Source organism: Sebastes umbrosus, chromosome 5 (assembly GCF_015220745.1).
Source record: "Sebastes umbrosus isolate fSebUmb1 chromosome 5, fSebUmb1.pri, whole genome shotgun sequence".
Lineage (NCBI taxonomy): Eukaryota > Metazoa > Chordata > Actinopteri > Perciformes > Sebastidae > Sebastes > Sebastes umbrosus.
The window spans coordinates 31,365,414-31,488,449 of record NC_051273.1 but is presented as its reverse complement, the minus strand read 5'-3'; the positions used below and the strand labels follow the sequence as shown (position 1 = coordinate 31,488,449).

The window sequence follows — 123,036 nt, the reverse complement described above, 5'->3', positions numbered from 1 at the left end:
ACAAGGAATTTCTCAAAGAGTCTTCAAAGTTGGAGCCATTAAAGAGCACTAAATCAAGTTGCCAGTTGTCTCAGCAAAGGACTGTGTGATTTGGCATTATCTTTGCAATTACAAGGAAGGGAGGAAGGATCTGCGTAAGATCTCTCTGTCTATGCCCTTTACACACATGCACACACACACACACACACACACAACACACAAAGAGAGAGTGAGAGAGACAAGCCCTCCAGAGAGAGAAAATACACCTGAGGGATATCCTCTGTCTTTGATTTCATAGCTCTGCACTGCCTTAGTCCTAAATTAACTTAAATACCATAGTAATATAAAGAGGAGTGGTTTGGTGGGTGGTGGTTTGTGTTTGAGGGTTGAGGCATTTTGTGTTCATCAAAGTTAGGTTATGTCCGTTAATAACTGCTATTTGTGCCCAAAGTGTCATTTATTTTTGCTGCAGTTGTCATGTTATATTAAAGGACGTTCATCACGAATGTAAAGAACAACAGATTTCACAAATACCCGAAAGACAAAAATGCAAAGCACAAGACCTGAAAGGGAATGTCTATTCATCCCCCGGCCAATGACCTATACATGTAATTATGGGACCAGTTCAAGCAGCTTCAAATATACCCTGAAGAATGTCCTGAACCATCACTCCGTCGCCTCAGAACTGAAGTTTTTGTTTTTTTTAAGGCATTACAGCTCCCTCTTTCTTCATATGTCACATAGATTCAGAATCTGTGACCTGAAACAGCCCGAGGAGAGCGACTTCACAGGCAGTTTCCTCGGGGACTAATGTGTTTTCAGAGCGGCGACCATCTTTTTCGCTGTTTAATGAGCTCAGTCATAAATAAATGCATGGCCTTAATTAGCCTGCGTGTGGCGGGGGCACTGGAATTAGTGTGGAGCTGTGGAGATGGAGGCTCCATGCCCGAGTTCTTCTGGAGATGGTGATCCGGGCGTGGGGAGGTGGCCTTTGAGCAGATGCTCTCGCTCTCTGCTGGTTGAGGCCTCCATGACTCCCTCCTTTCATCTAAATCTATTAAGCTGCTTCTCACCGAGCTCTCCTTGGCCGATGGAGAGGCTTATATCGGACAGTGAGGGCCAAGCCTGGGACAAACTAATCTGTTTTTTTTAAGATGATTAGATCAGAATGATGAAATTAAGCTGGAGTTTAAAGGAAACTTCCATTGAATTATCGAGATGTGATACTGTAGTACAGTACGTGATGACGCAAGATGACGACGATGCATGCTATATAAGTTATGAGCTACAGTATATGGTAGGGACTTGCCACGCCATGTGGGAAAACCCCATGGGTAACACTTTATAATAACCATCATTTATAAATGGTAAATTGATAGCTAATTAAACTTAGTTAATAATTATTTTACTGATCGGAAACAACTAAATGATAATTAATAAAATATTTATGTTATTTTAATTGTTTATTGTTGCACACATTACAACATTTTGGTTATTTTGGTTGTACCAACCAAATATAAACACAATAAAAATGGCTAATTTAGGTTATTTATATGTTCAAGCTAAGGCCAGCAAAGTGGGCAGGGTCCATTTTTGTGTGCTGCACACTATTAGCTGTATATTTAGAGACTAAAATTAAGTTATTTATGTAAAAGCAAAGTTAGTGTGCTTCACAATGAAAGCAAAACAACAATGTAAGGGGGGAAATATTCTTCATTGGTTCCTTTACTGACAAAAAGACACTGTTAACCACAAGCTAGCCTGTTGGCTTCCCAGCTAGCAGTGGCAATGCTAACAATGCAAAAATGCCGGTCATTTTAGACTACCAAAGGGACAACTTTTGCCTTTTAAAGTGATGTGTGTTTACTCGACTAACGTCGGGTCCTAAAATCCAGATATGAGTTAGCATTTTTGCACTTCTGATTCCCTCGTCTCAAAGTCAACACGCTTTTTGATTGAGTTTTTAGTTAGATGCCTAAACTAGATCTGTGGTTAACACAAGCTGAAGAGAATTTGTTCTACAACATAAAATGTGTCAGTAAATATTCCACTTGTGAACTTTGAAGCTTTTACATGTCTTAAAAACGGCGATTGCTAACAAGCGGTTAAATTGAGACTAGAGAGGTTGTCGAGGACGGTAAGGGGACTCGAGGACTTCATCACGCTCAAGCGACTGTGGTGTAGTCTGTTTATAGCCTAATGTTAGCTTTTTTTCTCCTGGCGATTGCATTTATGCTTCAAAAATCCTAAAACGGTGTTTGTTTGTGAAGATTATCTTGATTATATGTGTAAATATCATAAATGTTTGCCACAGAGCTTATTTTCTGCAATAATCAAAAACCCAATGGAAAAATCCCATTGGCTTTTTGTTGAGGGAACCATGGTAATGCAAACTTCCTAGTTGGCCTACAAAAATACATCATTCCTGCAGCACTCTATGCTAGTATGCCTAACTGAGGGACAAACATAATGATATAATTTTCCTTCTTAAAGTGACAGGTATTTAAGTACGAAATTAAACATTAGGTCTCTCAATGTCACGTACACAGATGTCTTTAGATTTAATGCACACAGATGAGGTTCCTGGGGTGTTCTTCAAGTACAATTCATTTACTTCAGTGTCAAAACACTGGGAATTATCAGGTATGTCAATTTCTATTCAAAACTCCTGAACCAAATGAGTCAAACGCTCCTTTATAGAAAGTCCATAATGTAGGGGAGACTCTTAAAGGTCCCATATTGTAAAAAGGGACATTTTCATGTCTTTTATATTATAAAGGAGGTTTAAGTTCTATATAAATACTGTGAAAGTATCGAAACACTGAATCCACAGAGAAATACACACAGCCCGTATTCAGAAACTGACCTTTTGAAACAAGCAGTTAGGATTTCTGTACATTTGTGATGTCACAAATCTACAAATATTTAGACCATTTCACAGTTTTAAACGTAAACATTCTAAATGTGTCCCAGTTTATTTCCTGTTGCAGTGTATGTGAATGACATAAGCTGACAGGAAGTAAACATGGACCCAAGCTGTTGCCTAGCAACGCAATTCTGTTGCAATTCCATTGCAATTCCATTGAAATGCACTAAAACGGAGCGTTTCAGACAGAGGGTAAATACAGGTATATTCAGGCAGACAGAATGAGGAAAATAAAGTTTTTTTTTTAAATTAAAGTATGTACCCATGCTCTAGTAGAAACACAAAATACAAGTATGAACCTGAAAATGAGCATGATATGTCCCCTTTAAATATATATTATTAATTGATTGATTGTCTTCAACCAAAGGTCGAGAAGTGAGATGAGTATGTTACTACCAGCAGATCAGGTGGGCAGCCGCAGTGAGAGACGGGACCATTCACAATACGCAGGTGGTGACAGAAACATTACTAAAGCGGGCGAATGCCTGTTGGCGACGTGGTGACTAATTCCCCCTCTCATATTGCATTCTAAGTTACAGTGCAACTATGAGAACGCTGGGGGCTCCTCTGCTCCGGCACCGGCCAAAACCCGAGCACAAACACACACCACTGATGACTAACCCAGCCTCGCTCTGATGAAAGCAGAGAGGGGCCTATCATCTCTCTTGACCAGCGCATCCGTTGTCCACATTGACATCACCGCTCCTGACCATGTAACCAGCTCCAGCTCCAGCACAGCACACGTTGCCATCTCACCACACATCACACATTTGTCCAAAACAATTTGTGCAGAGTGGTCCTGGATCCAGATTGTAAAAAAAAAAAAATACATCGGGAACAGACATTAGTAATATTGCCGGGCCATATGTGTGGCCGACCACTGAGGTCACCTGACACTGAAGGTCACCTTTTTCAGTTCAAATTATTAAGTGCTTCCCCCTCTAATCAGATGAGACGTCCCACATACTGCCCATGCTCATGGCAACCAGTTTATTTATAGGCTCCAAACTGAAATGACCAGTTGGTTTAATTTAATAGTGAGCAATAGGATTATACATGGAAACAAATTACCTAAGTGGGGGTACACGCTACCAAAATCTTTTAACAATGATGGAAACCACGGACATGATGTCTCCCAGTATTATTTCATTATTGGGTTTAGCCTCTGCATCTGTCAGCTAGGCCTGGCTTCTGGATGGGCCCAGCTTGTGTCCAGACTGACGCACAGCTGCTAGCAGCTCACATAGACCCCACGCCCCAGCCATCCCACACTACAGGGTCACGGAGGGGAAGGGCAGCATCCTATCCCACCAGCAACCACAGACGTCTATTACCCAATTACAACTCAATATCATAGCCTGCTGTGGTCAAAAGACACAAGTCAGACATGATTTCATGTTTTTCTGCCCTGTATATCTGGAGAAGATGTTTGTCCAACCCAACAATGACTTCATCTGCAGATCACGGTGTCTGTTATTGTGCCTTCCTCGGAGCGAGCGGAACATCTATTCTGACATTGAACCTCTTTAAACGTGAGTAAGCGCAGACATTACTTAATCTGATGGAGTGCAAGGGGCCAACATCAGCATACGAGCGGAAAGCTTAAAGACGTAGTAAACCATTCGTCCTCTAAAAGGAGTTGCGCTGGTGACAAGATTATTATTATTTTTTATCAAGGAATGAAATTAGACTTCAGCCTTAATATCTCAGAGGCTGTCTCATTCCCAAACTACTCCGCTATGCTTGCCAACTGCAATCAGAAATAACTCTGTCCCTTCAACTTAATGAAAAACAAGCACTTGGCTATAAACTTGTAGTCATCCTCTATCCAATCACATTGTCTTGAGTAATTAAAATGATTAGCTTAATTAGCTTAATTAACTAAATTTGACTACAGGACATGGCCATATGGTGAAGAAAAACAAAGATGGGAGCTAATTAAAGTTAAAATAATGCAGGTTTTAATTAACTCAACCCTTAGGCATCAACATTTTCAAATTTATCCAAGCTGATAATTAAAAAGTCCTCTTGCCCAAGCAACATTTCTTCTCTGAGCTAATTAAATCTGGAAATAAATTAGCAACATGACGCTCCAAATATTAATTCCTGCTAGAAGATGACTTCACTTTCTAATGAAATTAATTAGCTGCACTGGACCCTCAATCAGATGCCAGGCGCTGTCCGTGAGCATAGACCTCATGTAATCTAGCGCCGGGCTAAGGGCCCGGGGGCAGAAATTTACAATTGTAATGAACACTCTTTAACTGTGTGTCTCTCTTAATATACCAAATGAACATGTAGATCTATTTATGCCAAAGGCTTCCTCATTTATAAAGGAGCGGCAGGACCAGCTAGTTAAAACTTTCTGTTTTTTCCAGAAAGAATGTGTAGTGCGAGAGAGCACATAACCACATGGCTGCCAAAAGCAATGCCAAGACCAGCTTCAGCAGCCTGTAAGGTTCCACAGGCTGTGCCTGTGTGTGTGCCAGCCTATTACAGAAGACCCTCATGAATTCACCCCCCTACACTCTCTTGGCAGCTTAAGGGGATGACACTGTGGACGGGGAAGATGCAGTAAAATGTATCCGTCTGCATTTTCGAGTCCTTACTGTCTCCATTGCCGATGCATGTAATTTACTGTATATACTGGGGCAGTGTTGTTAAACAAACTTCATTATGGACCATTATGGCTCCGTTCAAACACACGTCTGGTGTGTGAGACACGTTAAAAAAGTCAGCAATGGCAGGATTTCACCTTATATTCTTATATATTTTAGGAGACTGTTAGCAAAAAATAGACACAGTTTACTGCATCAGTGGAAAAGCAGGTTAAAACGTATTCAAACAGATTTCGAGATTATGATTAAGAAGATAAGATCAAGATGAAATTTTAATGATCCCCAAAGGGAAAGTGCATAAAAATTAAATAATTACGGCTAAATCCAAAAAGTTCTAGTGTGCAGAGCCACGACAAACGAGTCAGGTACGATAGTTTATCACAAGTTCATAATGTATCACAACTATACTGCAGAAAAAATAGCAATTTAGGTCGGCTTGATAATAAAGGTATAATAATTTAAAGGTCCCATATTATGCTCATTTTCAGGTTCATATTTTTATTTTCGGTTTCTACTAGAACATGTTTACATGCTGTAATGCTCAAAAACCCATTTATTTTCCTCATACATCATCAATAATATACCTGTATTTACCCTATGTGTGAAACGCTCTGTTTTAGCGCATTTCAGCGGAATTGCGTTGCTGGGCAACAGCTTGGGTCTATATTTATTTCCTGTATACACTGCGGCTTTGTCTAAAATTGCATGCTGTAATATTTTACCGTAAATAGTATGCAATTCACGTACTATTGGTTTCATACTAAGGTTTCGAGCATACAAAAAAATCTCACATACTGTTTTTTACCGTACTAATTGGCATGTTAGTATGGGATTTTAGACGCAACCTGGTCCACATTTAGAATGCTTATGTTTAAAACTGTGTCTATATATTGTGCGGTTGTGACATCACAACTATACAGAAATCCTGACGGCTGGTTTAAAGGCAGAGTTTCTGAATATGTGTGCATTTTTACCACTTATTGAGCGTTTTGATACTTTCACAGAATTTATACAGCACTTGAACCTGCTTTATAAATAAAAAACCAACAACAGGAAAAACTCACTTTTTACAATATGGGACCTTTAAGTTCACACAAATAACTCTCAACTCAAATATGACTCACACTGCAAACTCGAGTGGATGTCTTGTGTTTATCACACAGGCGAAATAATGTCAGTCAGTGTCTTGAATGTATTTATGTTAATAGGATAATATGCAGTAAAACTACCTGGAATTATTGTGTACAACAATCTGCAGCGCTGTGTTCACTTCTTTGTTAGCACACTGCTTTCCTTTCATTAATTAAGTCAGTACAAGTCTCGCGCTCAATGTCCCTGATCAATACGATGCGTTTTCTATTATTCAGAGCCCGCTAACCACGTCAGCAGCCTGACGCACAAACAAAGATGCGGGCCATACAGTAGGTGCCTCTCCAGAGGCTGCACCGCGTCCTCTCTCAGACGCTTGTTACAGCCTGTTGGCAAAGTGCGGCATGAAGGGCAAAACCTTCATTTTGCTCTGGTGACAGAAGTCGCTGTGGCCTTTGTGTCGAGCATGTTCTCTCAAAACAAAAAAGCCTGCAATGTCTTTAAAATTGAGATAATTGTGTTTACTGGGCACAGAGCGGCTTTCAGTCTGCGCAGACAACAAACTATGAAGAGGAAAAAGCTCTCTTTTGATTCTGTCAGTTTTTCAATAATTAATGCTCTCCTCTGGCAATTTTGATCCGATATGTAAATAGTATCTCATCCCATTATGCAGAGCATTGATGAATATGACAAAATTTCCAAGAGATGACAGTACCGGCTCACGCGGTTGCGGGCAAACATTACAATACGCTAATGACCCGGGCCTTTAATGCCATCCCATCTGAGACATTAGAGAATTTGAAATTAAAGGTACAGTTGGCACACACGACAAAGTGGCCCTCATCTAAGTGGAATCCCCACATCAGTCAGGATGCAGCCATGATGCGCCCGAGCCGAGCTTAAAGCTAGTTATAGCTCACATCAAAGGAACGTCATCATGCCCAACAGCTACCCTTGCCATTTGGATCCCACTGAATCCGATCCTTTAGTTACATTTTTCAAGCTCTCTCTCCTCCAGCTTGCACGCTTTAAACACCATTAAAATGGAAAAATATAGTGTTTTCTGCATCAGCCCCGGCCTTCGTTATTTCACAGACTTGTCCTTGTTATCTTGATGGCAGTAAACAAGCGGCATACACTCCTCTGAATTCTCGGCTCTAGTGCGGAGTTGTCTGACAAAGTGGTCAAGAATGTAGACACAATTAGTGCTTCAAAGAAGCGTCTAGATATCAACGAGGTGGTGCAATGACCTTTGAAACAAAGGATTCTAAACACTGGGATGATAGATATGCACTAGCTGCCTGCCCATGAAGGTCCGACTCATTTATTTCAGGTGTTTTTCATATGTTCCGCTTTGAAGAATAATAAAGCTCAATGCTCTAATCATGCTGCTCGGGGGCTGTGATATTTCTCTTAGATATTAATAACACAGAAAGTATACAGAGGCGTCGGAGATCGGGTCAAATACATACACAGCTTTTAGACAAAGCGGAGCGTCTGATGGTGACTGTTGATTTGATGTTCAGAGCTACTTTCCTAATTATCATGCCGTGGATTATATCATGAAAGAGTTTTATCTTTTTCCACCCTTTTTTTGACGAAGCTTTCAGGGAACCAACGCGATGAAACCTGGTTTCTAAATGATGTACTCCACACCGGCCTTGCTCAGCGACCCCAAAAATACACTTTTATGCTTTAATAACCCCTGACAGCACACAGAAGTCATCTCCAGACCTCCCGGCACATGTACCTGCAGAAAAAAAAACATGTCTTCTTCGAACAATAACACATCAAGATTCGCTTAAACGAGTCTTAACATGTCTCCAACTGCACCTTTCGTGACCTACCTCAGACATGAAAGGTTAATCCATGACAGGGTTAAAAACTTATCTGGCCTCTCTGGTCACATAACATCCCAATTACTTTAACAATCTCACAGTGAATGGGGGGAGAGAGAGAGAGAGAGAGGGGGAACGAAAGAGATGGGAGAGAAGAAAAATACAATAGATAAAAGTCTGTCTCGGAGTAAAAGATAAGTTCTTATCTTAATCTAATGACTCCACAGCCTTAATTTGTCAGACCTGGCTTGCCTGGAAGGGAGAAAAAAAAAAAGAGTACACAGTGTTAATAAGGGACATCTCTCAAGTCTCGGTGTCTGCGAGCAGAGGAGAAAGGATCATCGGCGGAACATTCAGTGGCGACGGCGAGATGTGCTTCATTCTGCGTGTGTAGTTTTTTTACTTCTGCTAACAGTTGCTAATTAGCACCTTATCACCCTCCAAGTGGAGACGCCAAGCGCTGGGTATTTATAACCCAACTCCATTGACTGAGCAGATAAACAGCTCGGCGAGGCCAATGGCCACATTAAACATTTCGCTGGTGTTGTGGAAGTATTTTGCTGCATTATTCTAGACAAGATGTGAGATTCCTGAAGAAAGCAGTCACTACGTTTACATGCACACTAATGTTCAACTATTATTCGAAATATCACAATATTCCAGATTTGATAAACAGGTCATGTACACAGCATATTCTGTTTGGATATTCTGAACTAGGTGTTTTTCCTAATGGAGCATTTTCAGATTAAGACGTGTGGGATATGACAATATTATTCAGGTTTTAGGAGCGTTCTTTGGACTAGGGATGCACCGGTCCGACTTCTTCAGTCCCGATACGATACTTGGGCTTTGTGTATCGGCCGGCACCGAGTACCGATCCGATACCAGTGTTTAATTAATAAGCTGTATGCCTCACTGTGTGGAAGTGACTGGGATCATTCTTTTATGTTTAAGGAAATATCAGACTTGACTTAAACATTGCTTTCCTAACCTTGTAAAATAAAATGTAACAATTAAATACATAGATATACATTTACTGAATTGTTATTTATTATTAAAATAATAAGTACATACACCAGCAACTTGGTAAAAAAAAAAAAAACATTTTAATGTAGCAACAAATTGGTCAAAACTTAAACAGAAATTAAAATTCCTGTCTATAATTATATAGTATGTAATCACAGAAGTGAATTGAATAGATTGGCCCCATAGTTATCGATACCTGATCCAACCATTTCAGTCAGTATCGGCCCCGATATCTGATCCGGTATTGATGCATCTCTTCTTTGTACATGTATACAGCGCGTTCAGAATATTCATCTCAATTGGTGTTTTTACTTTGCGACACACGCCCCTCTTGCCTGTTTACGTCCAGCTCTGTGCATTGTACACAAACCAACAGGCCGAGAGTTTGCAGGGATGCAGAATTATTTTTTGGATATGCGCAAATATCTTAACACCGACCTTTTTAAGAAGGTGGTTGAAGGAATGAAGTGGGAGGCTGCGTTCGCACGGTCCGAAAAAAACATATTTTGACGCAAAAATGGCACAAGCGGCTCCTGCTGTTCCACTTTTCTAAATTTTGACGTGGTAAACAACATGTTAGGGCATCGACCCCTGTCAATCTTAGCCGAGAATGGCGTCGACGTGGGATTCACCGGCCCCCTGCGATGAGGATGCTCTGAGCTCCTCAAATGGACCAGATGATGATGATGATGGTAAGAAAAAGGGAAAAAGACAACTAGGTAGCCAGCTGGCTTGTTTTTAATTCAGCATGATGTATGTCATGGGGCTAATTGGAACATGCACGGCTGCATGAAAAAGGAATATTAGTGGAATATTCATGTTTATTAACCATGTAAACAGCTTAGTAGGAATATTGTCTTTATCGGAGTAAGGGCAAAAAAATTAATATTTGGTGCATCTAAACGTAGTCATTGCCTTTTAGATCAATTTCACGTGAACTCACTGCTCGAAAGGTCACTCTACTCTACTCTCTACTCTTTAATGTAGGAATTAGGGCTGTCAAAGTTAACGTGATTATAACACGTTAACGCACATTTGTTTTAACGCCATTAATTTCTTTAACGCATTAATGCAAATTGCGATTTTTAGGTTTTAAAGCTAGAGTGATGACATACATGCATTTGCATAAAGCAAGCATATTTGTCCACACCCATGTTGACAAGAGTGTTAAATACTTGACAAATCTCCCTTTAAGGTACATTTTGAACAGATAGAAAATGTGATTAGTTTGCGATTAATCGCGATTAAATATTTGAATCGATAGACAGCCCTAGTGTTAACATGTAAGATACAAATTAAATGTGATGATTTATGTTTAAAATCAGTTTATCTCACCTTCCTAGTATGTCTCTATGATGATGTTTTTTAGCCAGACCACTCCTGTTGTTAGCGCCCTGCTAATGCTACGAGTGCAGTCATGTATTGCATGAATGGATCCCTTTGGAATCAAACCGTTAAACCTGCCAGTGTTGTCGACACGCTTTGCTAACGGAGCTACACAAGAACAGACTGACACAAATGACACGGAAAAATAAAAAACATGCCTCTCCGAGCTGCAATTTCTTCGACAAGACAAAGGCAATAGAATGCGAGCATTGTGTGAGAGCAAATCTCAGAAGATTAATTTGAAGTGTTCACTGAATTGTGATTCCTTTTAATTAATGATAGAATTAACTGCTTTGTTAATGCGTTCCTGGAGGAAATGAGCTGCTGGCAAATTCTGCGGAGAACAAAAGGAGGACACATCTCTCTTGACGTTTGTGCGAGTCTAAGTTTGCCAGTGTCGGGGTGCAACAGCTCACGTTGGGTGAAATTTATCTTGAAGGAATGTTTTCCTGCACTGTTAGGAGACAGTGATTCGAAACCACGACCTTGTTTGAAATCAATAAAGGCAGTGCTGCTGAAACTAACTGGTGTTTTCATGGTAGCTGAAGGTGAAACATGTTGCAGGGGTGTTGATATCATTTTCAAACTGCACGCATGATGTTTGCTGTCAATTATCAGCTGCCAACTGTTGTGATAAAGCTTATATTATCAGCTAAAGTCGAATGAATCACCGATTTATGCAAAGCACCCACCTGTTTAAAGGATCATTTCAGTTTATTACAACTTGAGTCTTACTTTTGTAGTTTTGATCATCATTCCTATTTGGTTAATTGATGAGATCTGGGAACATGATGACATCATGAAAAATAAGTCAGAAACATGAGCTGCAGTAACAGTAAGGTGGTGCTCAAAACAGACTAGTCTGTCTAGTCTGAGAAGTAAAGCCAATGTTGAAGCCCTGCTCTCTCCATGTTAGCGGATGGTACATGGGCTAAAAACAACTAAAAAGTGAAAGTACACGTCAAATAAATTTTTTCCCAAAGATGGTTTCTGTCATTCTAGGTTGTTCTTATCACGCTGACGTATGTTCAAGTGTTAATTTTTCTGATAACTTTGGTTTTAATTAGTTATTTGATGCTATAAAAAGGGGATGAGACATCAAGATTTACAGCTGCGATTCTCTCTCGCTAACAAGCTGCGGCCGTGCTCGGATTGCGATCGGTTCGGTCGGATGTGTGGGCGAGACCTTGATACCGCGGCTCCAGCCCCCTCGATCATTACTGTGTAGACTCCAAATGACGTCACAAGCGCAAAATGGGAAATCGGATATTTTGGCATCAGTGGGAGGAAGTGGAGACGCGTCGTCCATCTATATATACAGTCTATGATTAAAACCATGTGGAACTTCTCTCGTGTTCCAAGCGTGTAGGAGAAATACGGTGGCAGACGCGAAAACATGAAAACATGAAAACATGAAAACACGAAAACACGAAAGGCCTTATCTAGAGCCAGTGCTTGGTTTGTCCGTTCTGGGCTACTGTAGAAACGTGGCGGCCAGCTCCATGAAGAGGACCCGCTCCCTGTGTAGATATAAACAGCTCATTCTAACAAAAACACAACGATTCTTCTTTTCAGGTGATTATAGAGAAAAAACATACATATACATATTATATTCTATTTCCGATAGATCCCCCTAAATGTTACACACTAGTCCTTTAATACTGCATCAGTGTAACACTTTTACAACATCAGTACACCGTGTGCTCCCTGACAACAGCATCGAGGTATGTTTGGAGTAGATTCAGAGTTTCAGAACATTTTCTTTTTGACAGAGTACTTTGTGATGATTTCGTGTCGGGCAAGACACGGAGACAGAAAATCACTGAGATTTCAGGAACAGTCATATTGGAAGTGGATTTGAGCGAGCATTACAGGCTACATCCCTGCAGTGGCTTTTAACACATACTAAATTACTCTGCGTCCACGCCCATACTCGATATAAATCCATCAAAGGAGAGAGAGGGAGGGGGAAAAAAAATGTGTGTGAGAAGTGAACACAGCGCTATATCTTTTCATCCAGTCATTCAAGGCATTTAATGAACTATTTGGAGTGTGTCTCTCCAGTGAGCTGGGATATGCATCCTTAAAGTGAGAGCAGATTTCGAAGCAGCATGTTCTTCAATCCTGTGCCACTGGGTACAATATGATAGCACATGTGCTCTTTTTAAAAGTGACCCATGTAGATCCAAATGCTTAATACTACATACTTTTACTAAAGTAAGGTTTGAATGCAGGACTTTAACTAGTAGTGGAGATGAGTATTTTCACATTGTGACTGCAGCACGTACTTTGAAGGTTTACTCTGCCCTGGCCTGGTGGGTTGGACAAATGGCTGTGATTGGCTGAATGACCAGTCAATCGATCTAACTTGACCAATAGCCTTTCATGTATATAGATGTCATTCTCTGAAGCACTGTTTTTACATATTTTAGTTTTGTTTCATCTCAGGAAAAAGTGTGTGTGTGTGGGGGGGTGAAATCATGTTTCGGTGAAAGTCCGGGTGTCATAAAACCCACAACACCCACGGGTGCGACGCCACTGCTGGCATCCTACGAAACTAGAAAAACGGAATCCATTGGTACCAACCATGTCATACTAGCATGTCGGGAAGAACACCAAATAATGCTACGAAGTTACGCTAAATCTTGGCGAGGAAAAACTGGCACGGTCATTTTCAAAGGAGTTTCTAATAATAAATATATACATACTAGGGCTGTCAATCGATTAAAATATTTAACCGCGATTACTCGCATGATCGTCCATAGTTAATCGCGATTAAGCGCAAAGTCATCACACATTTTTTTATTTGTTCAAAATGTACCTTAAAGGGAGATTTGTCAAGTATTTAATACTCTTATCAACATGGGAGTGGACAAATATGCTTGCTTTATGCAAATGTATGTATTCGGGCTGTCAAAGTGTACCAGGCTCAGTTTTAAAACTAGAGAGATACTGGCATCATATGAAACTAGAAAACCAAAGGAATTCATTGGTACCAACCATGTCATAATAGCTTGTCGCAAAAAAAGGCTAAATAACGCTCCAAACGCGCTAAATTTTGGCGAGGAAAAACAGTCATGTCCATTTTCAAAGGGGTCCCTTGACCTCTGACCTCAAGATATGTGAATGAAAATGGGTTCTAAGGGTCTCCACAGATACAAAATATGTGATTAATTTGCAATTAATCACGTTTAACTATGGACAATCATGCAATTAATCTCGATTAAATATTTTAATCGACTAACAGCCCTACTTCTAACTCATATGAGCTTTGGCATACTGTAGGATTTCAAGGAAGGAAACCATGATGGTTCACCTCTCAGACTCGGAGGAGCACATGTTCAGGCAAATGTCACCTTGTGTGAGTAGCGCTACCCCCACCGACCCTCCCAAAAACAAACAACAGCTGCATATTCTATCCAAGAGCAGGGCAGCGGGGCATCCACACGAGCATAATATCACCGAGCAGGCGACTCCCTGCACAGGCCTGTCGAGCATGATGTACGTAGCGGACCGGTATCTCCCCCACCAGAGCTCAGATTGTTTTGATATTTTTATTAACATGTCCTCAATCATAAATCACCCCGGGGAAGTGAGGCCGATCCCTCCTCTCTGCGCTGCATCAGATTACAGGTGGAAGACAAAGTTATCGGACACCTTGCCACGTGTCTCGCGTTTAAGCTACAACACTTCTTCCTTAAAGACTTAAATTCAGTTTTACATTCAAACATTAGAATAGAGCGGAATACAATATACATAATATTATGCAAATGGCCCTTCCCCATATAGTGGCCGGGACTCAAAAAGCAGCCTTCTATCCTTCATCTGTTTTTATCGAGGCTGGAGACAAAACCAGTTGGACAGGCAGTAAGCACTTCCTGCAATGTCAGGGTTTGATGTCATATCGCTTTAAATAACCTCGGAGGACATCATTTTGTGTTATTGTGCATCTTGTGATGTTATCTGCTCAAAGGGGATGTATTAATGCATTATTTAAGCACAATACGGTGTCCATTTGCATCACAATAAGACTCCATGCTCTTCTTCTTCTTTTTTTGGTGACTTCTCAGCAAGCCAACCGCTCAGTGCCCGCCGACTAGCAGCAGCCGAGCCCTTCTGCAGCCACACACATTTTCATGTCATACTAACTTGCCAGTGTGCGCAAAACTGTCAGAGTCTCTTAATGGCTCTGGATGCTATGTGTAATTCCTTTAACACAAGGCCATGCAGATATCCTTATCATTGTTGTAATGGCATGCTCATGCCACCCTGCATCCTGCAAGCTCGCACGAGGCAGCTGGTAATTCATTTAATTTATTCAACCCGACCCGCGGTGGACCAGACCGGGCTCACGTCGCGGCCAGCATACGCGGTCGGACACTCAGCAGCCTTCGTCCTTCAGAGGTGATCTCAGGGTCATGTGTGATTCTATCACAGGCCGGGAGAAACATCATTCATGACTTCCTATCTGCAGCCACGGACTACGTCTGGTCTTGATCAAAACTCTGATGATTTATGAAAAGGTATAGAAGTGATGAATCACAGCTCATCTGTTATTTTCCACTTTTAACGACGACCTCTCTTGATGGCATCACCATCAGAGGAAGAGGAGGAGAGACTGCCTTTGTTTGTTTAATATGTAAACACCATCTGTATTTTGTTTAATCCTCCTCAACAGGTAGCCAGCTCGAAAGCAGATCCCCTGTCACTCACAACCTAGGACATTTGGCACTCTGACACGCCGATTCAAAGCCGCGTGTTGGTGCTTCAAAGCAAATATCTTGTTCACATGTGGTCTGAAGCGCTGTGGGCATGTTCAACTGGATCTCAGTCAGCGCAGAGCGGGAGATTTATCTCTCCTGATGGATCTGGCCACTCATTATGAGGTGGACTCGTCTAATGAGCTCTGATTTCACAAAGGCCTTGGCCTGAGTTCAATCCGATATGAGTGTGCGGCATTAATAAGTTGAGTTTTTGGGAGCGAGCTCGATGCAAAATTGAATTTCGGAATGGAATGAGTTGAGTTTTTCAAATTTGACAACATATACATTTTACTTAGAAATCTGTATAAACGCATTTTTGACCAACACATACTGTGTCTGTGTCATAATGTGGGTATAGGGAGGGTATGTTCTTTGCTGAATCAAATGATATGATTTCAATGATATGCAAATGTTTATTTCTGCTTTTCATGCCTTCAAAGGTAGTGTTGGCTAAGGGAATAGGCAACTGATAATTACTTAAAGTTATAATCCTTAAGGTTTTCATAATATCAAACCCTGTTTTTGATACTAATTATAATTTCAATTCAGTTTATTTACATTTAGCAATCACCTCTCTATATGGTAGTTTTCATTGTTAGTGGCGGAGTCCGCCATTACCCATGCTGCATTCTGATGCGTACCTATGCACAAAGGATTCACAAGAAATGATTCAGCATGTGAAGAGAACGAGCCTCAAGCTACATGCTGCTCTGTGTAGCCGGCTAACGCTAACCCTGTACTGCAGCGGTGACAGTAGCCTACATCCAGATGAACGGAACGCGGGTCTCACTCCGTGCCGCAGCGCACAGAGCTCGCCCCGCTCGGAACACACCGGCAAAGTCCGAGCTAAGCATCGACAAAGGTCACCAACCACATTTCGGGGTCAACCCTAGTAAACACTGTCGTCTCAGTCAGCACTCTTACCATTGTCTGCACTGTTTGCGCTGTTAGCACCGTTAGCTGTGAGCACCGATAGCTGCACCGTTGCCATTTTTAAGGCTGTTGAGAGGCTCCCAATCCCATATTTAGCACCTCTAAAGATCTGATATGAGAAACCAATCAGATTTGCCTGCAGTCTGAACGTAGACTTTGTTACAGCACTAGTGATTTCTCAATGCCATACAGTATTACTTTCTTTGTCTGCCTGCTACATTGTCATATGATCTGCTTGTTTGACCCAGCGATGAACACTGACAACAATGAACCAGAACATTATGTGCTAATGTGTTGATGGTGGCATGTTCATATTATGGACAGCTGTAGCTCAGGTGGTAAAGTAGGTAGGCCATTAATCATAGGACTGGCAGCCCAATCCCTGGCTCCTCTTGTTCACATCACAAAGTGTCTTTGAGCAAGAAACTGCACCCCATATTGTTCCCAAAGTGTGCATAATGGGAAAAAAATGTTTAGGACAAAAGCGTTTGCCAAATAAAGGACATTTAAAGAGCACTATAGTCACACCTGGCACCTGGATACGGTAAGCTGCTGCTGTCAGACAGGAAGTTAAGGACAGAAGCGGACGCGATGTTTGCCAGGATTTAGAGATGCGTTTGTCTAGCAGGATCGTCTAGTAACCTTTCGGTCTGCCATTTGCGGCGATGCCCTGTCGGTGGGTATAGATGTAAGAGAGCCCACTGGAGGGGCGCCCTCCCCACGTGCCCACCTGCCTCTCCTACCGCAGTCTGCTGTACCATGTGGAGCCCCAGATGTAGCCGGCAGAATAATCCACACTCATACACTCATGAAAGTGTCCATCTGGCCCCACACGCACACATTAAGCCCCGGAACCATACAGGCATGGGGACACTGGGAGAAGCCTCTGCAGTCCTGTCGTTGTGGCATTAACCAGATACAGCAGTGTGAGATACTGCTGTACTTCTTCTGTTCTTGTGTATAGAAAAGGCCCGAGCTGAGGTGGCGCACAGCTGAGAGTCACTTGGCTGTGACCGAGAGGTGAAACGGAGGGGGACTGAGCAGGATAAGCCCGCAGAGCTCACTGCTAGCCGAGCAGAGCAGAGTGAGGAGGATCTTTTTACATTAGCTGTGCCTCAGGCACATGCAGATAACAGCAAAGCTCCTGCCTGGCAGGAGAGGCACCAACATTACAGCCCTGCATCACAGCTGGCAATGTTTATCCAATCAAAATAAAAGTATTTTTTTTATCTCAAGGTTTTCTTTGCAGATCTGGAAAATATCTCATGTATTTCCCTTTGACTAAATACAGATAGACCTGAAAACGATTCAGTGTAAACATCAGTGAGAGGCCTGCCTCCGTTTATAAGAGTTCCATATCAAAAAGTTTTTGAACAATATCATAGTTGAATAATTGCAGTAATTACAATAACACAGCATTCAATTGTTTAATGTAATATATATTTTTTATTTTTGTTAAAAAATAACATTCCTACATTTATAGAACAACATTTATTTACAGTAGATTCAAGGCCCTGACACACCGAGCCGACAGTCGGCCGTCGGACAGTTTGGAGCCGTCGGTGAGCATCTGTCAGCCTAGTTTTTGCGCTGTGTCCCGCACCGTCGGCTCTAGTCTGCCCGTGTTGGAGGCTGATTCCTATGAGAGTTGCTCAGTGGTTCCCAGTGGTGTTCATACTGGGAAGTTGATTCACCTCAAAAAAAAAAAAAAAAGAAGATCCGCTGAGTTACAGAAGTCTCTTTCCCAGCGTAAGGCTATGAGAAAAAGTCTTTTTGGGTTCATTGGTATCACATGACGGACACAAAGTTGTAGTACCGCTGTTTGGCCACTACAAATATTGGCATCAACGACCTGCGCTCTTCCTGGGGGCTTGATCCGCAGTCCTCTGTCTTCCGGTTTCCCTTTTTGAATGACGAATACAGACTACTGCCGCCTGATGGTGTGGAGACTTATTTCCTCTCACCAGGCGCAGAACGTACGCGCTAACTGGCCGCCGTCTTTGCGGTGTGTTCAAATGCAACTTGTCGGCCAAGACAAAAGCGACGTGAGGCGACGCCAACAGCCGGCCTTCATCGCCGCTAGTTCTTTGATGTCGGCTTGGTGTGTCTGGGCCTTTACAGCGAACATTATGCATAAAAGTGGAACTTCTGTGAAAACAGTAATGCCTTCAAATGCCTTCTGTGGCTCTGGGGGAGCAAATAATCCAGATGATGTCATCGGGGTCATTTAGATGATGTCATCAGCATTATCTCGGTTCTGTTTTGTAGACTGGAAATTAATTGTTAAAAAAGCCTGTGGTACAAACTGAATGGTGTCGCTTGTGTTTGGACTCTATTGTGCAACTGTCTCAAGGAGAGCTCTCAGCCATTAATCTCACAATGAACATGTCAGAAGTCACAAGAGTGATTGCCGAAAGTATGAAAGAATGTCCTTGGCCATGCCATGTTTAAAGGATAAGGCTGGAGATGTTCTCCTTTTTTTCTCATCGTCAACAAATCCCATGAAAAAGCCAAAACCAACAGTGAAGTGATGCCTAAAAAGTGTTGTGTTTATCCAAAGCCTGATATATCTTAGTCCTCTGAAAGCACAAAGAGCCACACTGTTGACATGTTCCTTCATTACCACAAACACACACACACTGCAGTTTACTTTGACTCAGTCCCACGTACCCACCGTCCTGCTGCCCCAAATACTCACTTGAGCACCAAATGTGTATTAATCCACAGCTGAAAATAGCCCCAAAGAAAGAAAAACAATTTAGAGTAATGTTTGGTAAAAACTTCAGAGCCCAGCTGTTTTGGGAAAATTAGTCTTTAAAAGTTGTTTTCCCCCAAAAGCTGTATATTTTTTAGCTAAGATTTACGTCTTCAGTGCCTTGGGGTGGGGCGGAGAGCCACAGACAGGGTGGTTGTAGGTAGGTTTTTGGTTTTGGTCATTTAGAATAGAATAGAAAACAAGTTTATTGTCCATTAGAGTGCAAAATTGTCTGTTGCTCAACAAACGTAAAAGCAACACAAGAACAGGTAACATAAAACAAGAGACATATAGAACAAATGTGGCAAAAAGATACCACTGAGGGAGAAAAACAACTTACACTACAGTGCACAAATACAAATTACAGATAAATTACCTAAAACAAGTGAAGACGCGTCGTCCACCTATACTGTTTATACAGTCTATGGTCAGAATGCTTAAGGCTCTATCTCATGTCCTGATGATATACAGCTCACACAACTTCGTCTGGGGCTTCACAATTATTTTGCTGGCAATGCCAATTTATTCTTGCTAGCTCATTCCTTTGGCCTGCAGGTCAGGTGACCATGAAGTCAAGTGGAATGTTGAAAACACTCTCAATCAGAGTTTCTAAGATTGACTGACTCGCTAAAAAAGTCTTCTAAGAAGATGAAGCCGTTGTGTGCATTTCTTGAAAATATAGTTCGTATTTTCAGTTCAACTGGAAGTCTGGGACCGTGTCAAGATATTTAAAACTTTCAACAGTTTCAGCTAGTTGGCTGGAAAATACATCAGGCTCTGTTGTGAAAACCTGCTGGGCACAAATAATCATATCTTTATGTTTTAACAACACTTTGATCTCCAAATTGCTACTTTTGCACCACGCCTGAAAAGCACGTGTTTGGACCAAATACTCAGCTTCACTTCACGAAGGCCAGCTACGGCCATGTCATCTGCATATTTAAAAAGAGCATCTGTACTAACAATGAGCGAGTCAGACATCGCTCCGCTGGTGGAGACTCTGTGGTCGGTTAGAAAGAAGTCTTTGTAAACATGTATTAAGACGTGTCTTCATAGAGTTAAAAGCTAAACAAAATCCACACATAAAACACATTTAGTAATGGTATTAAACAAAGCAGTATATCATCTGTACCACAGAGGAAGTCAGATGACTGAGTTCTAGCTAGAGCTTTCTCCGTGGTTTCACAAAGGACGGGACTGATGGCGATTGGTCCAAAGTCATTCAGCATGCTTGCTTTTAGCTTTTTGGGCACAGACTTAATGATTGAGAGTTTCCCTGATTTAGGCACTGTGTGTGTGTTTAACAAGTACTGGAATAACCTTGTAAAGACTCTTTTTAATTGGGTCTTTAAGGACATGTGCCTGTAGTCCGTCTGGGCCAGTGGCCTTTTATGGCTTCACACAGTCACACACAGGCACCACACAGTCAAATCTACTGTAATAAACATTTAGCTCATTAGCAAGGGACTGACTGCTACTGACAGAGCATTCTTCCTTCTTTGGCCACCCCCATTAGTGCATGTAAGCCTTCCTGTGCTTGCCTCATGTTACCCGTTGTCATTTCAATCTTATTTTTTCTCTTAGTTGGCTCCTTTCTCACAGAATCCACTGTCAACACTGCAAGAGGACGTTTTCTTTTCATTAAGACATCCTTCTTTTTTGATACCCACACACATTCTCACAGTCTCTGTCTTACGACCGGGACACATGTGCATTGCAAAACCTTTTGTTTTTTATTTCGGCATTCATGTTAACAGGTTAGAGCAGCGCGGTCAGGCTGCATGTCAGCTGCATCCCTTCTAGAGATTCAAGGCCTGGCCTATTTTTTCCCGGTGCCGCGCAGTTCACAGCAAAAATAGACAGTGAAAATGATCTTTTGACAGTATATTGACATCATACGAGCAACATTATTACAGTTTTAATGTCTATATCTGTAGAATGTGATATATTCTACAGATATAGACATTGAAACTGTAGTAATGTTGCTCGACATGAGCAGATTAGAAGGTCGCTGCCAGTGAATATACGTCAATACACATAAAACAAGGACCACAAAAGATACAAACTCAGACAAACAAACGTGAGCGCTTGGTCAGCAGCAGAGTCCGGCTGGCGGGATTAATGTAATGTCATCATCTTTTTATGGGATTTGTTGACAATATGAAACATATAGAATAAAGCCAGCCTTATTCTTAGACCAAATTTTATAGCTTCATAATATTAAAAGAATAGTTTGACATTTTGGGAATGTAAAACAAGTTATAACATGTTAACTAGTGAGCTTAGGAGGTGCAGGTAGGTGGATTTTGTTACCATTTGACCAAGCCAGGCTATATTTCCCCCCTTGTTTCCAGTCTTTATGCTTAGCTAAGCTGAGATAACCAGCTGCTGGCTGCAGCCTTACAGTATACACAAATTCGGGAAATACCTAAAGTAGACAAGTTGCCATTACTGCGGTGGCGTCTCCCAACAATACGTACATGTTTGAATGCAATTTGCAATCTGTACAATTTTCTACTTTTACCTGAGGATACAACGATGTCTAGGAGTTTGGGAGGAACCTGAGCAGTTCCCAGCTTCCTAACTTTAGCCTGACATGGTGTAACAAGTTCAATTCAATTCAAAGTGGCTTTATTGGCGTGAAAGTTTCAGAAAACACTGTTGCCAAAGAATCAAAATAGTAAAACAAGTAACGTCAGCTAATTTAACACTGCTTAGCTAACGTTAGCTAATGTTAGCTGGATAAAGACATGGCCTTCGGGCTGCAGTGGTCCCACAGAATAAATTAACTCAATCAACTATAACTGTGGTGTTATTGTGAAATGTAACATTAGTTGCTCTAACTAGGCCAACATAATTATCACAAAGTAAACATCATTCGGTGGGCATCATAAACAGAACAAGTACAAAGTGTCCGCAAACCGTGTTAACTGGTGACTCTCAGACAAATGCGTCGTGGTTGTTCGTAGTGATCGCAGCTGTTAAAAACATGAACAGAACGTACAGAACAGAACATGTAGGTGTCCTCATAAAGCCTTCAATTAGACTTGAATCCATTCTATATACATACTCATCTGGGTTTATTATCTACGCCGACCATTAAGTTACTGCGAGCAACTACGGACGCATTCGGCTGAAAGTCATCAGACAGTAGAGTCACTACGATTTGCCACGGCAGAAATGGCAGCGCCGCTAGATTGCGGAACACACAAAGTGGTCACTAGATTCTTCTATATTTCTTTAACAGACAGATATCAATTTTCTTATCCAACTCTTGGTAAGAAAGCAAAAAAGCGTATTTCCAAAAATGTCAAACTCTTGCTTTCCCAATACTTAAGTTGCCATGTGCAGCGACTGAAAGACATTAGTGAGTGTCTCATGGCCACGTCCAATGTGAACGCTCTGTCTGATACACACTAAAGAAATGTGTAGTGCAGCATCGCATGCCCTAAAAACATTCAGTGGATGCTAATTAAAAGCTGTTGTATATGAACATAATCCGTAGACGATATGACGGTAATATAACATGAGGGCTACTTGTTAGCACCTTTTCCATCTCTATGATAATGGTTTATGTTTTAAGAAGCGCAGTAGTGTCTCGCTGGGAAGCTTCACTCTCATTTCTGAAGCAGCAGCGGGACAGACGTTGCTCTCGCCCCCGTCCTCGTCACCACTTCACAGGCTATTCAATTAGCAGGAGAAGCATGGGAGATGGAGCCATAATGGAACTGATGAGATGCACAAGGACAGGTGACACTAATCAGAGCGGCGCCCCATTGTCTCTGTGTGGACATCATTAAGGAAAGAGAGTGATTCCAGGCTTTTTTTTTTTTCTCCCTCCCTGAGCCTGAACACACTCATGCAAGCTGCGTGCATTAGCTTCCTTATGATCAATTTGCAATAGGTGAGAATATACCCACTGAATAAAGAGCGTAAGGGGTTTGAGGACAGCAATATCTGACACCTCGAAAATAGGTTTTAAAGCATAATATCATAAATGCCACGCTGATAAAACTGATATCTTGAATAGGTAATACCCATAGGATTTACTCTCACCCCATATTCTGTAAACTCCTTCTGTTAGTGGTTCAGAAAAAGCTGAGATGTCCACTCTTCAACGTAGCCACTTTCCTTTCGTCCACTTGGCTGGGCGAGGCCGCCGATGAAGCGTGACCCGCCGCTGCTGAGGCCTCAGACCGATCCCAGCGGCCCGGACTCGTTCTGTCCTCGTCAAAGCTTCTGGCCCGGACTGTGAAGGAGCTCTGCTCAGCCTGCCGGTAACGACTGCTGAGGTAGCTGGACAGACACCTGAGAAAAAAAACACCACATGAGTGCAAACATTAGGGGAGGGAACAGACGCAGGGACTCGAGGTCCGATTGCTTCATCCCACATATTTCTGTCACGCAAGACCAATTAGCTGCATTCACACTTTGACTCAACCCCGAATAACTTTGTTAGTATAATAACATAATCCTAATCTCATTATTAAGTCCCTCTCCGTATTAACCAAGTCTTTAGAGTATGTGGGGAAACTACTGCTGGATCCAGGGTGCTGCTTGGCCTCCTGATATGATGTAACCACATACAGTCCAGTCAGACCGTCTCTCCAGATATTTAGGAAGTGGAGGTATTTTGAGAAATGTTAAGCAATTTAAGAGTCCAAATCAAGAACTGGAGTCTCGTCTTGACTTTAGAACACTTTTACATTTTTATATGTATCTGCATTAGGGCTGTCAATCGATTCAAATATTTAATAGCAAATTAATCGCACAGTTTTTATCTGTTCAAAATGAACCTTAAAGGGAGATTTATCAAGTATTTAACAATCAACATGAGAGTGGGCAAATATGCTTGCTTTATGCAAATGTATGTACATTTTATTATAGGAAATCAATTAACAACACAACACAATAACAAGTACTGTCCACAAACCCTCACAGGTACCGTATTTAGCATAAAACATATGCTCAAATCATAACATGGCAAACTGAAGTCCATACAAATTAGTTGTATATGAAAGTATTGATAGGAGACACAGATATTACAGTACATCCCTGTCTGGTGATTGGCCAAGAGGTTACCTCCACCTAGTCATGCTGTGGGCAATATTTAAGAAGGAATGAGCATTTGTGCAGATACATGTTGTTCTGAAAGATTTAAAAGTTCTAAAACTGTTAGAAATAAATCAAGATCTTACAAAGGCAAAGTAGCGTTAGTACTCTTTTCACTCAGCTGCTATCAGACAGGAAAAATATGCATGTTTAAGTCTTGTGGTGGGGGGGGGGAGGTGTGGGGGGGGCTAAGTGCTGTTATGTGATTGTTCATGATGATGCATACTAACTATCACAGCAATGAATTAGTTATCATGAGGTTCATGTGACTGATGTAGGAGCTAATCATGATAGCTTGACTCCGAGGTGGCTGGGCAGCCTCATACTGTATCATTTCCTACAATCAGTAGCCACTTAATATCAAGACATACACCTTCCAGTACTGCCTGGCAACCTGATGGAGGACCTGAGGAATCAAGACTGATGCTCATTATTTAAAGGTGCTAAATGCCAGATTGGGAGCATTTCCTTTGCCTCAACGTGGCGGCGGTTCGCAAGCCAACTGTGAAAACAACAGCAGTAGTGCTGACAGAGCTAACAGAATTTACCTGGGGGGGGGGGCGGGAAACGGAGGGTGGGTGCTACGTTTCCGCAACGGCAACGTCGGTTGGGACAGCGTTATCAGTTGTAACCTCTATATGAGAGCGGTGCACATCGGCGCCCGTGAGCTAGCCAATGGGGCGCGCTCACATGCACTAACACGCACGTGCGGCCGGCCCGGCTATGTTAACAAAGCACGGAAGAGCTCAGATTACAACACACACAGAGGGAGAGTGACTTCATTCTCTACTCAGGTAGACATTAGTCCTCTATATATCAGACCGGCACATATGGGTACTTCGCAAAAAAGTCAAGGCCGCGTCCCCTTTTGGGGGAAAGAAAACCAAAGATCCCATAGACTTCAATGCAATTTGACGTATGTTTTGATTGTAATTTTGCCAAATTTGTATGCATTCATCTCTTGTTATACAAACGTTTGTTTTATACACATGTCTAATAATTATTTTGCGAGCTTGCCTGAACCTGAGTGTTCGCGATACCTCAATAAATTAACCTTGATCGCCGGTATGTTCCTTCAGTCTTCCTCCGTCCAACACAGTGGTCGGATATTGGTTATCCGGACATCTCTACGTATCTGATTGAATCATGTTAGGCTAACTAACCTGTTAATAACCAACTGTTTGATCTATATGCTGAGAGATTTAGTTGGAGACGACTGTCTGATGCTGCTATAACGTTAATGTATGACTGTATCACTGCAGCAGCCTCCCACTCAAGCTAACGTTAGCTAGCCATGCTAGTCACTGTCATCAGCGTCATTTAGCCATTTACCACACTGACAGGGAATATTAAAGTATCATATGTGCCTCAAATCTCAGTGTCAAAGCCTGGATTAACCTAATGTTACTACACAACAGCTTTTCGTTATGTTCTCTCCTGTGGCAGCGAGTTTCTTTCCTCCAAAAGGGAGTGCAGCCTCGGCGATGACGCCTTGATGGTCTAGTCTATAGCTTGGCACCATAATGCCTCTCTATTAGATCTTATTTAGGACACGGCAGGGGAACAAATCTGAGATCATTGTTTTTGGATTTATTTGTTGGTGCAACCAACTCCAACTCTTCAGCATAGCGTTATTACTATTACCGGTTTGTTTGAAGTAGAAGTTTGGAGACATGTTCTAACATCTTTGCTTCACACTGTTACCATCTACGAGGGATTATTTTCCGTGGGGCGTGGTCATGCAACGAACACTGGATGACGTATTGCTGGTCTGATGTATATCTTTACATAGTTAATTAAATTAAAGTTAGTTGTTGGATGCTATATTAATGCTCTGGATATCATATAGAGCACCTTTAACTAGAAAAGTTAATAATATACAATGAATAACATCTTTAGGGAACTGTTTGGTATGAAGTAATAAACTGGACTGGACTGGACATCAAACAAATACGCCCTCTCCCAGCAGATGGACTGGATGCATAACCTCAGTCCACACAGTATCGGCTGCTGAGGCAAATCAATGCCTCGGATCACAATTGAAGCATTCTGCTTGTTTACAACATCTATCATTTGTCCTTATCAAGTGCGATCAGAGCAATTTTCCCTCCCTTAATATAGGTTTGATGGGACAGAGAAAAGAAAAGCTCAATTCTCAGAGAATTGGAAAACACATTTCTTGCGCTTCGTGGTAACTAAACTGTCAACAGATAAGAGAGTCCATAGTATCAACTCCTGGGTGATTCATCTTACAATTGGGCCGTTGTGTTTTCCTTTAGAGCGGCTTGGAAAAATGGTTTGAGGCCTTTGCTCAAATGTCACGGCAGATGCTTCGTACCAAATGCTCACACAAAAGAAAAAATGTAAAGCAGAATGTGCGCACTTTAAGAACTGCTCTCTCTCTGTCCCCGAATTCTCCTAACGTATGTGTAGTTGCTGCATCAAAAAAAGTAGATTTGTACCCTTGTGTACGCTTATATCTGCAAAAGGGCGATGAGCTACCCGTCCTCGGGCAGCTCTGCAAACTGCTGTAGACAGTAGCGTGAGGTGAGAGAGCAGTGTAGGCCACTTTGTATCATGTCAGCGCTAGCGGTTAGACGCCATCTCCACAGTGTCCCTTGTCACCAATCACATCCTTTTAAACCACCCAGGGAGCTCGACACCCCCACCCCCCACACACACATACACACACACCCTTATCTGTCAATGCTGCTTAAATAATGTAATTAATGACTTAATTAACATTTCCATAATCTATTTTAATAAATCTAACACGGCATAATGAGAGTTTCTAACCTCCAGGCAATGGCATATAAAAATTCACAGTGCAGAGCTGCATGGTCAGGGCACTGTCTCGGCGCCCCGACTCTCGCCGTGACAGTAAAGGCAGGAGAGGGCGCATATTGTGTGACAGCTCTTCTGAAAGGCAGTTCAAGCCTGACAAATGTCATGTGACTTTGTGAATGTGTCCAATAACAGACCTGCAGCACGAAAAAAGATTGTTTTTGGAGGTTCAAAATGTTGAAAGGAAGCCAGAGTGCAATTGATGGAAATGAGGAGGACTGCGAGGAAGAGCAAACGATGCACAATTTAGTGGGTCTCCTTTCACATTCATTTGTAGCTTTTAGCAATTTAACCCAAAGTTGTTGTGCTCTTTTCTTTTCCTGCTTCTTCTTCTGTCGAAATGTGAAATGTCTTTATAATAGCAGGACAACTCTCTTTCCTTTTGAACTATAGAAAGACAAAGAAACTGAACTGAACAAGATTTTTTGTTATTGTAAACAAATTCCACAAATCCCATTGGTTCTTACGCATAATGTAAATTGTTAAAAATTGGTCACGAGTTATTAGTTTCATTTTTAAAAAAAGGTTCAGTCATTTTCTAAAACAGCTGGGCACTTTATTTGTTAGTAAACGTTAATCAAACAGAGTGAAATATTACATTTGTTGGGGACTATTTTCAGCTGTGGATTAATACATATTTGGTCCTCTAATGAGTATTTACAGCATCAGGATAGTGTATGTGAGATTGAATCAAAATAAACTACATTGTAATGAAAGAAACATGTCACCCACACAAACAATACTTAGTAGAAGAATCAATTCTAGGGCTGTCAAAATGAACTCGATAATAACACGTTAACGCCATTTTGTTTTAACGCCACTAATTTCTTTCATGCATTAATGCACAGTGAAGTGATATTTTGGTTGTAGTGTGCTCAGTTTTGACGCTAGAGTGAAGATAGTGGCTTCATATGAAACTAAAAAACCCAAAGAATCGTTTGGCACCAACCATGAAGGAGGCTAAATAACGCTGCAAACTTATACTAAATGTTGGTGAGGAAAAACTGGCATGGTCATTTTCAAAGGGGTCCCTTGAACTCTGACCTCCAGATATGTGAATGAAAATGGGTTCTATGGGTACCCACGAGTCTCCCCTTTACAGACATGACCACTGTATGATAATCACATGTAATTTAGGGCAAGTCATAGTCAAGTCAGCACACTGACACACTGACAGCTGTTGTTGCCTGTTGGGCTGCAGTTTGCCATGTTATGATTTGAGCATATTTCTTATGCTGAATGCAGTACCTGTGAGGGTTTCTGGACAATATTTGTCACTGTTTTGGGTTGTTAATTAATTTCCAATAATAAATATATACATACATTTGCATAAAGCAGCATATTTGTCCACTCCCATGTTGATAAGAATATTAAATACTTGACAAATCTCCCTTTAAGGTACATTTTAAACAGACAAAAAAATGTGTGATTCATTTGCGATTAATCACGATTAACTATGGACAATTATACGATTAATCGCAATTAAAGATTTTAATCGATTGACAGTCCTAAAAAAATGTCTTTATGATAGCAGGACAACTTACTTTCCTTTTGAACTAAAGAAAGACACAAAACTGAACAAAAACACACTAATTACAATTTATTCCACAAATCCTAAAATTCAACAAAGCAATCAATTCATTGTTGCTTTCGGTCTTTTCACTGAATTTGTTGACACTAAGAAAAATATAGAATATTGGTAATCTTCTCCTTTAAAGGATCAGAGGAGAAAAATAAAAAAGCATTGCACTAATTAACAAAATGACGATAACTTCTCATTATGGTGAGAAGATACTTTCTCAGCTGGCATATTTTATCAAATATTCTATTCAGAACTGGCCTATCACGACAAAATCGGACAATTTCATTGCTTTTATAGCAAACTAAACTGTGTTGTAGCCATGGCAACTGACAACAGGTAATGGAGAAACAGAGGCTCATTCACTGTGAAGGTAGCACAATGCTTTAGCCCCCCTGCCAATCGAGTGGCATTATTGCATGTTGCCATTTCATCAAGTAAATGAACACATGAGTACATGACATGGATTCACCACAATAAAAAGGTCATCCTGTTTACTTGTTTATCTTTTCTAAGACAGCCAGGCCGTGTGGTGGGTGAGAAACGAGGGGGTTGCTCCTCATAAGGACTTCCACCCTCGGGGTGAAGAGTGACTGAGATGCACCCTGACAGGGGGCAGCAGGAGGCTGGCACATCCCAGGCAGCACCAAGCACCATGGGGCACGGATCTGTGAGGCCCACCGAAGCTAATAAGGGCACCCACCGACCTTCCAATTGTACCAGTAATAATGCAAGCATCACTGAACAGAAAACCTGTTTAGTGCAGCGGGGTACCTCCAGTGTCATAGGTTGTAGCAGGCTCAGTTTTAAAGCTAGAGTGAAGATACTGGCATCATATGAGACTAGAAAACCTAGAGAATCCATCGGTACCGGACTATGTCATACTAGCTCGGGAAGGAGGCTAAATAACGCTGCAAACTTGCACTAAATTTTAGTGCGGAAAAACTGGCATGGTCATTTTCAAAGGGGTCCCTTGACCTCTGACCTCAAGATATGTGAATGTAAATGGGTTCTATGGGTACCCACGAGTCTCCCCTTTACAGACATGCCCACTTTATGATAATCACATGCAGTTTGGGGGCAAGTCATAGTCAAGTCAGCACACTGACACACTGACAGCTGTTGTTGCCTGTTGGGCTTGAGTTAACCATGTTATGATTTGAGCATATTTTTTATGCTAAATGCAGTACCTGTGAGGGTTTCTGGACAATATTTATCATTGTTTTGTGCTTGTAATTGATTTCCAATTATAAATATATACATACAATTGCATAAAGCAGCATATTTGCCCACTCCCATGTTGGTAAGAGTATTAAATACTTGACAAATCTCCCTTAAAGGTACATTTTTGAACAGATAAAAAAATGTGCGATTAATTTGCGATTAACTATGGAAATCATGCGATTAATTGTGAAGGAGGCAAATAAATATTTTAATCGATTGACAGCCCTAATAATGATATAACATATCTGAGGAATGGTTTTATTGTATTCAATTAAGATCTGGGCTGTTAAGCTCCACAACAACACAACAACAGCTTAGTTATTTTGAGTGATTCATGCACATTAACAAAGTGTTAGTATTTTAACAGCATAACTGTTGGCATGACAACATATTTGAACCTCTTTCAACACAAACAATGGGCGAATACCTGCAGCCGAGATCTGCCAAGAATGTGACTCGTCTGAAGCCGCTGAATGTGTTGTAAACAAACCAATTTCCTGTCATAAAATTACAGCTCATTACTAGCGTGGATAAGGGCTTCAGCAACATAATGATGCAGAAGCACATTACCAGTGCAACCATATTTATTAATTACCAGTTCACTAGCCACATTCCTTGCAAAGGCGCTTAATGGGGGGAAAGAAAAAAAAAGTTACGAGCCTTGTTGAGTTAATTACAAACAGCCTCTCTTATTTTAGTTAAGACAAATACTGGAGGAAGGACGGATGTAGAACACAAAGTTTTAATTTTGCTACTGGCACGAGGAGCAGTTTAGGGTGATTGGAGGGTTACATCACTTCTACTACTCTCATCATGTTTTACAATGAAGGTTATTAAGCAGGGGAGCTTGTCTAAATCCAAGCATTCAGTTGATTAAGGCCAGCCAATATGTCACATTATTTTCAAACATACTATTAGGACTATTATTTCTCTTTATTCAGACATAATTCAAAGTAATCCAGAAGGTATTCTTCAGAAATCAGCCTGATTGGGCTACTGCTGCTTTAGACAACTACAGATTACATAACCTGTATTTGTAATCTGATTACAGTGTCTGCCATATGTTGCTTTCTAATCACAGAGTAGATATTGTTTATGCCAGGAATCTAATGCATTATTTACAAGCTAGATGTTGATAAAAACAGACTGTTCATTTACTAATGGTTTACAGTACCGCAGGCATCATTCCAATTAGCAATATCAAAATGGAAAAGAAGCAGAAGTGAAAACAAGAGAGGTGGGGGGTGGGGGGTGGGGGGTGTTGGGGGTCGAACAACGGCATGTTTTTAGAGCTGATTATTTGGATGACACCGACACTCACGACACTTCTTGTTTTGAAACTCGCATAAAAATGAAATGTTACTTGATAATATTGTTGGCAGAGGAAAACACATCCAGAGACCAGACATATCTAAAAAAGTACAGACATGCGGGTTAATACATACAGAGGAAAAAAAAAAAAAACACTCACTTGATCAGCATGATCTCTGTCAGCAGGCCAAAAGAGGCTGCTGCCACTTTAAAGGTGATGGGAGGAGGAGGGCTGGTGAAGGCGGTCATCATGCAGTAAACACCGTAAGGTACCAGACCCAGCAGAACAAGCGCAGTGATCAGCACGAGCCACGTTTGCCACTGGAAGCTCACCGAGCGCCATGGAGAACTCCTCTGGAGCTGGTACTGGACAAGAGAGAGAGAGAGAAGAAAGCAAAGTGTCATGACTTCACCACGCAGTCACACTGTTGTGTCTAATCACTGGAAAATCTTAACATTCATCAGGATGGTTTCAGTTTTAGATGCATAAAAATAATAAAAAAATCTAAAGCCACAAACACTGTAGAGGGCTTTTAGCAACGCTGGCAGTGTGACTCTATATGGATGGCATTGTTGGTCAGTTGGTCCAAACTGAAATATCTAAAATTTTTGGATGGATTGTCATGGAATCGTGTAAAGGCATCGATCCCCCTTTGAAGATGAACTTCAAGAAATTTGAAGCTCAAAATTTCACTTGGTCCAATACTTTGGTTTATGACCAAATATCTGCAAAACTAATGACATTCCCATCAGCTCCAACTTTAGTCTATGTTTAGAGCAAATTACCAAATGTTAGCATGCTAAACTAAGATGGGGACTGTGGTAAGCGTTACCTGCCAAACATCCACATTTTTAACATTGTCACTGTTAGCATGCTGATATTAGCATTTAGCTCAAATCACAGCTCTGTCAAAGCACAGCCTCATCGGCCGACTAGCATGGCTATAAACTCTTCTTAGCCTGATAATCGCCCTGAATAACCATTTCCTTTCACTTCATTCATTTAGCCATTTTTTGGGGGGGGTTTTATTTGGTGGTCGTTTGCGCTGTCCACTTGTGATCTGATTGCTCAAGACGCATTTTTAAAACCAAGTGTAAACAGGGTCTAAGGCAAGAGTTTTGCACCTGAAACCCAACACGTTCTCATCCCAACTCGTCACAAACTGACGCTTTGTCAGACCCCTCTGTCGTCGGTTGCAGTAAACAGATGCTTAATGCTGTGAATTAAACAAAAACACTTGTTTAGGATTAGGTAACAAATCCACTTAGGTTTAGGAAAAAACAACATGGTTGGGCTTAAAATTACTACATTTTTACAAATGTGACTGGTCGTTGTGAAAACACGAACGATCAGCTGATTATAAAATGAAAGTGAAATGTAATGCACGGGACACGAACAGAGGTCTCCTGGATGAAAGCCTTATGTTTGTTGGACCCATCCGCCTCAACCCCCGCCCGCCCTGACTATCTCTTTTGCTCTTTAAACTACGTCACCACAACACTTTCCCTGTGCGTTTACTGTTGCCGCGTATTGGTTTACATGGTAGTTAATGGACAGCCCGGTGGGTCTCCTACGACCGCAAAAAGGTTCCTTGTGCGGCGGTATCGAACGTCGACGGCCGTGACAAAGTGTCGGTATTTGACGCCCTAGGAATGAGAACAAGCTGATACCATTACAAGGTAATGTACACTGACTGTCCATGGTGACCTACTCACAAACTAGAGTAGTGGCCATTGGGTTTTAAATTGTGAAGTGTTTTTCCAGCTTAAAACAATGAATAGATACTGAGCTACAGCGGCATCAAGTAAAACAGGACACGATTTTCTCAATATAGAAATCCTAGTAATTATAGTGTGAGCCCATAATGGAGAGTAAACAAACCCCTATTGTTGGAATTAACTCAATAATACAACCTCACACCTGTTCTGTACATCCAGTCCTTTTTTTTTACCTCTGGCTTGGCACTTCAAAAACTGTATATACAACACTGGTAAACAGTGAAACAGAAATAAAACAAACAGACATAAAAATACTCACACAGGCGCATACATAAAAAGCATGAAGCATGCATGCAGTCATCAAGCCAGCATGCAAACATTGCCTTAAATCCTTGCCAAATATCGCCTTGCTCTGGAGACAAACCAAACCACTAGAACAACGTTTGATTAGTGTCTGGAATTCATCTGCAAATGCACACTTCGCCTTGTCCTCTTTCATGGCTGCTATTCATTAATTAGATTCTTTGTGCAACTGAGCTATCCTCAATGTTTAAGGTTACATCAGGCCCCAGTAAGTGGCTGCCTGATAACAGAATGCATCCATCTTCATTATTCAGCCCTTTCTGTCTAGGCTTGCTCCTCCACAAGTGAGCTATGTCAGGAGGTTCTAAGGAACTGATACATTTCACTGCATTCAGATCCTGAACTTTTGCCTCCTTTGATTTAAGTCGCTCTGATTAAATTACTGGGTTGTGGTTTCCACTCATATCGGGTTCTTTTTGTGGTGATTTCTCCCTTGTCAAGGTGGAGCAGTGGTGCAGCCAAATGAAAACCAAAACACTTATTTTTTGTGTTTGTAGATTATGATCTCTCTTTATGAATGCATAGTAAGGATTGCCAGATAAACATTACCGCCAAGGAATTTGTAAATCCTGTGGTAGTGTCACATTTCATCCTGTCCTACTGGATCCATCGGGTTTGAGCCATTGTAGGCACGCAAGTCAGTAGTAGGGTACTTTCACATCAGGGACCCGGGCCCGGATCTGAGTACACTTGACCCCAAAGTCCAGTTCGTTTATATATATATATATATATATATATATATATATATATATATATATAATATAGCTTATTATTAAAATATTTTAGTACGGTCTCATATAAACCTCCGTGGGGTGAATGTGCATCGGTAGATCCTCGCTCATCTCCCGTATGAAGTGGCTGTATCCTCACTGTCCTGCATTATTATAAACTATAGTAACCTGGTTATGAGTCATCCACACACTGCCTCACTCCCTCTTCCCCCTTAGTTCTCATGCTCCACGTTGTTGACTGTGCAGTTGCTGTGGCTGCTTCGACATACAGTATGTTGACGTTTGCTTTTCTAAAACCAGGGTTTTTCCCTGCCATTACAGCGTGTTTTTGCACGGCGCAAAAACAATGTAGAGAGCATCCGGACGAGCCGACACACGGGACGGTGGAGGGGTGAGAACAAAGGGGCTGTAATTTATCAATACAAGGTTCACGTCCTGCAAAAGCACAACATAATATTGGCAATTAGAGCCAATTATCTACCAGTTACTCTGTTAAAATGCCGGAGCAGAACTGGTTGTTTGTGTGGGATGTTACGCACTGACAAAACCATGTTCAGTTTTTTGAATCTGCTCTTTTGATATACAGAATATGAATTTACAGGGCAAACATTGCCACAAGAATTAAATGTTCAAAAGAAAGCTGTGGTAGCCTATGTTTAAAATAATAAAATAATGATTCAAATATGGAAAGTTTTGTCTTTGGGCGTTATCTAAAGCAATAATAATGGTCCAAAATGATGTTAAATTGAATAGTTTTAAGTCAAAAACCTTAAATTTAACCTGAAAATTACTGTACATGAACATGAACACTCCGCAGCATTTAGTATGACGTCGTCATATAAACTGACTTTCTCTCAGAACCCACTGACTTCCAGTGTACCTGGTCAAACTGGTCCTTTTTCAAATGAATCTGCTCTAATAAACAAAACCATCTTAAACATTCGGGCTGATTTGTAACATGATAAGGCAAAGCTGTAGATCAGGTTCACAGTCAGGTCATTACATTTAAAAAAAAAAAAATCAATTTCAATTCATTTGGAACATGGCAACTAATAATTCAGAAATGATTAAATTTGAAATTAGATTTCTATCAAATGAATTATTCAATTAATCATATATAAATCAAAAGCTAAATGATGAATTTATACATCTTTTTTTTTGCATTTGGTTTCATAATGCACACCAGTTTCTTTGGAGAAAAAAAAAAAAGGAAGCTTATTCCATCCTTTCTGCCAAAGAAAGCCCAGACATCCAGATAAATGTCTTCACAAACCAAAACACGTGTTTTCAATCATAGGAGGAAATATGAATAGACTCAACTCCCGAGGTAACAACAGAGTCGAATGTGTTACCGCATGGTGAAGGCTTTCTTTTTGTTATCTAGCCATTGAACATAATAACACAAGCTGTTAAAAAATTTAACCAAATGTGGTGGTCACTCCGTTTTGGTGACAAACCCTGAAAAGGGACATTTAAATAAAGCTGTTAGCGTCGCATCCATCAGTGGGACATCAGCTTTTTAGTACATATCAAGGCCGAGCCAGTTTGAATCGGGTTAAAAGCAGCTCAATACGTTCATCGTATTCCCTCAGCCAAACTAACTTATCTGTGAAGAAGCTGAGTAAAGTAACCATCACATCTGTCTTGTCTCCACGTGACTCTGCATGGAATGTAAGCAGGATTTTTAGTATTTTGGAGGCTAGTGAGGCTCAGAGGAAAAGGAGACACAATAGTCCATCTATTCCTTGAAGGAAACCATGATTAAAGACGCACTATATATGAGGATATGTATCACAAGGCCTGGCAGACCTACCTGCCCCTTTTTGGTGAGGAACACCAAATTACATCTCCTCCGCACCTAATCTTAAATTCAAATAACACGCGGCAATCCAAACACCAGACTGAGAAGCTATAACTTAAAAAGTCAACACGCAATGCATTAACCACTGGTTAAAAATCACAGTGTGTTAATTACATCCTGATGTTTTATGACTATGACCTTTAAACACTATACCAATCAATCAATACAGGAGGGAGGCAGCCCATTGGGAATATTTAGATCCACAGATTCTGAAAGTAGGGCACTATTTATCCAAACACAATCATTATTAATAGCCGGACAGTCAACCCAAATACATTTTCTGCATATTTTCCACATTACCCCCTCTCCCTCCAGAAGTACAACCACAACACGTTGTCCAGCATGGAGATAATTAATTAACCAGAGCTGTCACACTGGCACAGCAAAGGGGACAAAGGCACAAATACAATATTATCCTTATAAAGTCATGGTCACACATGTTTGACCTGCCATTTCAATCTCTGATACAATATCAAACACTAATAACATAAAGGTTTTAGTGTTCTCAGATGCAATGCTGCAGGGTGGAACAAACTGCTACAGAGAAAAAGGAATGATACGGCACACCGTGGTCAGATTAACCACTGTATCATTTTCAATTTCATCCTCTGTTGTTACTTTTGCTATGCCTGTCAAGCTTTGAATTCTAGGACGGCACGTATGCAGTTTACGGTGATAATGGAAGGCAGAAGATTGACGACTCAAAATTCTGAGTAATTTTCGGAAACGTGTCCACGATTTCAGACAAAAGTAGACAAAAGCAGGCTTCTCATTTTCTAACAAGTGGCCTTCACTTTTTCCATCTGAAATTACAGCCGTAGCTAGCTAGATAATCAACGTTAGCTCTGTGAGTTGAGTAGAAATTTAATCTGTGGCTGACTTTATATGTTTGCTGCTGACTCATTTGAAGATTAAAAACCTGAAAAAGAAGTCTAAAATATGTTTTGATGGTTACATACAGTACATGATATCATGCTAAGTGCTAGAATGAGGCAAAAAAGAGCTAGCTGCTAGCTAAAGCTAACAGGTCCCAGGCAGGAACTCAGTCCAGATGCTAACTATCAAAAAAACATTCAACACAGAGGTCAGATTTATGTTTTAGCTTTTGTATTTTCAAAGAATATGCTTCACTTTCTTAGCATAAAATCATTTTCCATCTGAAATTACAGCTGTTGCTAGATTATATCACCAGTAGATAGCTAGATAATTACAGTAGCTCTGTGAGTTGAGTCGAAAATTATTAATTAAGCCAACAGGTTCCAGGAAAAAACTCCAGATGCTAACAATAAAAAAAACACAGGTTAGATTTATGTTCTAGCTTTTGCATTTTTAAATAATGTTTCAGTTTTACAAGAGAAAAAAGTTCCAGTAAATTTCCCAGAATCCAATAAAAAATCAGTTCAACTTTAAGTAGTAAGCAATCTTGGAACACATCTGCAAGAGGCTATGTTTCTGGGGTTCCGGTGTAGCCAACAGATAACCAGACCAAGACTTCCTGTTCCGATCGCTGCTCATTGTTTACAGTCCGATCAGCACCTTGAGACACGAGATTGGAGTTTGAGTTGAGAGACAACATGTAAGACCGGATTGTTTCACAAGTAGCCAGTTTACAGGCTAATTTTAAAACCAATAAAAGCTAAATCATCGTCAGACCTGATTGCATTTCGGCCAACGCGTTCCGCCTCCTTTGCTCTCCATACACACTGTTTCCCTCTCTCTTGGCCGGACACTTGCCAACGTTACTCCGAGGTTGCAATACACTGGCGGAAACCCTGACAGAGTATGCCAGGCAGACACACAGCTGACAAACTCGCAGCTAAACTAAATGACGCGGTGGAAACTAAAGTGGCTGATGTGTCCATGACAATGGATGCAACATTGTGGCTACTAACTCTCCCAGGAGGGTGAACTGAGGCCTCAGTTGCCTGTTTGTGCATCGGGTTAACGTTGCAAAGTGCCATACAACCAATGAGTTTATGATTAAATTGTTTACTAGAACACAAAATTGTTTATAGATCGAGCCTCTTAATTTTGCTGCACCAGATTGATGCATTTAACTTTAAAATGAAAACATTTAGGGGGAAAATTGTGTATTTTTCACATTGCAATATATATCGCAGAAAAAAATATATTGCATTGTCATTTTTTTTTTTTTCAATAACGCGCAGCCCTGTTATCAATCGTGGTATTGTGTCCTGTGTGGTTCGGGATGATTACTGTATGTGCCTTCAGCTAAATGAGGAATTACACATTTTCCATATAAGCTGCAAAAATATTTACCAAGGAAGTGCACCACCACATACCTGCTGCAGTAGAGACCTGGATTTGTTTTCCTAAACTCAGTACTTAGTAACCTTTAACTGGCCGTTATCAACGTATCGACAAACTTTAGTTAGATCTCCTAATTTCAGTTGCAACACAAATTAACTGTGTAATGTGGAAATGTCAAGCAGCTCCGGAGTCTCCCGCGTACGTGCAGCTTGTTTGCTAACAACAGGGCTGAAGTTCTACTTAGCAGGACCAGACTAGAAAGTCCATTAACTTATTGAGATTAAAAGCCTGATGCCTTCCCTCCCACTCGACCCTGCGTGGCCCCTTCCCCCGACCGGCATCACACCTCCAAAGGAGAAAGGTGATTGATGAGAGCCATCACGCAGCTTGGAATCTCTTCTCTCATTAGACTCCTCATGCATCTAGCTGTTTCAACACACACACACACACACACACTGGGAGAGCGGGGCAGGGGGAAGGGAGAGAGGAGTTGTCCATCCTCTGACTTTTTAGAAGATAAGTACTCACACTAAAATATTTACCTTGTACATTAATCTCTGGGAAATTAATTTGCCATTATACTTTCTCCCTGAGAAAAAAAGAGAGACTTTTTTTTTTTTTTCAACAGAGAAGTGTGGTTTCCACTCCCTACTTTTCATGCTCGGTGAGCTTTCTCTCTTTTGACTCACTCGTGGGACTGCTTGGAAATTAATGTCCCCGAGGGAGCGGTGTTTGGACAGTCAGGGTGGATCCTATCATCGACCACTGAGGCTCTCTTGAGGAGGTTTAGCCGGAGTGGTGGAAAGGAAAGAATGTTACATATGCATATCCCTAAAGCAGACATGCTCAATCACATTAATGCAAGTGCAGCACATTATTATGTACTAATTGCCATCGGTTAGTAGCATTACTATAATGTGCTGCTGATTGTATCGCTGCAAACCACGTGGGGTCTATTCTGTTCAGATAAATAACCTCATTGTATTGTAGACAATAACCAAGATAAATAGTCAGAATCGATGCCCCTTTGTGGAAACAATTTAGTTTTCCAGTTCACTTTTATTTTACACAGTTTCTGAGTCAACTGAAAAGTTTTAGAAGCAGCACATTTGATGAATTAGACCAACAAAACAATGCAGTGTATAAATAAGAAATAATCACATGTAAAAAAAAGTGGAAATCTTTGCCTTTAAGTGGTCGTGGCTAGAACTGACCATTCGCCTAACCCCTCCAATGACTGTCCAAATCAAAGCAATCTTAGCAAGCCCTTGGATATCTCCAAACGTTGAAGCGGCAAGAGCAAAAGTATGGGGAATGGATTAAATAGAGTGTTATTTGCTCTAATGTAAACTGCAAACGGGTCTGGCTAACTAGTTTACGACACACAGTAGTAATCTCTATAAACGTATCTGCATACGAATGCAGAATCTGTAGGTATCGGGACATGATTTAGGTATCGGAAGCGTTCTGGTTTCCATTTGTAGTCCGAGTAGTCTTGACCAATCACGTTTTAGCAGGATTTGGTCGCATGCAGGTAAACATTCGGTTTTGAGAGCAAAAGAGGCAGAACCATGGATGTATAAAGAGAACTAAATACAGCGTCGGAGGTGGGCTGCTGTTCATTCCTATGAAAGTTGCTCAGTGGCGCATGAAGCCAAAATGGCTCGACTGCCGAGTGATAAAGTACCCGAGTCTTCTGCATCCATTGGGCCCATAGAGCAGGTGCAGTAGCGTTTGTGTGGCAGCACAAAAATAACTCTGGATTCGGCTATTAGTGCATTTTACAACTTTTAGGACCTAATGATTTAAGGACTATTCAACTGTTCATACTGGGAGGTTGATTTACCTAAAAAAACATAAAGAATGATCCACTGATTTACATTTCCCAATATAAGTCTCTGGGAAAAAGTATTCCTGGGTCCAATGGCATCATGTGACCAACCCGGAAGTTGTAATTCCACTGTTAGGCCACTAAGGAAATTTGCTTCAAAGCCCAAAGCTCTTCCTGGGGGCTTTGGTGGAACGCATCAGCTGAAATGCTGTCATGGCTAGAATGTAAGATGCAAGTTGTGAAACTCTGGCAAAAAGGTTATGGTTAGGTCGTCAGGTAGCGAGTCTCACGAGAGTTTTTGCAAGGTTTTGCACGCTATCAATTCGTTTGCAGATTTCTTTGATATCTGTTTATAGAGATTAGCCAAAATTTCGTCTGGACCTAAAACACCTACAAAAAGTATTGATGTTTGTGTGTTGTGTGGAGAAACGTTGCTAATCGGACTGTAAACAATGACTCTGGCACGGAAGATGTAGTCTTGTTACCCGGATATACCCAGAACCCCAAAAATATTGGCCGTTGCCCCAGAGGATAAATCGTTATCAGACCAATAGCCGATGGGTTCCAGGATTGCCCACAGTAGCAACCCAAAGCAGTGTTACTTCCAAGGCCAAGAGTTAACATATCAGTAGTACATCTAATACTCTCTTATGGGGTGCTCGTCTGGAGCAGACAGCGTTTTCAAACACCTCATGGAGCTAACGTTAGCTTAATAAGCTAGCTGGCTACTGCTGATAAAATCTTCCAGTGACAGTAGTCATTTTAGTCTGCAAAATGGAGAGCTGCGGAATAGAAAGGAGCAGCCTGCTTTTGTCGACCTCTGTCAGTTTCAAATATTAATAAATATCTATGTTACGACTGTAAACTACATTTGTAGGAAAGCTTGACAAGCTCACCGACTGAAACTTGGCCGAAACCTCAATTGTGGCTGCGCGCATCTTTGTGGGGAAGTGTAAGACAGTGTGAGAGGATGTGCGTGAGTGGGGAAGACACAGAATGCATTGTGTGAAACAGTTTGTGTGTCAGAGAGAGAGAAAGGGAGTTTGTCTGTGAAGGGTGGGGTTTTGGTCATCTGCCATCGGATAAGATATCCTGACAAGGCAATCAGAGAGAAACAAATTCTGCAGCCACACAGGTTCAACTCTCTCGTTCTTCACCCTGATGAGCTTTTGAAAAATGGAGTGCGGTTGAAATTGGTTTTGTATGAGAGGCTTCAGATCTGTCTCTCGTCAGGATTATTGCCACCTGTCTTCATTGGCTGCAAAGGTCTGTTAATTAATCTGTCTCTCCTTCTTAGTGGCCAGAGAGGACGGGGTGAACTAAGTGCCGTCTTCCCTCCTCGGCACTGGTGTGTGTCAGAGGTGCTATTCCAGACAAATGCAGGGCTAATTTAGGATAAGACTGCTGTGATGTTAAGCAACATGCCTAATCAGTATCATTAAAACACTACATCATGTCCTTCCTTTCTAATTTTATGAGTGAAGCTATTTAATTGGATATTTAATCTAATTTAGTTAATGAAAGTCCTGGGAAATTTTGTTTGAGGGACAGTGATATCTCTTGTGATCAATGAAGCTGCAAATAGAGCTCTTCAGAGATTCTCTTCTGACTGATTAGTACAGAATATTCATCAATACAGTTACAAAATGTGCTAATATAGAAATATATGCAATGTGCTCTACTCCAGTGGTTCTCAATCTTTTAGTTCAGCTAAGGACCCCTTACAAGATAGAGAATATACCGGGGACCCCGTCATGTATGACCCTTGGAATAATTTGACGTTTTTTCCCCTTAGGTTTCCCCTATAGTCTTTAGTCTTGTCTTAGTTATGTCTAAGAACAACACAGGAGAATGTATCCGTAAGATATTAGATGTGTATTAAACATGTTTGCAGAGAGTTATAGATTTGTTAGATCAAAACGTTATCTATGAACTATTATACCAACCCTGTCGTCAGAATTTTTTTTGGCATTGTGCATTTCTGCAAACCACGGGATACGTTGAATGACGACGTTTCTGAATCCCAAGAAATGCTTCGTAAATACGTTTCATATCAGCCTCATATCACGCTTCCAGCAACGCACAATAGTTAGGTTTAGGCTACAAAACTACTTGATGGTTTGTGTTGAAATAATAACATACCAAAGCAACATAACCGTAACGAAGTAACTACTGTAAATAAACAACAAATGCCCATGGCAAACTTTCTCCACAATTTTATGTAACGAGCGTAACAGCATTGCGTAAAACAACATTACGTGAAACAGCATAACATACAACAACGTTACGTGAAACAATGTTACGTGAAACAGTGTTACGTGAAACAACGTTACATGAAACAGCATAACATACAACAACGTTACGTGAAACAATGTTACGTGAAACAGTGTTACGTGAAACAACGTTACATGAAACAGCATAACATACAACAACGTTACGTGAAACAACGTTACGTGAAACAACGTTACGTGAAACAACGTTACGTGAAACAACGTTACGTGAAACAGCGTTACGTGAAACAGCGTTACGTGAAACAGCGTTACGTGAAGTCCTACTCCTGGATGAAAGTCTGTTTGTTTGACTCATCCACCACCCTTCCCTCCCCTGCCGCCCTTAGACTTTCGTGCTGGTTATACTCCTTATTATAAGACATAACTTTCATACTCCGTAACTTTCAGTCACAGTCGTTCAATATACTTCGTCATTGCTCTGACTATATGCAAGAATGTCCACATTCAATGTATCCGTGGTTTGCAGAAACTTATGACAACCATTTTTTCCTGGCAAATGGGCTGATTATACTGCAGATTTAAAAAATAAAATATTACTCGTTGAACTATGGAACCTTTTGAAAATAAATAAATAAATAAATCTATCATGATAATTTAAATGAATGAATCTGAAAACTTGGCAGAGAGCCACGGACCCCATTTTGAAAAATCACTGCTCTACTCTACAGGAAGGTTGATCCTAGGCACAACATGTCAGCTGATATCAGTAAATGTAATAGCACCAGCATGTGATCCAGCATTGATTAATTGGACATGGATAGATTAATATGCCACTGGATACCAATGCCAAGCTCATCAGAGTAAAAGTGTTATTACACAACCATCAGCTGCGATGCTGTAAATGAGCAGGAGAGCGTAGAGGGATTTTCTAGGCCAGGTTACTGCAAGACCGGAGGCGGGGGAAAAAAAAGCAGCTCAATGGACTTCTTTCTTTTGTTGCAGGAGGCCCAATCACAATCCCACAGGAACTTGTCATTGGCATCGGCCCTGCAAAGTGTCAAACTGATCAAGTGTTAGCTGGGATTGTCTGCTGCTGAGTGTCTGCACCTGTGCATTCCTCTAAGTGTTGAGATCCCAGTGATTCTTGAAGTGAAGTTTGAACTTGGCCTGCTGTTTGCGGCTCAGGCGTACCCAGACTTGCCTGGCTGAGAGCAGCTTGTATTGTACACACACTCCTGTCACTCTCCGCTGTTCCTTTGGAATGTAAACCACCAGTGTCACACCAGTGTGATATACTGGGGGCTGCACGTTTTTGTTGCGGTGCAGGTGCAGTTTGTTGTGCAGCACTTGCCAAGTTGCGGCGTGCAAATGATTCAGAAGAACAACAGTTACTTGGACTCAACTGCGTGCTCAATACAACTTTTCTTTCCTTTTACAAGTCTGAACAAAGAAAATAATCAGATAATGTTTATTACATATTTCCCCTCTGAATGCATACCACAGTATCCTTAATCAACAGCGCTTTTACATATGTTTGATTAAAGCGAAAAATGAGCTGTTGTTTCTCCAAGGACATCTTTTCATGTGAAGAATACTTTTTTCATTTAGCAGATGCTTATATGCAGAACAGTGTTGTTGCCGCCCACAGGTATAATCAACCAGAAAATTAATAATCATTCTACAGGACTACAATAAATCATTACGCTTTGGACAATTAATAATGGAGGCGAAGCTTGGGATGTCTGATTACAATAATTACGATGCATATCATCAAGATTTAAATCTAACGTTTCACAATGGAATTTCAGACCCCAGTGCACATTACTGATGTTTAAATTTGGCATTAGGGCGGGTCACGGGGGTTGAGGGATGGTGCGTGTCTCCATCTACAACTCTAGCCAAACTGTTATTACAAAACTTACAGTGCAGTACTTTTTGTAGCTATAAATTTGCATTTGATGCACAGTAAGTACAGGTTTATAGTGATTAAACGGGAAAAGAAGTAGAAATAAAGTGCTCTATGGAGCGTTTCAACTTACGTTATGTGTAAGTATAAGCACGTAAAATTTAGGGATTTAAACTAGTTTAATACTATAGCCTGGAATGGAATCTTTTAAAATCAAGGGACACAGTCCGGGTGCCAGTATTCTTCCTATCGATATTTGGTCTCTACTTGTCAACGTAATGTGAAGAGTGGTGTTTGACCAAGTTACACATTACTTTTCAGTGAAAAACTTGATTCAGATTTTCAGCATACACATAAAGAGGGACGCTACTGGCACAGCTTTAATGGAGATGATCAATCACTGGTTGAGTGATACAGAGAGTAATAAAATGGCTGGTGCAGTCTTTCTTGATTTTAGTGCTGCATTTTGATTTAATAAACCATGAGATAATCTTATCAAAATATGCCCAGTGCACATTATTTTAATATTTCTTAAGGTAACTTGAAGTCTTTTTAAATTGTAATTTATTAATCTTGTATATGATATACCCTAGGGAATTTGCTTGGGGGACACTGTTGTTTGCTATTTTTGAATCAGTGATATGCCACTTGTTTTCAACACAGCCAATTTAACAATGTTTGCTGATGACACTGCCATATACATGCATACGTACATATGTCAGAGTTTCACAAGAGCGTCAGTTGAACTACGATGGCCTTCAGGTAACATAAAAATGCAAAAGGCTCTTGACACTGGACAGGTGGGTCTATTACACGCTTTGGCGTGATACCAGCTTGGGTAGTCACACAAACAAAATAGTTGCACCTTACATGTTATACAAGTCATGTTATTGTCACAACAAATGCAGATAATAAACAAATTTCTTGGTAAAAAATACATTTAATTTCAGTTTAACTTCAATATGACCTCATGAAAGTCTTTGAGGATCTTGTCTCCCTTCTTCTTTGAAAAAAATAGTCATATAAATTATGAATAAGGCAATATTCTTCTGTTTTCACTGACTAGCTGGGCTGGGTACATGCACCAAAGCACGACTTCTGAATAAAACCTCCCAAAGGTTTTGCCATTATTTTTAACGTGCCCACATAACCCAGGTGTGCAGACGTCTTCCACGCTGTGAGGCTAACTAACACTGGCTCCACTCAGTTTTGACATCCAGCTTTCAAGAGTCAAAGAAGAAACACTGCAGAGCACTAGGGGTCCAATACCTGAGCGGGCTAGTCGGCACATTGAGTGGACATAAACTTTCTCCACCTGACATGTGGTGGGAAGAGGATTAGTTAAACACACTCAGCCTTGGCTGACTCACAGTTTGTGGAATCACAAAGTAATCTCGAGGCACATTCACTTAGGAGGCAGCTTGATGATCCCAGGCCAGTGATTTATTCATCTTAGGCACGTTGCGAGGCTGTAAGAATTTGTCAAGTTAGAATCCTAATTAAAACTGTTAATCACAGATTCCTGTTTGTTCAGCACTCGAGTGAAATGAAAAATGTGATCAAATTATTCATTGCTCCCTTTTAGACAGGTAAGTCAGCATAGCCGTGAGCGTCAGTGTGCCGCCAAAGTTTTTTTTTTGAGGCTTATGGAGACTTTAAGCCCCGACTTTTTAATTCATTTGATATACATCAACATTTTAAGATGACATCAACAATTTAACCACCTGATCAGTTTGGATTTATCTATTTATGCAGATCAGCATAAGTTGAGACATCTGGAAAAAAGGGCTCCAGGCAATGAAAAGTCTGCAGTGGACTGGATCAAAGTTCACGTTCAGAACTTAAGCAATGGGTTGCTCATATTGAGACTGCTTTATTTTCTCAGCACTAACATTTCATACAGTTCACATACATTTAGATACTGTCCGTCTAATGAAATCTCCTCCCAGAAACTACAGTACTGTCTTAATCTTTGTATGCATTGTTATTAGATCATTAGATTTTCCATCAGTCAGAATATCCAATCCTATCCTGATGTTTACATTCAAAGGCAAAAAAATTGGAACTGTCAAACAATTTAAATATTTGTGTGTTACTGTAGATCCAACCTTATCTTTTAAAAATAACATAAAAGAGTTATCCATCATTATTAAAGTTGTCATTTCAAACTTTAGACCAGTGGGCTACCTCTGGGTCTGAGAAGTGAAGCCTATGCTGAAGTACCTTAAACTTGCATTCTTTCTAACAGCCAGCAGGGGGCGACTCCTCTGGTTGCAAAAAAAAGTGAGATTGTATAGAAGAAAGTGAGACTACTTCTCACTTGATTTATTACCTCAGTAAACATTGTAAACATGAGTTTATGGTCTAAATATCTAGTTTCAAGTCTTCTTCAATACAGCATGATGTTCATTTAGTCAATTATGGTCCCATTTAGAGTCAAATAGATCATAAAGCAGGGGATGCTTTAGGGCGTGGCTACCTTGTGATTGACCGGTTGCTACCACGGCATTGTCTGGTCTGGGAGTTGTGCTGCGTTTTCGTCTTAGAACTTTAACCCTTTCACAGTGTGTTTTCAGTTCATGAAAGTTAATTATAACCTTTTTGGTCATCTAAAAATGTGTTATTCAGCATTCGGTTGTACTTGGCTCCACCCTCTCACGTCTGGTTGCAAAAAAACAACATGGCAACAGTCACAACTCGAGGCTTCAAAACGGCAGTCCACAAACCGATGGGTGACGTCACAGTGACTACGTCCACTTCTTATATACAGTCTATGCTTTAGGCACATTCGACATTACCTTTCCCTAGAAGCTGCCCAGATTTGTTTTACACTCCATGATCTTTTCTCACCCGGCCTATTGTACCACTAGCTGGCCCCAGTGCAACCACTCTGAAGCACCTCCACTCCATCTCTAGAAATCTCTAAAAAGTTTTGGACGGGAAACCACAACACTACCACCACTGTATCTGTAATCTGTTGAGCCTCTGAAATTACATGTTTTTCTCTGATGTACGGTTAGTTTATAAAATCAATCACAGCTCAGTCCTCCCACTTTAAAGTACTTCACTAAGCTCTGAGAACAACAGTAGAATAGTAGAAGAGACCTCAACTATGAGTGACTCATCCACAAAATGTGCAAAATCTGCAGTTTGTGAAATAGTCACGAAATTTAATCCATTTGATTTGTGTACATTGGCACAAATTTCCCTTTTTTTTTTTTCGTGATGTTCAGCACAACTGTCAACAATGTATTTTTTGTGTCTTTTCCTATGAATGTCCAGCAACACATGACACGTGTCAATTTCCACACCAGTCCTTTAAAAATAAAACTACTTAGGTTTAGGAAAAGATTGCAGATTGGGTTTAAATAACACCAGAAGTGGCGTAACTTAAGTACGGAAGTTACGTGACAAATAAATCAACTTTGACTTGTCGCTTCACACGGAACACGAACACCGGTCTCCTGGCCGAAAGTCTGGTGTTTTTTGACCCTCCCATCCACCCCAACCGCTTCTCAACTTGGCGTTCGCCGTTCTTTATACTTGCCGGTTCACAATTACGTGGATTACATACGAATTGATTTTGTGTTGACCTCCACCTTGAAGTAAAACCCCTTCATTCCTTTAGTTATAGTATAGAATGCGAAACCAGGGAGTCTAGAAGATGCAACACGAATAGTTGCATTGCAGCCTGCTGTGAGGACCCTATTAAGAACAATGTGGACGACAGCAATTGGCCCCTTTGATGTATAGTAGCTGTCTAACTCCAAAAATGGAGAAATATTGCATCTGATAGTTTGACCAAGACACTCGCTTCAATGTATATGGACACGGTGCAAATCTCCACGTCACGTCAGAATACAGGTTCATTTTATTCCAATCTTAAATAAAGTTGTGAGTTATGGTTAAATATATATTTAAAATTCCAGTAAATGCCAAAGATTTGTTTGCGGTAATTCAGAAACTGTTCATTTTTCATCTGTAAAATGTCCCACTGAGTATATGTCTTGGTAGCAATTATTCAATAACCAAATTTAAGACATCCATGTTTTTATGTTAAAAAACAAATATTGGACGACGTCCTAGTTTTTAAAGCCATATCATGCCAGCCTAAAAAAAAAAAATCAGGCTCTAGTTAAAGAAAAGGAAAATAAAGAGCACTTAGCAATATTTTTGAATTGTGTCTTTTTTTTCATATTGTGGGCGGCAACATTACGTAAATGAGAGGGATCACTGACCCTGTGACAGCGTCCTGCACAGCAGTAGGTGGTGAATGATTTCAGTTAGTTTGACCATTTTGGTCAGTTTTTCATCATGAAGAACTATTTTGATTGAGTAGGAAGGACAAACTCTCACCAATCAATGCCAAACAATCAGTGGGATAAACACAGAATCCGTAAACCTCTTCAAGTACTAGATAATTTGTTCAGACTGTCAATTGTAACCAGATGTCAGGGCATCCACTGCTGATTGTCAGGATATCAAAACCCATTTTTAGCCCAGTGTCCCTAAGTTTAGATGTAATTGAATTAGCTAAAAGAAACAGGGCACATACATAGATATTCTGCTTTTGAGCCCGCTAAAGCTTGCCACCAATGTAGATTGTAAAATGCATTGCATTAATGATGTTAAAGCGGTAGAAGGCAGAATATTTTTGACATCATTGGGCAAAAATACTGTAGTAACCTTTCAGCATATTGTAATTCAAGTGTTCTGAGAGGAAACTAGACTTCTGCAGCTCCTCTTGGCTCTGTTTTCAGGCTTTCAGGTCATTTCAGAGAGAGAGCATTCCTATTGGCTGTTCATTCAACGGAGGCAGCTGTCAATCACTCGTGAATTCCGATCAAACGGTCAAACTAGGCAGCGCTGATCAAATATGAATCAATATTATTTTACTGTAATGCCTATTACTCACCTCAAATATTTTCAGAAACATCTTGTAGTGTACTGTTTAGCTGTAAAATTAGAAAGTTTGCTCCGGCTGGTGGGCGGGGCTTGATATTTCCTCAATTTATCTCAACATGGCGGTCGGGTCACAAATTCGCTGCTTTAATACATGTATGTGTTGTTAATGTGATTCATGTATTGAGTGTAAAGTCCAATATTTATCTAAAATACATACGACCAATGGCCAACATTCTGGTACTTAGTTAAAGTGGGTAAGATTGTATTCTGCTAATATGTTGGTTAAGGAAAGGGTTAGTATAATATAATAGTAGACTTGTGCCAGTTTCAGGGAGTAAGTAGCAGTGGTCAAGGAAAGGACAAGGAAGTGTGTGAATGTTTACAGTGTAGAGAGTAAGAAATCATTTCAAATAAATCACACAAACTGCATTAGGCAAATGTAATTACTGAAATTAGTCACTGAGGTAGTTGGATTTTTGTTTGGGGCGACATCACAATGTTGAGTACGCTGTAAAACAAGACCAAATGTGTCACATGATGTGTATACGTCGAGCATGTTTGGACCAATTCATTTAAACTTTAGTTTAGTTGGATTGGACAGGTGACAACATTCAAACTCTAAGCATGCCCCAAATCATCACATCAAGATCCTCCTCCCAAGGAAGTGGTTTAGAAACTCACTGGAAAGTCTCCAGGGACAGGGAAACTCCTGGTTAGTGGATAATAGTGAAGAATGTGAGGGGGGGTTTACTGTAAATTAATTAGCCTACTTCCTCATGTGACATCCTGCTTCTTTCACCAATGAAACAAGGCAACTGTAAAACTGTACAAGATAGGACTTGTTCAAGGGAAACAGCGCCTCGTCACCACCATCTGCAATGAAACTAAACACATAAAGTGAGGGACACGAGGGGCCTGAGGCTCTACCCTAAGTGCCTGTGATAAGATAGAAAGCATTACATCATGCCATGGTACATCTGTGTGCACTATCAACATGAATGTTAATCTCTGTAATTCAACAGCAGTTTCGGATCTCTCCCAACACGGGCTAAAAGCTATTCAAGTGAAATGAAAAAACGATTTAAAAAAGGCTAGATTGACGTATCTAGGGTAAGTCTATCTAGGACATAGTCTCCAGTAGATAGAAACCCTGAAGAGCATGGATATGTGTAACTAAATACAGTGACATCATGCTTATTGATATTGCTTAAGCAGGGGGCCCCTACATTAGCTTTGTCTAAAACGATGTTCTGATCAGGACAATGAAGAGGGTTAAAAAGTGACTACAACTGGAAGTATCATAAAAGACACTATCGTAGAAAACAAACAATCAAGAAGTTTACCTAAAAACCTTTGTAAAATATGAACGACTGACTGTATGTGTGCTAATCTTCTGAGCTGAAATGTTATGCTCTGATTGAAAATCATGACGATAATGAATAAAGATTATACAGAAGAACAATGAAAAAAATACCTTTTTACACATTTATAAGATATTCATAATACACAATATTTTAAGAGAACTTTTTGGTCATTGTATTGTAAACTGTATCAATGCTAACATCAGCATGCTAACATCCTCACAATGACAATGCTATCATGCTGATGTTTAGTAGGTTTAATGTTTACCATGTTCACCATCTTAGTTCAGCGTGTTAGCATGCTAACATTTTTTAAAATTAGCACTAAACACAAAGTACATCTGAACCTGATGGGAATATCATTAGTTTTAGCAGGTTGTTGGTCATAAAGTTAAGTATTGGACCAATTGAAATTTTGATCCAATGACAGAACTAGTTGAAAAATTAAAGGCAGGGTTGGTAAAGGGTTTTGAAAACAAATGATTAGACGGGCTACCCATCTGCCTGCACGCATTCTGCCCGTGCTCTCATTGCGGAGTCTTCCACAAGCTGCTAGCGTGACAGCTGTGAGTACTAACAATAGCCATGTTCGCTGTTCACGTTCATTATGATATGTTTATGTTCGTAATGATAATAGTGGGGAGGGGGGGTGGCTTTGGACGGAGGCCTGAAGCGGCAGACTGTCAGTGTTGCTGACTTGGCTACTTTCTCTTTAGATTAAGGGACTTTTGGAGCTAGTCAGCAGCTAGTGCTGCTAGCTACTTTCATTAGAAAAGAGTTCGCAACACGGCTCGTTTTGTCGGCTGAATCATTTTAAAAAAATCTAGTGTACTCTTGCTAGTTTCTGAAGATCACCCACACCTTTAAGGTATCACAAAAGTTATTACAATTCTTTTGAGGGGGGCATGAATGTCTATACCAAATTTCATGCCAATCCATCCAGTAGTTGTTGAGACATTTCAGTCTGGACAGATGTGGTGGACAGACCGACATTGACTTCCCTAGAACCACTTCGCTAGCAAGGCTAACAAGGTCTACTCTCAGTACTCTTTTATCACAGCTATTGTATTTCATCATTCTAACAAATGTTGCTCTTTGGTCGATTGCTCCCGTTAGAAGTCGCCACTGTGGATCATCTGTTTCCATTTAGTTGGTAGCACGCGCCTCCACCGATCCGGTATGGATAACTGATTTTTACGATCTGCATTTTTTATTTAATAAAAATAAAAGTAATAAAACAACTGTACCTATTCCTGATATTTCTTCAGACAGAAAGCTTCAACAGTATAGATACTGCACTGCATTAATCTAAATTAGAACAAAGAGATAGTTCATGCTGTTTGCTTTTATGGAATCTTAGCCACAAAGAAGAAAATGCACCAAATCTTCAACACAATCCTCACTGCCTAGTAAAATGACACTTTTTTTTCATGTGTAATGATACACAGTTCTAAATACTGGACTGGTGTGGAGTAGAAAAAAATGGGTCCTTTTAAAAAATGTACATGTATATTTTAATTTCTCTTAGGGTCCACTTATTAGATGATTGGATAACATGCGTTCAATCATTCAGTGCATTAACAGCAAAAAGCAATAAGCAAACAAATCAGTGATTACCACAAATGATGAAGGTAAATTACTACAATATTGCTTCCTTAGCTTTATTTATTGCATGTTACTATGATAATGTGATGTTAGTGATGCATTTTAGCTTAATGAGCTGAGACAATGGTAAATTAGCAGCTAGTAAATTGATACATTGCTGTTCTTTTCACTGGTTTTCCCTTTGGGAGGCTGCTGCAGATGGGCCCCACACAGAGAGTTTATAACATTTCTTTATGCCCCTTAGGCCTTTGTGTCACTTCCTTGCAAAACAAATGGACTTTCTAATGTGGACTTACGTTTATTATAATATTATATTATTACTTATGTATAATTTGGGCAGTGGTTCCCAACATTTTTAGCACTTACAATTTTGAAATTAAGCAATTTGTATTCACCCAGTATCACTGGTTACATAAGTGAATGGATTATGACATGGAATATTTTGATAACGCTTTATTTTACGGGTCCATTACTTCCTAATGATTTCTTGGAAAGAATTAAGTAATTTAGTACAAATTGTAGGTGAAATCAAAGTTCTATTTTAGTTTAAAGCTGGGAGAGGCTGTTTATTTTTGGCGTTGTTGGGCAAAATCCAATAATAACTTTTCAGCATATTGTGATTCAAGTGGTAGCCCAGGGTCGGCAGTTTTCTTGGGAAAAAAAAAGACAGAATTTGGAAATACATTCCCCTCTCTGTCCTATACACCTCCCACCAGACGAAGGGGACGTTCTTCATATAGTAACTTGTACTAGTCATTCATTTCAAACATCAACCTTCACATAGTAACTTGTACGAGTACTAGTCATTCATTTCAGACATCATCACGATCATCATTGTGATTCTGAATTCTATGGGAACTACCTTCCTAGTTTTCTTTGCATACTTGCAAAATGATGCTTTCCCTGAGCTACTAATGCCATAGCTACCGTAACCGTGAGGCTAGCTCACAGCTCTAGCTGCAGCCATGAGCAGAAGGCTAAACTAAGAAACATTTTCTCTCCATCACTGAAACGCTTCGCCGATATTGTCGGTCCATCTTCCTGTTTTGGGTTGCTTAGCAGTGTAGACAGTGGTGAAAGCCAATGCTAGAATAGCAACTTTTCCTGCAGGATGTTCCGCCGTTGAATCAGGCTTTCACTGAAGGGACGTGCAAGCGCATCTGCTTTTGTAGAACAGCCAATAGGAACGCTCTCTCTCTCTGAAATGACCTGTGATTGGCCAAAGTCTCCCGTCACGGGCTAGATTTTCTAAAGCCTGAAAACAGAGCCATGAGGAGGAGCAGAAGTCTTGAATTGCAACACGCTGAATGGTTATATGCTTGTCTGTAGCCAAATCGGCAATTTTTGGATGTTCAACTGAAGTTGTGTCAGCTTAGCATTTTATTGGAATAGGAGGTGTAACAAGAACCTAAAATTGTTCCCTGAAATTGGAGCCAAATTACATAGTTATTGTCAGAAGTGCCAGGTTAAGTAGGAGTCCAATGTTTCAGAGGCCTGACGTGGTAAAATTAGCAACAAAAATTCACCAGAAAAAAAGTGAAAACTAGCCAAACATCTAAAAAAAAAAAAAAAGCAAAATAATTTTGTGTAGCATAACATTATTTTTGTTCTCCTTTCCTATCCCATTAATCACCTCGCCACCCTTCAGATTTATCTTACAACCCCCCGAGGGGGTCCCGACCCCCAAGTTGGGAAGCGCATATTATCTGTGTAATTATATGTCTGTCACTGAGCAGTCAATGACATTTTGAAATAGTCTCTATAAGTCTGATAATGTGAGTGCAACTCAAACTGAAATTCTGAACAAAGTATCTAATTGTTGGAATAATTTTTAAATGGAAGGTGTAGTTCAACATGGGTTACATCTATGAATTAGTCAGAGCAGCTGTCACTCAAGTCCAATTCATCTGTGGCAAATATCCTAGCCCTCAGTCATCTTAAGGTGTTCATTCTACCGTGTGACAGCCCCCGTGGGTGAGTGGGCCCCACTCTAAAAGCCCATCCAGACATGGATGCGTAGCACTCGTGACCTTTAATTTCATTCAGACTGTGTACAAATGACTTCAGCATAGCCCACTTAGGAAAAAAAAAAAAAAAGCCTGTGAAAGAAAGTCTTTGCAAGATTGTAGCTACTCTGGGTTTCGGCACACTGGCATTATCTACTCCCTAGCTTTAATGACTTCCCGCCGAGAGGAGCCACGGTGAGAGCCTTGGCAGTCAGACTAAGAATAGCATTAGACACAAGGTTATCTGGGCATTACACTCACTGTAACATGCAATTAACTCTACTCCTCCATTTTCATTACACAATTATTCATTAATGTCAATTTAATTTTATGCATTGTTCTACATGACCAAAGCCTGATTACGGGGCCCTTGCACTCCAATATCCCAAGTTAACTGGTGCCAGCCTCACTTGCAGGCCGACTAATTGCAATTTAGCCCTAGACAGCACCTCCCTCTTTAGGCTGTCCTTAATGGAGCAACTGATTCACAGACAGGTAACGATTGGAAAGACAAAGTGCTTCTCTCTCTGAATGGAAAACAAATGCACTGCTGCTAAGCTGTTTTCTTTGTGATAGCACTAAGGTCTGCCCTTTGTATTCAGAGAGGGACAAGAGGTAATATGTTTCCTTAAATCCTATTTGTCTTCCAATTCTATCTCCATATAGAAATAAGAAGAGCCTATTAAATCACACAGGAATGTCTATACAGCGGGAGAATGGAATTTAGTTCATGGACAGATAACAATTTGCATTTGCCATGTCAAGATTAAGGTACCGTATGTAAGTTTTTCATTATAAACTAAGCTAAAAGTATTCTAAAATGGTACAAAGATATGGGGAAGAATAAACTTTGATACCTTTATTCTCAGTTTGGACTGTTGCTGGTTCATAGAAAAAAAAAATCCTCCCCTATAGCTGGAGCGTCTCCGACTTCTTATAAAAGTTCAGACTTCACCAGTTCCAGGTAACAATGGTAATGTATTGTAAAATATGTCAGAAGAATGGTCAGGGGAAAAAAATGTGACATGCCTCACAAACTGCCACTTAAGAAGCAAGGTCAAATACAGATGTAGGAAATTTACACAGGCCAAAGGAATGAGATATGTTGTCGAGTTTACAGTTTTCTTACTTACAGGTCTATCTTTCATTCCTTACTTTATGTCTGTTACTCAGAACTAGTGACAGGGTTCCTGTTCAAACCAGCCCTAATGCTTCTGTTTTCAAGAATACAAAGAGCTAACGTTATGTCTGTTGCTATGATGTACTTGCTTTAGTCGAAGGAAGTTGCTTTTGTTGTAGAGAGTTTCTGCAGCATCTGGGTTGGAGCTGTGAGTTGCTATCAGTTTAACATTTATACATAGCAGTAGCAGTGGCTTTCCCCCTCCCCCTCCCGAAACTCTACAGCGGAGGTGGCAAGTACAAAGTTACCATGACCTTTAGTCAGAACGGCCACAATTATGAGAAAATGACCCAACTGAAAGATACCTTTAACTCTACTTCCTGCCCTTGGCCTATAAGGTAGTTGCCTGGTGTTGCTAAGTCAGCATGTGCCGATCAAGCTGAGGGTTAACTGGCCACCAGAGTATCCCCGAGAGCACCATTCTTAGGGGTCTTTACTGAGGGATAAAAAAAAACCTGATCAGTGTTAAGTAGTTGGGCTGCAGCTCTAGCCATGGATTGTCCATAACTATAACCATACTTCAACATGAAGGGTGGCTAAGTGTACGTGCTACATGCTTGGTGCTGGGATGGACAAGGATGCCTCAAAAGAAGGCTTTTTGTTCCTGGTTGGACTGGGTGTCTCAGCAGTGAGGTACCTGGAGGCTAGAAAGTCATTGTCATGTAGTGTCGAATGTGGTGTAGTTTGACCAAATGGTGGCTCTATAACAATGAACTTTACATTTTGGCCTGTAACTTATGTACCTTAACTTTCCGAAAATATTTTTTTCCTGGATTCTGTGGGTCCAAACAAATCTATCTATATAAGCCTTGAATGGTCTGGCTCCTGCCTATATCGGTGATTTGCTGACTCCCTATGAGCCTGATCGATGCTTGAGATCCTTTGGCAGGGCCCTACTAACAGTTCCAAAATCCAAACTTGTCAACAAAGGTGACCAGGCTTACTCAAACTCAGTATATTCGTTTAAATCTCTTCTTAAGACTCACTTTTATATTATGGCTTTTTCTTAACTGATGGTGCATTGTTGTTACTATTTATGTGATTTTATTTTGTATTTATATGATTTAATTTTGTTTAGATTTTAAGTTCTGGGTGTTAGTTTTTTTTTATCATGCTTTTATTGGAAAGCACTTTGTAACCTTGTTTTCAAAGATGCTATATGAATACAATTATTATTATTATTATATAAGCCGAGCTCATTTGCATCTAGATTGATTTTTCACCATTTTGAATTGTGTCCAAATCTGATTTTCTGCTATTCCTCCTACAAATATTTAGCAATCGTCACCAAATTTGGTACAGAACATCTCTGGACCATGCTGGAAATAGTTACTTCTTTGGATTGTCGATGTTGCATACAGTTTTGTTATAGTTGGCATTCAAAGTTAGATAGTTGTATTGCAAAAACAATTGTGCAAATTTGTGCTATTGTGACCACATTTGGTAGACATGTATAGATATGATATATGTTTGACCATGACAAATTCGGTGCTCCATTGGCCAATAGGTGGCGCTGTAGCCGCATCATCTAATTATAAAAGGAAGTATTCTCTGTCTGTGTGTGTATGTATGTATGTATGACTGTCCTTCGCATATTTAAAAAAACGTTTATCCAATCAGCTTCACACTGGGGGCCAAGCAATTCGTACTTTCCGGACGGGCACTGCACTAGCGCAAATTTCAACATGTTGGCAACTCAAAATGGACAATAGAAATCCATCCGATCCATTCACGTTGTTGAGATATTTTTACTCGGGACCACAATATTGGACTGAGGGATGGAAAGACTAACATTGAAATCCCTAGAGCCGCGTTGGTAGCGTGGCTAAAAAAAAAGAAAAAAAAGCTGTGACTGACCTTTAAGTTCCATCCATCTGATGGTAATTAGGTGCTGCAATCCCAGTGTTTATGAAGGTATTAACACAACAACTGTTAGGGCTTTTCCTCCCATCCTGTCTCTGTCCTCTGTAATATCTTTCACAGCAAGCAGTAGTGTTTTGTCTGATAAACTAAAGGGTGGCAAATTGTTTCACACACTTCTGTCAGGAAATTTGCCTCATAATGGTATAAAATTATAAAGCACGAGGGACCATTTTTTTAATACACCTGACATGGAACACATGATTAAAGAGTGCAAATTTGAGGGTCACCCCAGGCCAATTGGACCTGTGTTTCATGCACTGATTCACATCAAAGACTCTCAGGCAAGACTCCTCAAGGCATACAGTATGTGATCAAAGCACTCTCCTCTTTGTAAATTCTATTTTATCCTTGTTGTTCGTGTTACGTTTCAGGGTAACCATACAAATCTCACGCATAATTGGGAGGGTAAAAGACATTTTAATTCTTCCAGAACCATGTTTCATGCACAAGACACGAAATTATAATGTAAGATAATGATTAATGTACTTCTTTGTTGATTGACCATTGAAAAGACTGCTCTTTTATTCTTCTGTTCCGCAGACTTTGTAAGCAGCAGGGCAGCAATTATTGTTCATTTTCAGACTGGGAATAATCAAGGCCTTCAAAAGAAAATTAGATAATAAGCATATAAAATATGAAAGGAAAGAAACAGCCAACTGGAGTCTTCTCTCGGAATAAAAGAAGATGTGATTAGCATGGCCAAAGGTTTACAACATTTTGTTTGAATATAATAGATGTAATTACTTTCGCGTTGAATTGAATTCACTTCATAACAATATATCAGAATGAGGTGAAATATGTCTGGATTAAAAGTGTGATATTTTCTTCTTCCGTGTCTTTGCTCGTAGTGAGTGTGGATCATTTTGCCGTCTGTTGTTATTGTTATTATTTTATAACCGTAGAAAACTCTTTTAAAAAGCATGTTAATTGGATAAAATATATATATATTTTTTGCTCTTGCATCAACATACATAAATTGTTCGAGGAAAAATGACTTGGGTTCCTGCTAAATTATTCAACGTGTATGATGTGCATAACGGCTTTCGGTGACCTCACAAGAGCTTCTGAGCTAATCAACAGGAGTGCTCTTCATGAGGCCGGACGCATTTGCTGCAAATTTTCATACTTCTTTCTCATTATGCTGAATTCCTCTCACGCTAACACATGTGGCACCATTTCATTTAATGGTAACACTTCAGATACGCTCTGTGTTTGGAAATGAGTGCAATCATGTGTGCTGAGCTACTTTTTTAGTATGTTTCCCCTCTTCAAGCACTGTTTTGGGACTCAAGAATTATAGATCAAGAAATCAACCAGCCTTAAGGGCTTTACATATCGGGGGGCGTGACAAATAAACGCCTGTTAATATTACTGTATATGTATAGGGCTTTTATTGTGAAAGGTAAGAACGGACGGAGTGGATCTAGTCTGCGCTGCCTTTGTCAAGGTTGAAAGAAGTAATAAAGTTTGCCATCCTGGTTCGAAAAATGGAGCCTTCGTGTTGTCGTTTCATAAATGTAGGCGCAACTCAACCGATTCCGCAAATCGTGATTTGATGATGCCTTTATTCGCAGTGTGAAAGCTCAGAAAACCAACGCTTTTTTGACGCATAATATTCGCATTCAGTGTGAAAGTACTTTTGAAAGAAAAAACTGTTTTAAAAAATATCTTGGCGTGTAAATTAATCACATGAAAAAAACGCCGCCGGTGTGTAACAGCCTTAGACAAAATTCTAAAATTAAAAAAAAAAAAATATTACTTTGTATTATTGGCTACAATGCCATATCAGACGCTAGTGAGCTAACTCTTGAGCTGATACACATTTTGTCGCACAATCAGATCCAACCTTCACAAAATGTTTGTATTGAATTCCTCTTAGACAACTTAATTTCTTGCTCTTATTTTCAACAACGATCTGTTTTATATTACACACTGTAGTCCTTGATTCAAAGATATTCAGGAACTACTTGTTAGCAATTCATCAATTAGCATTTACATCCTGATTTGTCCTTACTCACACAACTACTCAAAGTTTAGTGTACCTGTCTTGAGCGCTATCTTTAATCCTACTGATTCGGCTGTTGGCTGGCTACTGATTTATACCATTTTAGCAAGGAAGCGCTTCCATTAGCTGCCTTCCTCAGCTCTTTCAGCAAAGGATTAATACACATCTGATGCTCTAGTGAGTATTTACGGCACCAGGATGATGTATGTCGGATTGACTCAAGATAAAGCCATGTTTTTAAAAAAAAAACGAGTTTGCATGAATTCAAACTACCTCGTAGTTCCTTGAATTAATTAGAAGGCAACCCACATAACCATTCATATCCTAAACTACACAAAATGAAGTTTGTTTCATCACAAAATAGCAACACCTTATTCACAATTTTTCCATCTATGGTGTTGAATCCAAAATGGTTTCTTTTTCAGATGGTTTGGTGACTAAAAAAAGCTTGCATTAGCTGTCACTCAATTTTGTGTTCGCGAGCAGAAAACAATAGTTAACCAATAGATGTCAAATAGATGTTTACAGGTCAAATATTATATTGTTTCCCACGTTCGAACAGCAGATTGAATTTCAAATAGAAGGTGACAGCTGTAGAGTCCATATTTATGATAATGAGAGAACATGTCACCCAGCAATGGTGTGGCGCACTGACGTGTTTCTACTCATTTTCGGAATAAACTACAGTATATTAAGCTTTGGCTGCACTTGTTAGTAGAATCTGTTCACTCACTGTCTTTTCGTGGAATTTGTTCACAAAAGAAAAACATAGAATATCACTGGCCTTGTCCTTCAACCTCATAGTCAACCACTGACACAATTAACCTTCTACAATAGAGCGTTTTCACAGAAGACATTCTGTCATAGCAGAAACGGCACAGGTGTTACTAATAATATTAATGATGGCTCTGTTCTATTCAAGTGTCACCATGACAGTGTGACGGTGAGCATCAGGACACTGAAACTGAAGCAGCTAAATAGAATTCAGCCACCATTAATTATATTATTCACACCCTTCCTTCTGTGTAAAATACTTTCCATGAAAAACACCTATGTAAGCAACTATGACCTCCAAGATATCTAATGCAATGTGATGAACATATTAAGTAATAGGGCTGTCAAAGTTAACGCGCAAAACAAACTGGCATGGCCATTTTCAAAGGGGTCCCTTGACCTCTGACCTCCAGATATGTGAATGAAAATGGGTTCAATGGGTACCCACAAGTCTCCCCTTTACAGACATGCCCACTTTATGATAATCACATGCAGTTTGGGGCAAGTCATAGTCAAGTCAGCACACTGAAACACTGACAGCTGTTGTTGTCTGTTGGGCTGCAGTTTGCCATGTTATGATTTGAGCATATTTTGTATGCTAAATGCAGTACCTGTGAGGGTTTCTGGACAATATTTGTCATTGTTTTGTGTGGTTAATTGATTTCTTATAATAAATATATACATACATTTGCATAAAGCAAGCGTATTTGTCCACTCCCATGTTGATAAGAGTATTAAATACTTGATAAATCTCCATTTAAGGTACATTTTGAACAGATAAAAAAATGTGCGTTTAGTCGCATTAATCATGGACAATCATGCGATTAATCCCGATTCAATATTTTAATCGATTGACAGCCCTAGTAAATAACAAATATAGACACGAGAAATGAATCCACAGACACATTTAGAAGTCGCAAGATGTTATTAGACATCACTTTACATATTTCTCATTTGTTTTCTCTGTTTAACATTAGTTGAAAAGGAAATGAAGAAAAACGGAACTAGGGAAACAAACATGTAGTATGTGGGGTGTGCGTGGGGGCTAAGTTGGTGTAGGATAACCTACAAAAACATTTTAAGAATTTAGCAGATATTAAACCTTTCATCACGACTGCAAATGTTTATTTAGATCTGTGACGAAGAAAAAAAAACACATATCAATCTGTCTGCTCTCCATTCACTTCATTCTGTTGACGCTTGTTGTGCCATCATCATCATCATCCCGGCTGATTGTTGGGGATTGATTAACAGCTTTGTGCAACCCCCAATTTCTAATTTCTTTTAATTAAAACCCAGTTCACTTCACCTCTGGCTGTATTGTGCAGCAGTATAACGAAAATGAATGAAAAGCCTAGGGGGTAAGAGCACTCCTCGAATGATTATAATTGTCAAGATGAAACTCTTCTAAACAAGCTTCAGCTTAACACATTTTCAAACATGAATTACTTGTACAGCGAATACATGCGCCCAATATTTTGTTATTCTTATATTATTAATCCACACTACTAAATAATAGATGACACTGTACGTATCTAAAAGAATGGGACATTTGTCACAGATTTTTTTCCCCCTACTTCTTTCATAATTTACAAGAGTTTAGATGAAGCAAAAACGAACCACAAAAAAAAAAAAAAAAAAAATCATGTCTAACCAAAAATCTGCTAAGATTTGTTGTGAGATGCACAGTGGAGTGATTTTCTGGGTAATCAAGACAATGGGATAATTACACAGATGAAAACATGCAGCATTTAAAATGCAACATTAGACAGCTCGTATGCTGCATATCAGCGTGTCTGTCTGCACAATTAAAGGACATATGGGGGAAAACATGAGCATGAGCGCAGGAGGCCCTGGATGTTAATGGGAGACTGAACTCTCTTTGTGCTCAGTCCTCCAGTTGGAGTGTTGAGGTGGCTCCTCTGATTGTCCACTGAGAGTTGTTTACATTTCTTCAAAAGCTCCATTTAGTTTCCCCTGACAAGGTGGAATAAGTGACTTGGCCATGATGGATGGAGGCACCTGTCCTAATGGTGGCTCAAACTGTGCCCACTAGTGCACGATACATTGATAAATTGACAACAGTTGGGACATGCTCTGCTAGCAGGGAGAATGAGGCTACTAGGACATCCGACTGCTCACCATGTTTCCCTGTCAGCGTTATGGAACCTCACAATGTGGAAGTCCCCAAACAGCTGCATGAGCGGAATGAGCGCTCAGAGGGGTATTTGACGATTAATGCTTGATCTTTGTCATTGCCAAAAGAATAGAGACGACACTGTAAAAGTTTAGGTCTACAAATCTGCTATTTGGTTTAGGTATTCTTGAACTATTTTTTTTGTAGAAGAAAAAACAAATATAATTTTATTAGGGCTGTCAATCGATTGAAATATTTAATCACGATTGATTGCGTGATTGTCCGTAGTTAATCGTGATTAATCGTAAATTAATCGCACATTTTTTATCTGTTCAAAATGCACCTTAAAGAGAGTATTCAATACACTTATCAACATGGGAATGAGGAAATATGCTGCTTTATGCAAATGTATGTATATATTAATTATTGGAAATCAATTAACAACACAAAACAATGAAAAATATTATCCAGAAACCCTCACAGGTACTGCATTTAGCATACAAAATATGCTCAAATCATAACATGGCAAACTGCAGTCCAACAGGCTTCAGTTGCATCAATATTTTATATTAACAGTATCAAATGACTAGGTGAAATGTTTAAGTGACGAATCTACAGTGAATGATTATCCATTGTCCTCAGCCCTTCAGAGCATTTTGGTGTCTTTCAGCTCATTGTTTTGGTTTTCCAGCACGCAACTTTACTGTTTGGTTCACTCTCACTGCTCTAATAAAACCCATTTCCAGCTGCAGCTGGTCACTGTTCACTGCAAAAACTGCTCAGCATCAAACCACAGACAAAATGAGCAGCTAGTTGGTAAAAGGAAGATATTTCCCTCAGGGTGTGGTGGAGACCAAAACACCGCTCAAAGGAGGGTAAATATTACATTTGTTGGCTTGTCTGCTACAACACAAAAAAATAATCAGAATGTTACACCATGTCTTGTCACCATGATTGTGATTAATCACGATTGTCCATAGTTAATCGCACATTTTTAATCTGTTCAAAATGTACCTTAAAGGGAGATTTGTCTAGTATTCAATACTCTTATCAACATGGGAGTGGGCAAATATGCTTACTTAATGCAAATGTATGTGTATATTTATTATTTGAAATAAATTAACAACTCAAAACAATGACAAATATTGTCCAGAAACCCTCACAGGTACTGCATTTAGCATAAAAATATGCTCTAATCATAACATGGCAAACTGCAGCCCAACAGGTAACAACAGCTGTCAGTGTGTCAGTGTGCTGACTTGACTATGACTTGCCCCAAAACTGCATGTGATTATAAAGGGGGCATGTCTGTAAAGGGGAGACTCGTGGGTACCCATAGAACCCATTTTCATTCACATATCTTGAGGTCAGAGGTCAAGGGACCCCTTTGAAAATGGCCGTGCCAGTTTTTCCTCGCCAAAATTTAGCACAAGTTTGGAGTGTTATTTAACCTCCTTTGCAACAAGCTAGTATGACATGGTTGGTACCAATGGATTCCTTTGGTTTTTAAGTTTCATATGATGCCAGTATTTTCACTCTAACTTTAAAACTGAGCCCACTACAACCGAAAAATTTTAAAAATCAATTTAATGTGTTGAAGAAATTAGTGCCGTTAAACAAAGTTCAGGTGTTTTTATCACGTTAACTTTGATAGCCTTAGTAATTATATGCAAGTGTTTGCTAACATGCTAACGCAACAACTTTATAAGTTGATACTGTATGTCTGTGTTGTGTTTATAGCTTCTTTCATTACCCTAAGGTTGTCCAAAAAAAGAAAAAGAAAAATACAGCTGGTTTAAGCATTTGAATAAACGAACAACGGAGTGAGTTTCTGGGTGAGGACAGTCTCTTGACTATAGATTCAGGCCTCCTCGTGGCTTGAGACATCATCATGCATAAAACAAAAGTGTTACCATACAGAAATTCAATTCCACCAATAATGACTATACAAACTGCAAATGGTTGTTTTAAAGGCTCCAGATAGTTATGTAATCTGTATTGCTGACTATCTCTCACACAACTCACACAGTTTATAATGAGCATCAGTTCAGCTTACCTCAAATGAGACTCATAAAGCTTCCCTTGGCATCCTCCCTGCTGTCTGTTTTGCCTTAGTGTGATATGGGGTCCATAACAATCAGCACCGCCCTAATTATTTCTGGCACTCAAAACTTGCTCTGAAGGAGAAAAGACCAATTTGAGGCCTTTAAAACGCCTTAACCTTCTTTTAAAGAGCCAATTAGCCAGCATATCTACCCATGAAGCCCAGCATTACACCATTTCTGTCACCTCTTTGGAGAGAAACCTATTTTACACAATTAATGAGGATGCTTTGCAGCTTGCATTTCAAAGTGCGAGCTCTATTGTCTGTGCAAGTTTGTCTTTCAAAATATCCTGTATGTGTGTCAGCGCGTATTCTCCACCTCACACAGACCCAGTTTTTAAAGTGTGTTAAATTAAATTAGAACATGAACATAGAACTTTTGAGCGTACATTCATGCCATTTGATACGTTTCTAATAGCATAGAAGAGAGGAAGGGAAATGAGATAGGCCAAGCACCTATCACCTCTCATATTGACACGAGCAACTTCTGCTAATTTAAATGAAGTTATTTGGAGCCAGTACCTGCAATTATCTCACATCTGCAACAGTTTACTTGGGTTACTTTGGTGATTAGTCAGACTCCTCAGGCCTTATGAGATCAAATCCAGATGTTGCTGTTTGTTCACAACTTTGAGAGCTTAATAGAAAAAAACAACTATATGTAACAAACTCTAAAAAAAGATCTCCATAATTAAGAGTAACTTTTCACAACAAATCGTCTACTGAAATGGACGTGTGTAGTGGTAACTGATCCAATATATATATATTATGACATCTTATAGGCTATGATTTATGTACTGTATCACAGTAACATCACATTTGGAGGATAAAGCTTATCTACACCACATGTGACTCATGATTGTTAGTCATTTGTCTCGTGGACATAAATGTCATAAATGCTCTTGTTCCAGTTAAAGCTGTTGCCTATTGGCTCTGTGCATGCATGCGTTCAGCTTTGTCACACATGCGTCACTGCAACCTGCTGCGTCTTGGAACACTCCAGTTGAAACACACTGCATCGTTTTCTACCCATTTGAATACCAGCTTTGGTTTATTTTTCTATCTATTATTTAACAGGCTGTGATCTTAAGTAATTTGAGTACATTTTTGGGCTTTTCACCATCTGTGCTTTCACTTTAAAAACATATATGTTCCCAACAGAAACCTCAAACTGCACCAGCATGGCAGTGTCTCTTCTCCTCCACAGCTCAACGATTAAAGGCAGATGCTTTTTATTTTCTTTGATATAAATGAGCGCCTTTAAAACTCCACGGAAACTAATTTCAAATATATGATGACTGGTATACTTTTGCAACAGCAGTGCATTGAGTTCACAGACAGTCTATGTCTGTAATAAGGTCTAAAACACATGTGACTCAAAATAAAAGGTGTTACTTTTACCATGACCTCTTCAGTTTGTTGCGTTGCTGAAAATGGGATAAATTAAGTACAGTGACACTTTTCACTTTTCACTGCTGCCTTTTCAGCTTTACTGTTTGTTTCTGAGGGGACTCAGTAACATAAAGTAAAGCTGAGAATTTGAAATAAAACGAGATGATTGCATTTCCTGCAGAAAATGCGTGTGAATGCTGACAGCTGAAATTAATTGTAAAGCATTGCTGAAAATACAGAAATCCTACAGCGCAAAAGCAGAATAGACTTCTAGAAAGTAGTATTTGGGTGGTACAAACCTTCAAATATATAGGTCGTTAGACAGAAAGTATTTGGGTGGAATGAACCTTTAAAACTACAAGTCATTAGTAAGAAAGTATTTGGATGGATGAACTTTAAAACTGTAAGTCGGGGCTATGAATTTGAAAAACAAGCCTCATCTTGAGCTTTATTTTGAAGGGGGGGGGGATGGCATAAGTAAGTAATAAACATATAATATATTCAAGAGACATATTTGTACCACAGTCTCATACCCGTCTACAAACCCTTCCTCTTTCACTCTGGCAGAGGAGGTAAAATAAAAGTGGATGCAACACAGCTAATAAGCTATGATAGCCTCCTCTGTTTTGGACTCTTTGTCTTTCTGTCCCTTCAAAAGGTCACAACACTGGTTTCAAAATGGTTCGCTATGGTTCGTTAAATATTCTATTCATGTTTATACATTTAAAAATCTTTTGGATCAATATGTTTTGTGTGTTTATTTAGTAATACTTTATTAAAAAATGTCAGATTTTTGTATTTTTTTTTAATTTATGACACAATTTCAATACTTTCATTAATTATTACGGTTTATTGACTGATATAATCTTTTATCTTAGGTTGTACAGATTTTAAGGATATGACGAATTTAAAGATGCTCCAAGAAATGGCTGGCGGACCATTTCTATTGCAGAGTTCAAAGGGTTAACATGCATCTTAAAGGTGCAATGTGTAAGATATGGCCAGAATTATAGTTTAAAACATAAAAAAAAAAAAAAATTAACATTATCAGAATGTGAAAAGGTTACAGTTTTGACGTAATGTCAAAGACGTCTATGTATTGTGTTGCAGAGATATCTACTGGAATGAGCATGCTAACCAGCTAGTCCTGTCTTGTAATACCACTTGTACCTCGAGAGGCGATAGTGAGTCACTGTGGCGTCCAGTCTGCCCTCAGTCCAACATGCGAGGAAGAAGAAGTACAGCTGCACCGAGGGCTTGTCAATCACATTGAGGTACATGGTCTGTGTACGTTTTGATACGTTTGTTTATAGGATTAAATCCAAAGTGGTCGAAACGAGAAAACAACTCATATTTTTAGTTTCGTCCTCCGCAAACCCCATCGAATAAAGGCACCAACCAATCACGATGTGCGGAACGGACAAATTACAAAATGTTCACTATAGTGTACAACAAAACAGAGGCTCTGTAGTCCGAACCGAATTATTCACAGGCGAGTATTTTCCATCTCGGTGTCGTTTATTCGTCACCCCGCGGGTGTGTAAAGGCCTTTTGGCTTAAAATAACTGCAATGGAAACTTTGTGGTTGTGTATTTCAGGTGTGGGAAATCAAGACAAAGAGAAAGACTGACAGAGAGCGAGTGTGTTGATGCATTTTGAGGGGGAGGTTTGTGTGTGTGTGTGTGCGCAATGCGAATGTCACACATTTCAGGATTCACCCCCCGTGAGCCTAAAATCATTTATAGGCCTATAAGCAGTTTGCTTTGCTTCTTCTTGACTTTTGTCAGTTTTTGTGATGTTGTCACCAGCTTAGCCTAGATGTTTTGGAATTATTGGAAATTTTTGAAAAACATTTGGTGGCAAGCTTTAAAGTAGCACTAATTCATCCTCCGAGCTTATCATACCTTTCACTTTAGAAAAGCCACATAACCTACACGATTATTCAGCGTGTCAAACTCTTTAAGCTTTTGCAATCAAGCAAGTGCAGAAAGTATCTGACTTCAAAAGTAAAAAGCAGAAACAGCATATGCATGAGCGAGGTGTCCCAGCTTGGTAAACCTGCACTGAATCAATCAAACCAAGAGTAGAGGCGATTGCCTATCTCACTGATAGCCGCAGGCCAAAAGTTGCGTAGCGCGGGGCCAGACAAAAACAACACCTAAAGGCTGATCTATTTTCTTGTTTGGGAGTAATATGAGTTCCTACATACATTCTTGTGATTTAAATCAAGGTCATTAACTGTGATGTGTTGGAGGATGCAGAAACTGGGGCATTAATCCTGAGGAAATAGTTATCTGCCTGAAGAGGTGTGATCAGAATGCAATGGGACTGGATAATAGTGGATGAAAAATGTGACAACAAGTCTATGTCACCAGACATTATCTTCCACAACTTTTGCACATAACTCCCGAACTATTCAAGATGTCACTGAGGGAGGAAAATCTAGGGCCGTACCTCTTGTTCCCACGAGCCTCATTTTCTCAGCTATTTATTGCGCATTGCTGAAATTCTCCCTCTGTTCTGGGCCTACTTCTCAAGAGGAAAGACATATTAATAACAGGCTTTACTTGCATTTTAGATAAGATTAATGGTGGAATCACAGAAGTATGAAAGCCTTGAAACTAGCTTATATAAGAGAGGCCATTATTTCCAATTTTCCCTGTTTTATTATATCATATATTAGTAAGAAACCTGCCTTCATTTGAATTTGTTGACGTTGTTTGCTGTTAATGCAAACTTCCTCTCGGGATGTTTGCCTGTGGTCTAAATAAATTACGTATAATGTCAGTTTCCACAGCACTAATTCCATCAGCACAACAACAGAGCCATGTCATACTCGTGTTGTTTTTCTTCTCTTTAGCAACGGTAGTAAGGCTTTAGGGATGGCAATGTCGGAATGCCAGTCGGTGGGTCCACTTTAGTCCGGACTTAAAGGGGAACACCACCTAAAATAATAATTCCAATATGTTGTTTCCATGGCCGAGGAAAGTTCAATCAATATTTTTGAACAAGAGCTACTCTCTCTTAAAGACAGAAACCAGAGAAGTAAGTCTCAAACTTGTGATGTCATAGGGTATAAAGTCTGGAGCTGCCCCATAGACAATGAATGGGAGACTGATTTCGTGGTCCCACATAATGTTTGTTTTCTTTTTTATACCAAAATGAGCTTTATTCTAGTGTAGTATAGTTAGTTGTGAAATGGAAAATGTTCCCATATACTCAGAACATCCCCCTGGATGCACTCAGTGTCATCCTGAACTTCATTCCCATTCATTGTGTACGGAGCAGCTCCACACTTTATACCCGATGACATCACAAATTTTAGTTTTAGCACTCTAATTTGGGGATTTGGGAGAGAGTTGTTCATGTTTACTAATATGTTTTGGACTATCTTAGACCATAGGAATAACATATATGAATTTTGAAAATGGGTGTAGTTCCCCTTTAAATATCTTAAGAACTATTGGATGGATTGCAATTAAATTTTGTACAGACATTCATTGTCCCTAGAAGATACATTCTAATGACTAAGGTGAACCTTTCTTCTAGCGCAACCACAACGTCAAAGTTTTAACATACGGAGTGAAATATCTCAGCAAATTTTGAGCAAATATTCATGGTTCCCAGACAATGAATCCTACTTCCTTTGGTCATTAACTGATGTTTCCTCTAGCGCCACTATGCAGTTGACTTTATGTTTTTATTGAAATGTCTCAACAACTATTGCATGGATTGTCTTGTGATTTGGTGCACACATTCATTCAGAGGATGATTTGCAATAACTTTGAACTCCCTGATCTTTCATCTTAAATTTCAGTTTCTCCAATAATTTGGTTTATGACCAAATGTATGCAGAAATTCTCATCAGCCTTATTTGTACTTTGTGTACACATTTTTACTCAATAACATGCTAAATTAAGATGGTGAGCATTAAACCTGCTAAACATGCTAGCATCGTCATTGTGAACATGTTAGCATGCTGATGGGAACACTGCTGTGCTAAGCTACAGTCTCACTAAGCCACTAGCATGGCTGCAGGCTCTTTGCACACCAAGTCTGTATTTTTCGTCCAAAATTGTCGCACATTTAAAAATAAATATGACCTCACGTTGTGTCAATCGCATTTACAAACCGACTCCGAAATTTTCTCTTTCTTCCTTTAAAATCCTATTGTTCCATGTGTTGACCAACATACTGTACAGCCTTCCTGCTCTGTTATAAGGACACTCAGATATTCTGTGCATGTATTAATTAGACCGGTGCATCTGCAGCTTGTGGCAAAGGTAAATCCCTTTCCTGGGACCTGGCAGGTGTAGAAAACGTCTGAGAGCCTCCTTGTATTTTGTGTAGCTGTCCCTGTCCTAACATCTTACTTTACATATTTTATGGACTTTACATTCCCACTTCATCCTACCAGTGAATTCTGTACTGTAGGTTAGAAAACCAGATTAAATCTGCGTGTGTAAAATGGGATTTCCTTCTACATCAAACCTAAATTGTGACCAAAGGAGATTAGTTAAGCTAAACCCAATCGAATTTCAGCTTCTGTGCTCTCCAATTTGCATATTCTGTCGCTATAAGATAGGATGATTCACCTTTTACAATTTCACAGATGGGATCATCAAGGATCAACTGATGCATCAATGTATTTTGATTTTCCTTTTTTCCGGCATTAAGTAGCTTTTGATAAAGTCTTAATTTCCTTACTACATCATTATTAGCTTTTGATACCGACGTGCCATCTGGCAAATGTTAAAGCACAAGCAGATAAGAATTCATAATGAATATGGTTGACTCTGTGACAGATTGTAATAAAAGAGAGGGGCTGTGACAATTATCGCAGAGACAGAGCGTGAGGGCAATTGACAATGTGGCGGGCCTGCATTTGCTAATTGCAAAGCTGCTCGTACATTCTCACTATCTCACCGACCATCACGATTCCTTTATGTGCAATCACATCTCTTTTTTTTTTCTTCATGTTTCCACTCGCGCTCTCCTGCATTAAGTCTGTGTATCTAAATGGATTTTATTTAGCAGTTAAATTGAGTTCAGTGATATATAACAGAAGACCTATAACACTTTCCCCACCTACACATGGTGAGAATGAATCCAAAATTGTTCTATTTCGCAGCCGTGTCAACTCCTCCCCAGCACCACCTGTCATCAGGATATTTTGCAGCAATATCAGAGGAAACACTTTGGAGATTGCGCGAGCTTGTGTGCTTTCATCAATGTCCCTTAATTAAATCTACCTTTCCCCAGGCTCTCCCGTGATCTCTGCAAATAAAATACAGAGTAAACACACCTAATTAAAGAAGTTAAAACACAACCCAACCAGGTTCTGCCTCAATGTCAGTTGTGCTGGCATATCTGCAGAGGCTCTGCAGCGCGCTGTAATTCCTCCCCGGCTCGCAGTCAGTGCAGGCAAAAATCATGTGTCATTAGTAAATTACACAGGTGCCAGAATGAGTTATCATCTTGAGTATGAAAAGCTTCATAATAACCTAAGGAGGTGCTTCTAAAACGGTCCTATCTTTTAAGCTAAATGAACACGCCACACTGATATGAGATTATCCAGCTTTAGAGCAGACACTGTTGCCCCGAGGCCTGCAGCCAGTTTATGATGCACTATTTTCCCCTAATCTTTTTCAACCTCAACAAGCACAAGTGCGGGGCAAAAGGGAAGAACAGACGAGAGAAAAATGTGTTGTATAGGTACAAAAATGTTTTTTTTAAATGATTTCATAATAGTGTTATTCCCAGAAAACTCTTGGACAGTGGTTGACAGTGGTGGGAGGGTTCTGTTAGGAAATTCCAGTGCAGTGAAACAGCTGTGGAGAGCCTTTCACCCAGATGCCTAATGGAGGAATGGTTATGTAGTGCTTTATTCATGCAGTTGCATTATAGCAACAAAATAATGTGTTACATTCTTTTTCCTAACCGACATTACAAAAACTATTTATTTATAATAATAATAATTCCTTCTTATCTTATTCCCCTTTTACTGTAATACCTTCTTATATGTTTTTATCTGATGTTTTATATATGTAATACCATCGTATTATATATGTTCTTATTTTACATGTTTTCTACACTGCATGTAATGTAATACTTTATCTTATATGTTTTATACATACAATACCTTTATATCATATATGTTTTTATCTTATGTGTTTTATATATGTAATACCATCTTATCTTTTATGTTGTATGTAGCTTCTGCTCCCAGTAGACCCCTTGCACTTACATACCCAAAACTGACATTAACTGCACTATACTGTATAATGACTGTGCAATATCATTATCATTATTACTACTCAGGTGTAATTCATACTGTGCAATATTTTCAGGTGGAATTTCATTTCATTCTCACTGTGCAATATAATTTTCCACTTATGCAATTTTGTTAATAGTCTGTTTATTGTCAATACTGTATATACTGCTCCTATTTTTATACTTCCTTCTATTTAAATGGTTCATATTTTGTTACACTTTGTTTAGCTCTTTTTTACTGTGTTAGCTGATGCATCTTGTTTTTTGCACTATACCCTTTGCTGACTAATAAAGGAATATCTTATCTTATCTTTTATGTTTTATACATGTAATATCTTCTTATTTGATATGTTTTTATCTTATATGTTTTATATATGTAATACCTTCTTATCTTATATGTTATTATTTTCTAAGTTTTTGTCATATATGATCTTGAGCTAGCCAGTGGGGCTCGCTCATATGCACGAACATACACTTAAAAAGCACGCACTGCTGGCCCGGCTATGTCAACAAAGCAAAGAGAAGTTCGGATTACAACACACACAGAGGGAGAACGACGTCATTCTGTGCTTTACAGAGAATATATTTATAATGAATTCATTCATTTATAATATAATAATAATATTTACATTACTCCTATATATATATTTACATAGACAATAGTTGTCCGCTGCTATATTAATGCTCTGGATATCGGCTTTAGCACCTTTAATGTGGCGGTAGTTCAACATGTTTTATCCAGAAGAAACTAGAAGAAGTCTATGTTCTTTTAAATGAATTAATGTATATGGTGCGAGTCAGCTGTAAGGTGAATAAATGGAGTAGAGTAGTAGATTAACAAAGTGACTGCCTCTATCTCATGAAAACGTGTTGGCTTAGCAGTCTATAATTTACTCTACAGTTCTTGAGGCCCGGGTGCATATTTTACTGAGCGACGACGGTCCGGCAGCTCAGACATTGTCAAACAAAGAGATTGCCATATTTAATCAAGATTAAAGGAGATACAGTGGAACAGGTGACGGTGAGAGTACCCAGGACATTTACAGGTCCAATGTATAATTCAGAGCTCATGATACCACCAGATGCATAGTGACTGTTTTAGAGTGCAAATGTTGAAACAGAAGATCTGTATTTCCAAAAAGTTAGTGTCACTTATACAAATATACATTTAGTCTTTTAACTAAGTGTCTATGTGCACACCACTGAGAGCTGCATGTGGCTGAGTTCAATAGAAAATACAATTTGTCAGTAACATACACTAAATTAAGGCTGTCAAACATGTGACAATTCCAGAAGTACGTGTTTCTATTCTTGCACAATCTGCCCTGTGAATGTGGATAAAACTGTGAAACTGTTAGCATTTGGCATGGTTCCAACCCCCGGTTTTTAAGACACATTTTCTGTGCGTTGATTCAATATGCCAAATTTGAAAAATAAGGCTGAATAAAAAGCCTTTATGCCCTGCTGAGTTGGGAAGTTAGAATATTAATATTTAAAAAATGCAACAAAGTCTGGATGGAAACAGATTTTTTGGAATCCAACTTGATGTCACAGTAACTGCTACTACTATTTTATTTCAGAAATTCAAGTATTGTACTTAATTTTGAGGTACTTTAGGTACTCCATTTCAATTCAAAGGGAAATATACTTTTTACTCCACTACATTTATCCCACTCCATCTTTAAAAGATCAAGATTTTACATATAATATGATCCATTATTATGGATTAAACTACCCAACAATATTAAGCAGTTTCAATCATATCCACCTTATATTCACCGACTAAAATTCATCAATAATAACTAAATATTAGGGCTGTCGAAGTTAACGCAATAATAACTCTTTGATTTTAACACCCCTAATTTATTTAACACATTAACGTTTTTTAGATTGTAGTGGCCTCAGTTTTAAAGCTAGGGTGAAGATACTGACATCATATGAAACTACACAACCTAATGAATCCATTGGTACCTACCATGTCATACCAGCTTGTTACAAAGGAGGTTAAATAACGCTCCAAAGTTACGTTCAATTTTGGCGAGGAAAAACTGGCCTGGCCATTTTCAAAGGGGTCCTTTGACCTCTGACCTCAAGATATGTTATTGAAAATGGGTTCTATGAGTACCCACGAGTCTCCCCTTTACAGACATGCCTACTTTATGATAATCACATGCAGTTTGGGGCAAGCCATAGTCAAATCAGCACACTGACACACTGACAGCTGTTGTTGCCTGTTGGGCTGCCGTTTGCCATTTTTTATGCTAAATGCAGTACCTGTGAGGGTTTCTGGACAATATTTGTCATTGTTTTGCATTAATTGTTTATCCAATAATAAATATATACAAACATTTGCATAAAGCAAACATACTTACACACTCCCATGTTAATAAATCTCCCTTTAAGGTTCATTTTGAACAAATAAACAAATGTGCGCTTAATTTGCGATAAATCGTGATTAACTGTGGACCATCATGCGATTAATCTTGATTAAATATTTTAATCGATTGACAGCCCTATATTTATTATAATATAGCACTTTAGAAGAGGCCATTCTGTATAAGTACTTTTATTTTTAAGTATATTTAGTTACACTGTTGTATTTCTGCTTTTAATTAAGTAAAAGATCTGAGAACTTCTTCCGCTATTAATGTGGAACATAGAGCAAAAAACTAATTAATGATCAGATATTATACAAGGGGAAAAAAAACACTACAAAATATCCTTTTGAACAGCAATTTATTTTTATGTAAAAAGTTGTTTCTAAACATAAATATATATAATTTGACTGCACGCTTTTGCCTGTAAACGTGTTTGTCAGTCTATTGCACTTCCACGTGTAAGGCCTCCAGTATGTGACTGTCTAACACTTATCTCTCCAGGAGTTATAGGAGTTAATGAGAGCAGCTTGACAATGTGAGACTACCTGGAGCCCGAGGGCCTGTCGGGGAGTGAGTAAACCATTAGCCCTAGCCCCGGGGCAAACGGCTCCTAAAAAGTGAGGAGTTCTGCAACACCGTTTTATTACCGAGTCTCCATGCAAAGCCCGATACTGTGCCGCGGTGTATACTGGAGACAGAGACGAGCCGCTTTGTCCCGTTACTGCCATTACAGATATCTAATGCTGTGTACTGTCAGAAACCTGAAGCCCGAGCTGGTCAAAACAAGCCAGAGATATAACACTGACATACAGTAATCCCTGCAAACCGACACACATGCACCGGCTTTTTAGAAAGGCAGGGAGAGTTGATACAGACAAGAGTAATGGGTCTCTCACCTGTAACATGATTCTGTCTTTAGAAGGAGGCCTGAGGATGGGGTGGGTGTGCCCACCCTCGGTCCTCCCAGTTGGACACCACTATTCTGCAGCTCATTGTCTTTGTGTGATGGGTCAAGAAGATAAATCCTCTTTGCTCTCCGGTTTTGCAAACAGCCACAGAAAAATGATAGCCCTGGGAGCATATTTTTGGCATCATATAAATAAGAAATGAAAAAAAAAAGAAAAAAGAAATTATACCCCTGAAAGAATTATCTGGTTTGCAAGCCTTGTAGGGAACCACAATCACAGGCATGTGACACACTTTTAGATACCAAACCACAGTCAGTAACACTTTGTTTTAACCCTCTTATTTAGCATTTATAAGCAGTGTATAAACAATTAATAAATGGGAACACACTACAACACTCTTAGTTGCAAACAATTAAGCAAAACTATGATTTATTAATCTTAAAAATTCTCAGAGAATGTAAATATTGTACAAGACATTTCATAACAATATGAGCATTGGAAATGTTTAATTAAACAAAGAAGCTTTTACATTTTCAAATTTTTTTCAAACATAAATATGAAGAGCGGTTGTGACAGCATGGGAATGGCGGACTCTGCCACTAACAATGAAAACTACTATTTAGAAAGGTAATTATTGAATGTAATGACATGTTTCTTAACCATTTATTATATTAAAAATGGGGCCAAAACCGAAACTGATTCATTAAGATTAACAGCGCTCACAGAATGTCAATGTCATACAAGACATTTCTTAACAATAGCAGGAATGACTATTGGAAAATGAAACGATCTCAATTCCATGAATATAAGCAGTGGTTATGTCACTAACTATAATATCTACAGTATAACAATTAATGAATATAGCTGCCATAAAAAGATAACTTAAACTGGAAGATTTGTTTTTTTAATAAAAAAAAAAATTAGAAAAGAAAACCACCTGAAGAGGTTTCTTCTTCTGGTTTAATGAACGCTAGGTACATAAACGAATAAAATATCACACGCTCTGAACAGATATGAATAGGATTTGAATTTTGGCAGTATTATTCTTGACAGTATACGAAAACTGATGAGTTGAAGTTAAGGAGCGTCTCAAACGTAAATGCAAAAAGGCAAAAATGGAAGTTAAAAAACATTTTTTTTCAGAAAATGAAGAAGAGTAGACAGATTTTAAGCTTTACTTCCTGTATAAGCCACTTCTGGTATAAATCCAAATACAGATATGTTTGTGACATGGACAGATAGTAGCTTTGAGTTACACCTTAATAAACACTTCAAAAATGTCTTCATTATAATGTGTAATAAACCATTTGTTAATTGTTTATATACTCTTTATAAATGCTAAATAGGAGGAGTTAAAATTAACCACCATGTCTAAAAGTATAAGTGCCGTCTATTTCAGCCCACCGCGCGTTAATAAAGCCATTATTATGTTAAGACGGCAGAAGTTTGAGGTGGAAGTTTGAGTTAAACTTTCCCAAATCTTGAATCTACAAAGGTTAAGAACGCCGGCTGATCACCACACTTGGGCTCTTTTGAGTATATTACAATTACCCTAAAACACATGAAACAATTCCAAACATGGAGGTGATTTATTACATTTGCGGCGAGCCGTAGAGACCGGCACAAAGGGAAGATTGTATGAAGATTACAGTGATGAAATAGTCAAATTTATTATCTTGACAGCTGGATATTCCAATTTCTTTGCCGCTGAGCCATGTAGATTTTCCAGAGTGCAAACACGTTTAAGTACTTCTTCAGAGTCAATTAAATCAGATACTAGTTAAATTACCATTTTTATTAACCTACAGGTTCACATTTTTGTAATTTTAATCACTATTGGAAAGACTATTAGAACAGCTTCCCTATGAAGACAGAACTAAGGGTCATTTAGAGAGCGGCAGAATTAATCACACGATGTCACTTCAAATCTACCTTTCAATTCACTTTAAAAGCGCGCTCTATGATTTACATGTGCATGGAGAATTATCTGTGGTTAGTTAAAGGAAAGATTAGGAGCGGTGATGGGCTGCACCCGCCTAAAGCTCCAGGAAACTTGAGCATCACACCTGAGCAAAAAGTAAGATTATTAAAATGAAGGTTGTACAATATTTCAGAAGGCTTGGAGCGGGAGGCCGTTAAATATCCAAAGTTCAACTACTGTCAATATTACGCTACAAATCATTTTCCATTTCCCCCCCTATACCTGTGGAGTCTCCTTCTCCTCCTCCACTGTGTGTGGTGCGAAGCCAGCCTCTGGAGTGTGGACAGTAAATAATATACCAAGAGACCATTAACCTTTAGTTGTGGTGTTAAGATGGAACCTCAATTAACAAGAGTAAATAATCCTTGTGATTACTTTTGGCTGGCCTTTATCTTGTACATAACCTAATTAAATGGACCATCCAAACATAAAACCACAGCTAATCAAGAGCTTTGCTGAGGCATTGCAAATATGACTGTGTGGGATTTTAAAAACACACCCACGCATGTGCGAGCGCTCATGCGTCCCATACACACACACACACACACACATACACATTCGCACACACTTAGTTTGAAAAGACTTAATGGATAATAAAGAGTTTTTTGGAATACATCCTCACAATTCAAGATAATTAAATCTACAAGGCTTTTATTCTAAACATAATAGATTTTTAATCAGATAAAATCAAATCAAATAAAAACTGAGTATAGAGTCAAACTTTGTGATGTCCAACTAATTAAACCCCATTATTAAGATAACTAATAACCAGCGTACACACACTCCATCTCTGAAGGTTGTTTCATTAATTTACTAACAATCGGAGTGGCCTTAGGTGATCAGTGGGAGAGGTGTTCGTAGCTTATAGACATAGACTTTGGCCTTCAAAATATATCGAAAAAATCTGTTACAGAGATGCATAATGTGAACTCATTTAAAACAAACAAGTCTGCGGGGTATTGGTAGCTGCAATCCCATGCCAGTTGTGTTATAATGTGCATTATAAAACGGTAGCTCAAATCAAGCAATCTGATTGGTTCATAGCCGTGATATAATACCCACATACCACTGCCATGACGTCTAATTCCTTTGCACTTTTGAATGGGTTTTTAGTTAGCAGCCTGAAATAAGGTCTGTGGTAAAACACAAGCTGAAGAGATTTTAAAAATGTTTTCTACGATATAAAATACATCAGTAAATATCTCACTTGTGAATTTTGAAGCCTTTATGTATCTTAAAAAAGGCGGTTGCTAACAAGTGTCTAAATGAGACTACTAAACGTCATCACGTTGACTCGTCTGCCTTTACAGCCTCGTTGTGTATACACGCGCTCATGTGACCATGGTGTAGTTCGTTCATAGCCTAGCGTTAGTTTTTTACTTCTGGCGATTGCATTCACGCTTCAGAAATCATAAAAGTGGTGTTCACTTGTTGAGGTTATTTTACAGAACGTAAAATATTATAAACGTGTGTTTGCCACAGAACTTATTTTCTGCAATAATCAAAAACCCAATGGAAAAATCATCTCATTGGCTTTTTATCGAGGAAACCAGGGCGATGCTAACTTGGTTGGTTGTCTTAGCAATAGGGTCACAGCGGGGGGTGTCGATTGAGCAGTGCCCATCTCCAGAAAAAAATTCACGTAGAGAGGAGGTTCCACAATGTTGCCCAGAATATGTGGGTCTGGACACGAGAGCGGTCATGGCCGTAAGTGGTTTGGCAACCGATACTCTGGGACCGGAGAAAAGTGGAGCAACATCCTCGCTACGCCGAGCAACACACCTCCACCAAAACAAGAAAAAAAAAAGGCAAGCCTAGTTACAAGCAGTTATCAAAGTCATCGTACTGACGCTGGGCAGTGTTTGCACAGTAAATGTCAATATACGATAATGTAAAAGAAGAGCCAAATATTGAAATCAATATAAAACTAGCTTCTGATGAAAAAAGAAACATGCTCGTGCACGCTCCATAGCAACCGCCCGTTCTGATAACCACCTCGGTATGTGCAGACAGGAAGGCCAACTTCATTATGAACATTATTATGTATTAATTAAAAACAATTTAAATTGGAATGTGTTTATAACTTTCATATTGCCATCCTCGATGACCATTTTATAAAAGCAGTGGCTCACTTCCATCGTGAGCTATTAATTGAAAATACCAAAAACTGACAGATAATGTCAGATAATCATGTTTATCCACGTAATTTCAAGAGATGTCCCTCAAATATTATTGAAATCCCCATCCTCTAGAATGTTTCTTTTATTATTATATGGATGTTACTGTATAACTTCACTGATTATGTTATTTATGTGATTGGACATCCTTGACCTTTGATGGTTTAATGTTAATTGGGGGTATATAGTTTAATGTATAATGACATTGAAAATGGAGACTTTTGTCCCCATTTGTCCTTACTATCCTTCCCTCTGGACTTGTTTATAGAATGGATGTTTGATGACACTGTAATATTCATTATATATCAGTATGTTTGCTCTTAAATGCACTAATTCTTTTTCAGTTTTTGACCTTCAGAAAGTTCTGAGGTTATATGTGAATGTTGCTTTAGATGTATTGGTGTAGTTACATTGAGTCATTTTGTATCTTTTTAATCTTTTTAATGCTATTTTCTGACTGGTGACGAATATGCTTTGAGTGAGTTCAAGGTGATCATCAGTCAAACCAATCTCTGCAGTCCTCCGATTGGATGATTGAGGCAGCTCTTATGGAAGTGTTGTGATGCTGCCCATATGCCTGATGAAGGTCGGACAGACTGAAGCGCCGTAATCAAATAAATATTTTAGCAGCAAGCGAGACAGTGTGCGGGAGTTCTTCTCATTGTTTTCAGGAGATGTCCTTTGAAAAAACTACAACACTCAGTCTGCATCCAGTCACATGCTTCTGCCACATCGTGCCTTAATTGTGCATCTTCATTCCAAATGTGTGCAACACAACAAGTAAATGCATTATATTTACCGTAAGCATATTTAAAACGTGATCTTTCAGGAGACCTGATGTAGTTAAACAGTTAAAGTGAGACTTTGTAACATTTGAAAGAATAAATAAGAAATGATTCTTCTTACAACTGACAAGCTGAATTCATCAGCAATGAATTCTCCGTGCAGCTTGCGCCATCATTCGCGTGTATTTTTGTTCATGTTGAGATCAGCTGTACGTAGCGGAGCATCGTAAAACAATTCATTCAAACTGGACAGAAACAAAATAAAACTCACCTAAACCGTCGTCGTTACTCTTTCCAACAATCACTGAGTGTGCTTTGGTCAAACTCAACTGTAATTTCACCGAGTTTAAAGTGAAAAAACGCCGATTCTCTGGTTGTTTTTATATTGCTCTCAATATTAGTCACTCTGGAAAAGAGTGCCAATTTTATAAATACATTGTAAATGTACAAAATTATACTAAATCTGAAACGTGTTAACACTCCGGGTCTGTGTGTGTGTGGGTAATGATGTGATAATGATGATGTAAGGAAAGTGACTAAATGATATTATGCAGTGTCTGCAACAAAGTTAATAATTGTGGTAAAGCAAAAAAAGAGTTGGGAAATGGTGTTCAAGGAAATATTTCACCACTGGAAAGATGGTGTTTTGATAAAACTAGGCTGTCTACGCAATAAAGAGATGTAAATATTTTGAAATTGGTGCTACATGACCAGAGAAAACAGACAAAAAGGGCTATGTTATTTTCTTTCACTCAAAAGGTAGAAAAACAACAACATCCAGAATGCACTGGGCTTGTATGATACTATTTTTCAGTGATAAAATCATAGACTGTATAAGATATGGATCTGTTGTGATGCTCGAAGTGGGTGGCTCCGGTTGTCACCATCTTGGCAGTGACGACACAGCCTAACTAACTGGGCTAGCAGCTAGCGACCCGAACGGCACTCACCTGTCACTCAAAGCGGCCACGCCTTCAATTATGCCTAACTTAGTAATACCTCCGCACTATATTAAGTTTCATATAAGTAGCCCCAAATGTCCGATTCCAGCTTTACAATATTCAAATTGCTTTCATCCATATTTACGCGAAATCTAGCAGACTTTTGCTGGTAAATGAGCGGGGGCATTTGGATGCTGGTTACAGGGAAGGAAGTTCAACATTATTAATTTGCATATACTACCCACATTGTAATGATACAAAGCTGGTTGAAAATCGGCAAAGTATCCCTGTAAGGAAGACATTATACCTTGTCTCGATACTAGCATTTTCAATTGACTCAAATATTTAATCACGATTAATCACATGATTGTCCATAGTTAATAAATAACACATTTTTTTATCTGTTCGAAATGTACCTTAAAGGGAGATTTGTCAAGTATTTTATACTCAAATATGCTTGCTTTATACTAATGTATGTATTTATTTATTATTGGAAATTAATTAACAACACAAAACAATGACAGATATTGTCCAGAAACCCTCACAGGTACTGCATTTAGCATAAAAAATATGCTCAAATCATAACATGGCAAACTGCAGCCCAACAGGCAACAACAGCTGTCAGTGTGTCAGTGTGCTGACTTGACTATGACTTGCCCCAAACTGCATGTGATTATCATAAAGTGGACATGTCTGTAAAGGGGAGACTCGTGGGTACCCATAGAACCCATTTTCATTCACATATCTTGAGGTCAGACGTCAAGGGACCCCTTTGAAAATGATCACGCCAATTGTTGGTGTGTTACTTATCCTCCTTCCCGACAAGCCAGTATGACATTACATACCATTCTTTAGGTTTCCTAGTTTCATATGATGCCAGTATCTTCACTTCAACTTAAAAACTGGGCCCTGCACAACTTCCGAAAGATCGATTGCGTTAACGCGTTAAAGAGATCATTGGCGTTAAAATGGATTTGCGTTAATGCGTTATTAATTAATTAACTTGACCAAATCAACAAAAACATTTTCATTTTGGCTTGCAGCTACACAAGTGTAAAGTTATTCAACTGCACCAGTGACATCTTCAACCCTCCAAAACTGTTTCTAAACAGTTTCTCAGTGGACAGTTGAACTTGTTGGAGGTCTTAGTGGAGTAATATCCGAAATGGCTTCATTGTGTTTGCAGGTTGGAATTGGTTTAAATAGGCCATAGGAAATTGACTCCATTTAATCTGAGCATTGAAATGTAGACCGTGTAATCAGTTCCCGTTCACATGTGGGCCAAGATAAGACCGGTTTTATTTGTGTGTAAATCTATCCTGAGAGGCCTCATTCTCGGCCGTGGCAATAGTAAGCCATGCCTCCGAGCTATAGCTGCGTGTGTGTCTGTGTGTGTGTGTGTGTGTGTGTGTATGCGTGTGTGTGTGTCCATGACTGGTCCTTCACTTGGGTCCCCACCCTCTGCCTCAGGATCCTTGTGTAATTATGAGATGATCTGGGCATCGCACACAGAGCATGGTCACACTGCCTCAGGAAGTGAGCACAATAATCTTTGTAACAAGGCGAGGAAGCCTCTTCCTCGCTCATGGTGGAAATATTTAAATGTAACTCAAGGGGAGATGATATGATTCCCTAAGTGGATTGTTCAATAAGAGAAGAAGTTCAACAGAGGTTACCTTAAAATCTGACATGTACAGGATTCCTTTAAACACCTCAGACTCACGGCCATGCCTGTGTGTGGACACTGCGCTCTTTGTTTCAGCAGGAGTTGCAGTGTAACACAATACGTGTGTGTATTCTCAATCATTTGCATCCATATCTGTTACTTTAGCTCGGCGGTGGCGCGATGCATTATGAAGAAAACTTGATTGTGAGTTGTCACCTGAGCCTCATTCCCTTTAATTACACCCGTTGTGCCGACATATATGCATACAAACGGCTTATTTGAAGAGTGGATGAAAAGGAGTTCATTTGAAAAACTACAACAAAACCATTTGTTCCCGGCAAAACAGCACTCGCCGTATGACAAATGATGCTTTAGTCTTATGAATAATTCTCAAATTTTAAGCAATCAAGTTTTAAAGATATCGTAAATCCTGTTTAAATGGCCTCATTCATTACACCGCGGATATGGGGGGGATACTAATAAAGTGTTACGTCTGAAATTGTCACTGAGTCCGTGCGTCGCTGGGAGATGCTCAGCGCCGAGCTGATGTATGGTGCGACTGACTGTATGGTGATGGAAATGTCGCTGTGGCCTCGTTAGCATTCTGCTGTAACCCTCGGGCAGGGGTGTCAGGTTCTCTCAAAATTTACAGCTCAGTTTGGAACCGAAAAGATTCTGTGCATAATGGCTGTGAGGGGCCTTATAATGAAAATACTGATCCACACTAGCGAGGTCTGCTATGGGGAAGATGTTGATTAATGAACAACTACGTGTCTTAAAGGTTAGAATTGGTAAAAAAAATATGAAGCTGAAATAGTTGTCATTAAATGTTTTCTTTCTTACTACTATTATTTGAATCATCTTAGTTTGCTAAGATAACTAATGTTGTTATGTCCAGCATCACATAGGTTTTGGGCCTACTGCCTATAAGTATCAACCTCAGGTCGTTATCGAGAGGTTTTATGTGCAGTTTTAATGCCAACAAATCATTATAATGAGGCCACCACCATATCGTCCCATATTGCCTTACTACATGTATAAGAAAAAGACAGTGTGTTTGAGGGAAATAGGGTTAAATAATATTTAAAAAATCAATATTATAATACTTGATTGTTATGTATCATTGTTATAATACTCTACTTTAAAAATTATATTTACTTTAATTCAATTGCATTGCTGTGCACCAAACATTGTACTAACCCATAAATAAAATAATAAAAAACCCATAATAAAACAAAATAACAAATTACATTAAGAACAAAATGACAAAAACAGGATTATATTCGTGGGCACTGTAATGAAAGATGCCTTTTGCAAGTTTCCAGAGTGTAAGTGATATTTTTTATTTTTTTATTTTGTCAGACCAACAGCTCAAAACCGAAAGATATTCAGTTTACGATTATAGAAGACAAAAAAAAAAAAAGAGTAGACGAATCTGAGAAGCTGGAACCTGTGAATATCTGTTATTTTTACTTAAAGAAACGATGAATTGATCATCAAAACTGTTGCCAGCAAAATGTCTTCCATGTGACAGTGCAGAAGTAACTGTAACTGAACCAAGAAGCCATATTTTAACATGTCTTACTATGAGCTAAAAGCACAATGTTGAACATAATATATTGTTTTCTTTTTTTAGGTTTTAAGCACATTTTAAGCACAGGTCAATTTTTACAACTGAAACCGGAGTTTATTTTCATTTCAGAGAAGTGTGGTTTTAAAGTGGCAGTAGTCAGTATATTTTTGGCATCATTGGGCAAAAATTCCATAATAACCTTTCAGCATATTGTAATTCAAGTGTACTGAGAGATAACTACACTTTTGCACTTCATCATGGCTCTGTTTTTAGGCTTCAAAAAACCTTGTGCTGTGTTGACCTCAGAGCATTAAGCGCGGTTTATGGTCGCCATAGTGAAGCCGGCGCCAGGTGAGCGCGCCAGAAAATTACGGCTTTCGCGTGGTGCGCGAAGGCTCCGCAAGTTGTCATGGTACTCTGTCGTGCACCTCTGAATTTTTGTAACGACGCGCCGACTTCGCACTGCGCTTTTCGTTTCAACATGGACGCGTTAGAGGGAAGACTGGCCGAGCTGGTTCGCCTGTTCAGACATCTCTATGACTGATCATTGAGAGACCACAGGGACGGTCGCATGTCATGAAATACTTGGAAAGAAATAGGCAACACACTGGAGAATGAAGAGGCCTTTTACCACACACTGTGAAAGAATATGAGAGATCGTTTTGTAAAATCTAAAAAAAAGGTCTCATGGAAAGAGTGGCGACCTGAGGGGAAGCACCGAGAGACAGAAAGTCATTTAGACTTGGAGGTAAGCGACAGTAATAATTACAGTACACAAATGCCATGTTTGGCGGTACGTACGTCGGTATTAAGTGTTTACTACTGTTGCCAGGCAGCCTACTTTCCTTTCCGGTACCACTCGTTGACTTCTTGCTTATCCACAGAATAATTTGTTTGTACGCCCCGTGGCGTTTCGGAGCATATTGCAACGAACAAGGCGCTGAGCATAAACGCCTCTGTGCATGCTCGTAGTGCGTGCGCCATCTACGGAGTCCCGCGCTACAGTGTCTCGCGCAAGTATAAACAAAGCTTTGATATAGCATCAAACAACTATTGTCTATGTAAAGATATAGAGGAGTAATGTCTACCTGAGCAGAGAATTAAGTCACTCCCCCTCTGTGTGCGTTGTAATCGGAGCCTCTCCGTGCTTTGTTGACATAGCTAGGCCGGCTGCGCGTGCTTTTAGAGCATGGTAGTGCAGGAATATCAAATTTAGCACATTTAGGAAGTTGGATATAAACATAAAGAAATAAATTCAATACCACTATGAGAGAAAAGACTACAGAACGGCTACAGTAAACTCTGAACGCTCCACGCGCCTCATGTCGTTTGAGACAGTATTTAAATGAATGTTCCTGCATGCGGTGCTCTCCTGTCCTTTAGACGTCTCATTCCTTGAGCACTCTGCTAAGAAGGGTAGAAAATGTGAATTACAACTAAGCTACTTAACCACAATGAATTAAGGCCTAGCATTTGAAAATTTGATACTGAAATTACTGTCATTATGGTGCATTATGTCTGAGCATAATGATTGCTTTGGCGCTGTTTGAAGACAAAGGCAGAGTCTGGGGGGGAAAGTATAGTCAGAGGAAAAGTTGATTTCATGGCTGTTAATGATATGTGAACTTCAAACCCGAAATTTCAGCAGCCATCATTTCCTGCCATTTCACAACTCGTCTTTTGTTAGCTACCTAAATAGTAATGCATCTGCAAATGATTTTCTCTTTCTTTGGACACAGAGTGAGCCATACCCACAGAGAACTACTTGTCAGACAGAAAAAATAGCTCTTTTTTTCCAGGCTTATGTTTGCTTTGTACGACATGTGAAGAACAAATAAGAGAGAACATGCTGTAAAGGCTTAACAGGAATACAGTGTTTTAATCTTTCATCGCTAATTGATGGGTTTGGAGAACAGTTTACATTTTGAAATCATCATCTTTAGCAAAATGGGAACAGTTAGATATATGTACTATACTGAGTTTTCTTTGGCCTCTGATGTGTTTTTGTGGGTTCAAAGTTTGCACCAAACTTCCAGGGTGTTGACAAAGAGATGAATTGCATACCAAGATCGAGGACCACACAGCAACTGTGACCACATTTTCTTTCACTGCTGTATTATCGAACTACCAAAACAGACACATGGAAAATGGGACCGACTTTAGCCTCCATTTTTTTAGGATGTTTCCAAGGTTGCAAGCGGTGCAGAGACCAACTGGAGCTGTTATTAATTCTCCATCAGTTTCAGTTTGGATGCCTGAAAGCCAATTAAAGGAAACTTAATTGAATCAGCCTCAGGACCCTCCCGAACAGGAACTCAAATGAATTGTGCTCGGGGACGGATGGCAGGAAAGAGAGGGAGGGCATGGAGGTTAAATAAAAAGGGTGAAATTACCAAGAGTCTAAGTCTTTGCTCGGAATACTGGCTACAGACTGACCCTGCTATGATGAAAATTAAATTTTGCAACCTTATCCACCCAAACCAGATCCTGTGGTTTTTGTTTTTCTGTCTGGTGACATCGTGACTTTTCAGTCTAAATGTGACACAAGTTTCAACCAAAAGTCTATATAGATGCTACATTTACATTTGTGGAGACCAGGGGCCAGATGCATAAATCTCTGTGCAGATTCGCCACTAAAACTCGATGTATGCACAAAGAAAGAAATATGCATGCGCATTCTTTTTGAAAAAAAAATATATTTTTATATATTTTTTGCTATAAGACACGTCTCTCACCTTATATTGAAGCTCCTCCTTATCACATCAACCGCAGCTATCTCTAGAAAACGGTGTGTATGCTTGGTCTGATGTTTACGTGAGGTACGCACATTCTCACTGCGCATTCTTCTTTTAAAAATACTAGTTTATGGGTGGGAAATGGCGTATGCCTTTTTTTTCGAGCGTACGCATTGTTTTTATATCTGGCCCCAGGACTATTTAAGGTTCAGTTTTAAAGCTGAACTGAAATTATAAAGAATTAATGCCAATACTTCGGTACCAAGTCGATGCCAAAATTCTGAAAATGTGACAGTACTAGTTTTTTTCTACAGTATCGCAGGTACCGCATTGTCAGCACTCAAACCCAGTGGCGTCCCGAGGTTCTGGGGATGATGGAAAATGTGTTTGAGACGCATCCAGTGGACACATCCTATCTTTTCCCTGACAATGCCACATTACATACATTTCTGTGAAATTGTCATAATTAGCCAGTGAATTCTTGAGTTACGGCCAAAAACCTTTTTATGAGGTCACAGTGACCTTGACCGTTGACCAGCAAAATATCTAATGAGTTCATCCTTGAGTCCAAGTGGATGTTTGGGGAAAACATTTTTTTTTTCCTCCAGGCGTTCCTGACATATCGCGTTCACGAGAATGGTCAAGACGGACGGACGGATGTACATACAGACGGACAGACGTACAGACAACCCGAAAACATAATGCCTCCGGCCACATCTGTCGGCGGCGCGGAGGCATAAAAATATTGAAATTTCCCTTTGACAGCGTGATTGGTCCTCCAGAATATGGAATGTTGTATAGGAACAGACTGCTTAAACGCTTATGGTTGATGGTTAACAATACGGTTTGTGGGATTGCTGAAAAAAGGGGTAAAAAATACGTTGTATCAACATTAGTAAGATACAGTATGACATTCTCCAGTCAGTAGCAGTAGCGCACTACAGAAGTTGACAGCACTTCTCCGAGCCATGCCTTCAAATGTCGCTCAAACACTGACACGAAAACTGTTTCATCCTCTTTTGAATAAAATAATAAACTGCAGAACAGATGCAGAACTATTATAGTAGTTATATTTCCTCACACAAAAAAATTTGATTATTCAAATTCCAGTACAATTAAAAAAAAAAGACCTGCATTTAAAAAAAAGAAAGAAAATATTGTAAAAAAATTAAATAAAAATAAAGGAAGAAAGAAAGAAAGACTGAAGAGATATACAGAGCAAACACCTTTCTGCTGTTGTGTGTCCATTGTTGCCAACGTGGTTCACTCCTCAGCAACATACACACACACATGCACACACACACACACACACACTACCTCAAGGCCATGTCCCATTGTCCTGTGAAAGCCACGAGAAGGAATTCCTTTCATGTGTCATCTCCTGTCACAGTACTGTCCTGACAGAGGCTTAGTGACATATGAGAGGCCTCGGCAGAATGTCCTGCTTTTAGTCAAATGAAGAGCCTGGCAGCTGCTGCATTCATCAAAATCAAAGGATAATCTGCTTTCCATATAAAATCAAGTGATGATTAACATTTTTTTTTTCCCAAAGAGGGGGGATGGGAGTGTAAATGCTAGCACCTTTAAGGAGACACTTGAGAGACACGGGGTGGGGGAAGTTCAGATACGGCTCAGAATGGTGTCAGAAGATTTGAAGTTGTATGAACGTGGAGTATAAACTAAGCTCTCGGGTTAGACTGGCAGTCTGTCTGGACTGATTTCTATATTAGGACTTTAATTGCCCACTGCCTTTTAAAACCAGTTCATTTGAGTTACAGTGTCTTTCAAATACCATCAATTTTTTAACCAATACATAAATCATGGAAGAGGCACTCAAACTGTAAAATGCTAACACTATACAAAATCACGTGTCATAAATTCTATTTTGAAGTCTGCAATAGAAAGCCTCAAAAATGTCCCATTTTAAATAAGTAATCTTAATATACATTTATTCATTTGGCAGATGCTTTTGTCTAAAGCGACGAAGAAATGAGGTACAATCCAAGCCGGTCAATACATCCATGTGTTTGATGAAGTAAACTAGCATTTACCACGGCTGGAGAAGCTCTATATAATCTGCTGTTGAGAAAAGTAGACGCTCATAGCTTCCCAGGTTGCAGATGCCCTGTTCCACAATAAAGTCTGCACAAAACACTGGGAATATCTGATTTCACAACATGTTTAAAGACACATTTTTATGTCGGTGTTCCCAGGAAATAATAGTCTGGATAAATAAGGGAACATCTGGATTTCCCAAAAACAAAACAACAAAACAAAAAGTAAAAAAAAATACCATAAATAACAACTAATGCTTGTCAACATGTGTTTTGTAGTGGCTGCTATGTAAATGATAAACAACCGAGAAATCATTACAGATAAAAAGTTAAAGTAAAAATGCTTGACATGCCCTGCAACTTTTTTTTTTTTCTTTCTTTTTTAATTTGAGTCTAAATTTGTTCTACTTGTATCAACAGTTGCCTGGTTATGTCCAAGGGCATTCATATCTTTAAGCAACGTATAATTTGCCAACATAACCAGACATTTCAAACACACATTCTCATTTTCAAGCAATGAACAAGTAAGATTAGAGTGCTCTGCTTTTGACATATTAGATTAAAATCACTGATGTTTGAAGTCATAATCAATACAATCAAAGTTCATAAAAACCTGACCTGTGAGTTTGACCCCCCCCCCCCCCCCCCCCCCCCCCCACACACACTACTTATCATTTAATTTTGCTACTATATATTGTTTGCATGTTAACTAGGGCTGTCAGTTGATTGAAATATTTAAATGTGATTAATCACATGATTGTCCATAATCACAAATTAACTGCACATTTTTTATCTGTTCAAAATGTACCTTAAAGGTAGATTTGTCAAGTATTTAACACTCTTATCAACATGGGAGTGGGCAAATATACTTGCTTTACGCAAATGTATGTATATATTTATCATTGGAAAACAATTAACAAAACAGAAATGCTCAAATCATAACATGGTAAACTGCAGCCCAACAGGCAACAACAGCTGTCAGTGTGTCAGTGTGCTGACTTGACTATGACTTGCCCCAAACTGCATGTGATTATCATAAAGTGGGCATGTCTATAAAGGGGAGACTCGTGGGTACCCATAGAACCCATTTTCATTCACATATCTAGAGGTCAGAGGTCAAGGGACCCCTTTGAAAATGGCCATGCCAGTTTTTCCTCGCCAAAATTTAGCACAAGTTTTGAGCATTATTTAGCCTGCATAACATGGTTGGTACCAATGGATTCGTTAGGTTTTTTTAGTTTCATATGATGCCAGTATCTTCTTTCTAGCTTTAAAACTGAGCCCGCTACAACCTAAAAATTGCAAGTTGCGTTAAAGAAATTAGTAGCGTTAAAACTGATTGTACTATTATGTTATCATCACGTTAACTTTGACAGCCCTATATATTCTCTTTAGCAGACCTTGTCATTTCCTTGCTATCATATATTGTTTTCATGCTAACTAATCAAACATATTCTCTGACTTGCAACATTATTTACTGTTATAAAGCCTTGTTGTCTGTCATGAAAATTAAAATTGAATTTACTACCAGACAACAACTGTAAAAGTGAAGCAGCAGCACCACACTTGTGAAGTTAAATTCCCTTACAGGACATAAAAAGCAACCCAGTTCTCTATTATACCGATATGGATCCCACAGTCATCAGGTGGGGAACCCCTCACGGTACCAAGAATGAATTACTATTTCTTATTAAGAGTGCATCATTAGACACACAGCCTGTCCTCCTGACCCCCAGCTCTGTGTCGGACTAAGGGCTAATCAGGGCCAAAGGAAGGGAGCTGTGAATGTGCTTCCTCCGTCACAACTCCCAAACCAATGTCTTCTCCACTGGACTCCAATCAAAGGGAGTAAAGGCCATTAGACGGCTCTGGACCTCCTTTTCTTTATAATTACACCCTCCTGGATTGACCGAGCACCAGCTAGCCCTCTGCTATTTGTGGTAATTAGTCCAGAATGTGAGCTGTCAACATGCAAAAATCATGCCAGTAGGCCCACAATGCCACAGCCCACCCCCACTGTGTTCAACAACAAGCACCTAGCCTCGGCCACTGGAATGCATTAACTTTCTCCTCTCTTTTTTTTTTTTTTTCCCTCGGCGACTCGTGTCAAATTCAGGTCCCTCAGAACAAAATCTTAATAATTAACTGGCAAATTTTAACATGATTGCTTGTGACACACCTACTCTGGTAATTATTGCTTTGAGGCCATGTGCTAATGAAATTAATGCATTCATTGCCCCGACAAATTAGCATAACTCATACAAATGGCCCACATTTGAGGACCGCGTTGCAAAAGGGGGAAAACAACATACAAGAAAAAGCTGCATCAACAAGAAAAAAAAAAAAAAAAGCTAGAAAATGAAACGGCTGGCACATCGACTTGGAGATCGTATGATGAGCGCTGCTTGCTCAAAGTCTTAATGGATAAAGCCTCTTAATGTTAACCAAGGGTGATTGCAGTAATGCATTACAGAGTGATAGCAGCGCAGGACCAAATGATTATCACTATCATCATTACAGTCATTGCTGATGCACATATACATCTCTCTGTGGACAAATATTAAATGGCCGTGCCACTGCAGACATTAAAATGTTATTTTAGTGATGCATTAACTTACTGTAGCAGAGTTCATATCAATATACAGTAGAGGCTTCCCAACAATCATTCCCTAAATGGCACTGCTGCCACTCGCAGCACTCACCAGTCCTGCCACTAACCCCATGTTCATGGCTGTTTGGACTCTCCATGGGATGTCTCTGCCCGCCATTAATAATTGATGACGATGCCATCGGTACAACGGACCGAGACAAGTGCAACAGTCAGTTTGGAGATGCTGCGAAAGTGCAAGAAATGTCCCCCTCTTAGGTAAAAGAAGGGCAGAGATGGTTGTAACACCTAAAAAAAAATGTGTTTGCCTGCAGCCAAATACTGTCAGGGAAACAGAAACAAAATGAAAATGACTTCCATTTAAACAACACTGAGTTACATTATTACAGTTAGGTGAGAGTCTGTTGGTTAACATGACAGCTCGTGGTAGTTTTTCCAAAACCATCTCCTGGTATATCATGTGGACCTCATTTTGTTCAGCAAATCAGTAAACTATACAGCAGAGAATAATCTCAGGGTACTATTTGATAAAGTATAATAGTGCTAACAAATCGGTATATATAAAATTAACGTTTGTTTTGAGTTGTACTTATTTAGTCAAAAGTCAAAAAGAAGAAATTTATTTATTTTTCTGAAACAACAGCGCCCCCTACATTAGTGTTAATCTGTGTGGTACTTCAGTTCAACAGCCACACCAGAAGTTCACCAGCTGGGGCATGATGCTGTTAGCCGTTGCTTAGTGTAACTCGTTGGGTTACTGCATGTCGTGATTTGAATCACTGCGTATCATACGGAGTGGTGAGGTTACAGGACTACCTGTTGAGTTGTGACTGTCTGTCATTTGCCATCATTTGGACCCACAAAAGAGACGGCAAAGCAAGAACCTACTTCTTTTTTATAATGTGTGACGAATACAGCACTGAATGTGAAGGAACTGACAAACACAAGCAGGTTTACAAAAAGTAATGTCTGGTGGAAATCAGTCCTAACGTCGTCAATGTTAAGACTGATTTGGAAGCTAACTAGCCAAGCGAGGCTAACTAGAGGAAGCTAGATTAACTCGTTGCAAAGTAGAAGCTAGCAAGCTAATAAGCCCAGCTAATACTAATACTACTACTACTACTACTACTACTACAGAGTGTTATAAAGGGACAGGCGTCTTAAATCACTAAGTATCCATTATCAGGAATTAATGCGCGCTGGACGGTTACCTCCGCGATGTCCATTACATTTTTGACCACGGACACGTCAAAGGGCATTTTCCCGCTTAAACCAGGGTCAACTTGTCAAAGAAAAAGAAAAAAGATCATTAATTTATATTCTCATGTGTTTTGCAGCCACAATGCTTTCACTCCATTTCCATGGTAACACTTAGGGTGTGCTAATACCTGGAAAAATCCTTACCATTCCATAAGGTTCTTATGCGTCTTTGAGATCACTAAAAAGCGCTATATAAATCTAATATATTATTATTATTATGCAGTTGAAACTTTGTTCACTACTCCAGTAAATAGGACAGACCTTAGCTACGACTTGGCAATGGGAGATAATTCTAGTCCGCTGAGCTCATAGAATCTTTTGGCTCAGATACGAGCCAGAAAGCTAACGTTATGCTGGCAAGATTCAAAGGTTGAAAAGCAGTAAATATAATTTGACTGAATGTTTGACAACTAGAATATAGCTAGCTATCCAGCCAAGTCATTGTCCCCAAATCAGTATCAACGAACAAATGATATATGCGTGCTCCCAGCCGCAGCCTGAAGTAGCGAGTTGAATAGCGAATGGGATGTGAGATGATCGCTTATGTGATACAACAACAGTAAATCCAGAGGGGCAGCGTAACTTACTTCTTGCAGCTTGTGTGTTACAGTCGCCACCTTGTGGTGTTCAGAGGACGAGGCACCGTAGGACTCCATTATCAGGGATTAATGTACACCCTGCAGCCAATCAGAATCGAGTATTCACCCAGAACGTGGTATAATGGTTGATAGCCAACGCTATGTGGGCTTGTATCAACGTTTGTAGGATATATGACATTCTCCAGTCAGTAGCACATCATGAAAGCTAACAGCATGTCTCCTAGCAACCGTGGCTCTCAAATGTCAGTCAACCACTGCCCAGGGAAACACCCACCCCGGGGCTTCCAGCTTAAATGCGGTTTCTAAAAAATATGTCCCAAAACCTCTTTTATCCTCTTTAGAAAAAATATGCACAATACCCACAGTATCATTAAAGTTTATATTGACTATATTGAATTCAAAGTTCACAAACGTACTCATCACACTGTTGGTAACAAACTCCAGCTGTATGTAATAGAGACATTTTGACTTCTAGTAAAGAAAGCAACACACACCGGACCGATTGGTCTTTGACCCCAAATGGAGACAAAGAAAAATCCCAACATGAATAACAACGATCAGTGGAGACTTCCCCACAGACTAAATGTTTCATTTAACCTCCATCAGAGCGTGAATCTGTGTTTGTGTGTGTGTGTGTGTGCGCAAAATTTCATGTTTAAAATATCTTAAAATCCTGAAAGGTCGTTGTCAGAGTAACTGTGACATTTTCTTCTCTCCCATACATACGCACGAGAACAGACAGCAAAGATCACATTTTCAACCCGCCGCTGTAGAGCAAACAATGAATAAAACAGTCAGTAGCCGGCTTCTGATGCTTTGACCCACGGCACAAGCATGAATACATACAACACATCAACAGCATACTTCCTAATCTGAGATGGTTAGTGATGTGGCTACCTTATCCAGCATGCAACCCCATCTGTGATGACACATCAGCGCCACCATGTCATACGCATAAACTCACAAACACAAGACACAATGTGTTGACGGCAAATTTGCATTAGGAATGTACCACAGGAAACCGTGATTAATTTCTGCTCATGAAATGAATACAGATTTGGTCATTACATGGCTTGTATCGTTTGCCAAATATTGTAATGTTTCTCCCTCCTTTTTTTCCGCAGCGAGTGTTCTGCTGCAATAATAAGGAATATAAGACAGCTTACTGCTCATAAGCAACACAACTGCTGGAAAATCAGCTAAATCACAGAGCAAAACAAAGACCTGATTGCTCATTAGTATTATGGATCTGCTCTGCTTAAATCTGTTTTGTGGGATGCAGCCACTGTTTAATGACTTAAACGGTGTTTGTTTAAATGCCTGCTACCTACATTTCACACAGTAAGATTAAGCGAATGAGACATCATCAGATCTCTCATTGAGTTTTTATAATACCCTCCCTCTCAAAACACACACACACACATCAATACACTTACCTTGGCTTTGCAGATTATGCAGCGCAGCCTGTCTTCACTCCCACTTCCCTGTAAGGAAACAATATTTAAAAGTAATTTAGTGACAGTGAAGCGTCAAAACAACAAAGGTGGACTTAGTGGATGCATTAGTGACAAATCATTTGTTTGTGTTTTGATTAAAGCTGTCAGAGTTAACGCGTTAATAACCCGTCAAAGCAAATTCGTTTTGACGCCACTAGTTTCTTTTACGCATTAAGGCAACTTGCGATTTTTAGGTTTTAGCAAAGGAGTTTAAATAACGCTCCAAACTTGCGCTCAATTTTGTCGAGGAAAAACCAGCATGGCCATTTTCAAAGGGGTCCTTGACCTCTGACCTCAATATATGTGAAAGAAAATGAGTTCTATGGGTACCCACGAGTCTCCCCTTTACAGTCATGTCCACTTTATGATAATCACATGCAGTTTGGGGCAAATCAGTCAAGTCAGCACACTGACACACTGACAGCTGTTACCTGTTGGGCTGCAGTTTGCCATGTTATGATTTGAGCATATTCTTCATGCTAAATGCAGTACCTGTGAGGGTTTCTGGACAATATCTATCAGTGTTTTGTGTTGTTCCTTGATTTCCAGTAATACATATATACACACATTTGCATAAAGCAGCATATTTGCCCAATCCCATTCGGGAGTTCACTCCCATTCACTCCCATTTTTTCTGACCGATAGCCAACACTCATTAACCGTTAACCGAAAAGATTAGTGCCTAACATGCAGCGGTGCTGTAATTGAAGTGCCTAACAAGCTGTGAATGTAGCAGTAGCAGTGTGTACAATTTATTTTTCGGGGAATAAATGCTACAACTCTTCAAGACCCGAGCCAAGCTCCTGTGTCTTGCTTGCCAGCCACCTGCTCATTAAAGTGAAGGGGGGTTAGCCCAGAAGCTAGCAACACATCCGGCTCAGGCTCACTTAAGGTGGGCTGTTAAGGTGGACCAGCTATTCTCCTTTAAGTGACAAGACGCTCCTCTCAGTTTTGCTCTGTGTTTTATTTTAACAAAGTTCTTATTGTCGGTTAACGGTTAAACGGTTAATTATTAACATCCCTAACTCCCATGTTGATAGGAGTATTAAATACTTGATAAATCTCCCTTTAAGGTACATTTTGAACAGATAAAAATGTGTGATTAAATGCGATTAATCGCTATTAACTATGGACAATCAAGTGATTAATCGCGATTAAAAATGTGAATCGATTTACAGCCCTATTTTTGATCAATAAACTAATAATGATTATTTGTGTTTGAAAAATGTGATTGCATCTTTAACCCAAACGTGATAAAGACGCAAAAACAATAATTTTAGAAACAACATGTTAGAAAACACAACATTTCATAATGTTGTGTTTTCGATTTTACTAGTGTGTTTTGTCCAATGCTGTGTTTTGCACTTCCAGGCCACCGTAGATATAGTAATTAATAGAAAGACATACATAACTAAATGGTGTTTTAATGCACAGACTTAATGTTCCACTTCACATGCCAAAACTGCACATGAAACAAAAATAATGTTGGCAATAATCTTCAAGCTGGTGTTAACTATCTGAAGATGCTAATAACAAGCGAAGCGTTTGTACATACACAAACTGCCAAATCTGCTGCTAATATGCATGGCATGTAGGAGCACATTTTGATAGATGTTAATGGCATATAATTATAGAACACTGCTATTAGGCAATGTGATTTTATAAAGAGGACCGTTGCCCCTGGCACTGTGGCCTGATTGCTGTGAGTGTCGGGCTAATGAATGTAAACCAAGTCTGTTTGCAGTGATGAGAATTATCAACCCATGAGAGACAGAGTGAGTGGGGAGGGGGGCTGAACTCACTGTTCACACCACTTGCAATTAAAAGGGAAATACAGGCATGGACACTTACGGCAAGGGCAGGCTTGCTGACAAACACACACTTCTGTCACAAATGAAAAACATATCTAATTCACATGTCAGCATGTAAACTCATATTCTCGCTATGTTTTTTTTCTAGGGCTGTCAAAGTTAACGTGACAATAACACATTAACGGCACTAATTTCCTTAACGCATCAACGCAACTTGCGATTTTTAGGTTGTAGGGGGCTCAGTTTTAAAGCTAAAATTAAGATACTTGCATCATATGAAACTTGTGAATGAAAATGGGTTCTATGAGTACCCACGAGTCTCCCCTTTACAGACATGCCCACTTTATGATAATCACATGCAGTTTGGGGCAAGTCATAGTCAAGTCAGCACACTGACACACTGACAGCTGTTGTTGCCTGTTGGGCTGCAGTTTGCCATGTTTTTTTTGCCAGGGTTTCTGGACAATATTGATTATTGTTTTGTGCTGTTAATTGATTCCCAATAATAAATATATACATACATAAAGCAAGCATATTTGCCCACTCCCATGTTGATAAGAGAATTAAATACTTGACAAATCTCTCTTTAAGTTACATTTTGAACCGCTAAAAGATGTGCGATTCATTTCCGATTAATCACGGTTAACTGTGGACAATCATGCGATTCATTGCGATTAAATATTTTAATCTACCGACGGCCCCAGATTTAACATTTCTGAGGTATTGGAATGGTTTTACTGTTTTCATTTAAGATTTGGGGCTTTTTAGCTTCAAAACAACAACAATGCTAAGTTACTTTGAATAATTCACGCACATTAACAAAGTGTTATTTAACAGTATAACTGTTGGCATGACAACATATTTGAACCTTAATTAATCGATTGACAGCCCCTAGTTTTTTCATGCGTTCACACTTTGTTCAATGCTTCACTCTCCACTAAATCAATGCTATATTCATTTTCAAAACTCCTCTTCTCACTAATTCCCCCCCCTTAACTACTATGTATTTTATTTCAGATGGATGGGGTTACAAATTCTGAAGAGCATTTTTTTTCTTTTCAGGATACCATTCCCATTAACTTCAATAGAGTGAAACCAGATGTATAAAAATGAGAAACATATTTATCTGTCTGGATAGCAAGTGTATTCCATTACTTTCCAAAAAGCCTGCGTCCTTGCTCTGTATTTCCTCAAGCCGTCGCTGGGTTGGGCAGTGAGACACACCAGGCCACACTCGGCTGGTGCGGTACGAGCCGTACAGTCCTCCCATGCCCTTGTACTTAGTGCTGCGAGGGGTTTCACCCCTCTAGGAATGCACTCCCTATAATGAGGGTCGGGGGTCAAAGTGCTGCCGCGCCTGGAGGCCGGGATCTCCTAGGCGCACTCAGTCACTGACTCTGTCCCTATATTTAAATCCTGCCTCAGGACATATTTTTCAAAGGGCATCTCCTAACTAGTTCCTGGTTACTAATTAGTTTTGTGCCATGCTATTTGTCTTTGGGAACCTGAAATGGGGAAAGTGGGGGGGGGGGGCACAAATGAGGCAGTCTAAAAAAAGATAGCGTATGGTTTGCCTCAGTGCCGATGATAATCATTCAGATAGTTCAATGCTGCAAACACGCTGAAGTATGTATCAACAGTTGTGGAAATGCCAGCTCTGTTTTGTTGTGTTTGAATTCAGCCTGCCCTCTGTTTAGTGACAACATCTGGGTGATACTGTTGCGGGTGAAATTAAATAAGGACGTGGAATTTGCCCTTTTTTTGTTCAAGCTGCTTTTAAGAGTGGTAACGGTGCATGCTATCACTCCCGGCTCGCTAGCTCTCTCTCTCTCTCTCGCGCAAGTCAAATCATTATTGGATTACATTTTCTGGCTTCATAAAATGCGGTTAAGAGGCACTTTAGACATATGTGCATGACCTGCTTTCCAGAGATGGCTATCAGAGCAAAAGTGACAGGTCAATTGCTGATTTCTGTTCTGTAAAAGGGAAAGGGGCTCCCTACCCTGAGCACTCTAAAAGGTCGCACGCTCTCTCTCTCTCTCTCTGTTTCTCTCTGTCTGCTTCTCTCACACACAAAAAACTAAAGTAGTCTTGTTGCATCAGCGCACACACACACACACACACTCTCTGCAGAGAGCGGCGTTCTGTGCGAGTGTGTGCATGTGTGCCTGCATCATGAGCCCGAGCGTGTGTGTGTCTGTATATAATTGTATAGTGGGAAGACACACACTTAATGGAAGTGGCTCTTCACTCTGACAGCTGGGTGGTGCAGATGAAAGGTCTGCTGTAGCATGTTGTCTACCACTTGTGGAGTATCCAAAGAGACCCAAAGCTCGCAGGAGTGAACAGCATAACAGCGAAACCATTCAACAGCAGACGCACGTTTTGCCCTTAATTAACATACAATGATTGTAAGTGATAATAACTACTTCATATATTATGTACAGTTTACATCAGACCGGCACATACGGGTACTTAGCAAAAAGTCAAGGCTGCGCCTCCGTTTGGGAGATAGAAAACTAAAAACCCATCGACTTCAATGCAATTTGATGTGTGTTTGGATTGGAATTTTGACACGTTTATGTGTGCATTCGTCTCTTGTTAACCAAACGTTTGTTTTATACACATATCTAATAATTATTTTGTGACCTTGCCTGAACCTGAGCATTCGCAATACCTCAGTCAATTAAGGCTGATCGTCGCCATGTCCCTTCAGTCTTCCTCCGTCCAACACAGTGGCCGGATATTACTTATCCAGACATCTATACATATCTGATTGAATCACATTAGGCTAAGTGTTGTCTGTAAATAACCAACATGGTAATAGCCAACTGTTATAGAACCTACAGGCTGAGATTTAGTTTGAGACGACAGTCTGATGCTGCTATAACTTTAATGTGTGACTGACCACACTGACAGTGAATATTAACGTATCGTATGCGCCTCAAATCTCAGTGTGCGATGCTGGTCTGGTCTATAGCTTGGAGCCATAAAGCCTCTCTAATATATCTTTATTTTAAGGCACGGCAGGGGAACAAATTAAATATCAGCGTTTTTGGATTTATTGTTGGTGCAACCAACTACACAGCAACTCTTCGGCATAGCGTGATCACTATTACTGGTTTGTTTAAAGTAGAAGTTTGGAGTTTCAACTTCTTCTCTTTACAATGTTACTGTCCCTACGAGGGACATGGGATTGGTTTCCCCTAAAAGGAGGCGCGGTCATGCGAGTCCACTCTGGATGACGTATTGCCGGTCTGATGTATAGCGACTTACAGATACAGTATATTCTGATACAGAATTACATCTGGATGTTATTATTTAGCGTTGCACTCTGTGTGTACGTCATGTAGAAGCAGGCATTCAGTACAGATATACAGTCCAAAAGTGCATAAGTGACACAGATTGAATTAATTTGCAGTGTATCTGCTGTTTGGCTCTCTAGTCAAAGTGGTACTCGAGTGATTTAGTATTGCACTTCCATGAAGCTGGGTGACTTGCGAGATACAGATTTAAAATGTATTGGTTAATATTGGTACAGCAGATTCCTAGATATCCTGATTTGAAGTCGCTAGTTTGGATCAAGCTCCATAAATACGGGATACTACACTTCCCATAAGGCAACCCCAATAGCGTCTCTATCAGAAACTCCCTGCTGGTTAAATGCCCACACAACTCCATGCCCCCACTTTGTTTCACAGCCTTTTGTGTAAAAAAAAAAAAGTAATCTCAAAGCCCAAGCCGATAACTCTGATGACCTCATCAGGGTAATTTTCTCAGACTTGACAAAGGTCCCCCACAGTGACATAAGACTATATAAGACTGTTTTCACAGGCTGAGTAATACTCCCCATGACTAAAACGAATACTGACTGGTGAAATTGGTGGACTTCCCTTTTAACCCTAAGAGACCCACTGGCCCGGGGGTGACCCAGACTGACTTTACCGTCTTTCAGAGGCTCTAGCAGGTTCAGTTTTAGGGCTAGAGTGAAGCCACAGATATCATATGAAACTAGAAAAGCCTAAGGAATCTATTGCTACTGGGGTCCCTAAACAGTCTTGGAATTACATAAATTGGGTATCACTGTAAAGCTTTTAAAGTAAAGGTAAAGTTTGCCGTCTTGGTTCGGACTACGGAGCCTCCGCGTTGTTGTCATACATCCATGGTTGTTGTACACTGTAGTGTATGTGTCGTCTGTTTCGCACAACGTGATTGGTTGATGCTGTTATTCGCTGTGCTAGCACCGAAAAATCAGCCTCGTTCCCCAATAAAAATATATATTTTTTGCCGCGTGTGTAAAGGCCTTAGAGTTGCTTTAATAATGTGTTGGTTTTTTTTGCAACTCACGAGCAGAACTCCACAACAAGCTAAAAATCACACGTTTGACCTATTACACCTTTGTAAAGTTGATATGGCGAATGTGTTAGAAAACTGATGCCTGTTTACGCAGACAAAGATCAAAATTATCTTCAGTCATTTGGAGTGAGGTTTATGGTAAGAACAATATTAACTCGCCTGTTAGCTCTGTTTTGGTCTACACCAAAAAAATACCTGTCTCTTTAGCTGCTAAATGCTCCGCTATGCTCACCAACTAATTGCTAACGTTGTCAGTCTGCTGTTTGCGGTCCATAACTTAAACCTTACAGTGTGTTTATCAAAGCTTTTTAGCTGACAACAGTTGTCTGCTTCTACTAAAACAGGGTTGAAAAAAAGTTGTGAACCAAAACAGTAAAGTTGTGGGACGTACAACCAAAACAATAAGCTAAAAGAGGCTAAAAAGCTCTGTAGGGCTGAGGGGAACAGCAGGGGTCAGGTAATAATTCTCTGTGGATTCATAAAAAAGAGCAACCCTCTTCATATCACTCAGTCATTTGATCCATTGTTTGTATAAAAAATGGATTAGTGCAGCTTTAACTTACAGAATATTGTATGCTCTGATGCCCAGTGGGTTTAACCAGTGCTGGTACAGTAGTACCATAATGTGATAACTATGATGCCCTTTAAGGTAGTTGAACAGTGATTATACCATGTATAAATAAACAACATCTGTCCATGCAAACTAACAAGCTCCTAAAGTGCATTTTCATGTCATGTGACATAAAAACTCATTTGCATGCAGAGGAGGTTTATTAGTTATGTGGAAAAAAATTGCAGCCGAGGTGTAAAAAATCTGCAGTTGAATTTACATTTTCCAGCTTTAACTTTTACTTTTTTATTTCTGGGAAAATACTTATTCGGAGGTAATTATACATCTTTTACAGGCAGCGGCGGCAGCAGCAGTTTGCTGGGGAATAACGGAGGACGAGTAATTAGCATGAGCAGCAATAAGCACTGAAGAGAGAGAGAAATGTATGCCACCTACAGAAACTTACATTTCATTAACAGAGAAGAGTGTAAAGTGATCTTTTGGGAGGTGCGGTGCAAAAAAAACCACCATCAGTGTGTGACCGCTGTATCAATACAAACTACTGGTTCAAGGAGTGCTACAGATGCTAATGAGCCATTTTGCGGTAGGTGACAGGTGTCGGGGGTGCATGATAGCTTCCTGGATTCCTGCCAGTCCATTATGAGGCACTTCTCACCGTTTCAGCTGTGCTTCAACTGCATAACGATGACGTGTTATCATTGTTAGCAAACCCTCATTAAAACTAATTGGTATTGCTATTTGAAAGGTAACTCATTACCTTGAGGCAAACGGCAATGTTTTGTCTCAATAAGGAATGCTAACATGGCAAACACATTTATTCACTGTTAGAAGTCCAACAGAGACATTTTCCCCCTTCACACTCTGACAAATGGCTGATGAGGAAGAGCAGCCAGACTGAAATATCAAGGGTCCCTCCACGGAAAGTCTTTCTTACCTTCTGGATCCACGTGGACAGGCACACGTGATGGGCAAGTAAATTCTTGCAGTCACAGAAATTCCTCAGTGGGTCACTGGCTTGAAGTTCAACATCCCTGCATATAAAGCACTCTGACGTCTCTGTTGAAGAAGAAGAGGAGGAAGAGATGGAGGTTATGAATGGTTTAGCACTGCTTTCACATCGCATCAAAGGCTGATCCAAGACCCACTGCTGGTCAGGAGAAGTGTTAATTGACACTGAATTTATCACGGTTTTAAATCATTGTGTTTTCTCCAGAGTTTTGCAAATATTCCCAATTATACTAGAACTTATTTCCTATAACGAAATAAAACACAGACTGTTCAGCTCCCTAAAGCATTAGATCTTTATTTTGCTTCCAGTGGGAGTGTGGCAAAGTGAATCTGGGTTTTAAAGGTAGTTGTAGCAGCTTGACATTCCTGACAAGACAATGAACACAAGGCGGTGCAGAGGTGAGAGTGACAATGGCAAACTAAATTAATTTTCAACTGCTAGAATCTTGTTAATTATTTGCTTTGTCTTCTCTTTTGCTAATTGTACCAATATTTGATTTACGTGTAAAATGGTGTTACTTCATAACAAAATTCTTCTTTTTTTTACTTTTATTCTGCAGAGATAACATACATTTCTTCAGAAAAAAAAACACTTCCCAAAATAATCAGAATCAGAATCAGAAATACTTTACTGGGGCGTTACAGTTGTTCTTATATAAATAAATATCATAACATAAAAAAATAGAAGAAATAGAAATAAAGGAGTATGTAACTGTATAAATTATGTACATAATACTACAATATGTACATAATGCTACAATATCAACCCCATACAGTTTATGTAAAGAAAAATAAGTAAGTAATTACATTTTAGAAAAAGAAATGAGAATATAAGAAATATGAGAAATGTGTAAATATTTGCATTAAGACGTGCAATATATAACATATAACCACAGTGCAAACAAGTCAAGTTGTAAGTAAATACAAAATGCTGAGAAGTGGGATTTATTAAGTGTGTTCAAAATAAATGCCAGAATGGTATAAATAAGAATTAAATTAGAATATTTCGTGAAATGTACAGTATAAATGCAGTAAAAATAGCTTTTTAAAAGGAACAGTGTGTAACATTTTGGAGGATTTATTAGCAGAAATGGAATATAATATTCATAACTATGTTTTCATTAGTGTATAATCACCTGAAACTAAGAATTGTGTTTTCGTTAGCTTAGAATGAGACATTTATATCTACATAGAGAGCGGGTCCTCTTCACAGAGTCTGCCATGTTGCTCCACCATGTTTCTACAGTAGCCCAGAACAGACAAACCAAACACTGGCTCTGGAGAGAACATTTTCGCGTTTTTACGTTACTTGAAGGCCACCTTATTTCTCCGACACGCTTGTGAAACTGCGGTAACATGAGCTGCAGAGTGCAAAACCGTGGTACCGCCAGCCACCGTCTGACTTCCGTGGCTCCTAAAGTAGTGTTATCATGGTAAGGATGGCCTCTGAACGAGGCGAACGGCGTTACCACGGTTTTACACTCGGTGGCTCACGTTACCGCAGTCTTGGAAAGGGAAGAGTAAGCAGCGGGGTACTCAGGTGGTTGCAATCTGCAACCACACCACTAGACATTGCCAAATCCTACATACTGCACCTTTAAATAATAAGTTAATTAAAGGTCGCAAATTTCCCCACTGTGGGACTAATAAAGGAATATCTTAAGTAAACCTCTTTCACTTTTAACAGTCTAAAGCACAAAGACAGGAAAACACGTACACAGATATTTCACCAATTTTTCAATAGGGGATATTTCATCATTTCTCAACATTAGCTCATGAAATCTAAACAGGATTTCCAAAATGTGTTGAAGCCTGGTCTGACGTAAAATAGTGTTTGGCAACAGGGTGAAAAGAAGATCAGGAGTTGCTAATTGTTAACAACAACACGTTGTGTGCTGCCTTCAAAAACTTACAACAGCTGCTTTGAACTCACAGCTGAAACAACGCCTAATATGTTACAGTAAAACGATCCGTCCCGGTTCAATTAGGACTGGACATAAAAGGTGAGCAGAGGAATACATCATGCGCTAGCTGCCAGACATGATGCCCTAGCCCAGGGCTGGTGTTAGCCACGGCAACCAGCATCTCTGATTTAACAGAAAACATTGCCAATATATCCGTTAAGAGCTTTGATGCTAAATATTGGACAGTATAGCTAGAAGCCAGATTTGTTGGTTTCATCCCATAAAAACACTGGGAGACAGCAGTGAGGGCTAGCTGTCATGTGTGCGCTCGCCTGAATGGGGGATAAACTGCTGCCTCAGAAGCTGCTGTCTCTTTTGGGCCTCTCTGAACGGGATTGCTTCAGGTGGAAATCTATCTTCGGATGGAAAATCTTTTAATCAAAGGTTGGGTTTTTAATGTAGCCCATCAGATTCTGTGTAAGCAGATTTTATTACTGACCAGGCATATATCTCACCTCGCATTAATGTCTCTGAGACAAGCTGTGAAATAGAAAAAAAACAGCATAAACTTTTAATCCCAACAACACCCATTTTGGTTAAAAGTCAAGAATCTGGCCTTTTTAGAGAAATGCAATGCTCAAAGTTGTTGTTTGGCCGCAGTACCAGCACTTCTTCAGTTTACTCCTTGGCCTAAAGTGACTTTTTCTTGCACACCGGCACTTCTCTCAAGCTGCCCGCACTCTTTTCTGCCCTCTCCATATCATATCATATCATATCATATCATATCATATCATATCATGTTGTACAATGTGCATGTCCTTTTTGTAAAATAATTAGTGAACTTTTAGTCATAACTTTTTTTATTTGTGAACAAATATAATTAATGAAACACTATTTAAAAGTTTTCTGAATCTGCTCTTTTAAGGCAAACATTTCCAGAAGAATTAAATGTTTGAACGAGCATGACATTCAGTTTGTATGCAACACAAAAAAGGCTATTAACACACAAAATCTCAAAATGATTCAGTGAAAAATTCAAAAACAATCACATTGACCTAGAGTGCCGCATGGACTTAAATTCCCCCACACAGTAGTAATCAGCTTTGACAATTTCAGGTCCTTCTGTCCATCATTCCAGGATGAAGGAGCAGGCGTATTTAAAAGCTTTTTTTCCTCGTTCCGTTCTAACCAACATCTGTATCTGAGTATTTTGCGAGCGCAGGCCAAGGAGTGATCTATATATAAGAGCCAACCAATGCGAAAGTCTGCGGACATCCAGAGATACAGAGCCATTTAGCAGCTGCATACAAGGTACAGTGGTGTGCGAGATTTCCACAGCCAGTAATAAAATGTAAATGGTATGCAGTTCTAGTACAGCTTCTCTAGACACTAGTTAAGTGCATTCATATAGAGCAGATCACCATCCAATCCAATAAAGGTAAAAAAGTTGCCGAAATCAAATGTTTCCTTGCCTGGATGGAGAAAGAGGATTTGTTTCTAAAAAAGAATCCCAATTTAATTTTCAGTCTGGAAACCAGGATTTCAATGTGTGATTTGAAAGACAAGTTCTGATCAACAATGATACCTGAACACTTGTATGTTATGACATATGAATAGGTTGTGACCATTTCCATATCACATGACATGACATGCATAACATGCGTAAAGAAATAATGAATAAATAGTAATGTGTCGATAGAGATTGCCGATACCGGCCGATACGCAAGCCAACATGCAAATAAGAGAGTATTGGAACTTCTTTTTTTCCACTTCAAACACCGGATAAATGTGTGGTGTCTGGGTGCAACTATCTTTACCTCCCTGTTACTGACACCAGCCACCTGACCGACTAATGAAAATCACTCCAGTGAGGCACTTTCCAAATACTACTGTGTGTCAAAATTCATATGTTTGCCTCCTTTGCGTCTGCCTGTCTAACAATATATCAAGTTTAGTTGCTTTTCACTCATTGTCAAAATAACTTTGTATGTGTGGAAGAGTTTGCAGAAAATAATGGAGCCATGCAGAGACATACATATAGAGTGTGACAGTCGAGCTAACAGGCAAGTCTTCGTGTTTCAACAGCCTGACCGAGAATATTTTCCAAAGTTACTGTGATGGCAGCTCCACCAATTATCCCCACAAGTCCTTTTTAAAATTTCATTCCCCCGAATCTGTACTGCTTTTACGATCATTATGGCGAGCCCCGAGGCACTTCTGGAGCTAAATAACGGATGCACTGCTGCTGGGAAAATAACTAGAAAACAACGCTGCAACAGAGATGTAAACACGCGGCGCGTCAATCGTAGCCGAGCTGAGATGTCTGCGTGATCTGTGACACCTATAATTAACTGTCAGCGGTGTCAGTGTTCGGCAGCGTTTCACATGGAGGTGAGTGCTCGACTAACTGGCTTAAGTCACCCTCGACGCACGTTTTAACAGCTAACAAAACTTCCTTTGTGCTGCAGCAGCAGCAGCTCCAGGCTGTGTTGTTTCCGTACAGGGTGATGATAATACAAAGTTTGTCAGTTGGAGACGCTGATCTCCCGCTATCACAGAGGGAGAACGCACCAACTCAAACTCTGTCGAGAGCTCTGTTTATACTACTTGACTGTCTGAAAATGGCTTTAGTGGTGGGCGTCTGTCAGTGATGTTTTAATTCCCCGGCTGCACAGTGTCACAGACGTGAATCATAAGAAAAGAAAATGATAGAAGCCGTGATCTCATCAGAAGCAAGTCAAACAGAGCGGGGTTATTTGATGAGCTTTCAAACGTTGTACAGTACACTATACAGTAAACAAACGGGGAAAGTGCCAGATTGAGATCATTTAATTGTCCGTTGCATTGCTAACGACCTCATTAACGAAAGAATGATGGGAAATCAGCATGGTCCGGGCAAGGAACCGCCTGTGTGACAGCCATCTGGCTACCATGGGGGGTGGGGTGGGGTGGAGTGGGGGTTGGGGGGACTGGTAAGTTAACACCACGGCCAGCATGACTTCCAAGCGCAGGCCTAGAGCACCTCTAGATGGAAGCACTTATTACTGTTTTACTAACCAATGAGAATCCAACTTTCATTTTTCTGTCCATTTATTTGAACTATAATTAGATCCAAGTCACCAAATGAGATTAAAGAGTAAACTTATCCATTGAGTATCTTTTGATATCTTAGCTGATGTGAAAGTAATATGGGAAAAACAAGTAAGGGATAATAATCTCAAAGGTGGATTCACTTGAAAAACCTACAGTACATTTATAATCGATGTATGAATATAAATTTCATACTAGGCCTGTATTTATCAAGCATCTCAGAGTAGGGGACCCGTCCAAATTGGCCAAAATGTTTAATAAAAGATGCTGTTATACTGTTGCGGGATGCAAAAAAAGAGCACTCAATCTCTGCAAAAACTTCAAATGAAAAAAGGGGAAATGCAGCTTTGCAAAGGTGATTATTTAGGTCTGCAATGACCATAGTTTCAGCGGTAGTGAATCAAATAAAGCTGCATTCATGCAAATTGTGGGCTAATCATCTGTCTAAAATGATCAATGATGGGCCTATATTGTCTGAGAGATATGTTCATAATGTTACAGTGTATTTCCCAAGACTTGGTGGCGGAGTACAGAAATAAATAATATTTCCCCCAACTGCAAGCGTTCATAAGTTAAAGGGACACTTGGCAATCATTAAATTTTCCAATATGCAACTCAAAACCCATCTTAAATTACTGTAGACCCTCCCTGCCTGGTAAACTTCACAGCTCCAGTTGGTAACGCAGACTTTCTGTTATGAATTTGTAGTCCAAGCCGAGGTTGCCCTGATGACATCATCATGGTTATTTTTCAGACCTCTGAAAGCTCCCTCCAGAGCCACAGAAGATAATATATAGGCTAACTGTTTTCACAGGCTGAGGAGAACTCTCCGTGACAAGTAAACTGAACGTGAAGTGCAAACTCAGTGGAGTGCCCCTTTAACCAGAAAAGTCAGTGAGAGGGGGGATTATTGCTGCATTTATTGCATTATTATAAGGATTGTAAAACAATGCCAGTCAAGCTAACTACTACTCTTAATTGTATGTACATTTATTTTTTTCACACAACTGGCTTATATCTGCTAACTTAATTATTATGACCTCATATATAAATAGCTTACAGATAGGGCTGTCAAAGTTAACGCAATAATAACGAGCTAATGCAATCTTGTTTTAACGCCAAAAATGTCTTTAACGCATTAACGCAACTTGTGCTTACACAATTGTTGTGGGCTTGGTATGACCATGTCATACTAGCTTGTCGCAAAGAAGGTTAAATAACGCTCCAAACTTATGCTAAATTTTGGTGAGGAAAAGCTGGCATGAGCATTTTCAAAGGGGTCCCTTGACCTCTGACCTCAAGATATGTGAATGAAAATGGGTTCTATGGGTACCCACGAGTCTCCCCTTTACAGACATGCCCACTTTATGATAATCACATGCAGTTTGGGGCAAGTCATAGTCAAGTCAGCACACTGACACACTGACAGCTGTTGTTGCCTGTTGGGCTACAGTTTGCCATGTTATGATTTGAGCATATTTTTTATGCTAAATGCAGTACCTGTGAGGGTTTCTGGACAATATCTGTCACTGTTTTGTGTCGTTAATTGATTTACATACATTTGCATAAAGCAGCATATTTGGCCACTATCATGTTGATGAGAGTATTAAATACTTGACAAAACCCCCTTTAAGTTACATTTTGAACAGATAACAAATGTGTGAATAATGTATGATTAATCACTATTAACTATGGAGAATCATGTGATTAATTGCAATTAAATATTTTAATTGACTGACAGCCTTACTTGCAGGTAAATATTTTAATTAAGCTATTTAAGATAGATTTTGGCATAATCTTTGCATATACAACCTAATTAAGTTAGCTACCAATACTATTTAATCATACACATAATGTCTATATGTAATTAAAAAACATGCTTTCGCCATTTCTAATTGTACCACTTTATAAAATTTCAAACTACAACTTTCAGAAAACTACAATACATCATCATAATGTCTACTTTACAGCTGAGTGTTAGAGTGTAAGACTGCAACATCACATCCTCCTAGGAGAAGGAGTATGTCTTGCTGTAAGTAAGAGCTGGAAGAATCATAAACTACCCTCAAATTGTGCTCTGAGGTAGGAGTGGGTTTAGTCCTACTGTAGTTGAACTTTCAACACAATACCTAGGAGGGATTCTGAGATGCTCGATAGATGCTGTACATGCCCTGGCCTCAGTGTGGTAACATCTGGGTGACAGAGAACGTAGACATTACCAGAATAAAATAAAAACAATGATCAGTTTTCTACTATTAATGTACAAAAGTGTAAGATGTGTTCTTCAGAAAAGGGAAAGTAACACTTTAGGACGACATACGTACCGATGAATAAACTTCTGCATGACTGTGCTGAAGACAGTGGTTGGTACTCACTGCCCATGTTTCACTTTTTGTTTTAGTTGAGAGACGACTCCTTCCACTCACTGCTGAGTACTTCCAGATAGCAGGAGTTTCTTCCACTTCCTGTTAACATTCCTCTGTTTTCTCTCGCTGGGGTTTTATGGCCATTAAGAGAAACTCAACGGGTCAAAACTGCACCATATACTGCTGCAGTCACTGTCAGCTGATCGCTCTGTGTTTTTGTTTTTGAGGAAGTTATGAACTGGGCAGCCAATCGCAGCTGCACAGTGAAGCACGTCAGGACAGGAAGCCAAATGGAAAAAGAAAAAAAAAAAGAGAAAAGCTTTCCGGTGAACTCCTGTACATGCTCTGTCAAGACTGTCTAAAAACAGATGTTGTGAGTGAGAGAGTGATGATTGTAAAACACCAGAAAGGTAGATTCTTTTTCAGCCACATGCATTGTTTTGTTTGGGGGGGAAAAGAGTATGAGGTTGTCATGATTACATAATGGAGGAGGATGTAATGGAAGAGATTGCTTTCTTAAAAACAGCACTCAGTGTTGCAACAAACCAACACATTTGCTCACTGCTGGGAAATGACTAACACATCTTGGAATTTCCCCACACATCTTTCTGCATGTTGACTAAGTACAAATATCAATGGAAAGTTCCAATGTTAACGGTTGTGGCGTTTATTTGTGGCCTCAGCAGCCAACGTTTTCAGGTCCCCTACAACTGTTCCTGTCTTAGAACTCAGGCTTGGTGATATGGAATTTTTTTATTAGTCGGTATCATTCACAATATAAATTAATTCAAAATTTATTTTAAGCTTAAAGATTCTTAAGGATTCTAAAAATCATCTTGTAGTAGGGTTATTGCCTGAATTGACCAAAAACATTGCATGAGCTGCAAAAAGAAAATTAGATTTAAATACAAATCATATCTTAAAAAAAAAAAGCATTTAAAAGGGGAAAAAGCAGATAGTATGGTTTCTCTCAGTGGCGCGCGACTAGATAATATTATTATTATTATTATTATATATATATATATATATATAATGCTTTATAGTAAAAAACAAATAAAGTAAAAAAAATATATAAAAATCCTAAATGTAAAAGACAAAACTATATAATATATAGTAAAAATAAATTAGCATAGAATAGTTGAAACAAATATTCATTATCCAGATGTTCATAAAGAGTTAAAGGGTGTTATTTTTGTTTTTGTTTTTTCAAATCTGAAATCATTATGAAACTATATTATCATCCCCAGTGTGGGAGCCAAAATGCTGTTATAAATGTAGAACAACATTAGCAGCCCTGTCTTACCCTTTCTTCGGTTTGGGGAAGTTTGCACTCCAGAAACTCTTTATCTACGATAATGTTAGGTTTACCAGACATGTTGGTTCAGCTGTCATTCTCAACGTGCTTTCCCTTAAAAGTGAAACATGCTGTTTAAATATACAAATGTACATAAAGAGTGTGGCATCTTTTTTTTTACCCAAAACACCAGAGACAAATTGTAAGTAATGGATTAAAAAGTGTTTATCTAGACAAATTTAAACTGTGAGTGTTACCAATTCCGCCAACAAATAACGCTAGCGTTACTTTCAAATCCATTATCATTATTAAACTACACTATTTTGTGGGGTCACTCTACATTTGAAAAATCCCAACTCAGGCCTGGAACATCCCCAGTGTGGGAGCTAAAATGCTGTAATAAATATAGAGCAACGTTAGCAGCTCTGTCTTGCTCTATCTTCGGTTTGGGGAGTTTTCACTCCGCTAACTCAAGTCAAGCTGTTTATCTAAGATAGTGTTTTAGGTTTATCAAACACGTCGGTTTAGTTTTCATTCTCAACGTGCTTTCCCTTAAAAGTAAAACATGCTGTTTAAATATACCAAAAAAAGGGATAAATCTAACCCATGTGTGACTTGTCCAATTTCAAACAAAGAGCTGTGCAAGAAAAAAAACATTAACACATTTATATGTATAATGCTGTACTATAATACTAGGGCTAACTGGCTCTACACTGCAATGCAAGAACAATGCTGTCTCTTTATTTCCATGCCTTCTACATGAGTCATCAGCTGGTGAGAATGCTGGGACATGCAGCTTTAGCGTCAGTCTTTTAGCACTATATCACGCCATCATGTGCATATTTAAGAGGCTTTTCTACAGGGTTGCTGTTTAGAAATGATCACAGAGTTTTCACTTTACAGATGCAAAATGTGAAGGGTTCCGTACCTTCTCTAACAAAGCACTCCGCTCCAAGTAAAAACACCTTGGAGAAGTTTGTTGGTGTGGGATAGGTCTACACTCTGCCTAATTAAATGGCACGTCTCCTACTATTCATGAAGAGCACTTATTAAAACAAGCATTCACATCCAATCCACTAGATAAATGACTTAACACCAAGTGCCATGAAGCCCATTAAATTGCTTCTTTAGAGATGGATCGCGTCCAAACACACAATCAAAGGATTTGACTGGGATTATCTCAGATTAGAAACACTCAGGGACAAATGAGGAGATGACAGGATATCATACATTGAAAGGATAAATTAGCAGTCACATACCAGACCAAATTTGTGATGGGTGTTAGGGAATAAAGAGCGGGGGGGAAAGATTGAGTGCTAAAAAGCGAGGAACAGCTCTTCGGTTTTTAGTAAGCCCAGTGATACATGGCCAATGTAAACCACAGTAAAAGCTTTTCCCTCTCCCTCTAAAACCTCCTGCCATCTAAATAAAGTCCACATCAGGGAAAGAATCAACCACTAAAGACTGAGAAATGGACACAAAGTAACTGGTGAGAGATTAATCTGTTAGTTTATGACCTTATGGTGTTACTGTGAAAAACACTACTATCATACCGTGCTTTTAGTGCATTTTTCAAGTTCACTCTCAAGTCTCACGAACATTTTGAAGTGGATTTGAAGTAATTGCTTAAAGTGGAACTAAATTCATGAAACACAACCCATGAGTCACATAGGAATCTTGTTTTTCAGTATATCCTTGTGGCTGAGCAGTTATTGTTTGTTTTTAGGGCTGTCAATCGATTAAAATATGTAATCGTAAATTAATTGCATATTTTTTATCTGTTCAAAATGTATCTTAAAGGGAGATTTGTCAAATATTTAATAATCTTATCAACATGGGAGTGGGCAAATATGCCTTTTTTAATATAAATGTATGTATATATTTATTATTGGAAATCAATTAACAACACAAAACAATGACAAATATTGTCCAGAAACCCTCACAGGTACTGCATTTAGCATAAAAATATGCTCAAATCATAACATGGCAAACTGCAGCCCAACAGGCAACAACAGCTGTCAGTGTGTCAGTGTGCTGACTTGACCCCAAACTGCATGTGATTATCATGAAGTGGGCATGTCTGTAAAGGGGAGACTCGTGGGTACCCATAGAACCTATTTTCATTCACGTATCTGGAGGTCAGAGGTCAAGGGACCCCTTTGAAAATGGCCATGACAGTTTTTCCTCGCCAAAATTTAGCGTAATTTTGCAGCGTTATTTAGCATTCTTCGCGACAATGGTTGGTTTTCTAGTTTCATATGATTCCAGGATCTTCACTCTAGCTTTATAACTGAGCAATCTACAAATCGCAAGTTATCGCATTAACTTTGACAGCCCTATTTGTTTTGATATTATGATGCTAAAACTGAACCTTGAAGGTATTATATCTTGTCACTGAAATCAGTTTGAGCTTTCCTTCAGTCAAAACTGTATTTCAGACACAAATAAATATTGATTACTCTGGGTAGTTAGGCCTCCGGCAATTCCTTTAAAAAATGCAGCTCCACAGAATTTACAATAAACCGAACCATTTTTAAACAAACATATGAAAAGTGCGAGCTTAATTTAAAAATCAAATGTAAAACAGTCCTTTTCTTTCATGGTAGATATTTTAGTTCCGCTCTAATTTGAATATTTAAAAGTAAAGTAAAGCAGGCCTAGTGCTGATAAAACACTTTTTCAGGAGGATAAATAATGTAGGCAGTGGTTAATGTTAGCATGTACTTCTTTGCATATTTTAAAACCAATGAGGACCTCCGTTCGATCGCATTAAAAAAAAGGCTTTCGCTCCCTCGCAGACAGCAATAAAAAGGTATTTTGGAGGGTTTTGCGCATTAAAGAAATGTGACCTATGAACTCGACATAATCTTCTCTGTCATGTGCTCACTTGTCAAGCTCTTTTCCCTTTGTGCTATGACTCGGTGGCGTGGACAGTGGGAAGAAATACCGTACCTGCAGCGCTTGTTGAAAGCTGAAAAGCTCATTTCATCTAGTCTTTGATCAGTTTCATCGTCTTTAATGATGAATGATGTGACTTACAGGTTGTCTTTGTGTAGGATTTCGTTTGAGTTTCTCCGCTGCAGACTGAAGGTTCAGAAGTTCACTGACTGATCTGTTAAAATGGCTCTATATTTGGATATTGTATCTTCCACGAATTACGACTAAAGACGACAGGATAATTGGTGCAGCTAATACAGAATAATGTCTACTACAGAGGTAAAACAAACATCTTAATGTTGACCGTGGAGTCATAATATACTATAAATCCCCCAGTTAGTTGATAATTAAGTCTAACACCACAAGCTATTTCAGAATAGAATAAACCTCCTTTTGTATATATTTTTTTTAATTGGACAGAAATAATTCTCACTTTTTGTATAAGGAAATATAAAATGTAACAATTCTTCGCCTATTGTGAATACTTTTCAAGTTTCCAAAAAAAAGATAAACCTTTTTTGGGATATATCTGTAAACAGCATCTAAGCTTTTATGGTGGACATTTTTGCTTTGGCAGCAGCTGAGAGACATTTTTGAGGGCCAGCGTTGCTAGGAGACACACTGTCAACTCCCACGGTGCACGTTTACTGGAGCATGTCATACTGTATGTACTATAAATATTAGTCGTGTTTCCATTCAATTGTCAAACAACTTTAAAGCAAACTTTTGAAATGTCACAAAAAAGAAATGCGTATTAGGCGTACAGTATTTCCATCAACTGGCTTGAAGAGAATAATCTAGGCCGCGTAGTTTCATCAGAATTCGGCGGTATAGGCTACACATATACGCATGGCTGTAATCTGTCGGTTAACAGTAGTAGAAGAAGTAGAAGAGTGAAAGAAGAAGTATAAGTTGAATTTGTTTCAATTGGGCACGTTTTAATTGTTCTTTCATGTCAGATAATGTTGGCCATGTTTCAGGCTTTCCGGAGACGAAGACGATATAAATATTAGGGCTGTCAAAGTTAAAGCGATAACACGTTAAGCCAAATACATTTTAACGCCACTTATTTCTGTAACGCATTAAGGTAATTTGTGTTTTTTAAGTTGTAGCGGGCTCAGTCTTAAAGCTACAGTGAAGATGCTGGCATGTTAAACTAGAAAACCTAAGGAATCCATTGGTACCAACCACCTCATACTAGCTTGTTGCAATTAACTCTCTAAACTTACGCTAAATTTTGCTGAGGAAAAACTGGCATTGCCATTTTCAAAGGGGTCCCTTGACCTCTGACCTCAAGATATGTGAATGTAAATGGGTTCTATAGGTACCCACGAGTCTCCCCTTTACAGACATGCCTACTTTATGATAATCATATGCAGTTTGGGGCAAGTCATAGTCAAGTCAGCACACTGACACATTGACAGCTGTTGTTGCCTGTTGGGCTGCAGTTTGCCATGTTATGATTTGAGCATATTTTTTATGCTAAATGCAGTTTTTGGACGATATTTGTCATTGTTTTGTGTTGTTACAGTAATAAATATATGCATACATTTGCATAAAGCAAGCATATTTATCCACTCCCATGTTGATGAGTGTATTAAATACTTGACAAATCTCCCTTTAAGGTACATTTTGAACAGATACAAAATGTAAATTATAAAATTTCTGACATTGTTAGTTTGTATACAAAATGTACACTCCTTGGAGAACAATAATGTAGGGGGCGCTGCTGAAAAATTAATAAAACTGACATGTCTTACGTCTGGTAATTACAGTTTTGATCAAATAAATACACACGTAAAAACAAACGTGGATATACGTATATACTATTGTATTTCAGTTTGACTTTAAATAAACCTCCTGACACTATCACACACACACATTCACATACTGTACTCTCAGTGGAGTACTGAATGCCTTTGATCATTCCACTTGATCACAGCTTTAAGATGTCAGCTGCGTTTGAGATAGGGAGAATTTGTCATTGGCCGCTGCCAACTTTCTCTCTGTCATCCAATTTTACTGCCTTGATTTACAGCAGAAGCTGACAATTTGAGTGTGAACGAGGGCGTTTCACAGACACATAACTCCATATCTAACACCTTCCCATAAACAATAAACTGCCGAAGTTATTTTGTTCTTGTCTCATCCTGCACTGGTAACAAGGCTCTATTAACAAGCACTGCAGGGAACCAATTCTGATCTTTTGGATTATTCAACTGAAGCTCAAAAAATTAAAAAAAACAGTTATTGTCACCGAGTTCTAAAGCAAGGTCAGATGTTCAAGGTCGTAACACAGTTTAAATATTCAGACTTGACTGTGTAAAGCATCGGGAGGCAGAGCATTTTCACTCCATTAGAGAAGGGACAAGCATAATTATGAAAATGAGATAAGGGAGAATCAAAATGACCTGATTGAAAAAAGAGAAAAAGTCCTCCAGTGCAGAACTTAGTTTGATTGATTCGGAGCAGATGAGCCCAGGGCTCCACCGTTGGCAGCCCAGGGTTCATGCTGTAATGATAGCTTTATAATTAAGATTAAAGACCACAGAGCACAGACAAGACACTCGAGTGGTGTTGCGGGCTTCTCCGATGACACTGGGAATAATTGAAGAGAAGTATCTACAATCCCTACCTCCCCAAAGAGTAAGAGACTGTGGGTATCACTATATGCAAACACTGGATGAGACTGACAATTGGAATGAGGTTGAAATATCAAGATCGCCGAATTCTTCCAGACTGCCGAGATAACTCACAATCTCGGTGTCGCTTGCAGGTTTAAAAAAGAAAAGCGCTTAATTTATGTATTACTGTAGTGTATAATTTTAAAAAATGAAGCAAAAGGCATGTGTTAAACAGCAGATTATGTGTGATTATGATGATTCACTCTTTACACGGGGCAGATTGGAGAGCCATCTGGGCAGCAGTTATGACTGAGACAGACTGACTTCTGTTACTAATGAGTTGGACAGCATGAAAAGAACAACCACACTCTCAACAACTTTCTTCTCTTATATTTGAGGACATGGTGAGACTTTTTGTGTAACGTTTTAAAACGTTCTATGAGGAAATCATTAGGGATGGGGGAAAATGGGCGTTTTGTTTTTTTCCCCACAATTTTGTAATTGCTTTTTAAATGCCAGAATCTATATATTTGTGTAATTTGAGTCTACGCGGAGGTAGAAGGAAGTTACTGCTTTTATTGTTATAGTCTGATTAACATGACGTCATATCCGGTCCGTATCCGTCAACCAAAACAAACCGCAGCTGGCCGGAACGAGAAAGAAGAAAACGGCGGAGGGTTGGCGTGGATACGACCTGCACCCTCACATTTTAAATCCAGAGTGGTAAACACTACACATCCAGTAAAGTATGGAAACACTTTGGGGTTCACGCATTGCCAGGAAAAGCAGAGCTAGACATCACGGCTAAAGCTGCATGCGAACTCTGTCACGGAGAGGAAACATTATCGTATTGCAGCAAGGTGCGGTCAAGCCAGCCGTTATTCTCATCTCCGTGGTCAAATGGGCCGACGCTACAACTGTAGATCACCCGTATACTGACATTTATGTTGAACACATTCAAACGGCCCCGATGGAGCTGACCATGGATGTATAAAGAGAACGGAGCTGACGGGAGAGGTAACGAAAGACGTGGCAAAGTTAAGTAGCACGAAAGTACGTGGACATATACACGTATGACTATGTCTGGTTTTCAAAATAAAGTGTATTCAAAGGGAACTGTATATACAAAATACATATAGGGAAATAAGATTGATTGGTTTATATTAACCAGTAGTATAAAACATGACATGTCCCTTGTAAATTAAAAAGAAAATATTACTAATTTGTGAGTGAAATGTCTTTATTTTTTGATTATTTGGTTGCTGGAAAAATGTAATACAATAATGATAATGACTGATACTCTATATTTGACTTCAGGACATCTCTGACTACATACATGCTGAAAATCAAACATTTTTAATCTATCAATTTAGATATTTTCCAAAGTAAAAGTCCCTAGAAGTGTATGATTCAACCTTTTTTTTTGGTTTAGTGTTAAAAAATCACAATAAATCGTAATATCAAATCGCAATACTTGTATAATCGCAATACTTAAAAATCAAATCGACACCCATGTATCATGATAGTATCGAATAGGGAGAAAGGTGTATAGTCCCAGCCCTAGAAATCATGTGAGTAAGTCAGAGTAAGAAAAATCTCCCCACGTAGACATCCTTTGTTAAATAACATTTTCAGTCAGTAGTCGGCTTTTCAGTGTCTCGCCGCAGCTTGTCAAGGTTCATGTTCAAAGTGGCCATCATTTCTCACCTTCGCTGACATCCCCTATCTGATGAGGGTGAAGTTGAGTCGCTTAGATGACTAATAATCATATCAAAGGTGCCATGTCATGCAGCAGATTTAAATAAGAGGGTTTGGGGGAGCATTTGCATGCATCTGTATGCCTGGGCTAAGAGGCTAATGTCATAAAGTACGGCGCAGACATGATTTAATGTAATCTGTCATGTCATATGCTGATCTTCAGTCCTCTCAGTAACATACAGCATGTTAGCACGGGGAGATTTCAAGGAGCGCTGCAGTAAGTCAGAGGTGTAGTACTGAACAGTATAACATTAACTACAGTATGTGTTTGTGCTGAACTCATCATTGAGTTAATACAGTCCAACTGCATTATTAGTGACTGCAATTTTTGTTGCTGTAAAAATGGATAGAGATGACACTGAATTTAGCAGTTAGTATTACTTGAATTTGTAGTGGACCTTACAGCAGATTTATTTCAAAGCTTACTAAGAGAAGTTGTCACCAACTGCCACCAAGAACTCTTGCCACTCTCTCCCAGCCCTCACCGACAGTGAAAAGCTACATTTAGGCAGACAGAAGTGAGAAAAAGGAGAAGATGGCTGTTGTAAAAACATGTTGAATGAGGTTTAAAATAGTCTGGTACAGTGGATTCCTTATTTTGTAGTCATTATCATTAAGTTAGTGACAAGTAGTGCAGATGTAATGAATATGTCAGCCTACAACATGCAGCACTCACAATTTCATCCACAATTTATGATGTCAAAATATATAATGAAAGCAGTCTTGATTCAAAATACACATTTTACAGTAGTATTTCCAGCTTGATTATGCATTCTAACCAGTGGGCAACTCCGGCGTCTGAAAAGTGAAGCCATTGCGGAAGGGACATAACTTGCATTCTTTCTAATAGCCAGCAGGGGGCGACTCCTCTGGTTGCAAAAAGAAGTCTGATTGTATAGAAGTCTATGAGAAAATGACCCTACTGCTCACTTGATTTATTACCTCAGTAAACATTGTAAACATGAGGTTATGGTCTCAATCGCTAGTTTCAAGTCTTCTTCAATATAGCATGATGTTCATTTAGTAAATTATTAACCATTAAGCAGTTGTTTTTGTCTTAGAACTTTAATTCTTTCACAGTGTGTTTTTATTTCATGAAAGTCAATTATAACTTTTTTTGGTCGCCTTTGGTCACCTTTGGTTTGGTTGTACTTAGCTCCACCCTCTCGTGTCACTTCTGGTTGCAAAGAACCAAGATGGCGAAGGCCAAAATGCCAAACTCAAGGCTTCAAAACGGCAGTCCACAAACCAATGGGTGACGTCCACTTCTTATATACAGTCAATGATTCTAATAAACACAATAATTACACCTGTGCGAACATATTGGCAATCGCAAGTTGGAACATTTTAACATGTCGCCCAACCCTACGGCCATTGTTGTTCCAGATCCGAGCAGACACCCTACAGTAAGTCTGCCAGGTGGGGATATAATTGGACTGATATTGTGTAGTCTGAGCCCGGCATAACTCTACGCCCATAGATGATTTAGGGCAATGTGTCCATGCCCATCTTAAGAACTGCAATTAGTGATTGGTAATCGGCATGATGTGACTTGAAATTCTGAACAGGTTTCTTTATTAAACCAAAAATGCCATCACGATTCAAAGACCCATAATCTTGTTTATGGCAAACTGACAATGCCTTCTTACAGCATTAACTATAAAAACGTTTTGATGTGTTGGGGCCTAAATTCTGGGTGAAAATCTATGAATTGAATCAGGGCTGAGCAATATGGTCAAAATTCAACAAATAAATAGTCTCTAGTCTATATGAAATAACCAAATGGCAAAGCCTATTTTTGTATACTCCTGTGTGAATTAAATACTTGACAGATGAAAAGTACTGAAAAATAAATAAATATAGCTCTTGCCTATATCGCATTAGAAATAATGTAGAAAAATATACACGATAGACATTTTTATATCGTTTTGACACTATATCGTCATACTACCCAGCCCCTAATTTGAATGAATCCAGTCCACTAAGACATTCAAATAACTTCTTGGTAAAATATAGTAAAATAAAAATCAGTGAGCCTTATACATCATTGCCTGTATTCTGTGCCTCTCAAAAAATGGACTGAAAAACTGATAATGCACTACAGTGGTTAGAGCTCAGAATCAAGCCCTTCATTAGATAATTGTGCCATATTTTATGCAACTGTTGTGAGCAGTAATGACGTTTACTGTAAAATGCCACATAGATGTGCTTTGTGGTTTTGGTTGATCACACACATTGCTTTTATGGTATGTTTGATTCTGTAGATGAATCACTGATATGGCTTTTCTCTTTCATATTGAGGTGTTCAGAATTCAGTCACAATTTCTGTACAGTGAGGCACACATAAGCCAATGAATCATGAATTGATACATCACGTGCGCATTTGCACTCTTCATCAGTTGCTTGACCTTTTCTTGATGGGGGCAACGTTCTCTTTTCATACAAAGTGCTATTTCCACATACTTTTTTATCATTGGCTGGCAGTACACACGGTGGGAGAAAAGAGCTAAATTTGGTCACAAGTGGCACTGCTGCCAAAATACCAAAGAATGAAAAATAAATTCATTGGTGGAAAATGTCAGGTACGAAGCTGTGAGAGGGACTTTGGAGGTCTGACAAGACACAATTACAGACCGGCCCCCCACTGAGGACTGGGATGTGGTATTTTCATGTTGGTAGTCTCTCAAGTAAGCCCACAGCAGCGTGGCACACCCCTCTTTGATCTGTGTGGAGGGGGCGCCTGGTGCATCCCTCTTTTTCGCTGCTGATATAGTGTGGGAATGAATGTCAGGACAAAGTCAGCAAAGGGCCAGCCTCCTCCCTCCCCCCCCCAAAAGCACTCCCGATGCACACGCGCATTAAAATGTGTAAACCTGTGTAACAGCGAGCCTTCTGTCTGTTGCTGATGATCTCTGCAACGGAGGACAGACTGTGAATGACTGCAAAATGGTTGCATCTAACGCATTTGACTCTAATGTGATGGGCTGTAAAACTAGTAGTAAGGTAGTAAAAACCTCATGCACCATGTTTCCTTCAGTCCCCTCAAAAATGCCATATATTCTTACATATATCCTGATATACACAGTTTGTACTCTCATCTAATAAGCTTTGCAATTATTCATACCCTGAAGACAGCCTGATAAATTGCCTGTGGTAATTAAAATGATTAAGTGAGAAGTGCAAAATGGTAATTCATCCTTGCATGACAGAGTTAAGTAAACCTGGTTATAAAACTTGCCTAATTAGCTGTCGTAAAATAGAGCAGGATGGTAAACCGGTGAACAGGTAGTTACAGAGAATGAGCTATTTCAGTTTAGACTTGCCAGATGGTCATCTTGCATATTTTTCACCTTTACCATCTAAAGCTCTTTATAGGTTACCTTTATATATTTAATATAACGCTCAACAGTGCCACAAAAAGATAATCTATGTATTGTATACTGCCGGCACAATAGAGGTATGAAAGCAAATAATGGCCATAAAGATTTTAATATTTTAAGCAACACACTACTACATACAGTATATGGGTAATTTAGTGACTACTGAAAACTTAAAGGTGCTAAATGCGAGATTGAGAACATTCTATTGCCTCCACACAGCTCTCAACATGGCGACGGCTGAGCCTGTGGCTCGCAGCTAACGGTGCTAACAGCGCTAACAGTGGAAACAACGGCAACGCTGCTGAAAGAGATAACAGTGTTAACCCGAGGGTGGAACCAAAAACTGGTTGCTACGTTTCCACGGCGACGACGACATCAGTTGGGACAACGTTATCAGCTGTAAAGCCATGTGCACATAGTCAGCGGTAAAATCGCTCTGCGCTGGCTGTGCCATTGTTTTCCTATGGAGAGAGCAACTAAGCAGAAATGCTACCCTTGGCGTAGCGTACCACTCAAAACTGCCACCGAGCGCTGCACTCAAAGTTCAAATTATTACAACTTTTACCTCGTTGCCGCTGACCTTTCAAAGTGCAACCAATGAGAACAGCTGCAACTGCTGTTGTTGCCTAGAAACAGTGAATGGCGTTCCTTGCGCTCTTTTTGGTAACATGTTTTGTCTTTACGCCCTACCTTGCAGTGAGTGAAGAGCAAACCGCTTTTCATGTGAAGGCAGCTTAACCACCATATGAGAGCAGTGCAGAGCAGCGGCCGTGAGCTAGCCAGTGGGGCACGCTCACATGCATGAACATGAACTA

The 123,036-nt window shown here is 39.5% G+C and overlaps 1 protein-coding gene across 2 annotated transcripts; it reads right to left on the bottom strand.

The window, feature by feature from the left end:
* Positions 1–18,190: 18,190 nt before the first annotated feature.
* On the bottom strand, positions 18,191–110,593 carry LOC119488771. Of its 2 annotated transcripts, XM_037770664.1 has the most exons (6): positions 110,187–110,593; positions 102,795–102,916; positions 95,063–95,110; positions 31,544–31,749; positions 23,370–23,621; positions 18,191–18,252 (listed from the first exon to the last, which is right to left on the bottom strand). In XM_037770664.1, the coding sequence occupies exons 1-5, from the start codon at positions 110,242–110,244 to the stop codon at positions 23,402–23,404; spliced, it is 654 nt and encodes a 217-aa protein (XP_037626592.1). In that variant the 5' UTR covers positions 110,245–110,593; the 3' UTR covers positions 18,191–18,252; positions 23,370–23,401. The 2 variants fall into 2 exon arrangements, with proteins under 2 accessions (XP_037626592.1, XP_037626591.1); XM_037770663.1 differs by lacking the exon at positions 18,191–18,252 and having other exon boundaries at positions 21,928–23,621; positions 110,187–110,590.
* Positions 110,594–123,036: the final 12,443 nt, after the last annotated feature.

Excerpts from the sequence above, each read along its gene's own strand:
- LOC119488771 (XM_037770664.1), bottom strand. The coding sequence starts at position 110,244 with ATGGGCAGTGAGTACCAACCACTGTCTTCAGCACAGTCATGCAGAAGT. Across the intron at positions 95,111-102,794 it reads TGTCCACGTGGATCCAGAAG|GGAAGTGGGAGTGAAGACAG; the intron begins GTAAGAAAGACT and ends GTTTCCTTACAG. Across the intron at positions 23,622-31,543 it reads ACAGAGATCATGCTGATCAA|GTGTCTGTCCAGCTACCTCA; the intron begins GTGAGTGTTTTT and ends TTTTTTTCTCAG.